This window comes from Equus asinus, chromosome 30, assembly GCF_041296235.1.
Source record: "Equus asinus isolate D_3611 breed Donkey chromosome 30, EquAss-T2T_v2, whole genome shotgun sequence".
Lineage (NCBI taxonomy): Eukaryota > Metazoa > Chordata > Mammalia > Perissodactyla > Equidae > Equus > Equus asinus.
In genome coordinates, this window is record NC_091819.1 from 8663621 (window position 1) to 8807799 (window position 144179).

A 144179-nucleotide genomic window follows, 5' to 3' on the forward strand; every position below is an offset into this window, starting at 1 on the left:
TGGAAGCCAGTCTGTTGACAAAACTGAAGTACGGAGAAGGACTCAGTGAAAAGAAATGCTGAGTAACTGTAGGAGCTTGGGTTGCAATGACTGGTGTCGACCCTATCTTTGAATTTCTGTATTTTGCAAGCCAGCTTGATTGGGGGTTTCTAGTACTTGCAGACAAAATCATCCTAATGATAGATATAAGCAGCGAAAGTATAGAGGGGCAATCCACTGAAACAGAAGGTCCCCTGATGGCAGAGACCACGTGTCTTGTTCACGTCTTAGTTGGGTACCTGGCTGAACATTGTTGAATTCATGAAAGCAATATTCTCATTAATTCTAATTCTAATTCCAATTCCAATGAGCCAAGGAGTCAGTTCCCTTGAGAAATTGGTACTTTCAAGTCAGAATTTTCACATTATCTTAAAGTTAGCGGACTTCAAGTCAACAATATTTATTGATCTCCATCATGTCTAGAAAATTATACAAAGTAATGTCAATAGCTAACTTAAATAAACAATATCACTATTAAACATCATTTGCCAGCACTATCATAAGCACTTTACATGGATCCATCCATTTGTTTAAAAAAAACCAAAAAGAGCAAAAAACCTGTAAGAGGATTTGTTACTGCTTTGTTTTATGGATGAGAAACAGTGAGGTTAGAAGGTTCGTAATATGTCCACGTTTGGTCACACAGCCGGTAAGTGATGGAGGCGGGATTCGAACTCAGGCAATCTAGTGTGACTGTCTTTATACAGCAAATAGAAGACACTTTTCCAATTCAAGGCAACATGGTGGTAAAGAATTTTGAGAACCGCTGGCTATAAAATGTATTTTGGGGATTGGAAAAAAATAAGACAGCAAGTGTACCTTTATTCTACTTTACGGTCCATCAGCTCAGACTCAGCCTTTTCTGCTATGTTTTCCCATTAAATTGTCACTAGCCACATGTGGCCACTGAGCCCTTGAAATGCGGCTAGTGTGGACTTGGATGTGCTGTAAGCATAAAACACACATCAGATTTTGAAAACTTAAAGAAAAGAAAAATATATAAAATATCTCTTTCATAATTTTATTATATGGATTACATGTTGAAATGATAATATTTTCAAAATATACTGGGTTACATAAAATATTTTGTTAAAATTAATTTCACTTTTTTTTACGCATTTTCCTGTGGCTATAAAATTTAAACTTTCATATGTGACATATTATCTTATCTTATATTTTTTTGTTGGACAGCACTAATTTACTGATTTTGTGTTCAGTGCTGTTTCTGGGTTCTTTCTACATTTTCTGTATAAAAAATATCTCAAGGCTCAGAGATACTTCATTAATATTAATTAACATTTTCAATAGTGAAAGGATTATTGACTTTTTTCTAAAAATAAAGGTGTGATGACCAAAATTACTTCTGAAGTTATTGTGTTATTAAGCACTCTTAAAATGTTAATCATCTTACCAGCACTTTTGTAGGATGTTATGGGATTTGTGAAGTTCTGGAATCTGAAACCAGAAGTAGAAGAAATTAGAAAGAGGTAGAACTAAGTTCTGACATTTGGGTTACCGTCCTCAGTGGCCACTTCTGTAAGAAATGGCTCTATATGAGAATGCGTCGGTTTGTGCCAAATGAGGATTTCCTATCATAAACTTCCCTGCCGGCACAGCAAAGGTTTACGAAGTCCCACCTGCTTTTCAAACCAGAGCTTTATGTCTGATTTTTCTCAGACTACGCCACGGCTCACGTAGGCTGCATGTTTTACTTAGTTCATTCGACATTGCAGTTTCAAAATGAACTTCTTGTATATAACCTGTGGTTTCATTCCAAAGCTCAAGACAGAGACGGTAATTCGGGATGGAAGCAGGAATGGGCCTATGAGACTGGAAGTTGCAAACTCATTAAAAAAAAAACAAACAATCAGTTCGCCTTTCACCCTAAAGCAGACAGCAGCAAATAGCTTCGTCTCACTGTCCTTCTTGGCCCATTTCTCTTTTTCCTTATTTTGATGTTGGTGTGACGTCTGTACATGTCTAAGATATACACCAGCTAAACAAACACACAGCCTCACTCCTAAGAGAAGTTTCCATGTAGGTCAGTGCCCTTCTTAAACCCTGTAAATTTCAGATTAACTTGGGATTCAAGAAAACTTAATGTTAGGAGCTTATCCAAGATCCACATAGTTTAGTGTTTTTTTTGATTTGCAAAGCAAAAATGTACAGCCAAAATGAAAAACTATGTAGACTCATGAGAAAATATTACTTTTTTGCAAATGAGTTTAACAAATTTAAATAAAGTAATTTATGTCACTGCATGCATTTTTACATGAGTTTGTGAATCAATCAATAAATGACTGATCAATTAATCAATGACCAATGGTGCCGAGTATCTACCATGTCTGGAACTTTACTAGTTACTCGGAAAACTAAGTAGAATAAGCCAAAATGGTCCAGTTATTGTCCATTTAATTGGGAGATAAGACTGACACATCCTTGGCAATATTTCATAGAAGTAAAACTTGATCTGAGTCTTGAAAAGTGACGACAATTTAAGGGAAGAGAGAGTAGTTCTAAGCAAGGGGAACAATTTGATGTAATAATAGGAGAAAAATAATGTATCTCCAGGACAGTAAGAAAATCCGCATTGAATGTTTCTCATCAGTGGTGGGGTATAAGATTGGACAGGTGGAAAAAAACAGAGAACTGTTAACCTTACGTATAAGGGTTTTCCCTGACTTAGGAGATATCAGAGAGTTCATAGATTTTTCTGGTCGTAAGAGTGATGTGAGAAGTCAGTGTTCACGTAGTGGTCGAGGGAATAAATTAGAAGTAGGACGCAAGACCTGAGAGCTGTGGAGTTCTAGTTGAGAGCGGGGTGACGATGGTAAGCACTTGGATGCAGCAAGAGAAGGGGAAGATGGCTGAAGAAAGATTCAAGAGAGCTTGATGACTAGGCTGGTTGACGATCTTACAGAAATCTGTTTGTAAGAAAAATAAAATGTAGTTTTTGGTTGTGTTTTTGAGCTTCCAGCCTTTCTGGTCTTTTTCGTCTCAAAAGATGACCATTTCTTCATGCGCTCTGCTTTGGCAGCCCGGGGTTCGCAGGTTCGGATCCCCATTGCAGGCCTGGCACAGCTGGTCAAGCCATGCTGTCGTGCATCCTACATAAAATAGAGGAAGATTGGCACAGATGTTAGCTCAAGGCCAATCTTCCTCATGAAAAAAACAAAAAAAAAAAACCCCAAAAACCAACCAAACAAACATGGGCCGGCCGGGTGATGCAGCGGTTAAGTGTGCACGTTCCACTTTGACAGCCAGGGTTCACCGGTTCGAATCCTGGATGTGGACATGGCACCACTTGGCAAACCATGCTGTGGTAGGCATCCCACATGTAAAGTAGAGGAAGATGGGCACAGATGTTAGCTCAGGGCCAGTCTTCCTCAGCAAAAAGAGGAGGATTGGTGGCAGATGTTAGCTCTAGGCTAATCTTCCTCAAAAAAAAAAAAAAAAAAAAGAGATGACCATTTCATCTAATCTTTCACATCCTCCTTGCCCAGAGAAATCCTTCATAAATACTTGCCAAAAAAGTGAATCAATGAAATAGCTTTAGAATATATATCCCCACTAAAAATATTTGCCTACGAAAATATAGCGCAATGTAAGATGTAATCCTGCTTTCCCCTTACCCTGTGTTTAAACTGTTTCTCCACCTTGAATATTCTCCCTTTCATCCATATTACATCTTACCCATTCTTTAAATCTCACAAAAAATGTCTCTTCAAGTGTTTCTTGATTCATTCCAGCTAAAGATATTTGTACTCTTCTTTTGATAATTAATCACCAATCACAGCCCACCTTATGTTTTAATTTCTGTACATTATTTCATCAGATACTTAATTGATGCCTCTCGGAGGACAGGCAATAGGCCTCAGGTGTCTTTATATTTATTCCTTGTAGGTTTAGACCCGTGTTCTGCCTAGAGTAGGGGATGAATAATTTGCTGTTAAGTCACGTTGAATTATTTGGCGACAATATCCAGATTTAGGCACATTTTGGGCTATCGCTGCAGTCTCCTAGCTCAGCTGCCTGCCCCCGCTTCCTCCTTCATATTGCCGCCCAAGTTATTTTTGTGCATTTTAGTTGAGATTGGTATCCGTGGCCCCAGAATAGAATCCCAGCCTTGGGAACTCAAGGCCCTCTATGACCTGGTCCTGGGCTACACTTCTATGCCCATGCTGGGCCTCATCCTCCACCTGTAGCGTGTTCTGGTCATGCTGGATCGCTGGTCCAGAATGGTTCATATCAGGCCTGTGTTTAATGCTATTGCGTTAGGCTGGAACGTACTTTTTACTCCTGCTGGTGATTCTGCTTTTCTTATCCTTCAGGTCGCGGGCAAAACTCTTTTGGGTTGTTATTGTCACCTCAAGGGACTGCAAGCTGCTCCTTAGCTGTGATGCCAAAAATTAGATAAACCTCATCTCCTTGCCATTGACAAAAATGTAGAAAATGGTTTTCTAAAGTTGTCGAAAGGCAGCTAAGCCAGTCCCTGGGAATCTCTGTACATGTCAAATTCACGGTTTAATAGTGGCGATGCCGCCCTATAAAGTCAGACTAACTCCTTCTTTGGCTGTAATTTGGGGCTAACATAGGAAAACAAAGTTAGAACTAGGATATGGCCTGGCACAGGGTAGGCACCTCCTAATCTCTATTCTGTCCAAATGCACAATGCATCCCCATCCGCAACATCTCTCATGACACAGAGAAATGCTCTTTACTCTCCAACCCCACAAGGTAAGAATCACCGTCATAAATGATCAACTACTGTGGTAAAGCCAACCAACCACCAACCAACCAACCAACCAACCAATCAGCCTACCAATCTACCCTCTCCCAAACTTGTTTCCTATGCAATTCTGGGTGATCACTTCAAGCCATCTCATTGTGCTCCCTGTGCTCACAGGACAGCTAATACACATTTCTTTTACCTTTTTCAGAGGGACTGGATGAAATTATCATATTTCAAAATGCTCCTGGGTTTAAAATATAGGAAAAACGAAATATTATCAGAATGAAAGGACTGTGGGTCCTAAATGTATGAACTCTGAGAAACTGGAACATGAAGTGATATTTATTTGTGGAGGTATGTGGTTTCTAATCTTAAATCTATTCCAGTTTGTTCCACACTAGAGAACACTGAGAAATACCACCTGAGTAAAGCCTGTGCTTTTAGCAGCCTCGAAAAAGCCAAAACTCTTATTTTTTGTTACTATAATCTGGCTTCTCCTTCTATTAAAGTTATAAAGAACATGCCTAGTAAGAGACATTTATTTTTTGCCGAGGGAAGAAGCTTTGCAGATATTTTCAGACAGTTGAGCCAGTGGGGCTTTTAAAAACCTTGTCCTTATTTCCTTGTGCATTTGTAGATATTTCTTGTTTTGCCCAAATTTGTTCCTAAGACCTTTTCATAGTTATTGATTCATTCAACAATTATTTATGCAGCTCCCATTGTGTGCCAGGCATGGTGCTAAGTGTGGGGATTCAGCAGTGAGCAGTGAGAGAGGGTCGTCAAATCATGGCATCAACAAACTAGGGAGGGAAGACAGAGAATTATCAAATATTCATACAAATTAGCAAGAACTCCAGTAAGCACTCCAAATGAGAGAACTTGACACTATCAGAGTATCTAAAAAGGGATCTGACCTAGGGTAAGAGGTCAGGGAAGGCTTCCCTGAGGAAGTGACAATTGCACTGATTTATAAATGATGAGTAAGAGCTAAAATTACAGTCCGTGCAGAGGGACCATCACGTGCAAAGGCCCTGTGGGACCAGTGGTATGGAACCTATGAGGGAATGGAAGTAGGCCAGCATGGCTGGTAGAGAGAGCTGGGGGAAACGTGATGGAGACAAGGTTGGAGTGGAGGGAGGGGCCGAGCTGTGCAGGTGTTAGACCATATTAGGCATATTGCCTTTATCCTAATTGTTTGGGGAACTTGTCAAGGGTTTACAGGCAACAGGAGACAAGATTGAGTTTATGTCTTAAAGGACCTCTAGAGTTAAAAAGCAGGGAACATACTGGAGAGGGGAAGAGTGAGTGAGGGTAGAAGTGTTGAGACTTTTGCAGTCATCCAGCCATCAGATGGTGGCGTCTGTGACCAGGGTGGTGAGGGAACGCAGGCTGGAGACTTGAGGCAAAATAAATAGGCCTTGGTGACAAATTAGATATATGGCATGACTCCTGGGTTTCTCTGCTGGCCAAAACCTTTCCAAATTCAGGCCTGTGTAGACCTGACCCAGTTATTCTCCACAGAAACCTCTCTTGCAACGACCTTCAGAATTCATTTATTCAACCACTACTTATGGGGCACCTATTGTGTATTATTCTGGCTGCTGGTGACACCGGAGCTGGTGCCTGTTGGTGCCAGAAAGTCTGGTCAAGGTGAAAGTTAGTACAAGCACAATGAAAAAAGTAATTAAACTATGGGAGGTCAACTTCTCTTTCGGCAAATCAGAACAAACGCTTTTATTTATTTTTTAGTGCTTGACAATTTCTCGAGCCCCTTACTACCTCCCAGGAGCCGGTGGGACAGCAGGAAGGTGTCAATTGAGAAGGCAGGGAAGAAGAGGACTCCCAAGGTCACAAAGCTATGAGAAATCACTACAGGGGCTCAGCTTTTCAAATCCAAGATGAGGGCTCCCCCTTTGTAAAATTAAAACCATAATCAGAGGTCATCAAAAAAGCAAGCTGCTGGCGAAGAGTATTCCTTTTCTAAAAAGCCAGTTTGAAGAGTAATAGATTCAAGGCCTCTCTCCCTCAACTAGGAAAAGAGCACATTTCTAGATTAGGCGTAAAAGACAAAAATGTGCTTCTTGTGCCGTCCTCATTATCTAAAGTCACATCACCAGCTTCTTTCTTGGCCAAATGAAGGCAGGAGATTCAGGAAACCTCTGCTTTTGTATTGATCCATCATGGAAGTGAACAACCTCAGGTATGGATCTTGGAAGCTCCTTCTGGTACTCCGTGGGGCAACTTGGAACCCAGGGGAAAAAATGGTAGGCCTACATTCACTTTATTTGGATTCTTTTTTCATTTTGGGGGCTCTGTCTCCAATACATTATTTTACTTCTCATTATTTAGCTGGTCTTTAACAGATACTTATGAAGGGCTTTAGGCCAATGTTTTGTTTTCATTAATAATAAGCCTGATTTTTACAAAGTTATATTAGAAAACTTGACTTCAAGGTGGTTCTAAGGATGTGATCTGACTTCCTTTGACCTACAAAAGCATTCCAGCGAAAGGAGTATGTCTTCCTTGCAACTCTGATTTCCCAGTTCTGAGGACTGTCAATTCTCACTAAAGAGGCACATGAACTATGATGCCTCTTCCTTACCAGAAAGGAGACGTTTTCCCTTGTGTCTGCCATATTTCCAATCACCAAGAAAAACAAAAAACAAAAAACCCCACCCATATTTGGACCAAATATTCAGTGACATTATTTATCAAAATAAATTTATTAAAAGTATTCAAAGACCACTTCAAAGTATAGCTGCCTTCCGGACAGTTTTTGGCACTCATAACGGACACTGTAGTTTTCTGCATAACAGCACTCATTCTATTACACACACCATTTAACAATTCAAACACAGACCGTTTCAGGTTTAGCGTTACAGGAGACAACGGTACTGACAATCTGGAGTCCAAAGAACTTCAACACCCTTGCACATAGTCAACATTTTAATCTTACTTGGTACTAAACTAAAACTAAAACCACTACGTGGTAACATGGACTGGTTTTGGGAAAGATGTACAGCCAGCTAGGTAAGGCCACATGATCCCAGAGCTATTGATTTTAAATGCTTTTGGACCAACACTATTACATTGCATCTTTTGGTCTCACAGTCCTGCTTTTCCAGTGTGGGACACGCCACATGTAGACCTCTCTCTCCCTGTGCTCTCTACAGACATGGAAGCTGTACCAATACAAGCTTCTTCGAGAAGGCTCCCAGCCTCCTGATTCACTACCCAGCTTTGAATCAATAGTTCTGAGTGATGCTTCCTGAACACCCAGGCTGAATTCAAGGTCAGTTTTTTTGGCAGGTCACAACTTTTCCCCTTAGGAAAAAAATGGAAAAGTCCTCCACTTTCAGGGTCCCGTTTCCATCTCATGTAGCATGGGGCTCTGTGGGGATCTGTGGCTTTTTACACAAGTCCTGGTAGAATTCTGACTCCAAGAAACGAGGATAAGAGTTGTTCTCCATCAAGCTGTATACCCTTTTCTGGGCAGTTGTAAAGCAGCCACTTGTCGCCTCTTGTATATTTTGGGCAATTAGAGTTTTGGTTTGAAAGTCTATGTTTATCTGAAATAAAACAAGAAACCGGTTTATTCCACATTCAGAGTCAGAGACTGAAATTTATTTAGTATTTGAAAACGAAAACCAAAAACTATAATGTGCAGTTAGCTTCCCCAGCCCAAATCATTGAAGAAACCTAACTTAAATGAAAGCTAGGATGAAGGGAAAGTATATTTTTACCTCCACCCCTCCCCTGCTCTTAATGTGCTGTCTCTTCCTTTGTTTCACTTTGGTGCTAAGAACGTTCAAAATATGCTGAAATGAGGAACTTTTTTCTCCTTACCTCTTTTGGAGCTTCTTTTTCTATGAAGTCAGTGTATATTTTCCTTGCTTTTGAGGAGAGCTTTTGGGGTGACTTCGTCTTCTTGAAGTCTTCACAGGCCAGCCAGAATTCAATATTTTCTTCACAGAATTCAGATTTCAAAAAAGCTCTGAAAGCAGCAAGGCCATCTGAAAGGAAGCGGGTGGGGGAGAGAAAGGATGCAGAACATGAAGAACTGAGAGACCAAACCATCCTTTCTCTTTTTTCCTAGAACTCCTCCTCTGCCACACCCGTACTTTATTATTTCTAGATGGTGAGCAATTTTCTAGATTTCCCTCAAACGTGTAATCCTCCGACTTTAGCTCTTACAGACCAAGAGGCCAGTAGGCAAAATACTTAAGTTGGCACACAGCTAGAAAAATATAAATACTTAACTTGGCCGTCAATGCAAATATTTATAGGGGAGTCACAAGTTCTCTGGGAACAAAGCCTCTTGCCAACAGTGTATGCAATGGAAAAGCTGTCCCAATCTTAACAAAGACCGACTGCCAGTGTAATCTTTTTAGGTTAATTTTTCTTCCCACCGGAGTGAAAAAACCACACATTTCCGTGGTTAGACACTGGGAAATAAAAGATGAAACTAGGCCTTATGCTACAGTGATTGTAAATTTGAATTCCCCTTGGGAAAGCCGCTCTTCTGCTGTGTGGACACCACCTTTCCAGACTTGCGATATTCGAAATGGATCCGATTCAAGAGGAGAACTTACATTTACTGGCTAGCAGCTCGTCAAAGGCTTCAGACCACAGCTCTGCTTCTTCGGGGGAAGGCCTGCAAGAGAGGTTCCGCACATTAGCTTATGCACAGCACAGCCCCTCATCTGGGCTCAGCAGGCCAGCTGTTCATCTTTGCAACGACAAGATTTTCGACTTACTTGATGAAGGTCTGCTGTTTGCTTTTCTTGCCAGTTTTGGGCTTCCCAGGAGAGGAGGAATTTTGCAAGAAGTAGCTCAAACGCGTCTTCCAATCTTTTAATCTTAAAAAAAAAAAAAAAGATATTCACTAAGTGGCAGCACTTGACGTCGCCAAGGGAGCTGAAGGCATTTTTACCAAATAAAGTAGCCCTGTAGCTGCAGACAAACCAAATAAGACAAAACAAGAACCCTTCAAGTCAGTCTTATTCATTTAACGTTTCAACCCAGCACGTCTGTCCTGAAAACAGCTTCATCCATTCATCTCAACATAATTACTAGTTTCATAACTAGGGGTAGGAATGCCTCAAATTGTTAGGGTATTTTAATGAATTTAGATTGCATAGTTCCAAAGGCAGATGCTATTTCTGGCTCACAAAGGGCGGCAGTTTTTCTGCAACTTAATTACAGTTCTGAGACATTTCACACTTGATAAAACCGCAGTGGAACTGCCTTGAGCCAGACGATGGTCATTTACCTTCTACCCTTGGAGCAAGAGGCTCTGGACCACGCCAGAAGCTGTGAACAATGCGGCGCGCGTGTGTGTGTCTGCCTCCTCCCACGGCCCAACTACAACACTCATTGTTGTGAACAATGCGGCATCTCTGTGTGTGTGTCTGCCCCATCCCAGGGCCCGACCACAACACTCATTTCAAGCAGATGATGCACAACGATTATTGTTCCACCGTCGCGAGTGGATGAGATCTGCTTTTCAATTAAAAAACAAAACTGGATTTCAAAAGAATATATCCAACACTAGCAAAAACATCTCCATCGCAGCAGCTGTGTAAGCTGATCAGAACTTAGCATGCAACGCACGAATGCAGCGGACGCGCTTCAGCCGCAGGCTTCTCTGATGTCATTTCAATGCAGGGGGACAAAAAGCCAGCCCGCAATTTCTTCGCGCATCTACCACCGCCTCCCTATCAAGAATTTTCTGTAGTTCCTAAACTAGCCCAGAGTCCTTCGCTCACCTAACAAAATAAGGGCACACTACAGTGATTTAACCTTACTTAGCAAATGAACCTTTTCCACTTGTTTTTTCCTGCAGAGGCGCAGACTACAGAGTTCCCAATGGCAAAGCCGAGCGCGAATGCACGGGGTTTGCAGCCCCCCCTGGGGGAGCTGGGTCGGCAGCGGGGCGCGGGAGAGAGACGAAGGCCGTACTCACAAGGTCCGCTTCATTTTCTCCCGCTTCTCCTCGCTCTTGGGGCCACTGCCTGCGCTCTTGTCCATGGGGCCGCAGTCGTGCTGGACAGCCAGGAACATGGCACTTTGCATACTAGGCTCTGCGCTCGCGCCGCTCGGGTCTGCGGTCGGGCGCGCGCCGCCGCCTTTATAAGAGACGGAGGCGCGGGGGCGGGGCCTTACGGCGCCGGTCCCGCCTCCAGAGGGCGCCTATTGGCCGGCTGAACCCCCTCGGGCATAGGGGCGGGGTCAGCGCTGGCCTGCGCAGTCCCGGGTACCGCCGAAGAGTCTCGAAGCGAGGGCGCTGCTGACGTCTGCGGTCCTGGAGTCGTGCGCACTCGGAGCGGACAGAGGTTTCGCTGTGTGTCGCCGCGGGCGACCTCTCCGGGGCGGGGCGGCCCGGCGCTCGGCAGGGAGAGGAGCCGAAGTGGGCGGCTCTCCTCCGCCTCCCCTCCCCTCCCCCACGCGCACGTGCAGCCGACCCCAGACAGTGATGACTCCCCGCGGGGAACGGTGGGTTGCTGCGCGCCCGAGTGCAATCACCTTCCTTTGAATTAAGATTTGCCCCCACGTTTTGGGGGGCGCGCGCCCTCTCCCCACGCCTCAATGCTACGTCTGCAAATTGGGGGACCCTCACCTGTTCCTCTGTGCGACTCCGTTTAATTTGGGGACGGAAACGGTGACCGGGAGGAACAGGGTTGGTGCAGGGGTGAGTGCTGTGACTTACTCTGCAGCTCGCCTGGGCGTCTGGGAACGCTTTTGGTTGATGAACATTAGTCAGGGAAGGACCAGGAGAAAGTGACTTTCTCAGACAACACGGTGTGCATTTTTGATCACCAGTAAGCACGTGGCTGGGTCTGTCCGTGGGGTTGCAGGCTTAGTCCTCAGGAGTCCTTGCCTGCCTCTCCTTGCAGAACAGAAATCACAGTTCTCTTTCTGAGATAGAGGGAAAAAGCGAGACCTCGAAGCTGTACAGCACAGGTTCGAGTGTAAACGTGCAAGGATGTAGGATTTCCTCTGAGTCATTCTTGGTTGGCTTAGAATTTACCAGAACTCTTCACTGGCAAAAGGGGGGAGGTGGGAAGTTAACAATTTGCTTGAGTAAATTTAATTTATTTTTTCAGAAATTTTCTACTGTAGCAGGCTTTAAATGGTCTGATTGGTAAGCACAAATAGATAACCTCAACTACAAAATGGTTTGATTTCAGATAACGTTATTAAAACTGCAGTGCAATATTCAAGTGCTTTCCCCATCAAGCATCTAAGTAGACAATAAGATTAACAGCAAGGTGTTGATCGGGCTGCAGATCTTCTCCTGCTTTGCATTTTAACTGTTAAAAGAAAACTGGAGCTGGTTTAACATTCTTAGGGTGAGCTGCCAGTAGTTGGAGCTCCAGGTTTGACTTGAAGAGTACAATCTGCAGTTATTACTAAAGAGGACAGCCATGTGCTTTATCATGGAAACAGAAAATCACGTTGATTTCAGTAATCATACTTTAAATATGCTTGTGACATGTAAGAATGTCGTTTTTCTCAAGCATATGCTCATGTCTAAAAGAACTTTGCGTATTTCCAGATCTATTTTCACTTTCTGATGATTCCATACTTACTTATTAAATATGTGTAATATGCAGACGCTTGCTTTTTCTTGCCGATGTAAACCTCAATCGTATTTTTCACTTGCAACCTTGGATGGTAAAATTCTCTCATTGTGGAAAGGCCAGGAGTTCTGACAGGCAGCAAGGAGAGAGAGCTGGGCTTGTGTCAGGAGACCTAAATAGAGTCTGAGGTTAACCGGTGATTACTAGGTAAACTGTTGGACCTGCCCGGTCACACCATCTTGAGGCCCAGTTTGTCACCTGTATTAAGAGTAATGTGTTTTTCTTGCCAACCTCGATAGATATTATGTGAATATTCTGTGAAAGGCCTTTATAAATTTGAAAGTACAATACAAAAGTTTATTATTATTAATTTGCATATATGTGAAGAGGAAAATATCTGGAAGCATAGCTGTTACAGATAGGAAAATCATTAAAGTATTAACTCAGAGTTAATTAGGTTATAAATCTGTAAGTACTATTAAAATATCAACATGAGGTCAAGAGGTTTGCAGAATATTAAGCTCATAATAGGAATGGACAGGAAATAAGGATAAGGAAAATAAGCAAACTGTTTGACATTTAAACTTTTCAGAAATTTCCAAGCCAGAAAAATTCAGTCATCTTAATGTATTTGCCAAAGTGGATATATACACATCTATGTAAGCAACTGGTTTACATATAGACTATTCTTGGGGCCAGCCTGGTGGCATAGTGGTTAAGTTCGTGCACTCTCCTTCAGCTGTCCGGGGTTCACAGTTTCAGATCCTAGGCACAGACCTACACAATCCTTATCAAGCCATGCTGTGGCAGGCATCCCACAAATAAAATAGAGGAAGATGGGCACAGGTGTTAGCTCAGGGCCAGTCTTCCTCAGCAGAAAGAGGAGATGTTAGTTTAGGGCTAATCTTCCTTACCAAATATATATATAGAGAGAGAGAGAGAGAGATAGAGAGACTATTCTAGATGTTTTTGTAAGTCTGATTATTTGCTTTTTTCATAAGCCATTTCCAATTAACACCTAAGTGGCAGAAAGTTAATTTTTTCATGAAAATTATGAGGTTGATAAATCTGAATGTAAACTTATCATTTCTGTGTCTGTGGGTAATTTTAAGAGTTAAGGCGATATCTACTATAGACTTGAGAAATCTTTTCATCCAAAAGTTGCCATTTTACTGTCTTTTAGGAAGACAGGGAGACGTAAAAGCCAAGCTACAATGTCTGATGACTTTTCTTTGTTTTTTTTTGTTGCAACTGGCTTTTAGGTAAATGGGATTGCTCAATGTTAAGATGACACATATTTTCCATTCCGTGGTGGAGGAAGAAACAATGCAATGCGTTATAAATACTGCACAGCAAAACCACAGCTGGAGAATGGCTTGCTAAACTAACCATACATTTTCCATGTTGAATCTGCTACGCCCTCTACTGGAGAAGCTCTCTGAATTTAGTGGTGGAGGTTCTTAGCGTGGTTCTTGAGCTTTCTATATTTAAAAGATTTTTAAGTTAACTGAAGAAGGAAAAAAAAATACGAGTTTCTAGCAATATCAAAGGGGGAGTATGAAAAGCGAATGCGTTCCCTGCCGGACTTCTCTCTTCCCCTCCAACTGTGTGCCATTATTAACCAAAAATTATTAATTATTATTAGCTAAAAATATTTATACGTAGTTTTCATCTATACTTTAGAAATTTAGGAAACCAGATACATGCTTTAGAAAACACACAAAAGGATCATTCTGTGTATTACGCCGTGCTTTGCTTTTTTTGGTCAGTAAGAGATCTTACTTCCTAAATTTGTGAAAGCTGTAAACCTGTTGCTTACCTCGTGAAATCTTACATGGGTAGTAAGTTGAAAACAGGGAAAGAAAACTAGGAAATTAAACACCATGTGGCAAAGGATGTGATGAGTAATTGGAAAAAACGAAAACTTCTACTATGGTCAAATTGTTGACCATATTTGAGGAAGTGACACTTGTCTTTTCCTCCTTCCTTCTGGTTTCACCTTTCTTTCTTTCTCTCTCTCTCCCTCCCTCCCTCCTTCCCTTCCTCTCGCTTAACTTTAGTTGGTGAAATACTATTTTAACAGAATGAACATATGACCCCACAAGATTCTGTACTCCACTCTTCACTCCTAATATGACCTGGGATTTAAAAATCGTAATTACTGTGTTCCTTAGAGTGTAATTTGCGTATGCAGAAGCTGATAAAAAAGAAAGTGTTTTTGTCAGGAATGAATCAGAGTTTCAGCCTGATACTTGACTTGTCTTACGGAGGAGTTAGTAATTTTCCCAGTCCTTGTGTTGGTAACTCTGGTTAGATTCTTCCGTGGTTCTGCCTTCAGCTCATCCGTGGTGTGGAGTATGTCGTACTTCAGATGCGGGCAGCGCCTCATAAGTTTAATAACCCCCTTTCCTAAAGGAAAGACAGGGCTTCTGAACCAACAACAGGAGCATCACAAAGATTTTTTTTCCAAATAAAAGCTAACGTATATTTAAATACTTCTAATAGGTTTCTGTAGTTAAAGGACCCATAGCATGAAGTCTAAGCTAGGGGATTGCTGTCTTCTGTGACATTGGGCTATACAAAACCTCAGGGAGAGTAGGCGGTGATAAATACTTTCTTATAACGTAAATTACATAGATGGCATAATGTCTACAAGGTGCAGAGGTAAAGCTAGGAATTTCTTTCCTGGCCCTGGCCTTTCTTCTGCCTATGATTTTAATTTCTGTGCACAGAATTTTGTCAAATCATTAGGGTGGCAAATATCCTATTGCCTACTTTTTTGAAATTTTGGGATATTGAGTTCATACTATACAAGATTTCAAAGGTCTATATATGATGTCAATCACTGAGAGTCTGTCCTTTTTTTCTTTTTCTTTTCTTTTTTCTTTGAGGAAGATTGGCCCTGAGCTAACATCTATGCCCAACTTCTTCTACTGTATATGTGGGATGTCTGCCAGGGCATGGCTTGATAGGTGGTGCATAGGTCCATGCCCAGGATCCAAACCCTAGAACCCCAGGCTGCTGGAGCTCGCAAACTTAACCACTATGCCACTGGGCCAACCCCCTTTTGTTCTTTTTTTGTTTTTTTTTTAAGGAAGATTAACCCTGAGCTAACATCTGCTGCCAATCCTCCTCTTTTTTTTTTTTTTTTTTTTTGCTGAGGAAGACTGGCCCTGAGCTAACATCCATGCCCCATCTTCCTCTACTTTATATGTGGGATGCTCACCACAGCATGGCTTGCCATGCAGTGCCATGTCTGCACCCGGGATCTTAACCAGAGAACCACCGGGCCAGCCCCTCTTTTTTTAAGTGTGGAGAAGGGCTGCCTTTCATTTAGTAAATAAGGAATCTCTTTGCAAAGAGATTTACAAAGGTCTTTGATCCGTGGACTACTTTGTAAGCCTAAGGCCTTGTGGATTTTCTCTCCCAAACACATTTTTTAGACAAAACAATTTCCTAAATCTTAACCAAATTAATTAGAAAAAGAACAGTGCTTTCCAGGAGATGCCAGGAGGCCTTGACCCAATTGTCATGTTCTCAATATTCCAATCTTAAATGCTGAACTAATGGCACTAGACCGCATAACATTTTCAGCTTCAGAAGACAAAATAATTTTGCGTTTCTTTTGGTAAGTCATTCTTAGGAGAGCCAGGTGGCTGGCGGGTTTGTCCATAATTGGGATATTACCGTTAGTTCCCACTTCCTGGCGCTATTATGGCGTCAAATTGCTTAGCCTTCTTGTGCCGAGGCTTCATTTGTTTAGGGTGGAAGTAATTACAGCAGCCTTCGTTTGCAAGGAAGTTAAAAGAAAACATTTCGGGGAACGCCCTGGGTGTCTGGGTTGATGACGGTACGTAATGCACATGGCTGGCCTTCAGCAAAACTTTGTCACAGGGCTAGTTTCTTTGGAGTGACTCTCCCATTTTGTGGCTGCTTTCCTAGCACCCACTCTTTGTTGCTGCTCCGAGGGTGCCATGTCTCCCATTCAGGTGGAAGGGTTGAATCAAACGAAGGCCCTGAGTGTCTACCGGTTCACGGGGCACCAGGACAGGCTCCGTCTTGCTTCTGTGGAGGACGCACCGTGGGAAGGATGGGGCTGGCCTAACGGAGGGCTCTTTTGTCCGTGGTCCTGACCCTGGGAGGAGTCGTCTGGTCTCCACTGGGCACTGGACCCTGGATCCCATGCGATCACTGCCTGATACAACTCCTTTCTTGGGGTCCGTTCATCCGTTGGTTCCCTGGTGGTCCCCTTGGCCTCTTCCAAATGCCCCATTGGGATCATTAAGGATGTCAGGTTACTCTTTGAGATGTTTTAAGTTCTTCCTCAAGAATGTTTTGGAAATGTTCAGCTTCACATGCTCATCTTTTCATCTACTGGAGAAGAATTCTCCACTATCTTTACAAGGTGAATTCTCTCTTTCTTAGACACTGGGTGAAAATTCATTTCTTTTTCTCAGTGCAGCTTGGGAAGGACGTAAAGTTGGCTCTGGGACTTTGCCTGTTGTTTCTAACTGCATCCCCCACTCTTCTGATGGTAGCGAAGCTCTCTCATTTGGAGACTTACGGTCTTTCAGAGCATCCATTATTTTATCTCCTTCGGTTAATTTAGTGTGCATTTGGTTGCAGAGTCTTCAAGAGCTTTTAAATAAGTTTTTAAATAAACCCAGCTGAGGCCAGCGTAGTCACCTGGCCTAGCCTGACCTAGACCAGCGTTTAACTCAGCAACACCAGTTTCTTCAAAAGTCCTTTGGATTCATCTTAGAAGTCTCCATTTTCTATATGTTTATAATATCTGATTTCAAGGTTCACCATCCACGCTGTCTTCATGAACAGCAGGCCGACCTCTCGTCTTTAGCAATGATCTGACTTTCTTAATCATTCAGAACTTATTCCATATGCAGTAGAGTTTTGGGATTTTTTTAAACTTTTTTTTTAATGTGTTTCTTTTTTTTTTTAAAGATTGGCACCTGAGCTAACAACTGTTGCCAATCTTCTGCTTTTTTTTTTTTTATTGTTCTCCCTAAAGTCCCCCAGTACGTAGTTGTCTATTCTAGTTGTGGGTGCCTCTGGTTCTGCTATGTGGGACGCCGCCTCAGCGTGGCCTGATGAGCAGTGCTATGTCCGCGCCCAGGATCCGAACCAGCGAAACCCTGGGCGGCCAAAGCAGAGCACACGAACTTAAGCACTCAGCCATGGGGTTGGCCCCCAAAAACTCTTTTTTTTTTGATTAATAAATTTGCTTGCTCTTTCTATCCATTCTTTAGCTTCTTGTGAAAGCAGTTTGATATACTTCCTGAAAATGAGAATTTCCATCTGAATCATCTTGTTAGTGTTGTCTGAAGTTGTTCTTCACTTTTCTGGTGTACTTTGAAGGCTGTTTTGCTTGTAGGTGCTTGACGTTGGCTGTATTTTGATGCATCTTCTACAGACTGACTGTTTCTTGTCACGTCAGTGTGTTCTAAATGTTTAGGTTTCCCTTTGTTAAGTCCTTTTCTAAAAGTCTGTATTTTAAGCCCAAGCAAAGAGTGGGAGATTTCCAGCTCTCTCTCTCTCTTTTTTTTTTTTTGGTGAGGAAGATTGGCCCTGAACTAACTTCCATGCCAATCTTCCTCTGTTTTGTATGTGGGTTGCTGCTGCAGCATTGCTTGATGAATGGTGTGTATGTCCATGCCTAGGATCTCAACCCACAAACTCTGGGCTGCTGAAGTGGAGCACGCAAAGTTGACTACTACACCACTCACCGGGCCAGCCCCTCCAGCTGTTTATTAATGGGCTCCAGTTTTTCTATTTCTGATAGTTTGTTCTTGAGTCTTACTTTCATTAAAGTTGATTCAGGGCCTTTAAGTTCTTTTTGAATTAGGTTAAACTTGTCAACATTTTGATATCTTTCCTCCAGAAGGGCAGAAACTTCAGTGTCTAGTTCTCTGTTTTTACTTGCGTAATGTGGCCTTTTAGTTATTAAAGAATCTGACTATGACTATAAGTAGGACCAGCTCCCATAGTAATCTCTGGGCATCTGGGTCTGGTTTGATGTTCTCGGGCAGGGCTGCCACTGGCTGGCAGAGTGTCTCCAGAACTGGGGCAACACTGAGCGTCACAGCCGTGAGCAGACCCTCCAAGATCCCCCAGGCTATTTGGAGCCACTTCCGGTTGCCAGGATCCTGACTGTAGAGAACACGAGTGAGCATTCTGCCAGGAGCCAGTCCAGGAGCTGATAACTAGGGCAGACCACCATGGAGGTGCAGGAGGGGTGACAAATACAGTAAATTGTTGGCTACTGTTCCTTCTCTTGACTAAACTTTTTCTTCTGTGGCCCTAGAGACTTATTTGACCCATACAGGCCACAGAAAAAATCCTACTCTTACAGCCCTGCCATGTCTGGCTGGCCTTGAGTGTACGTGGGAAGGGGTGAGGGAGAGATTATGGAGGACCCTATAAAGGTTTCACCTTACTTCACCATTTCCACCTTTAAAAAATAAGGAAGAAAGAAGTGGAATTTTTAAAGGTTTTCCCATCTCAAGAATGTACAGTCCAACTGTGAGAAAGGAAAACAGGATTTTTTCAAATTCTTCTTGCGCGTGGTGAAATGTTTGATGATACAGAAGCTCTTCAGGGTACTTCTGTTCTGAATAATGATCTCTGGAGGTATTAGATGCTGGAGGCAGCCTTCCTCACAGGCTGATTCCTAGGCCCTGGGGGACCCAGAGTTTCTCCAGCTCAATCTTGTTGACAGTGAGTCTGCAGGTCGGCTGGGGGTCCACTGGTTTGGGCTGGGCTGGGCATCTCTACTGAGTTGCCTGGGCTCACTCATGCATCCTGGAGTAGACTTGACATTGGCCAGTCTGGGCTGGGCTAGGCTGGGTGACTCTACAGGTCTTTGCTGGACCCCTTCATGTACCTGAGGTCAGCTGGAGGTCAGCTGATATAGGCTGTTACAGCTTGATGCTTGGCTCTGCCCCTCATCTCTCTCATCCTTGTCTTGTAACCTATGGTAAAGCCTGGTCTTTTCTTTCCATGGTAATGGCAGAACACAAGACAGCCATTGGGGAGCGATTATCCAATTTGCTTTGTAAAATTTACCCTGACTATGAGATGTCAACGTCTCATTTGATGGCCTTTTCTCTTCATGAAGTCATGATCCTGAGGGAGAGTTTAGGTTTTCTGAAAATGGGATATAGAGAGTGGGAGTCAATATAGTCACCCATTTCTCTGTCTTATGGCTTGGTTCACTGGCCTCTGTGAAGTCGGGACATGTGAGTTGACGGAGATGAAATCCTACTGCAGTGAACATTAGCCCAGAGATGGCTAAATTTAGTGTTCCCAAATTACTGCACTGTCCTGACCAGGCGTGAAGAAAGTCTTCACAGCATATCCTGTCCGATGGCGTAACAACAGCCTGGGTGTCCAAGACGCTGATTGAGCGGGACCAAATGCTGAGTAACTGCAAGATTCCAGGGAAGTCTCCCCATACTGACAGCCTCCCTCTCCGAAGAGCAGGAAATATGGGAATAGCACCCAGATCCTGAATCTGGTGGGGCTTAAATGGATGTGAAAACTTCATCTTTGCCAGGACTGAGAGAGGTTTTTTCAGAGAGTGCTATTATTATTATTTTTTCACTTATCGTAGTGTTTTCTTGAAAGAATAAATCAACATCCATGTCAAGGTACGAGGAATGATGCCCTGAGTCATTCCTCCTGTTGTCTTGCCAAAGGGTGCCAAGCCTTTAATTCTTGCCCAGAAATACCCAGCTGAAACAAAGAGCTTCAGAATTTCAGTCAACTTGGCATTTCGTTGTTTATCTTCTCTTTTGCCTCTCCAGGAGACCCTGGCGGTCCTGCCCTTTGGGGCACGCCATGATCTGGTCGGCTGGTGAATGAGGAGCATCTGGGGGAAGTGGTCTCTGCTTTGTGAAGCTGCTCCCGGGGTGGAGCATCTCCCTTTTTTTTACATAATACTTAAGGTTTCTTTTTGCCATATGGTGTGTAAACAGGCTCCCTTAACAGATGGCTTTTTGATTTGAGACAGTAGTGCTTAAGAACTTCACGAAAAGGAGAAGGTGTGTTTGTGAGTGTGTGTGTGTTGGCAGAGGGTAGAGAAGACGGTAGGCGATGATGGCTATGAGAAGTTAGAAAGCCTGGCGAAGATGTGAGCTTAAGGTGGTCAGGAGACCTCTCTCCATATGTTACTGAGCAACGAGCTTGTTCTGCAACACTAGCCAAAATGTAGGAGGCAAGTCAGCGGAATAGGAAGGGTTTATTCGTTTTTGCCAGCAAAGATGGAAGATGGTGAACTAGTGTCCTTCAAGCCCGTCTTCCCAAAACAAAGACTATGGGTCAGTTACACAGGGGCCGGTCTCTTGGTGGGGCAGACATCTGGCCTCCGTTTCTGATGATCTTTTTGTTTTTCCTCCCTTGTGACTGATGCTCCTGTTTTTGAGCAACTGGATATGTGTCAGAGACTGGAGCAGTGCCCTATACCCTGATTTAGTTTAAAGATAATAAGAACAAAAGTTTTAATATATATAGTAAAGACATACGTACGTTTATGTAGGTGGTGCCAACACATAGGTCTCCCAGATCTAAGCGGAGAATCTTTATAGGGATATCAAATTTATTTTCTGTTTGGGGAGAGGTTCTTCTTTCAGCCTCCTTTGCAGCATCTGCTCGTTTGTCCCTTAAATGTTGAAGTTCCTTAGATGTCTTCTCTTTTTGCTCTCCTCATTCACTCTGTGCATCCACCCCCATAGATTCGGTTGTGGTCTGTAAGCTGATGAATCCCAGTGCGGATCTCCTCATCTCAGACCCTTCCAGCTAATTGTCCTTTAGCTTGATTCACAGAGATGACTCATCAGCAGTTCAAATGAGCTTGTTAAAAACAGCATTTCCCATCTTTGCACCTAAGCCTGCTGCTCTGTCTTTGTTCTCTATCTCAGTGAGTGCTTCCATCATCCGTTACCTGAGACAGAAGGAAGTGGAGGGAGAGTGACCCCCTTTGAGTTCCATCCTTGCCCAGTCTCATACTGAATCTGGCCTGCCTCTTCATTTTACTTCTTAAATGTATCTTGAAACTATAAACGTCCTCTCTTCACTCCCATTTCCACCTTCCTAATTCTCTCTCCATCTCTCTATGGATCTAAGCAAGACTTCTTATTGATCTCTCATCTTCTAATCAACCCCCTCTAATGAATTATGCGTTTTTCAGCCAGCATGATTTTACTAAAACACTTATCTGATTTTCATTGCTTTCCTGATTAAAACCACTAATGGCTTTCTATTATCCTTAAGTTAAGTTCCAAATTCACTAAAGTGACCTGTGAGACCCTTTTTGTCTGGCCCGTGAATGCCTTTCCAGCCTTATTGTTGATTACTGCTGCATGGCTCTCTATGCCGCAGTTACCCTACTGAATATTTTTTAGTTCCTTCTACGTGCCATGCTTCCTCTTTCCTCTGGCCCTTTGCACATGCTCTTCCCTCTACTCAGACCTGTTTTCTGTTCTTCCCACCCTTCATCTGACTGTCTTCTATATTATTCATACTTCTTTGGGTATCACTTAAATGAGCTTTCTCTCCTGGACATCACCTGCCCACTTTTCCTCCCTCCACTAACGAATCTGGGTGAGGTGCCCCTCCTACATGCTTTCACAGCACCTATCAAGTTACTTACCGCAGTGGATTGTAATTGCCTGCTTTCTTGTCAGTATCCCCCACTAGACGTATTTCATTTATTTATTTTTATTATTGTATCCTGGAACATAGAGGATACTCAGTCAATATTTTTTGAGGGAGTGGATAGATGGAAGTATGAAGGAAGGAAGGAAGGCAGGAATGATTACTGTTCCAGAGAGTCTGCCATCTTGTCTCAGTGTGACTTGTGTCAGAGGTTCATATGTTCACAGTAGCTATAAATAAATTCTGACTGTAACCTTATAAAGTTTCCATATTAACCTTGAATGTTGCAGTGTTTATAAATTAGATTTTTGGAGGAAGATTAGCCCTGAGCTAACATCTGCTGCCAATCCTCCTCTTTTTGCTGAGGAAGACTGGCCCTGAGCTAACATCCATGCCCATCTTCCTCTACTTTCAATGTGGGATGCGTGCCACAGCATGGCTTGATGAGCAGTGCTAGGTCCATGCCCAGTATCTGAACTGGCGAGCCCTGGGCCGCCAAAGTGGAGTGCACGAACTTAACTGCTGCACTACCAGGCCGGCCCCTATAAATTAGTTTTCTATTCTTTATGTTGGTATTTTTTCTGTTTGCAATTTATGAGATAACCTATTTGTTAGTTTTTTACAAATCTGGCTTTTACCTGTTGTAAATAGAACACTTTATTTATAAAACTACTTCACAGAGATCCAAATTAGGATGAAAATTGACAAGGCAGTGATATATAGGATATTTATTTAAAACATTATGAATATGTGGATAATCTCACATTTTCTTCTAGCAAAATATTTTTTAAAACCCACAGGATTAAAAAGATTACATGGTTTTATCATTTGTTTTCATTTCACTATTGCAATATGTATTTGAATGGAGCCATCTCTGTGTCTCTGTACATCTGTCTTAGACAATTTAATAATAAATCACATCTAATATAAAAGTAGCTTGTTTCTGAGACTTTTTAGGAATTTCCATTTCGAGCCATTATGTAATAGGTTTCCTCTTTTTGTTTCTGTCAGGCACATGGACCTGAGGCCTAACATATCACAGATTTTAGAGGACAGGCCATTGCCTGATGGTTTTAAATCTTTCGGAATGACAGAAAACAATTTCCTTCGTACTTTCACTGCTTTTAAGGTCTGAATTTCTGTTCACATAGAAGCAGTGTTGCATTATTTGGATAATGTCCAAATTTATTATAACATTATAATATATAGTGGATGTCATATACAGTGATCCATTTAGGTAATTTCCTTAGGTTCAAGATGAGGAAAACAAAGAGGAAAGACTTGTTAAGAGTATGGTCAATTGGGGTAGCACTTGAAAGAAAATTAAACATAATTAAAAAAAATTATACATAATCATTTTAAGGTCATGTCTGGGAGCCGTGCACTTTTCTTCCCTGCTTGTCCACAGTACATTGAAAGAAGCAAAAAAGTAAACAAGGAAAACAGGAGAATCTCTGTAGGACCACTGGAAAGGAGGGAAAGGTACCACTGACATGAGTGTGGGACTTTGGGAGTATGTGAAACAGGGGAGACCAAACTGAAGCAAAACCAATCAGGCTTGAAAAGCAGGTAGGTTGGAGCCTCTTGAGAAGTGAGTGGATAACATTTTCAACGTAACCTGAAAAAGTTTCTGGTTTGCAGCAACAGTGGCTTAAACAGGGGCGTGCTGTAGAGGCAGTGGGTGAGGGTTCAATTCCATTCTTTAAGAAGCTATGTCACCCATACTGTGTGACCCACATAGTCAGTGTCCCTAGGTTTTGCTGTATATGGACAGTTCACTAAATGAAGAACTCATAGTTCAGGGAGGAAATAAAAATAAAAGTTCAACGCTATTTAGAAATTATTAAAAATGGGATAATTGTGTATAAAAATCTATGGGATGTGGTCAAAGCCATACATGGAAAATAATTGATCTTAATCTCTTAATGCAGAAGAAAGATTGAAAATAAATTAACCAATCCATGATTGTGACTTACGGTTATGTGGAGTGCTGTGTTAAGAAGGAGTCTGAAGGTGAGTCTGTACTGAGCAGGGAGCACTGATATTATTGAGTAGTGACTTCAGGGTTCAATGGATTTTATAGATAAGCTGAATAAAACTGTTAAGGGTCAGATAATTCCTATATTGCTCCAAAGCACAGAGTGACAGAAAGTTTTTCCCAGTAAATTTTTGAGGCGAGCATAATTCTGATCCCCAAATCTGATGGCGAGAGCTCTCAAAAGAGAAATATCCATTTTAAGATGTAGACATCTTAGGTAAAATATTTCAGATAGGTTCCACTAGTAAACAGTTTAAAGTAAGCAGAAACATTCTGCACAGTGAAATATAGAATTCTTAGCACCTACGAGTGACAAAAGAAGCTCCTTTTAATTTGTGTTAAGCAGAAATTAAAGGACCTGTATTATAACTTATAGATAAGGTCCGCCCAGCTCTGCTACGAGGTGAGATCCACATTTGTGGCAGTGGTGTTGACCTGGTACCACATGGAAAGTGAGGACTCCCCAGCATCCACACTGAAAATCTGAGAACTAGGTGAAAGATGAAGGAGGATATCCAGCACTTGACTTTGAACATTGCCACTTGTGTTTTGACTGGGTTATCTGTTTGTCTTATTTCCCCTTTGCTCTCGTGAGAGAAGAACTATAATTATTCACCTTGGTAGCCACCAGGTACAGACGTTTCCGTAAAGTGAGTGCTAAGAAAATACTTGTTAATTGAGTGTAATCAAAGAAGCTGTCATATGCTGGGATGTTCCCTGGTCTTGGAGATGAGGATTTGGTTTCCTTGAAGGCCAGGCTGTGAATGGTAATCTGCTTTTGTCAGGTTACTTCATGGACTGCTCAGCTTGTGATACTGGACCTCTTCATCTCAAGCTCGTGTGCCAATCACTGAGACATGGAGCTTGGAGATGGAGAAAGGTTTATTCAAATTGGCCAAAACATAGAGAAGGCAGGAGGATAGGATCTCTCAAATCCGCCTTCACAAGAGAAGAAAGCAGGGGGTTTTGTAGAGCTAAGGGTCTTGGCAGGAGGAGTCTCAGAGAAACAAAGGGGTAATCTGTGTATCTTTCACTCCTGGTGAGCCCCTGGGCAATCAGACTTCTGGGCATCCGTGGCAGCTGGGCACTGGTTATCTGGTGATTGTAACTTCCTTGAAGGTATTCTTTTTCTTTTGTAAGACAAGCTCATAAATCCTTGTGACCCCTGAGTCATCCCTCAGGTTAAACAAGAAAACAGCAAATTGAGAAGATTAGCTTCTTCTCATCTATGTCTGTGTTGGGAACAATGTCAAAAGGTAATCACAGGGGCCAGCCTGGTGGTGTAGAAGTTAAGTGAACATGTTCTGATTTGGTGGCCTGGGGTTCGCCGGTTTGGATCCCGGATGTGGACATGGCACCTCTTGGCAAGCCATGCTGTGGTAGGTGTCTCACATATAAGGTAGAAGAAGATGGGCACGGATGTTAGCTCAGGGCCAGTCTTCCTCAGCAAAAAGAGGAGGATTGGCAGCACTTAGCTCAGGGCTAATCTTCCTCAAAAAGAAAATTAAAATAAGGGAGAATATTCTTAAAAAAAAAAAAGGTATTCATTTTCTTATTATTTACAGTAACCCTCAGGTACCTGGCTTCACCAGGACGTTCCCTTTGGGGAGCCTCCTTGGCACCATTCCACCCTGCATTCCAAATGAGCTGGCTCATGTTCTCCCACAACCCTGTGCTTCCCTCTTTCAGGGCATTTAGCATTCTTCTGTTTCCTCTAGGAGACAATGGGGGCTTGAGTTCAGAGACTCTGTCCTCTGCGTCCTTGTACCTGCAGAGACTAGCCCTGGTCTGGCACATAGTAAGTGCTAGACAAGTTTGTTACAGGAATGAATGATCTAACTTCTCTGAGCTTAATTTTTTTCCATTTGAAAAATGAGAATATTAATAATAGATGAAATAGGGGTTTCCAAGAATCTTCCTTAGAAAAAAGGCCCTGCCCCCTTTAATAATAATAGTGATAGATTTTGTTTATTGGGCGTTTATTATATGTGCCAAACACTGACCAGGCACTTCACGTCTTTTCTCGTTGTCTCTTATCCCTCCACCTCTATAAGAGGGGTGCTATTATCGCCATATAAGGGCCTAGAGATGGGAAGAAACTGCCCCAAATCAAAAGCAAACAAGTCTGGCATAGCCAGGGTTTGGATTCCAAGTCTGTAATCTTTCCACTATGGAATTGATGTTTCTATGCGAAGTTCGGTTTGAGTTGTCATCAGCGGGTCTCCTCACGGGTACCCTGACGGTGTAATTATGGCCTGTAAAAGGTTGACCTTGAAAGTTGAGCTAGTGAAATCCAGCCTCTCATACATTGCTTGGCACGTGGTAATTACATGCTCAATATATAATTGTTGAATAAAGTACTGAATTAGCTAATTAATGAAAAGCCCATGGATGGTATCAGTAATTTATCTAAGAGACTATGAGTATGTGATTGAAGAGTTCTTAAAGACCCGCAACTTCACATGACACGCAAATATTCCTAGGAAGGTAAAACTAGAATTTGATTTCATTTAGTCTGTGAAAAATATGAAATAAGGGGATTGGCTAGTCATCCGGAGATCTTATTGAAAATGAAGATTCCTAGATTCCATCCCCAGAGTTTGTTCGTTTTACACTCTCCTTTTGTGAATGTGAAATAAAACACTTTGTAAATGTGGAGTGTTGTACACACTTGGTGTATTACTAAGGAATTGTTGTGTTCACATGAAGGTTGGAGAGAATATCCTTTGGGATCTACTGAAACTCAAGGAAGGGAACGGTTTAGCGACTCAGTTAAATCAGAAAAGAGAAGGGCTCTTTCGTTGGGTGAAAAGGAATGTTTCTTTTGTTAGTATCTCATCAGAGGCAAGTCTGGTTGGCTAAAACTTAACGAATAGGTTTCACTAGTGTGTTTGGGGTTTTCAGGGTTGAGTCCTCCTCAGCTTACCTTGGTGATAGCCGTGCATGGCCCCCGTGTACTCACAGTCTGAAAGGAGAGCCAGGAAGCCCTGAGCCAGGCTGCCATGTCTGGGGTCCGTGAGCCCTGGGGAGCCGGGGGTGCTTCCGCTTGTCGGTCATGCTTGTCACTCAGCCCCTCTTTCTCTTCTTCCTTCTGGAGATTCCTTCCTATTCCATCAGTGGTTCCTTCTTTATCTCTCCTTGTTTCTGCCTAATGGCTTCTGCTCACTGCTTTCTATTTTTAAAAATACAAATAAGGTACATTTATGGAGCTTTACTGTGTGCCAAGTAGAATTTCATTTTTACCCTCACAACAAGCTTTTAAGGTAGGAATAGAGTGTCCTCCTTATCTGATCATTCATTATCCTACTCTGTTGAGGCCTTGGGCGCACAGGGCTGCAAAAGCCATCAAAATCAGAAAATTCCACTAAGGAACTGAAAACCAATACATTTGCCACTCAAAACCCTCTCCCCACTTAATATTAGTCTTGGTAGTTAACAATCAATAACATATGATGCAAACGTAATGCGAAACCTAATAGCGAAACCTGAAAAAGATATAGAGTTTCGTAAGTTGATGTCAATAGGAAAGCCACTGATAAATGAGGGTCTGAGGGTGTGGCCCGTTAACAGTTAGAGAAGAGAAAATCGCCAAGGTCTCTGTCAGTTTTGCTACTTGACAACTGGTTTTGCTGTTCTGCTATTCTGCAATACATTTTGGAAATCTCTGGTATGTGCACAATTATATAGTTGAGTGTAGGCATTAACATAGGCCAGATTTTTATCCTTTTTGGGTCTCCCAGCCTTTCATGGAATAAGAATTAGGCCCCTAGAGGGGCTGGCCCAGTGGCGCAGTGGTTACGTGTGCACGTTCTGCTTCAGTGGCCCTGGGTTTGCCAGTTTGGATCCCGGGTGTGGACGTGGCACTGCTTGGCAAGCCATGCTGTGGTAGGTGTCCCACATATAAAGTAGAGGAAGATGGGCATGGATGTTCGCTCAGGGCCAGTCTTCCTCAGCAAAAAGAGGAGGATTAGGGGCTCCTGATAAGCCCCTAGGCCGTCAGACTTCTGGGGGCAAGGGCAGCTGGGGGCTGGAAGGTATTCTTTTTCCGTCTATAAAACAAGCTCATAAATCCTTGTGGCCCTTGAGACACCCCTCAGGTTAAACATGAAAACAGCGGATTGATAAGATTAGCTTCTTTTCATAACAAAGTCAAAGGTCATCTTACTGAATATTTACAGTAACCCTCAGGTACCTGGCTTCAATACCATGGCTGACTTTAAAACAGAAAAATATCCGTGGCTTTACGAGACCTGATCAACAGGCAGGGAGAGTGGGCCAAACAGCCCCTGGTAGTTTCCTTGAGAGCAACGTTCCTATTTTGTCAAGAAAAACACACGCGTTAAAACATTCCATTTCACCAAATAGGACTAAACGTGGCTCAAGTCTGCTAACCTCTCACACATACTTATTTTGTCAGTGTATTGATTAGGTTTTGGTTATATGTTGATTCATCTAGGTTTGTGTAGCTGAATCACCCTAACATATGAATACATAGAATTTCTGGCTAAGTGTTTAATTTTTTATCACTCTTGCACCTTTGTTGTCTTATATTTTTAAGACCATTAAAATCTTATGCTTAACACAATTTAATTTAACCAACTGAAAAACATCGAGAACGTTTATCTTGAAGGCTTATATGGTATTTTAAAATGGTTTAGGTAAAATGATATTAGTTGTAGCAATAATTTAGGCATAGAAGTTATGGTAGTTATTAAAGTTTTTGTGAAATCATAGAAAATAATGAAACTTGTTCATGTGGAAGGGACTGTGGGGTTGGGGAAAAAACTCAAGGTTTGCATCCTGATTCTATTATTTACTAACTTTGATATCTCAGGTAATAGTTTACTTAGTCTGGGTCCGTGTTCTCTCAACTATAAAATAAGTTTTGCTTTGGATTGTATTTGGCATCTGTTTAATTTCTGCTTTCTTATGTATTTTAATATGTGCTATGTTATATTATACTTGTAAAATATTATATAAAGTAATAGGCTTTTTAAATTGTAAAAAGTCATATGTTGTTTACATAATATTTGTTTCATATATTCGTTTTTGTTACCCAACCAGGTTCATTTTTGCCAATTGCACAGAAAGCCAATCACCAAAACAATGAATTTGTAGCAGAGAAAGAGTTTTAATCACAAGGCAGCCAAGTGAGGAGGCAGGAGAATCAATCTCAGATCCACCTCCCCAAAAATGGGGACTCAAGGGTATTTATGGGGTAGGGGGCAAGGTGGTCTGAAGTATAGAGATAGATGATTAGAGGTGAGGAGAGGTGAGGTAATGAATGATCTGCACGAACAGAGTCCAGCACCATGGCTCTTCATAGGATGCGTGTTCACAAAATGGCAGCCTTCCCGTGGTCTGAGGGTGGAGATTTTAGCTCCCTGACATCAAAGGGTCATTTATTGGTCATCTCTGCAGGCCCAGTTGATGAGTTGGTGGTCTCAACCTGCCTGAACTGGATAAGGAGTGACTCAGTTCCTGAAAAACTTGAGCACCCTGTCCGTTACTCTGGTGACCCAAGTATCAGAGATGTTATCTAGAGGGTGGGTTGCAGTAATGCCTTATCTAACTACTTTTGTAAACAGACAGCTGAGTATAGTGAAAGCAAGTTGGCCCCTGATTTCATTTTGTTGTTAGGGTCAGTGAATCAAGAATCCTGACTTTTCGAAATTCTTTAGTGTTTCTCATTCTTCCCAGTAACTTTGTATTAAGGCAGGTAAGCCAGAAGCGTATAGGTTTTAAAGAAAACCTGATATAACTCGATCAATCTGTGTTAAGAGGAATGGTCATTGTAGTCAAACTTTCTTTTCCTTCTCCCTTGAAGTCACTCCTGGTCATGGTGTACCTGTGTAACAGTCTGTTGGCATTGGCAATATCTGGGGGTCAGGGTGGCATTTCGGGGACAGCAGTGAAGACTCTGAGAACTCTCAGTGACACTGTCTTGTTAAATTCTGAAGCTAGTACTTAGTGGATAAGAGCAGAGATGTCACCTTAAAGAACTCGTGCTCAACTGAGGTTGATTCTGTCCCCAGGGGATAGTTGGCAATGCTGGGGACATTTTTGATTGGCTTAACTGTTCTTAGCTGGTCTTCCCTCCCAAATTCCTCCTCCCACCCCCACCTCAAGCCAGTCCTCTTTTTATTGAGTCCTATGGCAGTGAACTATGTCAAAATCTTGAGATAAAATATCATGCATTGCAAAGGTCGATATTAACAGGAAACATAGGAGGGAGTGTGTGCATGTGCTGCTGGCATTAGTGGGGGGAGGTCAGGGATGGTGCTAGACGTCCTACAGTGCACAGGACACCTCCCAGCACACTGAATTACCTGATTCCCAATGTCACCAGTTCTGAGGTTGAGAAACCCTGCTTTCATAGAACCACTGGCTTTCCTACTAGTGAATCTTGAGTATAGGGACTGAAGGTATTAATATATCATTTAAAAAATATGTGGATTAGAATAATGCAATTTGCAACATTTCAGGAAAAATTGTAGAAAAATAGACAGGGTTTGGCAATAATTATCCAAGCACTGTTCAGAGAAACTTTCATTCATTCATTCAACAAATATTTATTGAAAGCCTACTGTGTGCCAGACCATGTTCTAGGGGAGCAACATGAGTTATGGGGCTATTTGGTGACTCTTTCCTTATTAAAGAGATGGACCCGTAAGACCATTAAATCTGATATCATCAAATATTCAAATCGTAAAATTAACTGCCCTGCCCCCCATTCTGAGCCTGTGCTCACAAAGCTCATCTGAAAATTTGTTTCTGAGAAGCACGTGTCCAAAAGAAAGTGTACTGTGGGCCCTGGATGGGTGGCCGTCGTATTTTTTCTAGGTTCCTACTCTTTCACAGTATGTACTTTAATTGAACTTCTAATAGTAAATGATTTATTTTTAGAGGAAAAGAAAGTAGATTAAAACATTAAACTTGTTCTCAGTGCTTGCAACCTTCTTTTTTGGGATGTTGTTAAGATTATTTTTTGTTAATGGAGATTTGTATAGCCTAGTGCAATCATGAACTCGAGAATTTTTATATAAAAAGATCTTGCCCTTTTCATGGAATACTACTCAACCATAAAAAAAGACAAAATCGTCCCGTTTGTAACAACATGGATGGATCTTGAGGGTATGATGTTAAGCAAAATAAGCCAGACAGAGAAAGAAAAATACTGCATGATTTCACTCATATGTGGAAGATAACAAATAGGTGGATACAGAGAACACATTAGTGGTTACCAGAGGGGAAGGGGGTTGAGGGGTGGGCGAAAGGGGAAAGGGGGCATATATGTATGGTGATGGATAAAAATTAGACTATTGGGGGTGAGCACGATGAAGTGTATTCATAGATTGATAAACAATAATGTACACCTGAAATTACACAATGTTATAGACCCTTATGATCCCAATAAAATTACTTGGGGGAAAAAATAGATCTTGATATTTTCATTGAACTCCTGCAGCATTTATTATTGGAATTCTTTCTTTTGAGCTTATTCTCATTCTCACTTTTGCTGTCATTGAAATCCATATGTTTTCAAGTTACAATCCAAGTAGAAGGTAAACTCTCAGAGTGTGTGGACCAGGGTCTGTAGCTTCTTGTAAACTTCTAGGCACCTCACATCGTCTGGTGCCTCTCAGGTAGTCAGGGAGTTTGGTTACCATTTACCCAGCATGCACATCATGGCATCAAGGGCTTTGTAGGAGCGACCTGGTACGCAGTGAGCATGTTCAGGTTTCTTATGTGTTTTGGAGACCAGAGTAGAGTTTAAAATACGCTCACATGATTGAATGTAAAACGATTGTGATGCTAAATCTCTATGTCACAATCTGTGGCAGCCCAGTTTTTTCTTTCTCGTCTCCAGATAGCCCCATGGATCCCCAGGGTTGCTTGCTCAGTCTAATGAGGTTGTTCCAAGTTTCTGTCTCCAAAAAACTGGGAGAGAATGCTGAATGCATCCTTCCCAGCTGCTACTGCAGATGTTGCTGCTCTGGGCGTCCCTTCGGAAGCCCAGACAGTCTGGGCGCAGCAGAGCAAATGCCCTTTCACTGCAGTTGCTGCTGGTCCTCATAGTGGCTCCTCAGAGGGCTGGATTGGAGCTCTAAGTCATCAGCCATAACCTGTGCTCAGGATCCAGGCTCTCTTACTGGTTTCCCACAGAACGGGAACACAGACTCGCCCAAAAGCATTGCTAAGGGAGACTTCGACACTCAGACAGGGCAGGTCCAGTAGTCCACAGGCTGTTACCTAGGGTCTTGCTCGTACCCAGAAAAGGCCTTTTGAGGGGGGAGATTTGTTCTTCTCTTCCTGGGGCTCGTCCACCACAGGCAGAGACGTTTCCTGCATCTCCCACACCAGCAGAGACCTGGAAGGGTTGACTCTCCCTGGCCTCTTGGTCCCAGTGCACTTTGTTTTAGGAGGAGCTCTGCTTCTGTGTTACTCTTCCTTTTAAAGGGTCTGGAAAAGAGAGGATGCTCACTGTGCGTCACCTTTCAGATTTAACCACTTCGTTAGAGTGAGAGCTCAGTTCACTGCACGTGTTTCTCACACGCAATTCGACAAGACCAGGGCAGTAACTAGAAGTACAAGTGAAGATGTGCCAAACCCATCCTGGCTTATTTTAATGTGATTATTCATAAGTCTTGGTTTTAAAATAAAAGATAGGTCTGGGATAACTACAAAAGTGGATAGGACATCAGGATGACAGACACAAACCTGGACCACCTAGGCAAACTGGCCTGTGAACTCATTCTCAGAAGAGTCTTGACCACGTCCAAGGAAGAAAAGGAAGGTCAATATTGCTGAAATGTATCGAGAAATGGAGATTGCCGCGTAAGATGAGACCACATAGGTAGAGATGAGCCAGACTGTGCAGGGGCTTCGAGGCTGTGGTGAGGGTTTTGGGTTTTATTGTAGGGATAATGGAAAGTCATTGGAGGGTTTTCACCTGGGGAAGAGTATGAGCTTATTTGCATTTTTAAAAGTCCACTCTTGCTTTTGTATGGAATGTAGAATTTTTGGTGCAAAAATGATAGGCGGGAAAGCAGGAGGAGATTTTAGTAGCCCAGGTGAAAGATGACCATGGCTTAGGCTACCATGGTAAAGGATGGAGAGAAATGGTTGGAGTTTGGACATATTTTGCAGCTAAGACTGCTGATGGGTTTAATTTGGGGTATGAGGAACAAAAGAAGAAAAAATAACTATTAGTTTTCTGGCTTGAGCAACTGTGTGGGCTGTGGTGTCGTTTGCTAATGAGGGAACATGGTGAAAGAACACATATGGGGGAAAATGAAGAGTTCGCTTTCGGACATGTTAACACTGAAATAGAGGCCTGTTAGACAGAGTCCGGGGGAGAGGTCAGAGCTGGAAATACAGATTTGTAAGAATAAAGTGTACAGGTGGCATTGAAAGATGTGAATGAGCTGACCAGCTAGTTAGTCTAACCACCAGATGGTTAGTCAGGAAGAACACCAGACAATGTGGTGCCACAAGAGGAGAAACGTTTCAAGGAGAAGAGAGTAGCAAGATAATTGCTGCTGAGAGTTTAAGATGAGGACAGAGAAGTGATGTTGGTTTGGACGTGATGGAGCTTTCTGGTGATCTTGCTTAGGACAGTTTCTGTGGAATTGTGTGCACAAAGTCCAGTTAGATCTGATTGATGAGAAGCTAGGAAGTGAGGAAATGGAGAGAAGACTTTAGACATCAACTTAGAGGAGTATTACTGGGAAAGGAGACAATATAATGGGGTTGTAACTGCAAGGAGGTGTAATCCTGGGAACATAATTCTCTTTCTGTCTCTCTCATCCATCCATCCATCCACCCATCCCCATCCTCACATTGTTTATAATTACCAATTGAGAGAGAAGAGGTTGCTGGATGCCTCAAGTCTTTGAAAATGTGATAGGGGATGCGATCCAAAGCACAGATGGAGAAGCATGTAGGAGCAGGAACACCTCATCTGTTGGAGGAGGAGGCAGAAAGGTAGACTTTACAGGTGGAAATTTGATGGTAGAAGGATGACGGGATTCCCATCTCAGTCCTTCTACTTGCTCAATGAAGTATGAGTCAGGTCATCAGCTGATAATGAGAGGAATGGGCATTGATAATGAGCTGATAATGGGCATTGTGGGGATGGATAATGTGGGGGAGGGGTACTGTGGATTTGAGAAGGAAGAACATGGTGTGAAATAGTAATTTTGGATAGCGGGAAAACAAATATTCCAAGAACGTGTAGTGAAATACCCAGCAGTGTTTTGTGCCCATTGTGCCCATTTGAGATTGGAGGTCCGGAGTGTAAAAGGGATTTGTTGACTTGGTTGTGTGTTTTTCTTCAGCCACATTCAGCTGCATCAGTTAGAGCGAGCAGGCAGACTGCTGTGTTTAAACAAGGTCAGAATTTTGCTGAGTACTGTAGGGGGAGGAGAGTGGAAAAGGGCAGTGGCATACCGAGGGAGTGGCAGTAGAATGGTCTGCCACAGCAGAGGAGGAGCATTTAGTGTTGACATATTTAGAATTGCCAGCACATGGTGACAATAAACAGCAGATGGGCTTCTAGTCGGCTTCATCATTTAAATTCTCTTTAGGCAGTGCAGCCTTCCGTTGCCTGCGCCTGGGAAAGAGGACTCCCACTGCAGAGCTTCCCTGGGCCACTGCAGGGGAGTTAAGGATATTTACAAAGGAAGGAACAGAGTGTTTATTGATTAACCATGGAAATCAAAGAGAAAAGCAAATCTCCCACCCCAAGAGGCCATTTCTGGCTTAAAAAATGTTTGACTCCTCTTTTCACCAGCCATCCCCTCTACTGACAACTCTTTCTACGAAGCATAACTATTCTCGTTTAACAAGTATGGAATGGAGGAAGGAGGTTGGAAGATGTGGAAATTGCCCAGGGCCAGTCAGTGAGTAATAGTGTTACTGAAACCAAAGAGGGTTCCCTCCTGGCAAGTTAAATCAGACTCTCCACCAGAAGTAGTTGTCTCACAACGTAAGGTATATCTGCAGCAAATAGGAGACTGTGCGTCCTGGCGTCCCCTGAACAAAGGGAAGCAGGGACATTTATTTGGGATGGGGATGAATATTCAAAAGCGGGAGGTGGGTATTCGCTTGCGCAGGCTCTGTTGGAAAGCATGCTTCCACGTACACTGCAGGTTATGGTAATAAGGCCTAAGCTCCTCCTGGAGAGATCTTAGCGTTAAAAATAAGGCAAAGGTCACAGGCGTAGCTCTGGTGGGGAGGCTTGGTCTGGTTCCGGGTGCTTGGTGACTGCATCTCCTGAACATAACAAAAGGAAGAAAATGATTTGGAAAAACAGTTAAAATATCCAAACTCACCTTGAGTTCCTCGGGGCAATTAGTCAGTGACAATAAGCATGGCTGAAGGCCAAATCTAGGCCCTTCTCAGCCAAGGCTTTTGCACTTTTTCCTCTGCTGTGCTACTTAACTATCTTTAGTCTTTTCACTTTTCTGACCCAAAAGAGCTCTAGGTAATCACAGAAGAATTTATGGTTACTGTAAGGATTATTGTTTACATGTCACAATGTGAGACTGGCGAGTATAGTTTGTTTAGGTAAATACAGAATAGGAGACTTTAACTCTTTAATATGCAGTCTGGGAAAGAGAATTGTGAAAAGCTAGTGATGAGCATTTTACATCTACTCAAGGTTACGGGGAGGATAACGAGTCAGTCCTATGTGGTCCTTTTATTTTTCCCGATGATGCTTGATATGTTCGTTATTCTTAACTCTGTTGGATTTTTTATTTCTTATGGAATAATTCAGGTATAGAAACATGTATCAAGAACAATATGAACACCCATGTAACTAGAAATAAAAAGGTCAAGAGAGAAAATGGTGCACACATGATTGACGCCCTGTGAGTCCCTCTCTGATTCCGTTCTAACTCCTCCCCCAGGAGGCACTCCTCCCCCAGGAGGCCGCCAGTCTCCAGGAGGAGCTTAGGTCTTATTACCATAACCTGCAGTATACACATCCTGCAGCATCTGCAAAACTCTCCTGTGAAAGAATGAAGGTGGAAAAGCAAATTGTATGTTAGTAGTGTTCTGAAAATAGCTTTGATCTTGCAGATTCCCTGAAAGAAGGGTGTAAGGGAGCCTGGAGGGTTCCCCAGGGCACACACACCCCCTAGGACCACTGCTCTAAGATATATACTTGTTACCACCCAAGGGAGGGTTGTCTGCTTGCTGCAAGACATGCCAAAAGTCAGGAGGCAACGTGGTAGGAGAGAAAGGGTTTATTACAGCTTGCTCGCGAGAGGGAAGATGGCTGACTAATATCCAAAAGAAGCATCTTACAGAACAAAGACTACAGGCCAGTTATACAGGGGCTGGTCTCTGGGCGGGGGAGGTGGCTGGGCTCTGGGTGGGGCCTCCATCTCTCTCCAGGTGGGCACAGACCTCTGGTCCCAGTTCCTGATAGTCCTTTGTTTTACTGGATATACAGCAGAGAATGGAGCAACTCTCTATACCCTGATCTTTCGGTTGTCATTGATGATGGCTATCAGCATAGGCTCTCTGCCCCGGGGGTCATCACATTCCTGGAGAACTCAAAAGAGCAAAGTTATCATCTTAAAGCAGCTGGGAGGGGCCACAAAGTCTACATAGCATGTCTGGGCTAGTTAATCAGAGGTCATTCAGAGTTACAATGTGGTTTCTTTTCTACAATGTGGCTTCCCTTATGTCAACCTTATGTTGAGCTGGTATCATTCTTAGAAGTGGAATGTTGTGGTTTTATGGTAAACATGTCTTTTGCACACTTCCAAACTGTTTTCCAAAGTGCTTGTATCAACCTGTGCTCCCATCACTTGTTCATCAGAGTTCTCATTCCTCTGCATTTTCACAAACACTTGTTATTATCAGTCTTTTAAATTTTTTTCCCCAAACCTTATGCATTTAAAATATCTCATTGTAGTTTTAATTTTCATTTCTATGATTACCAGCAAGGTTGAACATCTTTTCCTACATGTATTAGCAATTTTGGTTTTTGTTTCTATAAATGATCTGGTCCTTTTCTCATTTTTCCATTTAGTTGGTTGTCTTTTCTTATTGGTTTTGTAGGTGTTCTTTACATATTCTGGATGCTCAGTCTTTGTCAGTTATACGGATTCCAAATTAATTCTCATTTGAGCCTTTTCATTTCACTATTTTAATATTGTCTTTAAATATTTGGAGTAGTTGAATTTACAAAGTGTTTTTCTTTACAGTTCTGGATTTTGGGGTCTTATTTAGGAAAATCTTTTCAACTCTGAGGTTATAAAGATATTTTTAAATATTTTCTTTTAAAATTTATAAAGTTTGATTTTTTATATTTAGTTTTTTAATCTACTTGCAATTTACTTGTATATATGTTATAAGGTAGGGATCTATTTGCGTGTGAGTATGTGCCTGCACTGTTTATTAATAAATTTTCTGTGTTCTTCTGATCTGAAATGCCAGCTTTCTTTACTTTGCAAATGTGTGTATATATATATATATATATATATATATATAATATATTTGTTTACTTTTCTCTCTCTATATATAAATGTAGGTCTATTTCTAGGCTTTGAAATTAAGTTCTATTGATTTATTTCTCTATCCTTACAGCAATATCATATTCTCTTAATTACCACAACTTTATAATAAGACAATACATACAAATTAAGCAAATATTAGACCTTGTTGTTTTTTTTTTTTTTTTTGAGGAAGATTAGCCCTGCGCTAACTACTGCCAATCCTCCTCTTTTTGCTGAGGAAGACTGGCCCTGAGCTAACATCCGTGCCCATCTTCCTCTACTTTATATGTGGGATGCCTACCACAGCCTGGCTTTTGCCAAGCAGTGCCATGTCTGCACCCGGGATCTGAACTGGTGGACCCCGGACCGCTGAAGTGGAACCTGCACACTTAACTGCTGTGCCACAGGGCCTGCCCTGACCTTGTTGTTCTTTCATTTTTCAGAATTGTCTTGGCTATGATCTTCCATATCAATTTTAAAATCAATCTATAAAGTTCCATGAGAAATCTTTGGGCTGCTGATTGGAATAGTGTTGGATTTATAGACTACTTTGGAGAAAAATGGCATCTTTATGAACATGATATATTCACCCCAAATCTTCTTTCATATCCTTTTGATAAGTGGTATATTCTCTATAGGTGATCTTGGAAATTTTCGCTTCCTGTCCCTTTGGATTAGAATGTGGGTTTTTGCATACTTGCCTTCTGTATTCGTTTCCTAGGGTTTCTGTAACGAACTACTAGGAACTGTGTGACTGAAAACAACAGAAGGTGGTCATCTGCAATCCGAGAAGAGAGCCCTCCTGGGGAACTGAATTGGCCAGCTGCTTGATCTGGGATTTCCCAGCCTCCAGAACTCTGAGAACTAAATGTGAGTTGTTTAAACCACCCAGTTGTGGCAGCCTGAGCTGACCAGAACAGTGGGAATCCATTCTTTGTGTCTTCCAACTTCTGATGGCTCTCAGCATCCCTTGACTTGTGGCCGTGTCACTCCCATCTCTGCCTCTGTCTTTAGGTTACCGCCTCCTCTGTGTATCTGTATCTTCTCCTTTCCATCTCAAATCTCCATCTGCCTTTCTCTTACGAGGACAAGTATCATTGGATTTAGGGCCCACTTGGATAGTTCAGAATGACCTCCTTATCTCAAGATCCTAACTTAATCACATCTATAAAGACCCTTTTTCCAAAGATGGTCAACATTCACAGGTCCTGGGAGTTAGGACATGGACATATCGTCTTTTGGGGGGCATTCTTCAACTTCTTACATCTTATTTATTCAGATCTCAACTCAAACGTCACCTCCTCACATGACATTTCCTCTATTTTATCTTCCTCATACCCTTGTACTTGAAATTTTCTTAATAATTTGTAATGTTTTATTGATTGTTTCCCTTCCCATTAGGACAAATGTAAACTCTTTGCAGGTGGGGGCTCCAATGTAATTATTGCTGTATTCAGGCCGATATCCTGATAATACACACTGGTGAAGCTTTATCAGTTGTTTATAGCTGGTGTCTGCTGGTTGAGTATCCATTCTAATTGGTCTATGTAACGTTATACTAGTTACTAGATATTTTAAATATCATCCCTGACTGTATTCCTAGCTTCTTGAACAGTGGCTGGCATACTGTCGGCTCTAAACAAGTAGTTGTGTTGATTAAGAGGTGGTGCAGATGAACACAGACGAGGATGGTGATCAATGCAGAGGCCAGGATGTAGACATTTCTGTGTCTTGATAAGGAATTTGGACTTTGTCCTGAAAAATGATAGAGATTCATGCTGGGTTTTAAGTAGGGAAATAGTATAATTAGATCGACATTTAAAACATGAAATTCAAAATGAATTATCCTTAGATATTTTAAAGCCTCTGTTGAACCCTTGAAGAGATGTTCAGAGGGTGGAATGAGATGGAGAGAAATCCACCTTTTTCTGTTTAGGTAGATGAATTCTAATAAACTACCCCACCAAATCTGTCTTGATTTCTCTTTTTTTTTTTTTGAGGAAGATCAGCCCTGAGCTAACATCTGCCAATCCTCTTTTCACTGAGGAAGACTGGCCCTGAGCTAATATCCGTGCCCAACCTCCTCTACTTTATATGTGGGACGCCTACCACAGCATGGCTTGATGAGCAGTGCCATGTCCTCACCCAGGATCTGAACCGGAGGACCCCAGGCTGCCAAAGCGGAACATGCGCACTTAACCACTGTGCCACTGGGCCAACCTCCTGATTTCTCAAAAAACACTCTCATCGTTCTCTCTTTCTCTCTGTGTGTGTGTGTGTGTGTGTGTATGTATGTGTAAGCACATGCATTTAATTATGTGAAGATTTTGGAATAAATATCTTGAGATATATTGGTTGAGATTATTTTTGTTGTAAACAGCAGAAACTGGCTAATTTAAGGAAGAGAAAATTGTCATCATCCATTGGTTTGATATTGGAGTACATCTTACAACCTAAAGAGTAAGTGGTCAACTAAATTATGGAAAGGTAAAGAACCGGGTCAGCTCCAAGGCTTAGTAACTAGAGCTAATGGACATTTTCCATAGAATATGGCCATTATTGTGAGTTGGTACCAATGATCTCAGTCTGTGTGTGTTTCCATTCTAAATTTCAGTAATGTTTTAGGCTAAGGCTTCTCTTCAATCTGTTTCTATCTTATCTTTGACTTTTAGTGAATATAGAGGCTGCTGATATTTCCAAATATATATTCTTCCTCTTCTCTCGTGGTAATAGAGTCCCTGAGTTTTTAGCTGGGTATCTGGATGTACAAAGTGAAGACTGTATTCCCAAAGCTCTTTTGCCCAGATATGGCCTTCTGACTAAGCCCTGGTCACTGAGATGTAAGCAGAAGTGCATGTGTTGTTTTTAGGAACTTTCTTCAATCAATGGTTGCTTTTTGGACACTTCCGGCTTAGGAGATGTGAAGGCTGGAGACCTGGCTCACATCTTGGACCATGAGGATGACAGCCACACACTGGGGATGGCAGAGCGGTGAGCTGAAGGGAACTTGGTATATTGAAGACATTAGTAGAGCTGCCATACCATCCCTGGACTCTACCTGTGGGCTTTTTATGTGAGAGAGAAATATATATATATAATTTCATTTATGCTACTGTTACTTTGGATCTCTGACACTTGTAAATAAATCTAATCCTAGCTCATGTATAGGGGTTTATCAGTTTGCAGTACACTGAGAGTTTCCTTTGTGTTTTCAAGGGCAAGCTAAGAATTTAAACATTATTTCATAATATTTTGGGATTTGTTACAGTATGTTGAGTTTGGAGCATGTGCTCTGCCTTATTCAAATGGGAGTCTCTTTGCTTACCTGTACATTTTTTTCTTATTAATTGTAAGAACTCTTTATTAAAAAAATTAGGGGCCGGCCTGGTGGTGTAGTGGTTAAGTTCGTGTGCTCCACTTCAGTGGGGTTAGCGGGTTTGCATGCTGGGCATGGACCTACACACCACTCATCAAGCCATGCTGCAGTGGCACATCCAAAATAGAGGAAGCCTGGCACAGATGTTAGCTCAGGGACAATCTTACTTGCCAAAATAAATAAATAAATAAATAAATAAATAAATAAATAAGTTTTTGTTTATCATATGTTACTAATACTTCCCTATGTTTATCTTTTGCTTGTTTTCTTTTTGTTTAAATCTCTTTTTCTTCTATCCAGATGTTTTGCTATTTAAGTAGTCATATTTATCAGTTTCTTCCTCCTTATGACTTTGGGGTTTTATGTCATTCTCAGAAAGGCCTCTTCCACTTGAAGATAATAAAAATGTTTGCTCATATTTTTCTCTGGTAAATTATCCCTCTATCATTGATTGAGTAATCCAATTTTAGGGGTCTCTGGGTTTAGACATATGGCATCCACTGGGGGTCTTGGAACGTATCCCCTGCAGATAATGGGGGGACTACTGTACTGTAAGATTTATTGCTCTTCAATCCAAATCTCATGATGTTATACTCGATTAAAATCTATCGTTGTTCCTGCATGACCATAAAGACAAAGTCTAAACTTCCTAGTTTTGCAAAAGACCTTTCACAAGCTTTAGTCTCAATTCACGCAACTCCCCACGGTGTGTAGTATTAGTATTCTCTGGCCTCAGTGAACTCATTAGACTTTTGAAAACTATTCCTGAACACATCAGGCCTTTCTGTGACTTCACATATGCCACCTATTATGCTTAGAATGCCTTCCCCGACTCCTTTACTAAAAGAATAAAAATAAGTGTTCCTATTGGTCCTTCAAGAACCAGCTCAAATTATGCTTTCTCCTCAAGGTGTTTTGGCTATCTGTTGCTGTGGAATAAATTACTTTACAACATCACCACTTTTAAAACAACAAACATTTATTATCTCGCAGTTTCTATGGCCAAGAATTTGGGTGGAGCTTAACCCGTGGTTCCAACAGAGGGAATCTCATGCAGCCAAGATGTTGGCTGGGTCTGCAGGGGTCTGAAGCCTTAACAGGGCTGGAGAATCTCCTTCCTAGATGGCTCCCTCTCATGGCTGTTGGCAAAAGCTCCTTGTTGGCTGTTGGCAGGATGCCTCAGTTCCTCGCAACGTGGACCTCCCTACAGGGCTGCCTAAGTGTTCTAATGCTGTGACAACAGGCCTAGAGCGAGACCCTGAGAGAGAGAGAGCAAGGAGGAAATGGCTTTTCAGAGAAACGCTATCTCCTCTGCCACATTCTATTGACTGGAAGCCAATCACTAAATCTGGATAACACTCAAGGAGATCCTCCAACGTTTGAGGGGAGGATTGTCAAAGAATTTAAAGACATCTTACGGCACAGTAGTCCCCCCGTTGTCTGTAGGGGATACATTCCAGGACGCCCAGTGGATGCCTGACACCACAGATACTACCAAACCCTATATATACGATGTGTTTTCCTATATGTTCATGCCTATGATAAAGTTTAATTTCTAAATTAGGTACACTAAGGATTAACAACAATAGCTAATAATCAGATAGAAGAATTATAACGTATCCTGGTTTTGTGAATGTGGTCTCTCTCTCTCTCTCTCTCTCTCAAAATATCTTATTGGACTCTTCTTGCCCTTCTTCTTGCTATGATATGAGATGATACAATGCTCCTGTGATGAGATGAAGTGAGGGGAATGATGTAGGCATTGTGAGGTAGCTTTAGGCTACTGCTGACCTGGGGATGCATCAGAAGGAGGAGCATCTACTTCTGGACTACGCTTGACTATGGGTAATTAAAACTGTGGAAAGCAAAACCATGGATAAGGGGGGACTACTGTATAGCCTGCTGGGTGGGTGGTCTGAAAATGATGCTCTCATGAACGGTGATGAGTTGGATCTGCCGCTCCAGTAGTAGAGATAGAGGAGAAGTAGAATGTAAGATTTTTTTTTTGAGGAAGATTAGCCCTGAGCTAACATCTGTGCCCATCTTCCTCTATTTTATGTGGGATGCCTTTCACAGTATGGAGTGACAAGTGGTGCATAGGTCCACACCCAGGATCCGAACTGGCAAATCCTGGGCCACTGAAGTGGAATGTGTGAACTTAACCACTGTGCCACTGAGCCAGCCCTACTGTAAGGTACTTTTGAAGTTGAATCAATAGGATTTGAAGCCTGAGAGTCAAATTACACAACTGAATGGAATAAAATTGGTTAAACGTTTCTGACAAATGTTGATATCATACAGCATACCATAGGCATGTATTAATTTATTTCAATGAAAGAGCAAAATTATGTGAAGAAAAGAAAATTTTGGGGGGATACATAGCATTGTGTTTAGACAATAATATTAAATTCTGCATTTTCATTAATACTCCATGAAGCCATCTGCCAGAAATTTCCAGCATCATCCCTCTAGTACGATTCAGTATTGTAAGACGTGCTCTTGCCTAGAAGGTGAGAGTCAAGTGAGAAAGTCGGAAGAAGTACTTCTGCTCTGAGATAACAGAGGCGTGAAGGAGAATGCTCAGGAAACACGGTTTAGTCTTCCACAGGAACATTGCAACTATTCTGCTGAGTATTTTGTATTTGTTCTCTCAGGAGTCCACCTTTGAAAAATCTGACAGAGAGGCCAGCCCAGTGGCATAGTGATTAAGTTCGTGTGCTCTCCTTCTCCAGTTCAGATCCTGGGCGTGGACCTACATGCCATTCATCAGCCATGCTGAGGCAGCGCCCCACGTACAAAATAGAGGGAGATTGGCACAGATGTTAGCTCAGGGCCAATCTTCCTCGAGCAAAAAAGAAAAAAAAAACTGATGGAAAAGAAACATGTTTTTCTTCATTCCAGGAGTTCCAAATTGGGGAAGATGTCTATGGAGCAGGATCACTGAGTCCCTACAACCTGCACCTCCTCCCGCCCCAACTGGGTCCTAAGACTCAGTGCATCAGAGTCGGAGGTGAGTGGGGTGGGGCTGTGAGCTGGTTCGAAGGTTCTCCTTGGCAGTGTTAATATGCCTGCTCTCACGTTCTGCTCTCACGCTCCCTACTCCATCCTGAAAGTCAGTGTTCTAATTCAGGTAGTTAAGCACCACTCCTCTGAGCTGCAAAAGGTATGCAGTGAAAATCGGGAGGAATTTATGTTGTGAAAGGGTGCTGAACTGGAAAATGTCATCTTAACGTCCGTCTGAATATATGTGTCACTATTTGCTGGGCCTTCGTGCTGTTTTAAATAGAGTTTGCATTTCTTTATGAAGACCTTGAGACAACGGGCAAGCACATGTGTTTTTGGTTGTCCCGGGAGACCGACGTGAGCTTCCACTACACGATGCTCAGCTGCACTGAGACAGTACAGAGCCGAATGACTCGGATTCCGAACATGCTATCTCGTTCAGCGAAGTGAGACGTATTAGTAATTAACGTAGGCGTTTGCGTTTACTGGATTTATGCTAACATTTTTCCTTGTTCTGTTGACTGTGGTTGATAAGGGTCTGCCTTTTCCACAGTCTTTCTTGGTGCTGAATGCTATTACTTAGATAAATCTATCTTATCATGTGTTTTTTTTTTTTTGAGGAGGATTAGTCCTGAGCTAACTACTGCCAATCCTCCTCTTTTTGCTGAGGAAGACTTGCCCTGAGCTAATGTCCATGCCCATCTTCCTCTACTTTATATGTGGGACGCCTACCACAGCATGGTGTGCCAAGTGGTGCCACGTTCACACCCAGGACCCGAACCGGTGAACTCCAGGCCTCCAAAGCGGCATGTGCACTTAACTGGTGTGCCACTGGGCCGGCCCCCAGCAATATTATTCAATTACCTCCAGCTGCCTATAAGGAAGGAGAGAAGAATCTTAGGTCTTAGGTACCAAATTTGCAACATCTTCCACGAATCTCAGGAGATGAACATACCTCCTTTTTCTTGGTCTCTTGCCTTGGTAACATTTAACAATACTTTAACAGTATTTTTAAGTAAGTTTTTATTTTGGAATAATTTTAGATTTATGGAAAGGTTGCAAAGATAGAACAGAGAGTTCCTATAACTCCTCATCCAGTATCATCTAATGTTAACATCTTACATAATCACAATGTATTTGTCAAAACTAAGAAATAATTAACATTGGTACAGTGCTATTAACTAAACTACAGACTTTACTTGGGTTTTACGAGTTTCTCCCACTAATGTCTGTTTTTCCTGTCAGTGTCCAGCCTAGCCTACCGTACTGCATCTAATCTTCATCTCCCTCGTCTCCTCGTCTGTGACTATTGCTTAGTCTTCCCTTGCCATTCATGACCTTGAGACCTTTAAAGAGTTCTGGTTTGGCGTTGTGTAAAATGTTCCTCATTTTGGGTTTGTCTGATATTTTCTTATGACTACCCTGGAACATTAGATTTTTGCAAAGAACACCACAAAGTGAGGTGTTCTTCTCATTGCATTACGTCAAGGGGTACATGATATAATGTGGCTTATCTCTGGTGCTTTTAACCTTGATCACTTGGTTACGATTGTGTCTGTTTGACTTCATGGGTATGTTTTTTCCATATTCAATGATAATCGTTAAGCGTGTCTATGCCGGGCTGGGGCCTCCTCAGAATGTTCCGTTATGATTTACAGTCAGCGCTTGTGGACACCTGCGACCAGAATTCCTTTCCATGAGCTTGAGCATGCACCTGCCTCCTCCTCAAAGCTATAAATGTGTTATGTCAACATTCCTTAAAGGGGAAATAAAAGGTGATCCTTTGTGCACAGTTTGTGTGAATTGGTGTCAATATTAGGGACCTCAAGCTAGAGCGTGGGTATAGAGGACGGAGCATGTGACACAGCTGGAAGTACTTTGTCTGGCAAGATACTCTGATGCTGTTGAATCTAAACATTGAGACCTCGGCCAACAGACCCAGTACTGTCCTGTGGAACTCCCACTGCAAATAGCTGGTGCATGTTATTAATTGGGCATTTAGATCATCCCAAAGTAGAAAACTTGATGACATCTCCTAGAACTAGTTCTTGGGCTGGTAGTGATGCGTGGTGTAATAAGGGCTCTTGTAACCAAAGTGAAAAGTAGCAAGTGCTCCTGGCTCAAAGTAAGAGAAGGCCTTCTAGTTGGGGGGAGCCTTCTAAGAAACTAAAGCGTAAGATGCAAAAGTTAATAAATTTCATGCCTAATGTATAGATTTTTAAGTTAGCAATACCTTAGACTCTAGCCTATCTATCCTTCCAAACTGTGGGAAGATCCAGGAGAAATGACTACTCTTTTCTCTTGGTATTTTTTTCCCACATAAGAAAGTTGATTTATGATTTGATGCTTATACATTATCTACAAATTAACGTATGATCATGATAACAGGTACAAAAAATATTATTTGTAGATAAGACGACAATTATCCTTCCATTTGACTTTTAATTTAGGAAATTTTATGCTTTTGCTATGAATATAAATTGTAGTTCATTCTATAAAATTAAATAATTTTAAACAGTAGCTATTATCTTTTTTTTGGAGATTTTTAAAATGCTTATAAGGGAAATTATTAGCTTTTCTTTCTGGAATTGAAGTTTAAACTGCTGTTATGAAAGCATGTTTTGACTGAATTTTCAACAACTTATGATTTAGTACAGAAATGATATTCTTGCTGCAACCACTTCAGTTTCTCTTCTTGGAGAATGTGTGGTCACTGCCATTCGGTGTTGCTGTGAAAAAAGAGATTAGATGCTGTCCTTCTTGACTGCAGCCGTGATGTCTCTTCTGATCAGACGGTAGCTTCTCAGAGTGTAGGAAGAAGCAAAGTCCCTTTGCCCAGGGTTAGTCTCAGCTATTTTTGCCCCACGACCCCGTAGCTCTGACCTCCCTTACAGCGTTTGGTTTATCATTACAGTCTCAGTCATTAATCCCGAGGCACATAGTAGCTGAGTCAGAATCGTACAGTGTCTACAGCCAGCCCACCCCCATGAGAGTCCAGGCCCTTCCATTGAGCCCGAGTCACCAGTTCAAACAGCTGAATTCTTCCTCAAGAGTACTTCAGTGATGAGAGATGTTCTCATAATGTTGTACATCACACACAAAAAAGCAGTTGGAGTCTTAAGCTCTGTGCGTATTTGAACTGACATTTCTCCAGCGGACTTTGAGTCCCACATCTTAAGGGATGTGGTGTTGGGTTGACTTGCATCAAGTTCTAAATTTTATTTATTACCCCATGATGTGAATTTAGACTCTCTATTCTATTCATTCTATTTTCTAAGTTAGTTTTCTTTAAGAGTTCTCTTTATTTTGCTATATTTTATAAAAATGGGATCTTCATGGTCATTAGACTATAGATCAAACAAAAGTTTCTTCCATTTTTGTCATTACCCATAGACATTATACTTACCATGTCCAGTTTAAAACACAATGAGCAAAAATATCTTAGTACTGTATATAATGGACTGAAGTACAAATGTGTACTAAAGAGAGCCATCCCTGATGGCCTAGTGCTTAAAGTTTGGTGCGCTCTGCTTCAGCAGCCTGGGTTTGGTTCCCAGGTGCAGAACTACACCACCCATCTGTCAGTAGCCATGCTGTGGTGGCAGCTCACGTAGAACAACTAGAAGGACTTACAACTAGAATATACAACTAGGTACTGGGGCTTTGGGGAGGGGAAAAAGAGACGGGGGGGAAGATTGGCAACAGATATTCGTTCAGGGTGAATCTTTCTCAGAAAAAAAAGAAATACTAATGAGGAGTTCTCAAGGGCCGTCTCAGAAATGTGATGTTTGGAAAAATAGAAAAGGAGATTGTGGGGAGGGAGGGTGCTTCCTCTTTAATAAAATTGTCAAGTGTTTAAAGACACAGAACAAGGAAGATAAGAGGCAGCACATGATTCTCTATGGCCTATAGCTTCTAACAGGGTCCCACAATGATGGCAGTTATGTTGAATGGTTCCAAGGAAGTTCTCTGCTCGCTCCAAGCTTCCTTGTGAGCAGCATGTGAAAGCAAGCCTAGGGAGAGGAATGAATGACAGAGGTGCTTCCCATGAGGACCTTGCTGAGGATGGAAATGAGGACAATGGGGAAGCTATGACATTTGAAGCAACACAGCATGGTTTTGAATGTGGTCCTGTGGAGGGATCAGGACAGCTATGTGGGTGCATTGGTTGGACAATCCCTAGTTCTCATTGCCTGCATACTTAATGTTTGGTCAATGTACCCTGAAATATTTGGGCCAGTTCACCTTTTTAATCCACACTTTTGGGAAGAGTCCATCCTGTATTTTAGATATCATCAATATATGAGAACGAGTGACCATGACAAGTAGTGTTCAGTGCAGCTAATGATGGGAGAATTAGGAAGAGTGTGTGCAGATAGAGGTTCTTCCAGTTGATTTTCTTTTAGCAGGAGCTTTCAGGAATTGTTGGTTTTGAGTCCTTCCCCAGACTGGAAAGTAAGGAATAGCAGCCAGCCCACTGTGGCTTTAACAGAGAAGTGTTGTTCTCGGGGTGAATGAGCAAATTCAAAACACGGTAAGGAAGGAGGAGAGACGACAGTTTCTTTTAGTGTAGGAATGGAGAAATTATTAGATTATTTAAAAATCGTAAAAAATTGCTGTTCTTTGCAATATATCATAGAAGGAGAACTTTGAGTCATGAAAATGACTGTTCTTTAAACTTATTCTCCAATATCCCACTGCCGTTCCTAAAAGCATAAAGGATCGTGAAGCTAAATATTGGGATTTAAAGCCAAAATGCTGCCAGAACTTTCGAGAGGCCACTAGTACTCTGGAAGTCGTCTCCATGAGAGGAACTGACCCATTAGAACACTTGTAAACAATGTTTCTGCACCGTGAACTGAGTGGCTTCTCCAAGCCCTTTTCTGCAAATGATAGTTCCTGACATCGTGTGGAGTATGTGTAACAAAAACATTGGGGTCAAAGAATCAAAACAATTTACACAGATAACATCTTTGAGACAATCTGATAATGCTGTGTTCAGGAATTACCGAGGGGAGGAAAAATGGAATGGGGTCATCAGCGTCTTTCCACAGCTTCATAAATCTGTCAACAATTGCCAAACTCGGAAAGCCACATGAAAAGACATGGGGTCAGAGAAAGAGAGATGGGAGGATATGTTTGACTGTCATTTCTGGTAAGAGCTTTGGAAAATCTGCTCGTCTGAATTCTAGACAACGTAGTTAGGAAGGTTTTGTGCCTGGTGATTTTTATCTAAAGTCAGAGAGGAAAAGATGCCCCTACTCAGTGTTTGATAAACTATTCTTAGGTTGGTGCGCTCACAAAACTGCTGAACAGATTTCTTTCACCAACTGTGAAAGTGCAATGTATCAGAGACAATATATTAGTTTAGAGTTACAACTCAGTCACCTCAGAGAACCTGTGGAATATTTGCATAAACCATATATATTCCTTTCCTGTGCTAGTGATTGGCTGGAGGACTCATTTTCAGGCTAATATTCAAGCTAGACTGAAGGTGAGTTGTCCACTCTTTGGCCCAGACTTTAGTGCTCGAGAGAAGTGGATTTGAATCTCAGCAATCACTTGCTAGTTGAGGAATCAACTAAGTGGCTTGCAACTCACTTAGCTTCTCCAGGCCTCAGGTCTTCAGCTGTCAGATGAAGATAACAATGGGTTGGGGGTGGAGTATAAGAGGAAAACAGACATCAAGAATGATGCCAGCTTTTGGCTTGAGCAATTGGCAGGATGGAGCTGCCATCCATAGAACGGTTTTCGGGGGAGTGGATAAGAGTTTGGAGGTGGTGCTCAGTGTTGGGCATGTTAGATATAAGATGCCTTTTAGACATCGAAGTGAAGATGTTAAGCATGACATTGGATATAAAAGTCCGGAAAGAGATTTGGGAGGGAGATAAATATTTGGGAGTTGACATCCTGTGGATAGTACTCAAAGCCATCACTAAGGGAATGAGTGTAGATAAAGAGGCATTCTGAGGCCAAGAGGTTGGAGAGAAGAGGAATCTAAAAAGAAACCTGAGAAAGGGTGGCCATGAGCTAGGAAGAAATCAAGAGAGTTGGTGTCCTGGAAGCCAAGAGAAAGAAAATATTTCAAGGAAGAGAGAGTAATCATTTGCATTATATATACTGCTGTTAAGCAACGTGAGGACTGAGAAATGACACGTGAATTCAACTGCTGGATTATTGGCAATCTTGAGTAGAGCAGTCTTTGGAGGAGTGGTGGGGATAAAATTTGTAGTGAATTTAAGGCAGGATAAGAGGTGAAAGGAGAGAAATTGGAGATGGTGAATACAGACTACATTTTTAGGAGTTTGTTACAGAGGATAGGAAAGACACAGGACTGTAGCTGGCAGAAAAAGTGTGGATCCAAATACTTTTTTCTTTTAGGCAGTGAAAAATAAATGTCGGTGTGCAGATGTGAAAGATCCAGAGGTCCAGTATGAAAGGAAGGATTGGTTAATAAGGGGGAGAGAGTGGAGAAATGCTGGGCAAAGTCCTTGGCCAGCCACAAGGCGGGGGATCTAGTTTACCTCCGCTGGGAGTACAGACATTTCTAGATGGTAACTGGAGAGCAGGTAGGATATGTGGATACAGACACGGGTTGTTCTGAAGCGAGAAGCAAGGTCCTCAGCTGAGCGAGTCTGGGAAGGAGCTGTTCGAAGTTTGGGGAATGAGGAGCAGTTATGAAATAGTCATCTGGGAGAGTAGGAGTGTGAACAACTAAGGAAATAGAGCATCCTGGTGTCCACACAAATAACCCATAACCAATCTATAAACGAACATTGGGGTGAGCTTATTCTGAGCCAAAATGTGAGGACCATATAGCCTGGGCCTTCCTTCCCCAAGGAAGGCAGGGCACCAAAGAAGTGGGGTGCACAGAGTGGTCATATACCCTCAAAGAGCATGTTTCACCTATGATTGAAATGTCCCATTTACAATAGTCACGAGACTGCTCTGTCGGCACAGCGATTGATGGACACAGCAGGTAGTAGGTCTGCTGTCTTGGTAGACACAGCAGGGTGGCAGGTCTGTTGTCTCCAGCTGGGTGGTCACAGGTGTCGAGGAAAATAATCCGTAACCAATCTATTAATGAAAATTTGGGTGAGTTTATTCTGAGCTGAAATCTGAGGACCATGGCCCGGGGCCTTTCTTCCCAAAGGAAGAAAGGGCACCAAAGAAGTCGGGTGCACAGAGTGGTTATATACCCCCCGAGAGGATGTTTCATGTAGGATTGAAATGTCCCTTTTACAATAGTCATGAGACTGCTCTGTCGGCACAGCGATTGATGGAAATAGCAGGTAGGTCTGCTGTCTCAGTGAACACAGCAGGGTGCCCAGTCTGTTGTCTCCAGCTGAGTGGTCACAGGTGAGCTGGGTGGTCAAAAGTGAGTGCAGCAATCAGTTCCTAGCCTAAGGAAAGATGCTTATCCCTAAGGAAATGCCAATGTCGGGGGAAGTTGCACCTTTATCTCAAGGGCCTTTGTTCTTGCCATAGGAAATGTATATACAATGCATGCTCAATGGCCACAGTCAGGACCTTTTGAAAAAAACCAAAGTCAGGCCGAATTAGGTTTATACCAAATGGCTTCCTCATATACTCCAATATATCCTATTGCTTGCCATTTTTATTTGTCACAGGTGAGCGCAGCAATCTGTTCCTAGCACAGGGAGAGATGCTTATCCTTAAGGAAATGCCATTGTGGGGGAAGTTGCACCTTTATCTTAAGGCCATTTGTTCTTGTGTTTGGGACATAGGAAATGCTTAAAGCAGATACACATTGCATGCTCAATGGCCACGTCAGACCCTTTTGGAAAAACAAAGTCAAGCCCAATTAGGTTTCACCAAATGGCTTCCTCATCTACTCCAATGTATCCTATTGCTTGCCATTTCTATTTGTCCCTTTAGCAGCTCTAAAGGCCCGCTCCAGGTGGTGATCAGAGCATACAGGAGGTGGGTTCTTCTGTGTTATGTAAACATTTCAGCCTTCCAGGTCATCTAACGGCTTTCAGATAGTGAAGACGTTAAGTCTTGAAGCAGTTACATTCTACTGAGACTAAACTTCTGTCCACCTTAACTATCCCCCTTGGGTTACAGCACAGATTTCATTTGTGCTATAACTGGCTATGTATGTTGAGCTCATGCATTACAGCCAGCCTGCCCTGTCCTGTCGTCAGAATCAGAGGCTGAGGGAAGACTCAAAAATTGCTGTGAACAATCTCTATTCGGATACGAATGAAACAATACAGACTAACCACGTGGAAAAAGAACTCCTGAATCTGTTCTCCCCTCCTCCCTGCCTCTGGACCACCTCTCCCATCCTGTTCCCTTCCAGACCTCCTCCGTCTCAGGAAGTGTCACCACCATGCGCTTGCTCTTAGCCAAAAGACCTGTCAATACACGTCCAAAATGCTTCTCAGAAACCATTTATTCCTCTTCTTCTCTATGTTTATTACCGTAACCCGAGCCCCTCTCCCTTCTCACTGAGATGGTTGACCTGCTCACTGGTCTCCCCGCTCTGCTTGTGTCTCTGCTACAATCCACGAGGAAGCCAGAGTGGTCTGTGTCGCCCTGCTCGAAACCCTCCAGCGGTTCCCCGTTGTGCTCAGAAGAAAATCTGTCCGTTGCCTGGATGGCTGTTTCTGAGCTTGCTTTTCCGCTTGTCTGACTGCAGCACACTCCACGGGTGCACTGCTCACTAGATTCCAGCCAGAGGGCTCCCCTTTTCTTCCCTTTCAGCTGTGCACAAGGGAAGTGCTCTCTGGTCTCCGGCCTCTGTAATTTGTTATTTTTCTTTTCAGCTCAGATACTGTGTCCTCAGAGAGCGCTTTCCAGACCTCTCTATTTAAGTACCCTCATCTTGTCTCAAAGGCACCTTCTATCATGTTATTCAATTTTCCTTCACAGCGCGTAGCAGATTCTGAGTTTCTCTTGTTTATAGTTTTATTCTCTGTCGCTTCCTGCTCCTACGAGAAACAAGCCCCTTGAGGACAGGGACCTTGTCTGTCTTATTCTCTGTTTAGGTAGCAGCTGAAACAGTGCCAGGCACGTAGGGGTCACCCAGAAAGTGATAGGACATGCTGGTAAAGAAATGAAAGCCAAAACATGGATATTTTTGTGCCTTTTAAATTTGATATTTGATTTTCCTGTCAGGAAACTCTCTTGCTGGGTTGTGTATAAGTGGTAGACGATTTACAGTACAGTTGTACCGTATATCATGGAGTTAAAAGCATGTGCTCTGGAGCCTTACTGCCTGAATGAAAATAACTGCTGTGTGACTTTGGACAAGTTTCTTACCCTCTCTGAGTCTTAATTTCCTTATCTGAAGAACAGAGCTAATAATAATTATATATATCTAAAACAGCACTTTTATGAGGATTAAACGTGTTAATTTAGCATAGTGTCTGGTATGGTAAGGCCTCAATAAATACTACCTAGTATTAATTTCTAATTCATGCATAACTCATACCATTTCCTAGCCAAAGAAGCAGTAGCTGAGGAAAGATAAAAATGATTTAAATAGCTTTTAAACATATTTTGCATGTGCCATATGTTAGGAAATAAGCTGATTTAAATGATCTTAAAATTAGTGTTTTTGCTGAGACTAATATAGTTAGGCAAAAAGATTCTTGGCTCTCTGGCTTCAGCTTAAGAGTAGTTCAGTGTAACTGGCTGAACACTGTAATGGTGTCTGGCAGTGTGCCATAAATGGCCAGTTCATACAGTTGAACTGATGGTTGGGAAAACTGTTTTGAAAATATTGTTAAAGCATTCAGTGTGGAAGATGCTCTGTGAAGACTCCTGAGGTGTGAAGACACAGTTATCTTGCTCAAAGGAAAGTGCTTAAGAATCGCTTGTCTTACAAACTGCCTGATTCTCCCTAAGACTTGTTCTGTTACACGTGAATTTCTGCTTAACGTTGCCGAGGGGAATAGGACTGTTTCCTTAAGAAAAACAGTCATGAACATTAGTCATCAGAATGTGACTGCAAATCTCTCTTTAAAGCGTATAACAGAATCTCTAGCATTCAGCCCCAAATTGCTTTCACAATTGTTCCCAATTTCGGAATAAAGGGGAGAAGCTTTGTCACCAGGGTAGCTTTCCAGCTTAGGTTTCCTTCTCTTTCTCTTTTGGACAAAGGAATGAGAATACAAGAAAAAAGACCCAGCGAACCATTTAGGACACCAGCCCTGGGGTCAAAGGGGTTTCTATGCCAGGTCCATATTACAACTAAAAGTAGGCTCGGGAAGTCAATGCTGGCTCTCTGAAAAGGGACACAGAAAGGTTCCTGGTGCCCTGCCCAGTGTTCAGAGTGTGACATCAGCACTGCAGCCTCAAATTGCAAGGGTATGACCAGTGCCAGGCCAACCTTTTCTTGCTGAATAGCAACTGGGGTGGGTTTGGAGCAGGAGAAAGGAGGCAGGGAGCAAATGATAACTATGCAGATTTCCAAGCAATTGAAAATAATCAAAATGCTCTTAAGCTTTGTGTCTTAAGTTCAGTGGCACCTGGCGTTAGCTAATTTTTATTGTATGAAAAATAGCTCTTCCCCTGGCTACATAAATTATATAACCATGAGGGGAAGGAGGCATAATTATTACTATTTTATATATGTGAAAACTGAGACCCAGGTTAATTCTGCAAAGATCTGCTTGCTCTAGGATTTGAACGCATTCTTCCTGAATAGAGTATAGTATAATTACTGTAGTATAATTACTGTATGGTAAAAAATTCAAATCTTGAGTATAGCCTTGTAACTTTTTATAAATGTGACTTTTAAACATTGTAACTACCACCAAGATCAAGAGATAGAAAATTTCCATCACCTTCAGAGCAGTAAAAACGGAGTTCATTTGCCACAGATGGGGCATCTGATGAAAAGAAGAAAATATTTTAGTCATTTAAGTTTAAAGACAACTATTTTTGTGCACAGCTCCCATTGTACTATAAATTATCAGAGTTTGTGCAATAAACTTTGCAAGCCAAGTTAATAGCACAGATGGAGAAATCGACCACATTTGAAACTCTCTTTTGTTCTCATCCCCTTAGCCCTTAAATAGTTTATGACGTGTTTGGAAGATGTTGAAATAGAATGTGGCGATAGATGGCTGGGGCATGGAAAGTTATTGAAGATATTCATTGGGCTGCTTTTTTCAGACTAAGTATTTTTTTTTCAGTCAGAGGATTTTGAGAGCGCCAATTTGAGCGATATGAGTGGTTCTTAAATTGTATCTTTCTATGATATGATGAGAAATCTGAGCATATTGAAATTTAAACAATAAAGAAAAATGAATAGTACTGATTTGTTCAAGGAAATGCAGGTATTCAGGCTAAAACTGAGTGTGCGGATAGACCAAATGCTAATAGAAAGCTGAATTTTCTTCCATGGCTTGAATGTTCTGACTCCAATGGAACAGTAGATTTTGGAGAATTTCAGAGCTTTGCAGTGGGGACAAAGCCAGAGTTTTAGAGATGAGTCTGAGGGTTTGACTATGAATTATCTTCAAGTTTTTGCAGATATATTTCTTGAACTAACTTTACAAGTTGTCTGAATTACTAAGCACCCATCCTTCAAGAGAGGAAGGAAAGTGAATCTTTGAATTCCTAGAATTTTTAATTTTTGAAATGGGCGTATCAATCTTAGAATATCCTTACTCTTTTGGAGCCTATGACCAAACTGCAGACATAGATCCACATGGCTGACATATACTCTTTTAAGGAATTTCTCAAATCAGAGTGAAAGCTGATGTGACTGATATAATCCTTGAGTCATAAGTGAGATCTTCTCTAACAGAACTCACATTTTTCTCTCTCCCCAATCTGTCTCCACGTCTCAAAAATATTTTAGTCTTTTAATATTTTTATTAGAATTGATCAATATAAACTATGAACAGTATGGGTCTTATAACTGTACACTCTTGTATGTATAAATTTAAATTTTTGGAACCACTTCGCCATTATTTCTAATAAATGAAAATATCCCAAAGGTTCTCCTGTCAGATGATTTTTGATTGCCTCTTTGATGATTTTGATTGCTGACTCGCGCTGTAGAAGACATTTGTTTGTCTCAGTGAAGAAGGCAGTTTCCCTTGATAACTTCACTTTATGAATTCAATATAATTTGTCAGCAAACATTGTACAGTTCCTTGTCTTCAGCGACCAGCGTGTGCTGTTCTAATTAAGAAATGCCACGGAAGAGCTTCTGGGCGGGCTCTGCCTTTGGGCAACCTTAAAGTGTACCCACCTTTGTCAGTGAAACATGAGTCTTTAACGATCTGGGTTGGGGAAAGCTTCCTGTAACTTGGAACTGGAGCATTAATTTGAGTAGGTCAAGGGCACTCTGAAGTTGGAACAAAGCTAGATCGGGAACCCAAGGAAAGAGTCACTCCCTTCAGCAGCCATAGCCAGTGACCGGAGAAAGAATTCTCCAAAAGGATAATAAATGATGCGTGGCTCAAACTCAAGCCAATGAGGAGCATGAGTGAATTTGGAGATGAATCCCAATTTTCATTCTACTCAAGCACAATGGAATAGCTGCTCCTGAAATGGAGTTTGTTTGTTTGTTTGTTTGTTTAGTTTCTGTTCTTGAAGACCTGCAGCCCAATGAATTGTTACATTTACTACAGTAACATAAAATTTCTCCACATGCATTTTGAGGATTTTTTGTTTAGGCTTTTTTAGTTTTTAAAGGCAATTTTATAGGAATCCTACGATGAATAAGATGATTACTATAGAGTCTTTTAAAAATTTACCCCATTTCCTTGTGTGGTTTATTGAAATGTGATGGTCCTGCATTCATTCCTTCTATCAGTGTTTACTGAGCATGTCCTATGAGCCACAACCTGTCACAGACTCGTTGCCCCAAGAAACTCAAGGGCGGGTTTGGATATTTTAACTGTTTTTCCAAATTGTTCTTTTTCCCTTTTGCTATCTTAAGGAGATGAAGTCACCAACCACCCTGGACAGACCAAGCATCACCATGAGAGCTACACCTATGACCTTTGCCTTATTTTTAATGCTAAGATCTCTCCAGGAGGAGCTTAGGCCTTATCGCTGTAACCTGTGGTGTATGTGGAAGCATGTTTTCCAACTGAGCCTGTGCAAGCGAATACCCACCTCTCCTTGTTGAATATTCATCCACATCCGAAATAAAAGGCCCCTGCTTCTCTTTGTTTGGAGCACACCATGACTCTGGAAATGATTCCACATGGTCTCCTGTTTGCCGCAAATACACTTTACTTTGTGAGACAACTACTTCTGGTGGAGAGTCTGATTTAACTTATCCGGAGGGAACCCACTTTGGTTTCATAACAAACCTATGGCATGCACTAGGATGGCAGTGATAAACCAGGTGAACTTTATCCTTGCAGTTATAGAATTTAAAGCTTGGTGTGATGCCTTTAACCTGTGCTCTGAGGAACCTTGAAGGTTTCAGGGATGCCTCAGGGCAACCAGCGAGGTGAGTGGGGTAGGAGGAGAGGGGCCTGAAGTTCCCAGCTTATTGTTTCCCCAGACTCAATGTGTTGTCCTTTTTCTGTTTCACCCATTGAGCAACCTTTGAAGATGCTGAATGTTACTATTGACAAATAAATGAAAAGCAGTAGGATATATTGGAGTACATGAGGAAGCCATTTGGGTTAAAACTAATTCAGCCTGACCTTGTTTTTTCAAAAGGGTCTGATGTGGCCTGTTGAGCATGCATCGTACATCTGCTTTAACTACTTACTATGTCTCAAAGATAAGAATGATGCCCTTAAAGATAGGGATGTAACTTCCCTCCATATTCGGTTGCTTTAAGGATAAGCATCTCTTCTTGGGAGCTAAGGATTACTGACCTGCTGTGCTCACCTTGTCACCACTGACCTGCTGAGCCAGCTAAGCATCCCCTGACAGTAGTACAAGGGACATTCCTATCATATGTAATGTATGCTCTTTGTTTCAAGATGGTTTATAACCAATCTGTACACCCCACTTCTTTGCTGCCCTTCCTTCCTTGGGGAAGGGAGGCCCCGGGTTATAGTCCTCAGACCTGGCTCATGATAAACTCACCCCCATTTTGATTTATAGATTGATTATGGATTGTTTGCATCGACACAGTGGATTATAAAACATAGTCACTGCACTCAAGAAGATTTTAATCTAGTAATATTTTATACTAGTTTCAACTATTTTAAGCTTAAGGCTATTGGGATGACCTCTGCCAGGTTACAACTAAGCTGTGAAGCCTCTTGCAAAATTTCTTGCTGCCGAAGTTCAAGAGCACACTCTTAGGCTGGTGGAGAGACATTTGGGAGCAGTAGTTGCTGAGCACTCAGGAGAGTGTGGGCTCCTTACTTTGCCAATCAGTGTGCTTAAGCTTTGCTGCACAGCACCACGTACTCACACTCAAGACATGCTAGGGATTGACTGAGATTTTGGCCATCAAGATGAAGAAGAACTAAAATAAGTCTTAGGGATGAGCAGTGACTGCTTTCCCACGATTGATTGCAGCAGGTCATGTGTCACTAGGCCAAGCTGAGCACTGCTGCCCCACATTAGCCCACGTGGTAGTTTATTTACTGCTCGTGGCTGCTGAGTAAATGGTTGTGGAGCTGAACTGAATAGGAGCAGAGGTCTTTCCTTTAGAGATGACTCAGCTGTGTAGAGACGTGCCTGGAGTCAGGAATTGGCGACTGTTGACCCTTCACATGGTGCTTAAAGGATAAGCACCTTTAAGGATAGGTGATAAAGGACAGGGTTCCTTTATCCTCAGGCGAGGCTGCCCTTATTGGTAGAATGACTGCGTCCTCAGAGTGATTTGGTTTGAGGGAACTCTGCTAGAAAGCGTCTCTTCCCAGGTACCCCTCTGGGTTTTAGAGTCAGCAATTAAATTCTTTTTCTAATGGTTAAAGCAGTTTGTCTGAAAACACCCCTATTAAGATATGGATCCCTCACTCCCCATGCTCTCCCAAGGTGCGGCCTAAGTTATTGTCATACATTTGAATCTTATGAGTATTAGTTAATTCATCAGATTGACTTCAGTTAATTTGCAGTGACTTGAGTAACAAGGGCTCATTGAAAGAAAGGCAGAAATGTGTGTTCAGAGCACAAAGCTGCCTGCATTAAGGATGTAGGATACTGTAAGGGCACAAAACCCGAAACTATTTCCTCCACAGTTTTGTCTCTGGCCCGTTCTAACTTTTAGTGTTATAATTCCCAGCTGCAAGAGACGGGGCGCCGAAGCTGAAAGCTGTTTTCATGGGGAAAAGGCGATAAATCCTTTCGTATGTCCATTTTTAGGTATGGTCCTGAACCATATCTGTACCAAAGGAAAAGAAAATAATGAATGCAAGACAGAGAGGATCCATGAGAGTTCTCCATATTTGCTACTAGACTTTTATTCTAGGATAATAGAGGAATTTCTACCAAGACCAAAAATTGCTCTTTTATTTAAGTATGATGTCTGTAGAATAGAAATATTCCATGCTTTAATATTTTTTAGGTAATCACAGACAAAAAGAATGTATTTTTAAATCTGAAATGAAACACATGGAAGCCTGTGTTAGGTTTTGGATTTGAAATTTTTCAGAGTTCTGGAATTTTAAAACTAAAAGGTTCTATTAATTTTTTTTAATTTTTAACATTTCAGAAGACATAAAATATATAGGAATCTTTGGTCTGGCCTAAAATCACGTTGAGTATTATGAAGATTAATTTTGCATGCTTATCTGCTTAATGAGATCTGATGAATAGCTGGCTTGTAATTAGAATGAGGTAATACGAAGACAGCTTTTTCAAGACTAGACACACAGTTGACTCATTAGGTAATTTCTGTTTACCATTGCTTTATCCTCCTCTACTCGGAGACCTCAGTAGACCAAACATGTTTAGTATCTTAGGTAAAAATAGATTAACTATTACCTTTTGCTTGGAAATTCAAAGACCCCTGGACATCTGTCCGAAAATGGAATGTGATAGGGCAAAGACATTAAACTATGACACATGGGTTAGAAAAATCTAAACATACTTCTAAACGGGTCACTTTCTCTAATTACCATCTTGAGTTTTATTCTGGAACGTTTGTTGTCAAAAGCTAAATTCCATAAGTTTGTGTGAATATTTTTGATCAATATGCAAAGTCACCAATCTCCAATGACTCCCCGTTACCAATAAAGTGCAGATTATTTTGCCTTTTATTCAAAGTCCCTCATCATTTGGCCTCTACTTTCTTTTTCAATACTACTTCCTAGTAAATTTCAACCCACACCTTCTACTCTAGTTAGACTGGCCCAGTAAATGTGACATGTCTATCCTTCCACTGTTACTCATTTCCACAGACTGTAGTTCTCACTCAGTCATCTCTGCCCATTCATGTCCTAACCATCTTTCAAGTTCATGGGGAAGTCCTCCCTCAGGCTTGAAGCCCCCTTTGACGGCCTTGTTCTGTAGTACTTCAATTCCGTTTCCAGGTTCTTATGATCTTGTCTGTATTGCTCATTTGACACCTAATAACTTAGACGGCATTTCCTGAGTGCTTCCTGAGTGCCAAGCATTGTACTAAGAGCATCTTCTTCTTTAATCCTCAGACCTCATGGGAAAGGTGCTATTTTTATTCTCATTTCAGATAAGGAGATATTTTGGAGAACTGAATAAAGGCCACCAGCTAAAATTGGTGAAACCTGGATTCAAAAGTATATTCTTATCTGCTGAATAAAATTACTTTATATTAATAATTAACCTTTCCTCCATTTCAGTCCCCTCTCCCCCAAGGTTGTAAATTGTTTCGGAATTTTGGAGTGTTGCAATATTTATTTTCAACCTTCCTGACACAGCCCCTCTCCTGCACCAGATTACTAGCATAATGCTCTGCATTTGGTTGACTCTCAATAAATATTTGTTCATTGAAGAAACAAAAACATGTATCAATGTCCTTTTATCGTGGATTTATAGCTTGTGTCCTTACCTTTTTTTGAAACATAGTTTTCTCTGTAATAAGCAACGACTTATTGAGATACTTCAGTGATAGGAGATAGTGGGTCTAGGAATGCCTTAGAAATGTTACTGAGTTTTTTAGCCCAGAAACATTGAGATATTCTCAACTCTGGGGCATTTTATTGATATAGTCGTATGATTGACTTTGAATGTGTGCAGTAAACTTTAGGCAAAATTTATTCAGTGCAAAGTATGTTTATGTTATCATAGGCCAGCGAGTGTTTGTTGAAAAAAAAGAAACTGTTTCCATGGAGAAGGAGTAGGAATCAGCACAAAGGGAAGAAATGGAGTCTCCAGTACCTCAAATATTTTTCTCAGTCTCTATTGTCGCGATTTGATCACTTTATTCTGGGGACAGGAGAAGGGGTCTGCGTTGGTGGAACTGAAGGTGATGAGGAAGAAGACGTAAGCATTGAAGATGTCTACGTGCTGTAAGTTTGCTGTAGTTTTTCATAAAAAGAAGATAAAGTCTTAGTTTTTCTCTAGTAGAAAAAAGAGAGGAAAAAAAAAAAATAAGGCCTAAAACCCTAGCAGTGCATCTCTGCTAAAGATATTGAAAATGGGGATAATGTCTGTGTATATAACTACTTTTATTTTAATTAATTAATTAATTAATTAATTACTTTTTTTGGGAGAAAGATTAGCCCTGAGCTAATATCTGCCACCAATCCTCCTCTTTTTGCTGAGGAAGATTGGTCCTGAGCTAACATCCGTGCCCATGTTCCTTTACTTTTTATATGTGGGTTGCCGCCACAGCATGGCTTGATAAGCAGTGTGTAGGTCCACACCCAGGATGTGAACAGGCGAACCCCGGGCCACCGAAGTGGAGTGTGTGAATATAACCTCTGCGCCACAAGGCCCGCCCCTGTAAGTACTTTTATTGTCTGTTGTCCAAATAAAATTTTGATACCATGCTTACATCATCCCCTTAAAACATCTTACTATTCCTCATTACTGTAGGAGCAAATTGTTGTATTCATCTGAAAGATGGATGTATCTATGGTATCACTGAAATATTCTCTAATACCGAATCAGCATTTCATCACATCTGATTAATCTCATTTCCCCAGAGCCCAGTGTGGCTTCTTGAGTTCCAGGGTAGCTATCAACAGAAAGGTGTAAACTGGAGCACGTAGCATTGCCTTGGCGGATAACATAATCCTTCCTCGCGGGTCTGATTTCTAGACTGATTCGCCCTGGGGCTCGGTTATAAATCGGGTGGGTGGAGAGAACTTTTTGCCAAAATACCTGTGCTAATTGAATGAATGTATTAGGCTATTTAGGAGGGCCAGGGAGGTGGGGGTTGGGAGGAGAATTAGTTTCTAAAAGCTACCATGGCAAGATTATTCATGCAAACACAAACATTCTTAACTTCTTAATTTCTCCTCCAAGGTTAAAACATTAAAGACTCTCATATAACAATTTGTGTTGAAAATGCTTTCTGGGTAGTAATAACATTGTTTGTGGATGCACCATGAATTCACACGTGGACTACTAACTCCTCAAGGGCCAGAGATTCTTATTGGATTACTTTTAGGTCATATGCATCATTGTCAGTAATTTTAGAAATAAAAACCAGCCTATCATCTGGCTGGATGTGAGTTAAATTGATAAACCCACGGTAGTGAAGGAAATCACATGCTGTAAGAACCCAGATGGAGGCCTCCTTTCTGTTCACTGGGAGTGGTTCAGCTCAGAACTTCGTCTCTGGCTCCTTATCCTTAACCTCTCCATCGTCACCACCAGATGGGAAATCTTGGTTGTTAATCCTCCTTCTGGGATGACTAGAAACTTCCTCATTGAGGACACTAGAGGAAATCCCTACTTGATTATGAGAACACCACCTGACTTTCCTGGCAAAGGCATTACGATAGAGCCAAAATTCAGAATTCATAAATAAAAGGAAATCTGATATATGTTCTTGTTCAAATGCTCTCCTTTTTTAAATGATAATTTTAAAACCATATTTCCTTTGATATCTATTCAAAGAGGTTTTTAAGAAGGAGGATCCACAGATAGTCAGTGAATTCTATTTTTATTTTCACTGAACATGCCCACTGGAAATAGAAATCGTGTGCTCTTGTGATTAGCTGTTTCTTAGGTAGAAGAAAAACTTCTCAGATTATCAGTGCGTTTTTGATTCTTTGAACTCAAGTGACATACATGAGAATTAAACATAATTTTCTGTAGTTCCTCTTGTTTTAGACAACTATTCCAGCTGTTTTTGCTAAATATATTGACCACAGTTGAAATTCGCATGCGCCTTGTCTTTGAAATTCCATCCCAGCATAAGTCAACAAAAGTGTGTAGCTCTTAAAGGATGTGAGGGATAGGCAAGTCTTTATGTTTTAGCTTTGGTGTGAGTGACTTTGTCATATTTGATAAGAAAGAAGTAAAGAGAACCTTGAGTTTACCCCTCATTTGGTACAGAAAGCCAATGAAAAGCTTTAAATAAAACTCCATCCAAACTGCCTTTTGTGAGTAAAAGGCTATCTTTCAGGACTTCAAAGCGGTGCAAGTGGTCATTTGTCCTCAGATGTCCTGTGTGTAAGGTTAGGTGGGACTCTCCTCACTTAAATGCTGATGAAAGGCACGTGACGCGGTAAGTAAGCTGGTGGGAAAGACTTGCTTTTAGACCATCTGGGACTTTCATATGCTTCATTCTCGACTCGGCTCTTATTTCTTTACCTGTGAGTTATATAAACGAATCTTGGATCAATGTCAAAGATTCTGATTTTCCACATTCCTTTCAGTTGACATATTCCTTGAGAAAAATGTTAAAGTGAGAGAGAGTTTGTGAAAGAGTGGTAATGAAAGCGTATATGGTATAGGGTAGAAAGACATTGATTATTTTATAGAATACATTTATTACAGCAGAGGTGTCTATAAAATATATTTCTATGAAGCAGACCAGTAGGATTTCCCTACCGACTTCTATTTTTGAGTCAGTGAAATGGTTTCACTTATAAATGATTTATGATGAGATAAAGCTTATGATGAGATAAAAATTGAGCATCTGGTAGCATGCTGGTGACACAGTGGCTAACATGACTTTTGTTGACTAGAGTACCAGTGGGAGTTTTGTCTGTGGCACATTGTAATTCCGATTGAGCAGTTCACTGTGCTTTTGGAGTATGTTCCAGTATCTCATTTCCACCATCACCGGCTTCTCTGTTCCTTCTTTCTCTCTCCTTTTGTTTATATTATGTCTCAGAAATAGTCAAAGCTTTCAAGCTTTTTTCTGTGAATAAGAGTCAAGTAAGAGACAAGTAAGTTCTAAGCAAAATCAGACTCCAGTGGGGCCTGTGTCGGCTGGTTAATGAGCTGATAAAACTTACCCAAATTTAATGAAAAACGTTAAATTGCAATTGAAGAAACTCAACAAACCCAAAACAAGATAAACATAGAGAATGTGACTCCTGAACACATCATAGTCATGTAATGTAGGGGACGACAGCAGTATTAACAATGGAGGGGACGTGGAAAAAAATGGAAAGATGAGTACAGATATCTATTCTCCTGGATGCCCTCCCCTAGTTTCCTTGGTGTGCAAGCTGACTGACATTTGTGAACTATCTGATAGCATTTAGGGTGTGGAATACCAGGAGACTAATTACTTTGGACTCCTTGCCTCATTTACACCATATTTTAATTAGCTAAAGTTGACTCCTCTCTCTCTATACACATACATATATGTGTGTGTATATATGTGTCTATGTATGTGTGTGTTTGTGTATTATTGTAGACTTTAGGAATTGTGATGATTTCTTATGTTGTGAAGGAAATTTATATATATTTAATATATAAATATACGTATATAATATATATTTATGTACATTTCCTCCATAACTTAAGAAATCACCATGATTTCTTGTTTATAAAAAGTATAACTCTTTTAAAGGAAACTTGATTTCCTTTAAGGAAGCTGTTAGTAACAACTAAAATCTGTGAAAGGCTGATTAGCCATTATTTAAATTGTAACTATATGACTTTGTATTTAAAAAAAGCCACATAAGTACAAATCCTGACGATAATATAATAGTCTGAGTGTATATATAACCAAAGTTATGTTATAAATGTTCTGTGTTGTTTTTTTTTAATCAAGGGGACCACTAAAACAAATGTAAATATTTTTAAAAAATCAACTGGGACAATTTTTAAAGAGATATAAATATTTAGGAACAATTAGAATTTCTTACTAACTCTAAATCCTTTTTCTAACAAATATTTAATTTTCTTTATATGTAGAGGATACTGTGCCAGACTCTTGGGGGGTATGGAAACTGTAAATCGTGATTTTTGTTTGTAAGCTTATTAAATCTATGGTGGGGAGAACATGTATTCAAAACAATTAGGAAGGCTCAGAAGCACGTCTGGACAAGCATTTGTTTCAACATAAGGTTCTTAGAGCACCTGCATCCAAATACCTGGTCACTCATGGAAAAATACGGATTTCTTGACTCCAATCTCAACCCATTGAATCCCAGTCTCCTGAGGTGTGGTTTGGGCTTGTGCAGGTTTAAAAACACCCTATATGATTCCCGTGCTCGCCAAAGTGTTGACACCATGATTCTAGAATGGTAAAGCAGTGGGACGTTCCTTCGAGCTGCGACTGTTTAATACTCAAGACAGTATTTCATCTGGACCTTAAGTGGAAGGTTGGATTTTAAGAGGTTGAGATGAGAGCGGAGGATATTCCAAGAGGATAAAAGGAAATGACCAGCCTGAAATTTTATCTTTTTGTGGAAGAGTGAGTTTTCCGATTTGTCTCAGGTATGGTGCATTAGAAGGATAAAAATTTTAAAAACACGGGAAAATTAGTCTGGTGGCATTTCAAAAGGGCCCTTTGTTTCTTTCCATAGCTAAAAAAAGAAGAGCATATTTTATCCCTGCAAACAATAAATCTCCAAAATCATAGTTTTAGAACTACTTAATCACCTTTGTAGTCAGTAGCTTTTGCCCCATATATACATAAACCATAATCTTTTGCTATCTTTGCTTCCATTTTTTTGTTAAGATATTTTAAAATAAATACTAAACCTCCTATTTATTCCCAATAATACACTGTACATATCAAAGAAGAAAGGAGTTTTTTATATAACGATAGTACTATCACACTCAAGAGTAATATAACTGTCTCCTATTATTGAATACCCAGCCCATATTCAAATTTCCCCAGTTATATCATGTTCTTTTATACAGCTGCTTTTTTCCCTTCCCCAAAACAACATCCAATAAGCACCTCTTATTGCTTTTGGTTCTGAAGTTACTTTTAATCTAGAACACTATTCTCCCCACGCCGCTGCCCTCCTTTTTTCTCTTATTCCCTGCATGGTAACATTTGAATTGTAATAAACAGGCTTGGAGAGACGACCGCTTCTTCCATTCGTCCATTCATTTATTCATTCACTCATTAATTTTCTAAAGCATTATTTGGCGAGCCACTTCTGTGTGCTTAGCACTATGCTTAAAGCTGGACATACATGAGGCTAAGAGTGTCTTCCCTGCGGTATGTCAGGAATTATTTTGAAGGAAACATATTGTTATTCTAATGGAAATAAAAGTACTGAGAATGTCATAAAAAATACACACACACACATGCACACCCATACCCACGTGCTAAACAGATTGCAACACTTTCAAACAGAATATAAATTTGTTTTTGTTTATTAAAACTCTGGTTCAGAGTTTATGATACATGGCCGCAACTTTTTGACGACAAGAATCAAATGGCATCATTTTCTAAGTTGCAACTTAAAAACAAAAACCTGTGGTTAGGAACCAGAATGAGAGTCCTCTAACCAACTTAGGCATCTAGACGTGGAATCTAGACCAAACAAATAATATACAACAAGCAAGACCCATTCAGAAATGAACATCATACAAACAGTTCTGTCTCCAGTGTGGGAAAGTATCAGCACGTTGGGAGATTTACTTTGGCTCCTGGAGTCTTCCTGAGCTTGAGAAGAAAAGCCAGCTGAGAAAACCTGGCAGAGAAGATGGCACTGATTCAGAGGAAGAACTTGATTTTTGCTCTTATATATCTCGTTTCATGTAAAAACATTTCTAAAGATGTTAAAGTGTGCTTAGCAATGCCCTGCAGCCTCATTGTGTTGGGTGTTGTTTCACCCCTTATCCATCTGGACCTTTCTGGAGCTGCCTCAGGAAAGGGCAATAGGAGGCCTTCCCTGGGAAGGTTTTTATTTATTTATTTAATTAATTTAAATTTTTTTGAGGAAGATTAGCCCTGAGCTAACATCCACTGCCAACCCTCCTCTTTTTGCTGAGGAAAATTGGCGCTGAGCTAACATCCGCACCCATCTTCTACTTTATATGTGGGATGCCTGCCACAGCATGGCTTGACAAGTGGTGCGTAGGTCCGTGCCCAGATCCGAACTGGCAAACCCCGGACCGCCGAAGCAGAGTGCGTGAACTTAACCGCTGCGTCACTGGGCTGGCCCCAGGTTTTTAAAACTGGACCTGAGAAAAGGAAACCGGTCTCTGAATTTATGATGGGAAGCCCCATGTCTCCTGGTGGGGTTTTAGAGATGGGAAAGCCACTTTGCAAAGAGAGGGAAGAGGGAAGCTGTCATGGAGACGAGCGATGGAGAGAGTCTGGCGGTATCTGAGTTGTCCGTGGTTCCACTCTTTCCTGAGGCTCACCCAAGCACCTGCCCGTGCTGCTGCTCCACCAGACACACACCTTCCCCAAGCTCTCTTAGCATAATTCCCATTAAAAAAAAATTCCGACCTTGGTTGGGTTTCAGTACCCTACAACCTAGGATACAAATTATTATATTTTCACCTATTTCTCTCCAATTATTTGGATGTTCAATACAAATTAGTATAAAAGAAATATTGAAACAGTAATAGCAGTGTCTTATATAATGCTTAAAATATGCTAGGCACTGTTCTTTAATATTCTTTGCACTTTACTTATATTAATTTATTCTGAAAATGATCCTGTGAAGTAGGTGTTGATATTATTCCATTTTACACATGAAGCACAGTGAGATTAATTTGTCCAAGTTTATATGTACATATTGGCACCAGCATTCAAACCCAAATGGTCTGGCCCTGCCATGCTGTAACCACTCTGCTTCTCTGCCTCTGATTGGAATGCCTCCCTCCTTCCCCACCATCCTTCTGTCCCACTGTGACTGCAGTGCCATCTCCCAATTATTAAAAGAGCAAATGAAACAAAAGCGCCTGATGCGAAAGCAACAGCCCCCTCTCATAAATGTATGTGTCGCAATCACCATTGGGCTTATTTATTCTCCTCTGCATTTATTAACTCTGTCACTCCTCACCCAACGAAGTTTCGATACAGACTGTTCAGCCTGGGAGATGCAAAGATAAATTAGGCGCAAGAACTCACTCTGAAAGCAGCGCCAAGTAGCTGTGTGAGTATCCTCAGATTTTAAGCTAAGCTCATCATCTAGGAATTAAACTTCAGTAGAAGGTAATGTTCTCAGAATGTCTGGCCCTGGTCTGTTCCAGATTAGTAAACGTCCTGAATTGTTTAGAGATATTTTAGCCTCTCGAAAAGCTAATTGATCTCACACACACACACACACACACACACACACACACACACACGGTTATCCTTCCCCCGCCCCACACAATTGACAACTGGCAATTGTCACAATTCATGCGTCACCAGAGATTTGCTGTGATGTCACTGCCCTCTTCCAGTAAAATCTGCATGATCTCATCTGCATCTTGTGGCCTGGCTTTTTGTTGCCTGATGAATTACATCCTATCATGTGATGCTCCCTGTGCAAACCATTCTTCAATTTTTGTAAGGTCATTATTTTAAAAATATATCATCATAAAAGCTGTGTTTTGAATGATTCTGTTCCTTGAATATTAAAGTGTTTAGTCTCCAAGTAGATATTCTGATATTCATAATGGAAGATATAATGGCTGAGTTTTCATCGGAAGTAACCTTCCAGAAGGTGTGTGCGTGTGAGGTAATGATGCTGATGGGGATTAATCTTTGTCGAGTGAATTATGAACTGTTGCGTAGTTTATAAGGGGCCTGATTTTCCTAGGAACTTCTGTTTCTTTAAATATTTGTTAAGTAGTAGTACCTTCTTGTTCTAAAATGTCGTGGTCATAGAATGCTTATGCATGGATATTTTATAAAGAGTTGCTTTTTATTTTTGAAGACTCTGGGAAAGTCTGTTGAGATCCTTCTCTCAGTTAAGCCATATAAAGACTAAGGATTTTTACCAAAGGGCTGTTTTAGAGTCCCTCCCTATTATGAGAACAGTCACTGATAGGATTGGGTTGTGTAAAAAAAAAGGTTGCAAAATAGTAACTTAGGAAATAAGATGATTCCTAGCCAACGCTGGAAGATAAGGGCCCTGCTGAAATTTAATTATGCAACCAAGGTAAACCATCATTTATATACAGAAGAATCTGTAATTATATGGCAACCTAGTGGAAGAAGGACTTTTTCAATAGAAGGATTGCGAAGGGGACAAGGAAGCTTTTGAGGGTGGTGGATGTATATGTTTATTATCTTGAATGGGCCAGTGGTTTCTTGGTTGCGTAAATGAGTCAGAACACAGTTGTAAACATACTTAAGAGTAAATTTTACACTTTAAATGCATGCACATTATTGTATGTCAATTATACCTCAACCAAGCTGTTCAAAAGGAAAACTAGTAAGGACCTGAGTCACGGCGAGGCTTTCCAGCAAGTGCTCACCTGTGAGTCCTGACCGAGCAGCCAGAGGGTGCTCCCTCCGCCATCCAGCCTAGGAAAGCAGCCACGCTTTCCATCATACAAGCGAGACTTTGCTGAGTTCCACAAAGAGGAACATGCGAAAAGCAACTGGGAGTTCACCAAGAGGGAGGTGTTTTAGAAGCACTGTACATGAGGACTGGAAGGAAGATGAGACATTCTCTAATTCTCTGGGCAAATAGATTTAAGGGTTTAGTGACTTTCCCAAGAGAACACAGCTATTGACTGGAAAAACAAAGAAAGCAGTGATTTAGGAGAAGGAGTCAGTGAGCTACTCTTCTTCTTCTTTTTTTTTTTTTTTTGATGAGGAAGATTGGCCCTGAGCTAACGTCTGTGCCAATCTTCCTCTATTTTGTATGTGGGCTGCCGCCACAGCGTGGCTTGATGAGCAGTGTGTAGGTCTGCACTGGGGATCTGAACCCACAAACCCCAAGCCACTGAAGCAGAGTGCGCAAACTTAACCGCTACACCACCAGGCTGGCCCCAGTGAGCTACTCTTGAAGGCTAAGTGGGCTTGAACATGTGTCACTGCGGGGGAGTTGCAGACAGAAGAGGCAGGTGACCAGGCATAGAAGCAAAACGAACAAGAAGTGTATGGACAATGAGACATATAGTGAAAATACAGAACAGCAGTGAGGAATACAGTTGGAGACGTTTTTTTGAAATGAAAGAATAATGAACTGAATGAACTTCTTTCTACGACCAGGATTTTACGTGATGGATAATTGTTTTGACACAGATCACTTTCTACCCAAGAGTTCTTGTTAGTAAATGACACATGTACAGGTGTGTCTGTACATCTGAGGATTTTGCTTTTTTACCTGAATAAACCAAGTTGCAATACATTATGTAATACTAACATAAATATTTCATATAAAAAACTTAAATATATCTCCATGTGCATTATATGACTATCAATGTATTTTAAAAAGACCTGGAAGTATGCACGTTGAAGTGGTTACTTCTGAGGAAGGCAGTGGGGTTGGGTGGGGCCACAGATCTGTATTCAAAAACATTTCTTTGTGTATTAACTATGTATTTAAAAATAACTTTCAAAAAGATGCAAAAAAAAAAAAGGATACAATGAGAAGCAGACTAAATATTTTAGTGCCTTGAAGCCTAGAATCGGAGAGTCAGCAGTGACTATATTAAAAATCTATTATGGGGGCCAGCCCAGTGGCATGGTGGTTAAGTTTGTGTGCTCCACTTTGGTGGCCCTGGGGTTCATGGATTAGGATCCCGGGTGTGGACCTACACAGTGCTCAACAAGCCATGCTGTGGCTGCATCTCACATACAAAATAGAGGAAGACTGGCACAGATGTTAGCTCAGTGACAATCTTCCTCAAGCAAAAAGAGGAAGACTCGCAATAGATGTTAGCTCAGGGCCAGTCTTTCTCACCAAAAACCCCCCACAAAACATATTATAAATGAAATTAGTAATAAATTATAAAATAAATATAATTTTTTTTGTTGACCGAATCATAAGAAAATGCAAGAAATGTGAGAGAAGTCTAGAGTGGAGAGTAAGCTTACAGGACTCATTTTTCACAGTAATAGCACAGGTTAAAAATGCAAATGAGTTAACAAAGAATTTAGATAAACCCAGACATGAAAGACCCATACTGGTTTATAAAGGACAATTATGACATTTGAGTTGAATTCCTACATTGGGGGGTTTTATCAAAGAAGGTAATATTTTCAAACATGTGTGGTTGATGGTGTGTTTCTTCTAGGGCTGAGTCCGTACTGTCCGCAGGGCCTGACTTCTCTCTGCCTGGCACAGCCCCGCCGCACGCCTGTTGTATTATACTTGCCTGAATGCAGAGCCTCTGTATACCGCCTGGTTCTGCAGTCATCTGAGCTTGCCATCTCTGTCTCCTCTCTAGCCCTGAGAAGACAGTACCCATTCTGTCTTTGTTTCAGCATCTTTATGTAGGTGATCCTGTCATCTTGGAGCTCCTGGAATGTTGAAGTGGTCTTCATGGTCCATCTCCATAGAGACTTTCTGGTTTATGTTTTGAAGATGATTCAAAGGAATTCTAAGAATGTGTTTCCTTTTTTCACCAATTCTCTTCCCTTAACCTATAAACTCTTGGTTTGAATTTAGCGCCAGGAAAAAGTCTTCTTTACAGAGCTGCCATGTTTCTTCCTTTGCAGTAATGGTACAATGGCAGCCACTCAATTTACTATTCTATCATCTATCTATCTGTGTATCTATCGGTGTATCTATTTATGTATATCTATTTATGTATCTGTGTATCTATTTATGTATCTATTTATGGCCACCACACAATTTACTATTCTATCATCTATCTGTGTATCTATCTGTGTATCTATTTATGTATGTATCTATCTATATATCTATGTATTTATATGTATCTATGTAGCTGTGTATCTATCTATCATCAATCATGTATTGGACCTTATTATGAGGGTATGCAGAACCAAATTTGAATTTCAGTGGCAACAATGAAGTTATCTTCTAGTCAAAATGTTTACATCTTCTTTTTGGTCCTCTGCCTGGAAATTTTCTGCTTTTCTTAGTTATAGCTTTTGTTGTAATCTGCTTTAAGTTCTTTTGGAAAGAGGAGGCATATAAGTCATTTGACACATAAAAAGTAATTTGTGTATTACATTTTATGTTAATTGTAAATTAAATATTACACTTAGTAATATAAACTTTAGTTTGCTTAATTAGCATGCAGAGCAACAACAGTCATGCATATCTTTAAATGCTAATAGGCTGAACATTTTCTTAAGGCATATTGATTATAGTATCGAATTCTGCTCATATGTATGAGTAATTTATAATTCCTGGTAAACTTTATTCTCATAACAAAACAGGTAGAGCCAACATTTATTATCTATTCATCTCTGAATGTATCATTTCCCTTATTCTTTAGAATAATCTTGGGAAATAGAAAATATCTGTAAGAAAATTGAATAGTGTGTCTCAGAGTTCAAAGCACCACATTTTGTTGCATTACACTTTAAATGGAGCCAAGATTTTTCACTGTTTATACCTTTGCAGATGGAAAGAAATTGCTTCTGTTCAGAAACAGAAGACATCTGGTAGTAGATTATGTTGAATTCATTTGGCTGGGAAAAGAAGGAGAAAATCATCCATTTAACAGCCTGCCAGATGGTTGACAAAGAATGCCTTTACTGATTTGTGGGACAATTTTTCTTAAATACTGGGCTGTTCCTGAGAACAAAATGCTCAAATGAGCAGAGAGCTTCAGACAAAAAAATATAGCCAGCCTGCACTCAGTTGGCATTGCTGAATTTTTTAGTCCTCAACTAATTTACTTTAGAGCAGAGGTTTTTGAGTGCTGGGAGAATATAGCACTTTGGGTCTCAAATCCAAAATCTTGAAATAATATGTTATTACTAAATTTAAAGCATCAAGTCATTCCCAGTTTTCACACTTACCTGAAAGGATATGGGACCTAAGATTGAATAACACAAGCACATCGTTATCCTCTATCAAAATCCCTTTCAGGGGGCCAGCCTGGTGGTGTAGCTATTAGGTTCACATGCTCTGCTTTGGCAGCCCAGGGTTCATGGGTTCAGATCCTGGGCACGGACCTACACACTGCGCATCCAGCCATGCTGTGGCAGTGTCCCACATACAAAACAAAGGAAGATGGGCACAGATGTTAGCTCAGCAACAAAATATTCCTCAAGCAATAAGAGCAAGATTGGCAATAGATGTTAGCTCAGAGCCAATCTTCCTCACCAAAAAAAAAAAAAAAAAAAAAAGCCCTTTCGGGATCTTTTGAGATAGCAGTCTCCATGGACAACATTGACTGGTGCCATCTTTTTATTCACCCTGGATTAATTTAAAAGGGAGACTCATTTTACAAATAAGAAGCTGCTATTTTCCTTTGTTTTGCCAGGAACTAAATAGAAGTACCTTCTTGTTCTTTTTGAAAGCCTTGGCTAGACATTGTTTTTTGGCTTTCTACCCACCTAGATTTCAGCTACTCTGGAAGTTTTGCCAGAGAAATCCAGACCTGTCCTGCCACCTTTGGCGTGATGCAAAGCAGAGTGAAGTGGCTTTGGGGTCAGAGCCGGGGCCCAGTCTTTGTCCCGCCAGTCACTGCTGTGTGTGCTGGGGAAATTCCCTAGTCTCTCTAAACTTCAGTTCCACAGAGGGTTGTTTTGAAGATTAAATGAGAACGTGATCTGTTAAATATTCAGTAAATGGTAGCAATAGTAATAAATAATAATTATCTGCCTCAATGACAAATACCTTTTCTCCCCTCTTTACCTTCTCTATTAAAATGCATAAATATTTCCACGAGTGAACCTCTAGTATGGTTTCTTGCTCTGGTCTGAATCTCTTCCCTGGACATAGATTTAAGTGTCTGTCCTGTCTTTGTCATTAAACCCTATCTGTGTCTGTCTGAGTCAGCGTAGGCTGCCATCACAAGATCCCATGGACTGGTGACTTAAAAAACACAAATTTATTTTCTCATAGTTTTAGAGTCTTGAAGTCCAAGATCAAGGTGGCAGTGTGGTTGGTTTCTGGTGAGGGCTCTCTCCTTGGGTTGGCAGACAGCTGCCTTCTTGCTATGTCCTCATATGGTGGAGAGAGAGGACAGCCAGCTCTCTGGTACGTCTTCTTATAAGGGCACTAATCCCATCGTGGGGGCTCCAGCCTTGTGATCTCATCTAACTCTAATTGCCTCCCAGAGGCCCCAGCTCCTAATACCATCACATTAGGGGTTAGGCTTCAACATATGAACTCAGGGGACACCGTTCATCCACAGCAGTGTCTGAGCACAAGAGCCATTCTCACATTACGTCTGTAAATGGTCAGTGCTCAGGCAGTGCTTCCCAGGAGAGAGGAAGTCAGACTGTACTGTGGCGTAATTAAGTGACCAGTTCTATCTTTAACTTCTCAAAGGGGCCCAGGAGCTCTGCCAGCTGAGCTGCAGACACTACAAGTCTGAAAAATCCTAAGGCCACAGGATCACCTAAAGAAATAGGAGACAACACTTCCTCTGGTGGCACTTTGGGGGCAATGCTTGGAGGTGTGTCCTCCAGCTGGCATCCTTCTTGGGTAAATGTCCGCTCCCGCCAGTAGGGTGAGGGGTTAAAGCGCAGATTCCAGAGGTCAGGTGGCCTGAGTTTAAATGCCAGCTCTGCCACTTTTGAGCTGTGTGACCGTGGGCCTCAGTTTCCCCATCTGTAAAGTAAGGATAATAATAGTAGCTTCCTCATAGGGTTGTTGTGAAGATTACATGATACACTCGTTCACACACACACAGTCTTTCTCCCACACAGTCCGTGCTTAGAGCTGTCTCTGGCACATGGTAAGCGCTGTATGAATGTAAGCTGTTGTTATTAGTAGTACACATTTGGGGAGACAGGACTGTGAATGTATGTCCTTGTCATCTGCGGTCCTAGACATCCATGGGGTGGAGCAGAGCCTGGAATGCCGATGCCAGGCTGACTCCAGCGGATTAAGCCCGTTCCATTCGTGAATACCTCCCATCTTCCAGTCTCTTTGGACAAATGGAAAGGAGACGGGATTCAGCTCTGGCCTCTAGGATTAAAAGGAGTGTCTGGTTTCCTGTTTTCCTTGTCTGTGAGCTGGTGAGGGTATAGACGCAGTTGAGGAATTTATCCAGGGGTCAGCTTTTGATTTCGGCTTATTCTACTTTTGTGAGCTTTGCCTTTTTTTTTTCCTTTTTCCTTTTCCAAGAATCTATCCAGGCAGGCCAGTTCTAGTTATTGATGAAAATACACACTCTTATCATTTTATATTGTTAGTCAACTCATGACAGTCGTTTACTTGCAAATGGAAAATTTAGAAATGGGGAAAAATAGAATGAGTTTGATCTGGACTCTTCCAAAGGTCTGTGCTGTCCTGACCTAACTCTGAGTTTTCAAGGAATACGTAGATGCCTATGGAATTGGAAAGAAATGCTGGTTGCCATTCCATGTGGTTATTTCTGTGCCTAGTTAAGAAGTGGCCCAGCAGAATCTGTATACTGTGTGATTATGTTTCTAATAACAATAGCTGCCTTTCATTGATAAATTGTTGTCATGTGCACAGCATTTTATATACATTGTCTTTGAGAAAGACACTTCATCTGTGCCGGGAAATCTGCTCAGGTTATAGGGGGTAGATTTTACTCCACTTCTCTGATATCTGTTGGACTATAGAGCTTAGTTGCTACTGAGGGGCACTGGGAGAAACCCTCCATTATGAATCTATCTGTAACCATGCGCTTACAGGAGTTTCCTCTGAGGAACGGGGCCCACACTGATGCCTTCCTTTTGAAATTCAAAGTTAGTTGTTAGACTTATTAAATTAACATGTGTGAACTTCATTATAGCTTGTTTGTCGGAAGGAGCCTTGAGGCACTTGAGTGTGAATTCATCCCCAACAGAGTAGATGTGACCAGTGGGTGAGGTTCTTTCTCAGGGTCTGGAGATTGAGGAGAGCGCTGGCTGTGAGATTGTGAAGGAGCTGACACTGGAAGCCCATTGAAGGTGCATGCATCAAAACTTAAGGAATCCCAACAGCCTAAGGAAGTTGTAGGAGGTGTACCCCAGCTGTGGTGGAGGCCATCAGGACCCAGATTCAGTGACTGTGGCACCAAAGACAACAGGAGCTATTGGTCTGATTGAGCCCATGCCTCTGAGTCTGGTCCAATTATAGCAAGTAGTGACACCCAGCTTCCGCTTTAGGGACAGTGAAGAGTGAGGCACCAAGAGAAGACCTCTGCCTAGCATCATCATGGCAGATGGCCACTGCAGCAAGAGCTATGTTTTTTGCATAATCTGGAATTTGTGACATTGCTTTTTTTTAAAATGAAAAATATGAAGGAGGCTCCATGAATTTCACTTTCTTAGAGTTTTGTAAAAGCATTTCAGCAGGCTATTAATTTAGAAAAGCTTCATAGTAATCTTTAAGAAGCAGGGTTCTGTGATTCTGAATTGAGTTAGCGTTTTGTGCATGGTGAAGTTTTGGGAGAGTGTTGGGCACATGACTGTGCAGTCTCTTTGGGGAGTTTGGCCTGTCCTCAATTCTCAGTCATGAAGCTACAGTGACTCAGGGATCTGCTGGAGCAATGGCATGGAATTTACTGATCAATGGGCCATTAAAAATGGGACAAGTTACTGATACTTTAGCATATTAATTTAGGTTGCCAGTATATAATATTTTTCTTAATTTTATGATTGTTTCAATTCAGTAGCATTTAAGTACCTTAACTCATGTAAAGGAGAAAGAGCTTTTATTGAATTAGTGCTGGGATAATTATGATGTTGAAATTAATCTAATGTTCCCTAAGAGAATGATTGTCTTGGTAAGCATGCCTCTCATGTTATCTATTTATGAAGACACAGAGTGCTTTTCAAAACTGGTTTATTAAAAATGCATTGCACCCAACAAATGGAAGTCCAGGAACAGATGGCTTCACTCATGAATTTTACCGAATATTTAATACCAATCTTTCTCAAACTCTTCCAAAAAATAGAAGGAATACTTTCAAAATCATTTTACAAGGCCAGCATTACCCTGATACCAAAACAGATGAGGACACTATGAAAAAAGAACATTATAGGCCAATATCCCTAATGAACATAGATGCAAAAATCCTCAACAAAATAATCAGCAAACTGAAGTCAGCAATACATTAAGAGGATCATACACTATGATCAAGTGGGATTTATTCCAGGGATGCAAGAATGGTTCAGCATCCACAAGTCAATCAAGGTGATATGCCACATTAACAAAACGAAGGGTAAAAATCATATAATCATCTCAATAGATGCAGAAAAAGCAGTTGGAAAAATTCAACATCCATTCATAAAAACTCTCAACAAAGTGGATATAGAGGGAAGGTACCTCAACATAATAAAGGCCGTGTATGACAGGCCCACAATTAACATCATACTCAATGGTAAAAAGCTGGAAACTTTTCTCTAAGATCAGGAACAAGACAAGGATGGCCACTCATGCCACTTTTATTCAGCATGGTACTGGAAGTCCTAGCCAGAGCAATTAGGCAAGAAAAAGAAATAAAAGTCATCCAAATCTGAAAAAAGAAGTAAAACTATCTTTGCAGATGATATGATATTGGATATAGAAAGCCCTAAAGACTCCACCAAAAAAACAGAACTGATAAACAAATTCAGTAAAGCAGGATACAAAAATTAGTAGTGTTTCTATCCACTAATAACAAACTATCAGAAAGAGAGATGAAGAAAACAATCTTATTTACAATTGCTTCAAAAGAATAAAATCCCTAGGAATAAACTTAACCAAGGAGGTGAGAGACCTGTACACTGAAAACTGTAAGATAATGATGAAAGAAATTGAAGATGACAATGGAAAGATATTCCATGCTCATAGATTGGAAGAATTAATATTGTTAAAATGTCCATACTACCCAAAGCAATCTACAGATTCAGTGTAATTCTTATCAAAATTCCTGTGGCATTCTTCATAGAAATAGAATGAACAACCCTAAAATTTGTATGGAACCACAAAAGACCCTGAAAAGCCAAAGCAATCTCAGAAAGAATAATAAAGCTGGAGGCATCATGTTCCCTGATTTCAAACCACAGTACAAAGCTATAGTAATCAAAGCAGTATGGTACTGGCATAAAAACAGACACATAGATCAATGGAACAGAATTGAGATCCCAAAAATAAACCCATGCATATATGGTCAGTTAATTTTCAACAAAGGAGAGAAGTATATACAAAGGGGAAAGGACAGTCTTTGAATAAATGGTGTTGAGAAAACTGGACAGCCATATGCAAAAGGATGAAACTGGACCAGTATCATACACTATACACAAGAATGAACTCAAAATGGATTAAAGACTTGAAGGTAAGACATGAAACCATAAAACTCCTAGAAGAAAACATAGAGGATAAGCTCCTTGACATTGGCCTTGGCAATGACATTTTGGATTTGACACTAAAAGCAAAGGCAACAAAAAGCAAAAATAAACAAGTGGGACTGCATCACAAAAAAAACCTTCTGCACAGCAAAGGAAACCGTCAACGCAGTGAAAAGGCAACCTATGGAATAACAGGAGAAGATATTTGCAAATCATATATCTGATAAGGGGTTAATACCCAAAATATATAAAGAACTCCTATAACTCAATAGCAAAGAAACCCAAACAATTTAAAAAGTGGGGAGCAGATCTGTATAGAAATTTTTTCAAAGAAGACATACAGATTGCCAATAGCTATACATGAAAAGATGCTCCACATCACTAATCATCAGAGAAATGCAAATCAAAACCACAATATGTCACCTTATACGTGTCAGAATGGCTAATATCAAAAATATAAGAGATAACAAATGTTACCAAGGATGTGGAAAAAGGGAATCCTCCTGCCCTCTTGGTGGGAATGCACATTGGTGCAGCCACTATGGAAAACAGCATTGAGGTTCCTCAGAAAATTAAAAATAGAACTACCAGGAGCTTGCCCCATTGCATAGTGGTTAAGTTCACAGGTTCAGATCCTGGGTGCGGACCTATACCATTCATCAACCATGCTGTGGTGGCGACCCACGTATAAAGTAGAGGAAGATTGGCACAGATGTTAGCTCAGGGCTGATCTTCTCCAGCAAAAAAATAAAAAAAGTAGAACTACAAGATGATCCAGCAATTCCATTTCTACTCAGTATTCATCCAAAAGAAATGAAAACAGTAACTCAAAATCATGTATGCACCTCCATGTTCATTGCAGTATTATTTACAATAGACAGGACATGGAAACAACCTAATGTCCATTGACAGATGAATGAATAAGGAAAATGTGGTATATATACAGTCACATGTCATTTAATGACGGGGATACATTCTGAGAAGTGTGTCGTTAGGTGATGTCATCATTGTGGGAACACCACAGAGTGAAGTGCACAAACCTAGATGGCATAGCCTCCTACACACCTAGGCTCTATGTATGGTACTAATCTTATGGGACTGCTGTCGTGTGTGTGGTCCATTGTTGACTGAAACATCATTATGTGACACATGGGTGTATACAATGGAAAATTATTTAGCCATAAAGAAGAAAATCCTGTCATTTGCAACAATCTGAATGAGCCTTGAGGACGTTATGCTAAGTGAAATAAGCCAGACAGAGAAAGACAAACACCATATGATCTCATTTATATGTGGAATCTAAAAACAAAAAACAAAACTGAACTCATAGATACAGAGAACAGATTGGTGGTTGCCAGGGGCAGGGGCTGGAGGGTGGGTGAAATGGGTGAAGGTGGTCAAAAGGTAGAAACCGCCAGTTATTAGATAAATAAATCCTGAGGATGTAATGAACAGCATGGTGATTATAATTAATAATACTGTATTTTATATTTGAAAATTGCTATGTGTGGTGATGGATGTTAACTAAACTTATTTAGGTAATCATTTTGCAATATATACACACATCAAATCTGTACACCTAAACTGTTACAATGTTATATTTCAGTTATATCTGAATTTAAAAAAAAAATCCACATGCTGCCTCCCCAACCTTTTGATCCCTTTCCAAGGCTGGTGACAAATCGCAATTGCTGCTGGCACAAAGCTAAAGGGAAATTGTAAAAATTATTCCATGACCTTGAGATCAATCAATAATTTGAAAGACATGCTGGAAAAGAAATCATTACCTTTTTAGACATTTAACAAAAGGCTCTGCCTCAGACTCTTCTGGCCTTGCTTTCCAAGTAGAGCCTGAGTCTAGGGTAAGGAACCACCATGTCCTTATTTGTAAAATGTTTTCTTGGTACCCCCTTTTTCTTCCCTTATAGGCCTTTCCTAAGGAGTCACTAGGCTGCTATTAAAAATAAAGTTGGAAAAGCTTCAGGAGAGGAGTTCCATGTAATTACGACGAACATCATTCTGAAGCATATTGTGTGCATTGCATGAAAAAAAATACATTGCAAGCATTGATTTTGGATGCCACTTATAATACAATTATTTTCTCTAATCTTTGAGAAAAGCATTCTTGTGTCCACTGACTCTACCAATATGACTGAGCATCTCAGAGCGTCCTGTTAGCTCCAGGGCACAATGACCCTGTTGCATTTTCCTCTTAGAGTCCCCCACGGACAGTACACTTAAGTGTTTGTTGAAACAGGACCATCTCAATCAGTTGGAGTCGTGCAGAATTGAACTCCGCCAGTTTGCAAACTTAACCACACACAGCATAACCTGAGCTGGATCCTAGACTCCATGGTTTTTATGGCAACACTGGTAGAACAGAAATGAAAAAGATGCACACTCCTAACTGAGTGAAGCAGACAACCTCATTGTCAGCCACAGCAACCGGGTTTCAAACCTTGTGTTTTTTATATCTACTGAGCTGGTGGTACTTTAACCCATGATTGTTATAGAATATATTTTAATTTCGGTCACTTTTTATGACCCCAGGTATTGAAACAATTAAAAATCTTGAAACAAACATTTGTCTTTTTGCAGACAGATCAGAACTCCCTAATGTCAAGTAGTGGTGAGAAACATCCATTTTACTTGTAGGCATCTTAGCATGGATGGAACTGAGAGGACCCTTCCATGGAGACTGTGAGTCCATGAAGAGAGGAGCTGGGTCCATCTTGCTCAGGGCAGCACGCTGTCTGACACACAGGAAGCACCCTTACTGCTCTGTATAACCTGACTGATTATGAACCATTCAACAGCAACCTTCATTTACTTAACACCTCCTTTAGCGTCCCTCCAACATGCCTGTCACTGTTACAGGTGTCAGAGAACAGCGTGAACAGAAGTCTGCCTCCCTCTGTGGTGAGACAGACACCAAGGAAATAGATACATCATGACATATCTGTGGCCCTAATTGCTATGAAGGAAAGTAAAGTTGCTTAAAATGATCGAGAACAATACAAGGTGCCATTTTGGCTACAGTGATCAGGAATGTTCTGTTTGCGATGATCACATTTAATCAGAATGCTGAAGGAAGTGAAGGCGCACCTCGGCCATCTGGGGACACAGCATTCCAGGGAAAAGGAACAGGAAGGGCAAAGGAATGTGCTTGATGAGTTCAAAGAAATGCAAGGAGGTATGTGTGGTGGAGGCAGAATGATGCTGGTTTTAATCATTGCTATTTAAGTAACTATGAAAAGGAACCATATTCATTCTCTCAAACCTGAATTACATCTACAGTTCTGTTTCATTTTTATTGAAGTTGTGAGTAGACAGTCAAGTCTCATGAGGGATAAACATTACACTGTTTCATTTTACCGGTAACTTCATGTGGGTCACCCCATTGTTATCCTCATTTATCCATAACGTCAGAAGAACCGAGGTATGGAGACTGTAAATAACTTCCCCATGGTCCCAGGGCTGGTAATTGTCTGAGCCAGGATTTACCTGGGCAGCCTGACTCCTGAGGTGCTGCCTTCAACCACTCAGAGCTGGCTTCACACCCAGGCCTGTGGGAGCCTGAGACCTTCAACTCTACACCACCTAGATTCTTTTGTGGAGTACGCAAAGAAGGGATACTTAGAAAATGGATTCTGGGACAGTACATTTGGTACTTGGTAATTTTTCTGCAGGCTTATTCTATATATCTTTTTCTGTGGGGAATTAAATAATCTTAGGAAAAAAAATTCTGACTTGTTTGAGCAAGAACTTAGGCCACAACTGTGTGCCCTGTTTTTGAGAAAGGGCCATGATGTAAGTGAATACCAGGCTGAACACACTTTGGACTGTTTCTTGTCAGAGTCAGAGGAATAAACTTAAATTGTCAGCGTGTGCCCCAAGGTGTGGGCGTGACAGATTAGTGTCCACGAGGCGTCTGTTTACAGGGAGGATAAAAAAGCAGTATTGGCAAAACTCAAAGACGGTCATGAATAGATTCTTGAATCTCAGAGCAGAAGTGAAGCTCAAAGAAGACTTTGGCTCCCCTAATGTCAGGTCAAGGCTGATTCCGAAAAGTTAGCTGGCAGGAATTAAATCCATAGAATATTTACAATAAAATGCATGTTGTTGAAAGCTGACCTTTTGGTTAACTGTTGATGAGATCCAAATTTCTCCGTGTCTGTCAGCCATATAGAGACAATGACAGGAGCAGATATGAGATCTAGATATCCTATTCTGACAAGTTCTCTCTGTTTCCGGTCCTTACAAAGTCTGAGGCAAAGACCGATTTTGAATGTTTATAATGCTGTCTGGTTGGACACTGGGAAGTATTTTCAGAGAGTGCTCTGTTTCTTATTTCTTGGAGAAAGATTCCTTATTTGAGACATCTTTTTAAGCATCATTGTTATTTTATTTTCTTTCCAAGAAATAATTAAAATTCAGTCTATTTTTGAATCTAGAATGCCACTGTAATTTACATTCACTGGTTTTGGCAAGTTTTCTCCTACTGTTATGGTTTTCCATTTACTTGGTACGTTCTGACATGAGAAACAGGAAAAGATTTGATATTAAGTAAATGTGTTCTTGAGTCACGTGCACAGCAGCAAAATATCAACGGAACGTTGAGATAAGTGAAGACTTTGTAATTGGGCTTGACCTACTTATAATACATCAATAATGAAAGGGACAATTTAAGGGCAGACAAATACTAAAGACTTAGCAGATTACTTTTAGCCCATAACAAAGAGCTTTCTTCGTGTTGATGATTTCAGAAAGGCTGTGTCTGGCTTCTTGCCTGTTACCCTATAGGCATAATAAAAACTGAGAAGATATACTACATACTAATTACAAGGAACCCTTTCAGATATTAATCACAAGTAACTCTATTTGTAGATCATTTGGAATTATTTTCCCATTATTGATTTGGAATTTGTGATGATATTTAGTTCAACATTTTTATTGCTGTGACCTGCCTATTACATGCCTGTAACATTTTGGCTTAATGTATTCAAAGATTAATTATAATAAATTCCAGGAAGCTGAAATGATGTCTAGTTTCCATCTTGATTGTGGGCTCTAGTTTTGAATAATAGAAACTTGAGAAGTTAGTTTTAAAAAAGAGAATAAATAAAAATATTAGTCATCTTCTAAATATTTGATTGGAAATCTTAACAAATATTAATGAGACCCGTTAATTAATTAAAACATTCTTGTTATTTTTGAATTATCAGATTGCATGTGAGATTCATAAAAAGTATAGGGAAATTCATCTGTGATGTAGTTTCATGATATGATATACTCTAGGTCAAAATGTTCCTTTAAATTCTTAAAACAGCATAAATCTGACTCATCAAAATATCGTATGCACTTTTCTGAAAAGGGCACTGTTATTAGACTTGAAAAAGATAGTAAACTATTTAATTTCTCTCTTCTGGCTATTGTAATAGATTAAAATGAATTTAACTTCTTGATAGATTTTTTTTTTCCTTTTTTAAAGATTTGTACCTGCACTAACATCTGTTGCCAATCATTTTTTGTGTGTGTGTATTGTAGTTGCGAGTGCCTCTGGTTGTGCTATATGGGACACCGCCTCCACTGGATCTGGCGAGTGGTGCTACGGCCGCGCCTGGGATCCGAACTGGCGAAACCCTGGGCCCCCGAAGTGGAGCGCGTGAACTTAACCACTGGGTCACAGGGCCGGCCCCTAATTTCTTGATAATTGATTTGCTCTATTTATCTTAGAGTCCCTTGATTATTAAGTGAAGCAGGTAAAAAACAAATCATGTTCTGCGAAGAATAGAAGGTAATCTAGAATATCCATGAATGAAAATTTGTGAAGTATCAGCTTTATTTTTTGTGAAGACAAACAGGTTGACAGTTGTATTCATAGGTCAGATCATTACGGTAAGTTTTCTACACATTTCCTATGCTAAAAACGGGTAAACAAGAACTTCTTATAAAAGTCTCATTGGTGTTGTTACCTCTCACTTATCTTGCAAAGTCCATACACCATTATAAACGGATGTGTAAAAATACATAAGAAAGACGTTTGGGTAGCCAAATACACTAACACAAAATCCACATGCCCAACTTAGTGTGTTTTTACTCCTAGGTGAGCACTCTGGCTGTCAGTTCCAGTCATTTTTCTTCCATTTTACACTCAGAACGATGCTTCCCTTTTTTATCCATCCCTCAGAAGATTAGCAGTGGGAAATCAAAGCAGAGGGAAAGAGAGATGACAGAAGCAGGTCAATGCCTTCAGCCGAAAACAGTATCTCAGAACTAAGCAGGAGGGAAAAGGCAAAATGATAATAATGATGATAATAAACATTTCTTTCTATCTATTACGATTACCTATGTATGTATGTATGTATGTATGTATGTGTCTATCTATAGATCTGTGATAATTTTAGGTGTCAACTTGGCTGGGCCAAAGTACCCAGATATGTGGTCAAGCGCTAGTCTAGATGTTTCTGTGAAGGTATTATTCAGGTGACATTAACATTGAAGTCAGTAGGTTTTGAGTAAAGCAGATTACCCTCCCTAATGTGGGTGGGCCTCATCCAGTCAACTGAAGACCTTCAAGAGAAAACAGACTGACATCCATTGAGATTGCCAGCAGACTGCCTTTGGATTTGAGCTGCAATATCAGCTCTTCCCTGCATCTCCAGCCTGCTGGCCTGCCCTTCAGGTTTTGGACTTGCCATCCTCCACAATCATGAGAGCCAATTTCTTAAAATAAATCTCAGCATCTCTCTTCCTTATATATACATTATATTGGTTCTGTTTCTCTGGAGAACTCTCACAAATCTCTCTCTCTCTCTCTCAATCATATATCTACCTATCATCCATCTATAGCAGCCATAAAAACCTAAAAAGAGTTTGAAGAAGCTGTCATTTAACATCGGGTTTAAAAAATGGGGAGACATCTATAACTAGAAAGCATCATCCCAGTAATTAGCAAATAGTTTTTACCTATCTTAGAAGGCCCCGAAATTATCAGTGAATTAAAAGCACAGTGTACTAGGCTAATTGTTGTAATAAACTTTCCAAAATTTCAAAGCCTTAATATCATAAGAATTTATTTCTATTCCTTTCCCAGTACAATACACATCAGGGCAAGGGGAGACTGTGTTTCGCTCCATGTGTTCTTTCTGGGACCCGAGTGTCTTTTGTTACATGGTGCTACCAGATCTTAGGACCTTGGAGTCCTCCTCTGGGTCCTCTATATTCAGGTGAGTAGCAAAGGAAGGGAGAGCATGGATGATCATCTATGAATTTTTAGGGGTCCAGGCCTAGAAGTGGTTTACATGCTTCACACTTATATCCCATTGACTAGAAGTTAGTCATGTGGTCAAAAGAAATTGAAAGGAAATACGGGAAAATGTAATCTTTGCATTTGTCCAGGAAGAAAACGAAATGTGGTTTGGTGGACACATAGCATTGTTTCTGCTACAGACAGTAAAATAGTTATTGTGCATAATAATGGCTCAAGTCACCAAGAAAAGTCAAGTGATCTTTAGAAGACTTGAAAAGTCTTCTAAAAAGGGCTATCCTCTTAGAAAGACCTATTCTTAAAATTATTAATGAAATTTTAAAATTAAATATGTTACTTGAAAATTCTTTTATGTGGAAAATTCACTTATTATTGTCTCTTGAAAATTTCTGAAAAATAAGATATATAATTTTATTGGAATCTGATATTATCAAATGAAAGTTACAATATTTTTAATTTTTAAGACATTGAATAAAATTCTATTTAGAGGTGATGAGTAAAGGAATTTTTAACCTTGCTTCTCTCTCTCAAAATAAGCAAAGTCAATAAAAAGAATTAAAATTAGAGAAAAATGAACTAAAAAAATGGCCGCGATGCCAAATCAGAAACAGTGAGCTATACTTATCTGTCATATATTGTGGAATTAGGACTATGATGTTGTCCTGTTTCTTTTTCACTCACAGCCCCTCATGGTTTAGAGCAAGTAGCTGACCCCATTAAAAAAATAAGTAACAATCAGAAAGCGCTGGCCCAGTGTCTATGCATAAAACCTGCAAAAGAAGAAATAAGAGATGATCAAAACTAGATGAAGAATGCACATTACAAAGGGAATTACCCAAAGAAATAGAACAAGTAATTTTCAAATAACGTTTAGATAAATAATTTTGCAGTGTTAAAAAAATAGCAGAGAACATATATCTCCAAAATCAGAGCATAAAGAAAAGAGAAATGAGAGGAAAGTCAGCTGGAAGAACTCATAGACAAAATGGAAGGAAAATGAAACATTATAGATATGGAAACTGTATTCAAAGACATAAAAAGGGCATAAACACAAATGAAAACAGAATCAGGGGATGGTGAATAGATCTGACAAAATGATCCAAAAGGAAATGGGAAGAATGAGGATATAAACGTGATTGTAGGGAATCCAACTGATTCATGAATTTCTACGAGAGGTAGAATTTTAGTTCAATGTTAGAGTCTGTAATTCAAATTTCTAATTTTAGGGATGATGCATCAAGTGATGGATTAGTTATCTGTTGCTGTGTAACAAATTTCCCCAGAGTTTAGTGGCTTAAAACGACATTTATGATCTCCCAGTGTCTGTGGATTAGGAATCCAGCTGTGGTGGTATTGGCTCCTCTGGCTCCGAGTCTTTCAGAAAACCACAGTCAAGGTGTCAGCTGGGGCTGCAGTGACCTCAGGGCTCAGCTGGGGAAGGAACTGCTTCCAAGCTCACTCAAATGGTTGTTAGTAGGATTCAGTTCCTCAGAGGCTATTGGACTGAAGATCTCAATTTTTAGCTGGCTATTGGCTGGAGCTACCCTCAGTTCCTTGCCATGTTATCTCTCGACAGTTGTAGTTCATAACATGGCAACATGCTTCATCAGTGAGGAAGAGCAGAGAAAGAGACATGCTCCAAAGCATATAGCAAATGCTCAAAAATTACATGCCCCTTGGATAAATGGAAGGCAGCAATTCAGATATCCCTTTTTTCCTCCACCTCACAGATATCTTTACTATCCAAGAAGTGGGTGCAAAGTTTTTAAAGTCATTAACCTGGTTGAAATTTAAAAAAATAATTTTGAAATAAGGAATGAGTATAAAAGAAATATCTCTATTTGCTTCTTTCATGAGGTCTCACTTCCAAATTGTCTCAATATTCAGTTGGCACATGGTTTAGTCTTGTGATCCTAATTTTTTTGCTTATGATTTGCTTCTTCTCATAGAGGACATAGATAGAAAGAAGGTAGGATTTCAGGATACTCCATTGCTTTCCTTGCCTCCAGTGTTGAGAAGATTAGTATGTTGCAAAATGTTAGAAAATGTAGGGCAGAGGTTACTTCTTAGAATGTAATATTTATCTTTCATAAAAGGATAGTTATTCAAAAATTTAAAACTATTTACAATTGTTTATGTTCAAATCATGTTTAAGAGAGTTCTATGGTTTAATTGGTTCATGAGTCACGTTCTCTTTAGGCATTTGTTAGGATGGATTCTAAGAATATGTGGACTTTTTAGCATCATTTGGTTGAAGAAAGTGACAGCCTCAGGGCTGCTAGGGCACAAAGGGCCCCTTTGTGTAGTTAGTCAAAGGCACCTCCTCTGGGCTCCTGAGGGCCTTTAGATACATGGCCTGGGGATTCAGCGCAGGCTGCCTTTCAGCCCCCTCTTACCCCCTTGGCTTTGTGCCTTTGTACAGAGAATGTGTAGAAGGCTTAGAGGGGCTCTAACAGGTTCATTTAGAGATGGAGAAATTTGGTCCCCTACAGGTTCTCGCTATTACTTGACTGCTTAACCAGGAGGAGCATCATCCTTTGAATAAACTGCTTTAACCATTAACGTGATTTTCTTTGCAACTTTAATGTCTAAGATAGATTCATGATGTGACAATGAAATCAGTTGCTTTATATCCAAGTATTATCATTAAGAAAGTGAATGAACAAAAAATGTCAAGTTTAGCGGTCTAGGTTTTGTTTTGTTTTTCCTTTAAAAATTTATTCCATCAACTAATGAATTACACAGAGTCAATTAAGAATTTTGACCATGGTTGAGCTGTTACTCGTAAACACCCATCCTGTGTGACTAGAACGTGGCGCTAATGAAGTTTCAGCTTCCGATTTGAACTTCTTATGAGTGGGTGTGCTTAATTGTTTTCCACAATCATAGACTATAAGTGCTTAAGCCTAGATAGTTTGTCAGATAAATCCTACATAGTAATTTGATACCACTAATTTGGTCAGTTATGTTTAGTTTTATTTACAACTGATTTGTTGCACAAGACTGTATTTTGTTGACTGCAGATAAATAAAATTTGCTCAACATTCTTCCTATGGCATATACTAGAACATAGGTTGTTCCATGAAGCAATGGATTTGTATTTATTTACTCACTTTTGGTAAGAAACCAGAAAGTCATGTATATGTTTTAAAAGGTCATGGCAGCAAAAATTTTAAAATTACCACGTTATCATAAAGCCGCTTAAGAGGTTTCTTCAGAATGTGCTCTCAAAGAAAGTTCAAGTTCAGATCTATATTAGTAAAAAACTATGCCAAACACTGAAGAGTATGGATTTTTGTGATCTGATTAAATCAAATTTGATGTAGAGATCCAAACTATTAATCACTCAAGAAAGTTGATGTTATTCAAGCTGCTTCCAGTGTTTTAAAAAATCTACTGGAATCATGTGCTTACCTGCAGCGTCACTGCATAGATTAGTTGAAATGTCAAGCTAATTTCACTTTGATGAAAAATACACTCAGGTAGGCACACACACACATTTTCTTTAATGTATAGGAAAATAATATATGTTTTGTTTGACTGATCAAGCAAAGAAGCAAACCCAAATAGCAACAAATACTTGGGCCCCAAGGTAGGGCATACAGAATAAGGGAGTACATTGTAGCAAAAAGACTGGAAATCCCTAATCAAATGCATGTTTCAACACACATGGTATCATAACTCTGCTCTTTGGTTATGTAAACTTCACCCAATCAGATGATTATTTTTGTTTTTACGATGTGTAGACCTATACCAATTATGTAGTTCATTTTTCACTTTTGTGCTTATTTTCTTATTAGTTTTCTGTATGTCAACTTCCCCTTTCTCTCTGCTGTTTTCTGGATATGCAGTGTATTAATTTGTTAGGGCTTCCATAAGGAAGTACGACAGACTGGGTGGCTCACCCAACAGAAATTTAATTCTCACAGTTCTGGAGGTTGGAAGTCCAAGATTAAGGTGTCAGTGGCTTTGGTTTCTTTTGAGGCCTCTCTCCTTGGCTTGCAGACGGCCACCATGTCCTTACATGGTCTGTCCTCTGTGAGCACACATCGCTGGTATCTCTGTGTATCCAAATTTCCTATTCTTATAGGGACACCAGTTAGATTGGGTTGGGGTCTACCCTAACAGTTTTCTAATTTAGTCATCTCTTTAAAGGCCCTATTTCCAAATATGGTCACATTCTGAGGTTCTGGGGGTTAGGATTTCAACATATGAATTTTTGAGGAGACACATTCAGTCCATAACATGGAGTGAATCTATTTTGATTAATTTACTGAGTTACTTAAAAGAATCCCACTCAATAAATATTTACTATGTGACACACACAATGGTATGTGTGTATGTTGTGTGTTGTTATGGGTGTGTGTTACTGTGTATGTGCGTGCGTGTGAGAGAGAACGATGGTTCCTGGTCTTTTCTGAGAAAGGAGGACATAGAAAGATTTACTTCATTCAGGCCTTCACAGCATCATGTTTGTATCTTTTTTGTGATAAAGAATCTGACTGCTATAGTTTCTGGTTTAGATTGTAAATTTTTGAGGAGAGATGCTGTCTGACTCATATTGTTTTTCTTAGTACTGGCCTGGTACAGAGGAGACCCTCAATAAATGTTTGTTGGATTGCATGAAACCTAATGTAATTTAAAGTGCTATTGAATAGGTACCATGGTGGAGATGCAAAGTGTAATGAAGGCAACAGGAGGAAGACAATCATTCTGACTGGAGGAATTGGGAAGAGTTTAGAGTTAGAGGACATTACAGTACTAGGATTTCCAGATGTAAGTAAGGACAGGAGTGAATGAAGCTGATACCTTGAAAGATAATGGAAATAGTAGGTAATAGAAAGTGTGTGATTGGAATAATGAGTAGTTCACAGTAGAGGCCAAGGGAAAAGCAGTAGACTGGGAGGGACAACTAAAAAGTTGTGTTGGGTCCACATAGAGAAAGCTCTTGAATACCAACACCAGATATTTGGATCTTATTCTTTGGATGTTGGGAAGCATTGCAAATTTTTGGAAGAATGTAATGGCCAGATCTTAATTTTTGGGAGGGACCTGTAACTTCGTGAAGCAGACAGGGATGAGGAAGAGGCCTAAGCTCCTGGCAGGAGGACTAGTAGGAAACTTGACATGGTGAGGGCTAACCTAAGGAATTGACGGTGGAAATGATGAGAAAAGGAATTCAAGGGACACGGTGGAATTGGAAGCAATGATTACATGACACTAATTAGATGAGGAGAGTGAAAGAGGATGGGGGTAGGTAGATGATTTGAAATTCAGAGACTTCAGATGTGGCCAACTAGGAGTATGATGAGGCCATAATATGAAAAGTGGAATACAGGAGGAAGACTGCATTTGAGTAGAAGATGAGGAGTTGGAAGATATGAGGCATTTGATGTGCTTCTGGGAACATTCATAGGATAGCGGTCCAGCTGAAAACGAGACGTGCATCTGGAGTGAAGGAGAGAGGTTGATTTGGAAGTTGACTGTGAAGATGGATAAATGGATAATTGGAGGTGAAATTGTTCAGCAGGTTAAAGAGAAAACCACTGACTTTTAAAAATATTTAAAATAGTTGTTAGGCAATTAAACTGTGTGTGTGTGTGTGTGTGCACGCATATAAGACTGTATGAATATACATGAGGTAATTAATGTAGAAAAGGTTAAAAAGGAGCAAAAATGTACAATTTCAAAGTACTAATTTGTGGTTTAGTCAAACCCATAGTTTAAGTTGCAAAAGACAGTAGATCCAGGAGATCCATTTGCAGAATACATCATGCTGAGTAGCGTCATGCTGCATTCTTCTGCAACTGTAGCCACTTAGTACTAATTAATAATTTTTTAGGTGCAAGGGGCTCCAGAAATCTCTGTATAAGGCTTGAATTCCATTTCATCAGATTTGTAAAATAAAAATGTACTTTTATTTTTAATTTTATTTTTGGGTTTTATTTCTATTGATGGATTTAGAGTTACTAGTATTGCTAAAACATACTTGGAGATGGGAGAATTAGAATATATGAAAAAACCTTGTGTGTATAACGTTTTTGCTAAGAAGCTGAAGTCATAGCATATCCTTTTACTTCTTCCGTGGGCAATGACTATTACTTTGCAACTAGAAACCTCTCAATGTGAGAGTAACATCTTTACTATTGAGAGAGGTATCTATGAGGGATGCGTATGTTACTTAATAGAGTTCCGTGTAATCAGACAAGCTAAGCTCTTTGTTACTATTATACTGGCATCTGAAGGATTGTGGAAATGGTCTTGTTTTGTGAAACCACAGAATAGTCACTACATACAGTATAGCAGCTGGGTTTCCTAAAGTGCTATTTGACCTGTATCCTCACTGATTATCGTCATTCTTGGGTAATGACGCAAGCTCATTATTTATTTATTTATTTATTTTGGTAAGGAACATTCACTCTGAGCTAACATCTGTTGCCAATCCTCCTCTTTTTCTTTTGCTTGAGGAAGATTAGCCCTGAGCTAACATCTGTGCCCGTCTTCCTCTATTTTGTATGTAGGTCGCTGCCACAGCATGGCTTGATGAGTGGTGTAGGTCCATGCCTGGGATCCGAACCTGTGAACCCAGGCTGCTGAAGTGGAGTACGCTGGACTTAACCACTGTGCCACGGGGCCAGCCCCCAATTCACCCTCATTTTTGATGGGGCTTGCTTGCCTTAGAAAATCCAAAGGATCTAGTCTGAAAGGTGAGTTTGATTCCTAGGAGACACTCCAACTTTCTGAGTTATTGTTTACTCATTTATAAAATGGAGATTATAATAATAATGGTTTCCCCAAGGAATGGCTGTAAAGGTCCAATACGTTTGTGTGGGAGAAAGATGCTGTAATGTCATAGGGCAACAGTGAGTGGTAGAATTTGTCCTAGATGATACTTGAGTTTAGTTAACATTAGAAACTTTGAGAATACCTACTTTCTTTTTCCTTAGACTACTTGGACTTTCTGTATTTTATCCTGGTTTGTATGTTACTCTATAAATTACCCCTTTTAGCTAGTGAATCAATTTTTCTATCAATTTATGTGAAGAGTAGTATTTGAGGGGTTTGAGGAGTGGTTGGAAAAGGATGCAGTGATTACAGAAGTGCCTTCTAAAATGATACACTGGAGTGCAGAATTTTGAAAATGTAAGAGTTGACTGGTTTGCGGTGGAAATTTCTATGACTTCAGGTGTTTACCCAGGTGTGATTTAATCTCCCCAATAAGATAGAGTTTCTCAGTCTATATTTAGCATCTCTCTTCCTCCTGGCAAGAATTTTAGAAAATTGTCATTCATGCACCCTATTCTTAAAATCAGATCTTTGTACTTCCTGTTCTAAAATGCCTTCCAGGGCAGGGATCTCTCCACATAGAGGAAGTATTTAACTGCAAATAGTAGATGTATTCATCCCCAGCCAAGGATGTGGATTTTAGCTAAAACGCGCCCACTTGTCTATTGTATTATGGTAGATTTCCTCCTCCTCTTTCTTGGGAAACTCAATGTAGCATATTGCAAAAAGTTCAGATTTCATCTTGGTACATGACAGGGTATTTTTCAATATGTGAATTACAACATTTCCTGTTAGAAGTTCAAATTCCTGCTTAAAGCATTTTTAAGGCTCTCATATCCTCAAATCTGGGAAAAGTTGGACTTAAGGTGAAACGAAGTTCTATGTAATTTAGTTAACGTATTTTATATAGCTAAAATTATCTTACATTATTCATTTAAAGTGATCCTTACTTAAGTCGTATAACTTAATTAAATAGGTAAATTGTATAAAATGGATAAAATTGATTAACATGTAACCTCCAGTTAGGTAGAATTAACTCAGAACATCCCCTGCGCACTGTCACTGGAGAACATTTAATGCCGCACTATAAGAAATGTTTGCCCGATGGATGATTATTTTCAAGTTGATCATAAATCCGGAAGGTGTACTTCTCTCCATAAAATACATGAGCCCTCTTTGCTTCATAGGGAACCGAATGAAGTGTTCTTTCCTTTGGCACAGGGAGTAGTTGCCTCACCCGGAGCTTGAATGCCACATAAACAGAGGGAGAGGATGTCTTTCTTAGCCTGTGAAGCATGCAGCTGCCATTTGGCAAAGCCAGTTATTACAGAAACGTTCCCTCCTCAGCTGTACCGCAGGTGGTTGAGGATACAGCTTGGAATTAGTTCTGCGTCTGAATTCCAGGTCACCATTTCCCAACTGTGTGACGTTAGAATTCACACAATGCCCGTAAACCTCAGTTTCTTCAACTAAAAAGTGGAAGTAAAAATATTTATCTCGCAAAGTTCTATAAACGTGCTATGAGATAATAAATGTAATATATTGAACATAGTGATCGGCAAACATTGAGTAGTCATGAGTCAGTGTTATTAGAATGTGATGAGTAGATCTCATAATTGAACTTTCAGCATGTGAAAAACTAGAGTCTGAAAAGAAAGATCCTTATGCTCAATAAAGCAACCTTCCATAATAGACTAGGCTGGCGCATACATAGTGAGGTATTCATTAAAGAAAAAGAAGATGCTACAAAAAGAGAAATCCAGACCAGAATGGAGACTTCTCTCTTAGCCATACTGGTTAAAGGGTTTCACCAGTTATGCTGTAAGAAGGGCAAGGAAGTTTATTCAGATCCTCATTTTTATCCACTGAGTACTTGTCGTAAATGTTATGCATATGATGGATGCTATTCATTTGTTTAATGTGTTCTAAAATACAGTAATATCTCCATACGTATCCATATATACCTTATACTAGGGGTTATTCATTCTTTACATTCTCAATTAAAGTTTTGGTTATCTCATAAAGTGCCAAAAATATTTTTTAAAAGAGAACCTTTTAGGATATATAGCTAACTGAATTATCTATAATAATAGTATAATAATTATCTGTAATAACTGAACTGTGATGGACACTACTGACCGCCACAGTCAGGATGCTGCTAAGGGTGAGAAAACTGATGAGCTGTGTGAGTAGCTGGAGGACCACAGACTCAGAGTCAGATATGCCCGAATTTGGATTCTGAATTTTCCACTTAAGAAGTTAGACGATATTCTTAAATTCTCTGAGATTTCCTTTTCCAATCTATCAGCTGAATATAACTACCTCTCATGGTGGTTGTAAGGATTAACAAATGCTATATTATCTAAAAAAAGGTTTTCTTGCGGTAGGGGTATCTGGCTGTGTTGTAACCTTGTAACATGTTTGATATAAGAATAGAAAAAAGGAGATGCGGAATTATTTCAGTTGGAAAAGGAAAAGAGGAAGATGATAAACACATGTAATTTATGTTTACAAAAGCTGGATTGTTCACAAACATCTTAACATGTATACATGTTTTCCTAATATATTTATTTCAGTCTGGGAAATACTTCTTGCACTGTTCAAGACTTTTGAGATAAAACAAATACGAAGATACAAAGGTATTTTACTAAAATGTCACCAAATGTTTATCTCATTTGTATTTTAGGGAAAACTTAAAACCTTCCTTACATATTCAAACTGGTTTCAGGTGGAACTACTTTTAAATGATTTAACTGACGTTTGTAATATGCGCACAGATACATTACTGCATTTTCACGGTGATTGTATTAATCATTAATTCGTTATAACTGTTGCTAAGTTTATTAAGCCTTGCTGGAAACAGCCACGATTCGCTTAACTTTGTATTTTGCCAACATCTGCTTTTATGATGTTCTTGATGTAATATGGGGTTTATTATTAAAACTTAAGAGAGCTACAAAACTTTTTTTAGCTACAAAAATTATTACCTGTACCCTTTGCCTAATCCAAACAGCTTTATAGATTGCTATGTAAATGGATACTCCCACATGAGTTTTTATTAAGAACACTGTCTTCTGTGGGCCTTGGTCCTTTAAGCAGTGCAAGACAGCCCATATTCTGTATTAACCCAGATGAATAATTTTTTAGCCAGCCTAACAATTTGAGGTTTCTGCAACTATTTTAATGAATAGATGACTTTTGTGTATCATGGTTTACTAGTTTACTTCGACCACCAGGAGCCAATTAAGTTGCATAAAATTTTGGTACCAGAAGTGTGTTGAATTCTTTTCTTTTTTCTTTTGGTTCGGAGTGTATAACTTCTTTAGAGGAGGAGGAGTGAGTATGGACATACTGAGTGGAAAATTTTGTGGAAGGATGATTTATGCTTAATATTAAGGTATAGGTTTCAAAGTAAATGCTTCCAGAGCCAGGCAGGTAACATAAATGAGATAAGAAGGCAGAGTGGGAAACTTTTTCTTTTTGTATTTTTTTAAATGAATTTTTGGTGAGGAAGATTGGCCCTGAGCTCATATCTGTTGCCAATTTTTTTTTTCTCTCTCCCCAAGGCTCCAGTGCATAGTATATCCTGGTTGTAAGTCACTCTAGCTCTTCCACGTGGGATGCTGCCACAGCATGGCTTGATGAGCGGTGCATAGGTCCGAGCCCAGGATCCGAACCTGTGAACCCCGGGCCGCCAAAGTGAAGCACGTGAACTTAACCACTCGGCCGTAGGGCCTGCCCCCAGAGTGGGAAACTTTAAGATAACCAGAGCTGTGGGGACCACAGTGATCCGGAAACTGCCTTTATGTGGACCAAATGAATCTCTTCCGAGAGCTTCTTGTGGGTTTTTAGGTGCTTGTAGCTACCTTGTCTTAAAGGCTGGGTCACCTTTGAGTAGCAGAGTGGAGAAGGTAACTTCTCAGACTGGGGACCACTATAAGCAAAAGTAAAGAATGAAAAATAGCCTGGGGGGTGGCAATGGCCTCAAGGAGGAAGCCTGGCTCAGAGCAGTAGTGCTCAGTGAGGGTGATTTTCTCTCCCTGGGACATTTGGCAATGTCTGTAGACATTGCTTATCATACCTGGAGGAGGGTGCTCCTGGCATCACATGGGTAGACCTCAAGTGGTGTGCTAAACATCCTATCATCCTCACGTCGTCCTCCCAACAGAGAATTATCTAGTCCAAAATGTCAGTAGTGCCAAGGTTGAGAAATCCTGCTCTAGGTGAGTGCGTGTGTTGGGGAAGAGAGGAAGGTAAATTAGATGTTTATTAGTAAATTCTCCAATTTACTGTAAAATAGTTCAGCATAGAAAGAGTTAGTTAATTTAACCTACACTCTAAGGTCAATTAGTTAACATTTTAGGTAACTTAATCAGGAATGTGCATGCCAGGGGTGGTTAGTTAGTGTAGGAAAGATTCTGAGCAGAGGCCCCAAGTCCACAGACCCAGGCAGGCAGAGAACTTCACTATCTTTATTTCAATTAATACTCGTTACCTAATTCATTAATACAATAGATATTAGATATTATTTTTCAATCCATGAAATGAGGGCATGGCAGCTGGGCATAAACAAGGCACAGAGATCCCACAGACCACGTGCCTTGGCAAGGCACTCTTGGTGTAGGCTTCTGGACCTGTCTTGTGTTCAGTTCTTCAACAGAGGATATTGTTGCCTAGCTCTGACCAGAAGGGTAATTTAATCCTGCCATTAGCATAGCGTCGAGGATGGGGAACATGGGGAGATGGTGCTCAAAGGGTACAGACTTCCAGTTATAGGATGGATAAGTTCTGAGGATCCAATCTACAGCATGGCGCCTACAGTTAACAATACTGTCTTATGTACTTGCGAGTTGCTGAGAGAGTAGATGGTAAATGTTCCCAACACGAAAAAGAGATAATTATGCGACGAGATGGAGGTGGTAGCTGAGGCTATGGTGGTAATTATTTTGCAGTATGGAAGTGTACCAAATCAACGTGTTGTACACCTTAAACTTACGCAATGTTGTGTGTCAATTATATCTCAATAAAGCTGGGAAGAAAAAGAATAGTGTAGACTCTGCTTCAGATGAATTTCTCATGCAGAGCACAGTTGGAACATGGAAAAGAATAGGGAGACGGGCCCTCATCGAACTTACGGAAGAGGTGATATGGCTATTTCCAGGTCAGATGACTATTTACAGATCAGTGGTCAACTCTAAGTGTTGCTTTCATTCTGGTGTACTCCGAGTGACAAGGCTGTGGGAGGGGAGCCCTACAGACTTCATCTTCCTCTAACCATTGGTTGCTCTTGAAAACTACCAAAAGGAACCCACTAATTGTGACTTAACAAAGGGTTTAGGTTGGTTTGATGGAGTCAGGTTACAGAAAATCTGAAGAGTGAGGCACAGGAATGTGTCCAAGCCAGGAACTTGATGTGATGGGAAGTTGAGGCAAGATAATTAATTACTAATGCCAAAGATGAAGAAGAGGGAAAAATTGGTGCTAAGAAAACCACTGAGAAAGCCGTCTAAACAATAAGGTGTCAAGTGAGGCAACGCAAGTCAAGATTCTGTTGGATTCACCAGCAATCGAGGACAGACAAAATCAGAGAGACGAGTTGAAGGAATGAATGATAACAATAGCCAAGATGTATAGTTCTCTGTTTTTAGATACTGTGCTAACCTCTGTTTGTACATTGTCTCGTTTAAACCTCAGAGCAACTGTACAAGCTGTGTACTGTTATTACTCCTATTTTATAGGTGAGAAAAGTTAACCATCTGGAAATTTCCATGACTTACTTAGGGGTAAAATATTAGCAAGCAATGGGCCAGAGTATTAGCTCAGGTTTGCCTGGTGAGCCTGGTGTGATGGCAGTTTCCAAGATGGGTATGATGGAGATGGAGAAAGTCTTAGTAGGGAAGGGAGAAGGGCACATGTGCCCTGCCAGATTTGAGAGGGAAGAACGTAGTAGGAGGTGTTTGTTGGCTCGTGGCGGATCTGTTCAGAGAATCTGTTAAAACTGAGCCAAAATACACAGAGCCAAAGCAATAATTCCACGAAGTTAAATTGTCCTATTTTCTTGGATCTGTTTGGGTTTCTTGAGTAGATTTATTTACCTTTTAGTGCTTCAGTAATTCTAGATTGCAACTCCTGTTGAGTTTTGCTTTTCTGTATGGACAGTATAGGAGGTCGACCCTCTGGACTTCAAAGACTTGTGTCAAGAAATCATTTAGTCATGATTCGTAAATATACACATCTGATATTCATACCTACTAAGATGCAACCTTTACTAAAACCAGGGTGTGGATTTCTGCTGATTGTAATCCCTGACAATTTGGGTTAACTGGAACTAATAGTTTTTAGAATATAGTCTTGTAGCTTCTTTTCCTTGATTTTATGCTTGTCCTCACAAACTCAGAGAGTTGGGCAGGGCCTTCCTTAGAATTGTGTGAAAGATTGCTATAGTTCCTAGCTGGAGCTTAGAGCATCAGAGACACAAATAGATTATATATTTTTATATATTATATATATATTTTATATATAACTATAGATTAAATCATTTAATATATAGATCCCTCCAAATCACAATGGAAAAATATGGTAAACTGTGCCATCCTGTCATTCACCCTCAAGCCCAGACACTGCGAAGCTAGTGGATATCCTCAGGGGTCCTTCCTGTTGTGTTGCAGAGACTCTGCTAGACATTTTACAAAAAGACATTTTCTTACATTGTCCTCATTAACGACCCACCTCTGCTTATTCATTTCCCTAGCAACCTACACTTCTTGAAAAGATTTGATCCACGTGATATCTTATTCAAAGTTTATTTTTCATACTGGAGTAGAAGCTTCCTGAAGGCCGGGAACCTATTTACAGCTATATCTTTCATGCCTAAATAAATGTCTGACATATTGTAGGAACTGAGAACTCTAACAAACTCCAGTTCCCGTGTTAAATGATACTGGGAGCACACAAAAGTGATTTCTTCTTTGTTCCAGGAAGCTAAAACCGTGAACCAACTAAAACAGCTTGCTTCTCAGGCTGCTTTGAAAAACAGCTTACATATCGCACTCATTTCAAGACCTCACTTGACTGTGACCACCAACCCAAAGCTATTATGTCATTAATTTTGCCCAATCCCAACTGGTCCTCTGCTTTTCAAGAACTACGTTAAGGGCATTCAGCATGGGTCCCATAACCCTATAGATACCCTTCCTTAATTGTCTCCCTTTGGGGACTCTAACACTTTGTAAAGGTGGTGTTCTTCCTTGCTGCAGTAAGTTTAGGAAGCTCATCTTTTTTTGATCAATAGTGTTTTTGGTTGTCTTCACAGGGACTTTCAACCAAGCTAACAAATATTTGTTAAATGAATGAATGGTTAAGAGATAGCTATTGATATTTCCATTTAATAGACGTGGACACTAAAGGTCAGAAAAATCAAGTACTTCACTAAAGTAGACTGTGGGCTCAAACTCAGTCAGTCTTTCTGCAAAGCACAATTTGCACATGGCTTTTTTGAGATTTCTTTCTCCCTTCAAGATTGCCTTGAGGTTGTTTGAGCCTGATTCAGCCCGTGTTATTTGGGAGTGGATAAAGGGAATAAAGTGTGTTTGTACCATGTGTCTTGTCTTGACTACCTCCTTGAGGGGGAGAACTTAGACTTGGGGCTGTGTGCCTGTTTACCAATTTGTATGGGATATGAGATAAGAGGAGGTCATGTGTCCAAATGAGACTATGTAATCTCGGGAATGATGAAGAGAAAGTAGAATGGAGACTCTAGTGAAGGCATTCTCAACAGGTGTGATGTTGCCTCAAGGGGTGAAGATTGGTTCTTGGAGGATCAAAAAAAACCTCTCAGATATTACAATGGTTTGTGGCCCTATATAGGGCCATAGCACATAATCAGAATACAGTGTATCTGTATTAAAATTTCATGGGAGGGCGTGTTAGGAAAAAAATGTCTAAAAAGGCTCCTTAAGGGGGATGATACTGATGAAAAGGTTGAGAAATGTTGCTCTAGTGACGATTTCTTCCTGACGGCCATGATTCACAGCTCTTCGCATTCAGTTCAAAGATTTCAAGTCTAATACTGGATCTGGGACAACCACTCATGGACTCACAAAAGGTGTCTGGTTGTTTAAAAAAGGCAAACGTTTTTAAAAAGTATTCTTAAGTAGAAAGAAAGCAATGTACATATGGTAGCTGGGATTTCTTAGTACCCCCACAAGTTTGGTTCTATACGTTGTTAAGTCAGAAACTGAAGTGTGTGTGTGTGTGTGTGTGTGTGTGTGTGTGAGAGAGAGAGAGAGATGTCAACTTTTCCATGACAGAGGGCTCTGAAAACTTGGCCGCCTCACTAGTCTTGATGATGGGTCTTCTACCATGAAATTCACATGGAAATTCACTTGGTAAAGAGATTAACCTGGGTCTAGCATCACCCTGGCAGGTTGTAGAGAAAGCTACAAATGAAGCAGGTCATTAGAGATCATTGTTTCTTTGCCCTGGAAAAAATAACAATCCCCAATATTTGCTGTACTCTATCATATTAGCAAAATGTACCAGTCATAACTAATCAATCACAGCTGCTGGAGAGCAAATAATTAACACTTCTCATTATATTATTCATCCTCTCGGCTGGCAGAAAAGACTTGATAATGGGGTCTCTGTGTGCTCCTTGACTGTTTGCATTTAATTTGGTTTGTAATCAAAAAAATGCTCAAAGATTCTTAAAACGTTAGATGGCAAAAGATGCTAGCCTGAGCTTATTGACACAGGATCTACTCATTTTTTTTCCAAATAATCAGTTTTCAGGAAATATTAGATACTAAGATAGATAGTATCTACATAAACATATTTGCTGAAATAAAAGTATCCTGAAAGTGGGTCCTTCAAACACCTTGACATTTTGTAGATGTTTTTTGGGAGTGAAAACTTAGCCTGTCATCTATTGAAGACCATAATAATCTGACTTTTGACAAGGTTATTTTGATTTTCCACACCAGCCCAGATGTAGATTATTTTTTTAAACAATGCAAACCAACAGGCCCACGCTTGTCTCTCTTTCAGTTTGTAGACTAACAATGACTGTGCTCCATACCTCTCAGGTTACAGTGTTGAATGATCTTACTTTCTAGGCAGCTATATATTCCCATTTACAGACAGTCAAATGGGAGCAATAGGAAAAAAACGCGTGTTGGTGAACATTTATGGAAGGCTTGGAATAGGCTGGTCAGTTTATTAGATACTTTACAGGTGTTATTGAGAGTAATGTAATTGTCACAGCAACTCGGTGAAGTAACTTTTAGCCACTAATAATGCTTTTGTTTTTAAAGACTTTATTTTTTTAGGGCAGTATAGGGTTCACAGCAAAAGTGAGAGGAAGGTACAGAGATTTCCCATCTACCCCTGTCCCCACACATGCATAGCTTCCCCACTGTCAACGTCCCCCACCAGAGTGATATATCGTTACAGTTGATGAACCTACATTGACACATCATAATCACCCAAAGGCCATGGTATATAATATGGTTCCCTCTTGGTGTTGTACATTCTAGTTGTTTGTACAAATGTATAATGACATGGATCCATCATTACAGTATCATACAGAATATTTTCACTATCCTACCATTTCTCTATACGTCACCTATTCATCTGTCTTTCCCCGCCAACCCCTAGTAACCACCAATCTTTTTACTGTCTCCATAGTTTTGCCTTTTCCAGAATGTCCTAGAGTTGGAATCATCCAGAATGTAGCCTTTTCAAATTGGCTTCTTTCACTTAGTAATATGCTTTGAAGGTTCCTCCATGTCTTTTCATGGCTTGATAGCTCATTTCTTTTTAGCACTGAATAATGGCTCATTCTCTGGATGTGCCACAGTTTATTTGTCCATTCTTCTGCTGAAGGATGTCTTGTTTTCTTCCAAGTTTTGGCAATTATGAATAAGGCTGCCACCGACATTAGTGTTCAGGTTTTTGTGTGGATATGTTTTCACCAATACTGCTTTTAATCTCTAGCCTTTCTCCTCATCAGTCCTACTTCATTGCACCCTTCATACTCCCTTTCTTTTCTAATGATAAGAAAACAGAGACTCACAGACATTAATTTCCCTAAATTCAGTACAGTTAAAAAAGTGCAAAGACATAGACAAAAATGCAAACCCGCCAAACCAAAATCTACGTTCTTTTCACAGGCTTGTTTTGGAACTTTGAGAACTAAGAATGTTTTTTGATATATACGTAGTTGTTCATCTTGTGGACTTCTCAACAAAATCCTTGCTCTTGGGGAGCTTGTATCTAATAGGGGTTTACGGAAATTAAACAAATAAAAATAATACGTGAGGGATTGACAAGTGTTATGAAAAATAATAAGGTCAGGGGACTAGAAAGAGTGGGGATGATAATGTTACTTTATACAGGGTGATCAGGGAGTATCTCCCTAAGGCATTCAAATGGAGAACTGAACTGAGAGCATTCCATGCACAGGGATTAGCAAGTGCAAACGCCTTGGAGTAGAGAGAGGAGGGAGTAATAAGTCCACAGAAGAGCACGGAGGCCCCAGTGTCTGGAGTAGAGGGAAGGGTGATGGTTTTCTGTTGGTGGTGTTGGAGCAGTAGAGAGTGGTAAGAGGAAGATTAGCTAGGTGTGGTGGGGGGTACTGGTGGGCCTAGTAGTCCATAGCAAGGATTTTGGCTTTTTACCTTGAGTGCAATTGAAATCACTGGAGAATTTTGAAGAGTGATACAATCTGACATATTTTCAGATGGATACTCTGGCTCATGTGTGTGCGTGCGTGTGTGTGTTTTGGGGAAAACGGTGGGAGTGGGGAGGTGGAAGCTGGAATGCCAGTTAGGAGCCTACTGCAATAGTCCAGGCACAATATGACAGTGCTTGGTCAAAGTAGTGAAGATGATGAGTAGTGATAGGATTCAGGATATGTTTCTAAGGAAGAGATGACCAGATGGACTGATGCATTGCATGTGGGATGTGACAGAAAGAGCAGAGTTCAGGAAGATTCCAAGGGTCAGGGCCTAAATTTTTATGGCTCATGAATTGCATTGAGTATGGTTGCTGTGGGCATTCAGAAGTGCGAGAGAGATGGTGTTCTCAGCTGGGCTGATCACGGAGGACTTTGGGAAAACATGGTGGGAATTGAACTGGATATTGAGGGAGGAACAGGATTTGTTTAAAGCCAAAAGGGGAGGGGGCAGATATTTTAGGCAGGTGACCTCTATCAAGGAAAAAGGCAGAACTGGGAAGAGGCAGTGGTATTTCCTGAGATGAGGAAAATTGAAGAAGAATAGGTTTTGGAGGGAGATCAAGCATTTTTGGACATCATAGCTTTGAAATGTCTTATTAGACACCCTATTTATTTCTTTAAACATTTCGTACTCCCCTCATTTGTAAGAGTTCTTTGTCTGTCAGAAGTACTAAACCAGGAACAGATGCTACTGCACTCAAAGTACTTTCTCATCTCTTGGTCCTCACTTTCTTTAGTTATGATTCAATTGTAGATGATTTCACCAATTCCAGATCCTATTAGGAGGTTTTTTTAAAAAACATTTTTCTCTTTCACCGTGTCTTAGTTGACAATAATTCTTTCATTCTGTCTTGTGCTTTTTAACTGCCTATTTGTTTTTCAGGGTTATCATTAATTCTGATATTTAGAAATCCTTGTCTAATATTTATGAAATATTTAGAAGTCCTTGTCTTTATTATTATTTATTGTGGAGTTCTGGTTCATTACATTTTCTATTTTTGTGATTCAGTTTTCCCCTGAAAATTTGTGTTACTTCATTAAAACCATGAAGCAACTTTAACACCATCCACTTCTTACTTATGGACCCATTTCCGGGTGCTTTCTCCTTGCTCTCAGGGGATATACATCTTTGAATGGAGATTTGTTATTGGTAAAGAATCCTTTTCCTAAAACAAAGACATCAGGAAACAGATAATGAAATTTTGTCTACCTGGGACTAAATGTGGATTCCTACAAGTAGAAATTTACCATAGAGGATAAAACAAAGTTGTGGCTTTACCACTTCCAGCTGTGTGGCCTAGAATAAATTTCTTAACACCTCTAAGGTCTCAGTTTTATCCCCTGTACAATAAAGGTAATAATGGAACCCAATTCCTAAGTGTGTTGTGAGAGTTAAAGGAGATAATCGACGTGAAGTGATTGGCACAGCACCTGGCACACAGTAAATGCTTAATAAATTATATTATTATTATTATTATCATCATCACCAAAGGATAAAATTCCATATCAAGTGTGTTTTTAGCATTTATTCCTTCCAGACCATTGATGTGGTCTCTGGTGGATATAAAGATGGAAAACATACTCAATTTCCTCCAAAAATTTTTAATCTATTTGCAGAAGAGTACTGTTCTTGGAAAGAATATAATAAAAATATTAAGAAGTGGTTCAAGTAGTTGAAGGAGGAGAACAATTATGACAAAATAGCATGGAATTTGTGGTCCATGAACTGCATTGAGAATGGTTGCTATGGGCATTCAGAGGTGAGAGTGAGGTGGTGTTCTAGACTCAGGTGATCCCGGAGGACTTTGGGAAAACATGATGGGATTTGAACTGAATATTGAGAGACAAACAAGATTTGTTTAAACCCAAGAGGAAGAGGGCAGAAATTTCAGGCAGGTGAAATTTAACAGGGTAAAGGGCAGAACTGGGAAGGGGCAAGTGTGTTTATAGAAACAGAGTTTATAAGAGTGCTAGGATTTCTATCAAAGTAGAGCAGATTTTTCTCATGAGTTGTTTTCTAAAGTTCTATTGGCAAAATAAAGTATAAAAACTAGAAAGATAAATAAATGCATATAATTTATAAGAAATAGCTTGAATTAAAATTTTCCTTGCCAAATATAAAAAGTTTAGTAAAAATTTCAGTAAAGAGTGATTCTAATTAGTCGTTATCAGAGATCTTTTTATATATTTCTCTAATGGCATAAACATTATGGCTGGGTTTTCGAGCAACCACTTGAAAGTAGAGAAAACTCTGTGCTTGCACATAAAAACCTTTTAGATCTTTGTCATTCCTGCAAGTTTCAGGTCTTTATTTTGAAACTCAACAGCCAAGACTTTGACCATTGGCTTTCTATGCTCTTTCTAAGTGTTCTCTTGAGCTACCATTTGCTGCTGACAAGATGGGGGACGGCCAAAGAAATGCAAGTGAAAAATCCTTTTTTTTTACCAATTGCAGTATAATTGGCATATAACATTATATTAGTTTCAAGTGTACAACAGAGTGATTCAATATTTGTTTATATTATTTTGCAAATGATCACCGCTATAAGTCTTGTTAACATCCATCACCACACATAGTTACAAATTTTTTTTCTTGTGATGAGAACTTTTAAGATTTAGTCTTAGAAACTTTCAAATATGCAATACAGTGCTGTTAACTATAGTCATTAGCTGTACATTATATCCCCATGACTTATTTATTTTATAATTGGAAGTTTGTACCTTTCAACTTTCTTCACCCATTTTGTCCATCCCCCCACCCCCCAAATTCTTGGTTTATATCTCATATATATATATATTTTTTTTGCTATAAATGCTACCTAGTACTGAGGGTCAGATCAACTGAAATATAAAAATAATAACAGATAAGATAAAATACTTGGTGATATTTAATGCAGGCAGTAGATTTCCATAGTTTGAACATATAAAGTTAGATATACATATTTTAATGCTTAGAAATTCTGTGTGAGAGAACACATGTTTGAAGACTATCACTTTAAAGGGATGACAAATTATTAACCTTTGACTGGCCTTGTAATTAGGAATTTATGAGGTAAATAAATGGGGAAAGGGCATTTCGTGTTCAGGAAACCACACAGTGGAGAGAAAGCACATGGGTTTAAGGGGCTTGTAAGCAGTTTCGGATAGCTACAGGATGCTGTGTGTGTGTGTGTGTGTGTGTGTGTGTGTGTTAGAGAGAGAGAGAGTGAGAGAGAGGGGGAGAGAGAAAACAAGGAAGCACGAGAGCCAGCCAATGATGAGATTAGTGTGGTAAGTAAGAGTAAGAGCTTTGAAGAGACATGTCTCATGGTAGAGGCAATGCAGAGTTACTGAAGAGCAGGACCACATTTGGTAGGCAATGTTATAGATGGGAGCCACCTTAGAGAGAAGAGTGTTTCCATCTTTCAGAAGAAAACTGTAATAATCCAAGGAAGAATGGTGGGAACAAGAACTAAACCAGGAGCCACTAAGATGGAAATATGAAGACAGCTTCATGAGACATTTAAAATAGAATGAACAAGACTTGATTAGCAACTGGTCTTGGGGGCCAGGAGAGGAAGGAGTCTCGGATGACTCCCGGGGTTCTAGCTAATGTGACCGGGTAGCATCATTTATTTCACAAATATTTATATATTTATTGTGTTTTAAAGTATTTGTCAGGCTCTCTGACTGGTTCTGGACAAACGAAAGTAACTGAGAGTTTAATGGAAGAGAGAGACAAGTGAACATACAAATATATTACAGTCGATAAGTGATGCCCTTCATTCTGATAAGAAGATAGGAGGGAAAGAAAGCAGAGGTGAATTTGAAGGAGAAATGATGCATTTAGTCCTAGACACAAAAAATTAACAGAGCTCTGGAACAACGGGTGGGCCTTGAGAGGCAGGGAGGCAGGAAGAACAAGAATCAACCTCGGAATCAGAAAGCCCTGGACCTGACTTGCTGCCTGGTTCCATCAATTGTTAGGTTTGTGACTTCAGGTAGCTAAGTTTCTTCATCTGAAAAATGGGATTCAGATCATCCATTTTTCAGAGTGATTGAGCATGAGTGATGATGCTGTGTTACGTACTTTAGCACAATCACCGGCAAAAAAAGGTGCACCTTAAGTGGTGGTTCTGAAATGTGGTGGCATTGGCACAGTTCAGGTCCAGATTCAGGTAAGAGATGTTGGCTGGGCGGACAAAGAGGACTGATGATGCTGCAGTGGGTGAAGAGTACTCCAGACGAGTCTAGCGAGCGAGAGGAACCTTGACAGTTTCTGAACGTCTTCCTGTTATCTGAATGGTTATTCCATTCTGAATATTCAGATTACTCAGTGAGGTTTATCTGAACCATTTCCATCCCTTTGGGAAGACAGGGAATTACTGAAGACAGTAATCTCTTTTAAAATGAGGTCTTTATGATATTTTCTTCTTAACGTGCGCATTGGAATGCCCATATCAGTAACTGTTGCATATTGCGTAGGAAGAATTTTCTAGCATGTGTATCTTTAGGATGATGACTGCTACATCTTTATGGTGTCATTCAAGTGATGACAGTAGCTTTTTTGAGATCTATCAAGAAAATCTGTCATTGCTCAGTCACACAAGAGTGTGCTCAATGTTAGGATGATTTGCAAGCAGGTAACTGAAAAAACTTCCAATTTTGGACTTTTATAAGCAAAATTTCATTTTGATTTATGAAAAGAGCATGCGTTTCAGAGTTAGAAAGTTCTTAGTTTTAGTCCTGGCTTGGTTTCTGGGTTCCTTGAGTGAGCTTGGACAAGGTTTTCATCTCTCTGAACCTTGGTTTTCTCCAGGTTAAAATGTAGTTAATAATAACTTCTTTGCACATTTATTGTGAGACTTTGGTAAGATAAGAAATGACCATCAGAGTCCCTGGCACCTAGTAACTGCCAAGTTTTTTTCCTGAAAACAAAATCTCAAAATTTTTTTCTTCTCTTCTCAAAGAGTAAGCGATGATGACACCTTTCACCAAAGCTTTAAGCTAATAATAACATTCATTTGTGGCAATGCTATAGAAACACACTGCCAAACTGGGACATAAGAACCGAGCCAGCGCATAGAGTCCAATTTTAGATCTAGCTGCTTGGGATGTAACTTGCGTATGAATCATCAAGGGCCGGGGTGCTACCAGACAGCATTATAGTGTAAGAACAGACTATATTTACCTTACCTGTCTTTTTTCATTCTTCTCACCAGCAAAGGCCTGTGAGAAAGAACACAGTTACAAGTGTGGCCAGAGAAACACATCTAAGTGTCTAATAATATAGCAAATGCATTGTTAATTCGAAGCAGAAGATGAGCTGTAATCCCGTCAAGAAGTCAAATTATCCGGGAGATTTTCCCACCTCTCTCTGTCCACCATTCCTTTTAAAGTATAAGTTTCAAACTAAGTATGTTTATAGATCTGGCATGTTCCTTGCTTGTATTGAAAAGTTTCCTCTCCTTATTAAGAATGGTAGCTCTCTAATAAAGGGGGTCTATCACGACAAGTGCTGCTTATTTACTGTCATTGCACTCTCTGCATGGTGGTTATATCTTCATTTCTCTTTCCTCCCTTCTAGCTTGTGACATCTGTGCCCACTGACCCCCTACAGGTTACGCCGCTACTGCTTCTGTTTCCCCTCGCTCATTTACTACTGCTTTCATCCGTTTTGATTCTCACAAACCATTACTTTCTAAAATCATACACTCTGAGTGTCTTAATATCTTCAATTTTAGGTTTACAATGATCTGCCAGGTACTGTGGTCTGGACATCTGTATCCATCAACTCGCTAATTCATGCAACATGCCTGCAGGGCAGTTTCTATCATTGGATTTTTATGTGCATGCTTGAATCTCAACCACTGGCCCACTTAGCGTCAAACTCCCAGCTCTTTGGGTCTCATCACGCTCCTCTTCTATACATCAGGGATAAAAAGGCATCTTGGTAAGATTGTTTGGAGGCTCAGGTAAAATAATGTATGTCAATATTCTTCGTGAACTCTGAAGACTTTATTGATTTTTGAAAATGAATTATTTCTTTTGAAGGCATTCTGCCCATAAGCTGTTATAATTTGAAAATGCCACTGGTCAAATCCTGTTATAATTTGAAAATGCCACTGGTCAAATCCTTTTTATAAACATTCTTGTTTATATTTAGGTAAATGACCTAAGCCCTCAGTGACTGGTTCTTCATTTTAAGCAATATTGTAGGGCCAGGTGACAGCGGTAGGTGCCAGATGCCGGGTGGTGTCTTCAGAAAGTGGCAAATGCTGCTGCATGGATGACTGGCAGAAAAAAAACACCTCAGATGAGAAAGAGGCTGCTTGTTAAAATTCAATGAAATGTTCTTCTGATTTCCTACTGTATTTTCTCTGAATTATTTGGCCGTACATTCTAGATTCTTTCAGTACTTTCTTTCTTTGGCTTTTGCTTCTTCTAACGACATTTCTTCCTATTTGCCCACACCTGTTGCACTAGGATCTCAAACTGAAGATGCAGCCAGTTGGTACTGACTGACCATGGCCATGGCCCTGAGCGTGGATCTCCTCTGCTCCTTTTTCATCCAGGACAATGGTGACAGCCCTGGGATGCTGCTTGGTGAGGACCCTGACCTCCAACCTCTGGACAGGCTGGGAGCTTGGCTCTCCTTCCCTCGCCTCTTCTCACATCCGTAAGTATATACTGAGTACCCAGTATGTGTGCTGAAATTCCTGGCATAAGCAACATATTTGCCTAGTAAAAAGAAGGTGTTTCATCTTATTACTGGATCTTGGGCATCATTACATCAGTTGCTTGGTAATTCTTCCTTCTAGCAGAGACCTAAGCATCAATGATGTTTTAAACCAATTTGGATGAGTTTATTAGCAGTAGTAACTAGAGCTAGTTATAATAGTGAACTTCTGTATTAAAATGGTCTGTATAGGTGATGGCATTTTAAATTTAAATACATATTTTTATATAGTAGATCTTTGTACATTTACTTCCATTTATTGTGTTTGTGGGAGGCTGTACTTAGGATGGTTAAGATATCAGAGTTAGGCCGGCCCCATGACTGAGTGGTTAAGTTCGCGTGCTCCACTTTGGCGGCCTGGAGTTCCCCGGTTCGGATCCTGGGTGCGGACATATGCACTGTTCATCAAGCCATGTGGTGGCAGCATCCCCCATAGAAGAACCAGAATGACCTAAACTAGGATATATAGCTATGTACTGGGGCTTTGGGGAGAAAAAAAAGAGGAAGATTGGCAACAGATCTTAGCTCAGGGCCCATCTTCCTCAAAACAAAATAAAACAACAAAAAACTAATGGCTGGCTTTTAAAAAAAGATATCAGAGTAAAGAAGAGTCCTGGTTCTAGCCAAGAGGCACTGAAGAATTGTTTTAACTTCTCAAAGCCTAGATTCCTTCTTGATTATGTGTGTCAGGAGGGAGGAGCGTATGAGCTGTGTAGAGAGAATCCCCTGACATCTTTCTCCATTGCATCCCCACTCCACCCATTCCGTCTTCTATCATATGATGTTTTGCTTTCTTTATCGCGCTCATCACCATCTGATGTGATTTCTTTATTCGATTCCTATTTTATCATAAATGCACATAAGCTCCGTGATGGCAGACACGTTTTCTGCTCGGTTTGTTGGTGAATGCCCATCTCTGATAACTGTGTTGTCATACAGTAGGTGCTCAATAATTGTTGAATGAATGAATCCTGTATCCAAACACTTAGCACACTATCAACGACATAGTAAAACTCAATAAATGATCGTTATCATTGCTATAAATATTGGGATGAGATTCCAATGAGAATTTGAGTTGTTAATATGTTATTTTGTTCCCTCTTTTTTTTAGAGGAAGATAGCCCTGAGCTAACATCTGTGCCAATCTTCCTCTATTTTATGTGGGGTGCCCCCACAGTGTGGCTTGATGAGTGGGGCTAGGTCCGTGCACAGGATCTGAACCTGTGAACCCCAGGCTGCCAAATTGGAGGGCACAAACTTAACCACTATGCCACTGAGCCGGCCCCGTTCCCTAAGTTTTGTTTGGGTCCTTTGGGTTTCTACTCTCTGTTCTGCACAGTTGCCCTATAAGATCTCCTCTGGTCAGTGACTCAGCCATGCTAACAGTTTCCAGATCTGCATTTCCGCTCTTTACCTCTCTCTAGGGTCCCACTTATGCTGTGTAGACACCTCACACTCAATGTGTCTCTCAATGCTGCTCATCCTCCTGAGCTGCTTTTCTCAGTTGATGGCATCTCTACTTACCCTGATGCTCAGATTAGAAACTTGGGGGTCAGCCTCGATCCCTCCCTCATTTCCTATATCTGATCAGTTCACCATTTCTCCCTCGGAAATGTCTCTTGTCTTCATTTGCCTAGCTCAGGCTATCCTTATCTTTCATTTGGACTTTTTATGGTAACTAATAATATGGTTAAATCTTACTGAACGTGGCATCAGGACTTTATATTCACTTAAATATATGAAAGCCTATGAGGTAGATGTTATTAGTGTTGTTGTTATCATTGTACAGATGATGAAAACGATGTTTCAGAGAGATTAAGCAGTTTCTCAATTGTCACAGCTGCTAAGGATTGAAGCCAAAGCATCTACCATTTTTCAAATTCTTCTTATTTGTCACAAGATTTCCCTTCTTCAGATCTTGTTTCAACCCACAGCGCCTTCCCCTCTCCTCTCAGTGATCTCTTCATCATTCTTCAAGATTCATTTTAGACATAACCTCTTCTACCCTTTCCAGATTTCTCTGAGTAGAGGTAGATGCTTCTGCAGGGATTCCACAGCCCTCTCTACACATGTGACCATTATTATTTTGTATTTTAATTATCAGCTCACACATCCCCGAGAGTAGAAACCTCACCTAATTCATCTTTGTCTGTACAGAATCTGTACTCAGTAGGAGCTGGGTAGATTTTTATTAAAGAATGCCTCTATAAGTACTGTTTGTTGAGGGATTTAGTACTTGTTCTTTTATTTTTATAAGAATGCTACATTTATTTTTTTCTACTAAAATGTTTAATTAGTGATGTAGAATACCCACTTTTTCTTTTTTTTTTTTTTGCAGAAACGTTGGTTTATAACATTACATAAATTTCAGGTGTGTATCATTATATTTCGATTCCTGTGTGGATGACATCGTGTTCACCACCCAGAGACTAAGTACACTCCATCACCACACACATGCGCCTAATCACCCCTTGGCACTCCTCCCTCCCCGATTCCCCTCTGGTAACCACCAATCCAATCTCTGTCTCTATGTGTTTATTTGTCGTTGTTTTCATCTTCTACTTATGACTGAGATCATACAGTATTTGACTTTCTCCCTCTGATTTATTTCACTCAGCATAATACCCTCAAGGTCTATCCATGTTGTCACCAATGGCTAGATTTCCTCATTTCTTATGGCAGAGTAGTACTCCATTGTGTATATATACCACATCTTCTTTATCCGTTTGTCCCTTCTTGGGCACCTAGGTTGCTTCCAAGTCTTGGCTATTGTGAATGATGCTGCTATGAACATAGGGGTGCATGTATCTTTATGCATAGAATACTTGCTTTTCGAACTAAGCCCCCCCTTTGGTTTTCTGAAACAACATAGGGAGATTTTAGTAACAAATCCCTTTTCATTTGTTCCCCGGGTTCCCACATCCTATTTGATATCTGGTGACCTCTAGATCCCCTAATATCTTTGTTCTCCCAGCCCATTTTCCTGTATCACTCCACATGCCTGCATTCTATCTTCCCATGTTTTGCTTTCTGCTAGGCAACAGGTAAAGTGTTTTACTCCTCACTTAAAACTTGAATTTCACTGCCATTTTTCATCTTCTGTGACCAGTGATGGGAATTTCAGGTCCTCAGGATGAGGAAGATATTTTTGGGCAATGGGAATCTTAAGAATTTTCTTCAAATCACACCATATTATGTCTTTGAAGAAAGCTTCATGTATGTCTTTTTTGTAATCATTCTTCCAAAATTGGTAAAAAGCCCTTTGCAGTTGACGAAACTATGGTGTGACTGATGAATTATAAATAGCAAAGTTTTCATCTCTGCCAAGATGCTTGAATCTGATTTGTACAAATCTCTGTCACTGTCTTCTTTTGGAGAAGATAAGATTTTATTTTTATGCAGAGACAATGAAGGCTTATCTTATACATCTCTGGAGTTTGAAAATGTATAGCTCAAAATAGAAAAAAATCCATAAATATATCCATTTTCTAATATCAGAAATCTAACAATATGTTTTTAACTTGTTAATCTCAAGTTTCTAAGGATAAAACAGAAATCATGTAAAAAAATGTATTAATATTGACATATCCTTGATTTGATAAGCATGATCAATTTTTGGATTGTTTTAATGAAATAAAATATTTATAAATTTTAAAAAGTCCCAAGAAAAATGAACAAGATTTAGAATATTATTAACTTTAAATGATCTGAAAAGTATTTTAACTGTCAGTTACATGAAACATATACTTCCATGTAGAATTCTTGAACAGATAGCACTTTAAGTTTAAATTCTCTGTTCCTAAGTAAAAAATTTCAGAACTCCCTTAACCAACATCAAACACAAAATAGATATATAGGTAGCTCATTAGCCAGTTCCTCATGAAAAAAATCAATTTTTGGAGGAATAACTCTTCAAAATGAGACCAAGCTTGAAGAAAATGATGAATCCATTAGTAATGGGATGTAACAAAACACACTGCATGTGGCTCATTCAATCAGCTGGTCCCACCTCTTTATTTATTTATTTGTTTATTTTTTGCTGAGGAAGGTTGGCCCCGAGCTAACATCTGTGCCAGTCTTCCTCTATTTTGTATGTGGGTTGCTGCCACAGCATGGCTGATGAGTGGTGTAGGTCCACACCTGGGATCCAAACCCACGAACCCAAGCCACTGAAGGGGAGCTTGCGAGCTTAACTACCATGCCCCCAGGCCGGCCCCCACCTCTTTGTTTTATAGATGAGGAAACTGGTACCCAAGGTGAAACCACACCAAGTGAGTGAACAGGCACGACTCCAATGGCTTTGTACCTCCGCTCAAAGCTTTTTGTTTCATGTTACTGTGTGGCCCCTTGTTGACCCAATGTGACAGTCAAAGTGCTCTGAGAGCTGAGCAGAGGGACTGAATTTGGGAGGTAAAATCAATAGATAAGCAAAACTGAAAACTTTAGACTTATCCTGCGTTGGAATACAGAGAGAAATAAATAATGAAGAATGCGGCTTCTTCTGCTTCCACTGGTGAGTTCTCTCAGTGTTTGGCTGATTTAGTACAATTTAAATGAGAAGGGCCCCAGGTTTCCTGAGACAGCTTGAACTCCCCATGACTTTTTCTGTTCGCCCATAAATATACTCATTTGCTGCTGAAGTAAGATGAGATAACTATTTGAAACATATGGGGCAACAATTTTTTTCTGGCTTATTGTCGCTGAGGACCATCATCAAGTTCAGATTTCTAAGAGTTCAACCTGTATTCTTCTATTGGTATTTTTAAGAGAAAATAAGTAAAATTTGGTGAATTACATGAAATTGGACTACTGTAGTAACACTTTGTGCGACTAACTGGACTCCACATTAATCTACGAGATACTTTTCAATAAAAATATTCTCTTGTGCAGCCAATTCTCTTTCTCAGAAATGAACCCCCAAATATTTATTCTGTTATAATAATCCTTTGCTGAATGAAAACAATTCCAGTCAATATTCATTTTCATGTGATACAATATAGGCATTTTAAAATAATAATGTGATTTCAGTCAAATTTGAGACCTGAGACACACTTCTTATAGTAAAACTAAAAATCTTGAACAAAATTTTCCTACAGTTAATTCTTTGGAAAAAATGATATTAAGTATTTTAGGTAATTTATTTTTCATCGAAAGTATAGAATATTTACCCATTTGTATGGAACACTTATCCTATACTATGTGCTGACCACAGCAAGTGAAACAGATATGAGTTCTTTCCTCTGGAATTTTTTGACAAATTCTAAGAAGCTGCTATGACAGGACAGATAAAAAACAGTCCTTTACTGTGTCGTTGAAAAAAACTATACATTTGCAAGTTTTTAGCTTATATTTGGATTTACTGGTTATCAGGACCACGATGAATTCACATTGTGAGGAAAAAAAACCCTCAGAATATAGGAACCAAATTTTCCACCCTTATAGCAATGTAAGTATAGAAATAAATGAAGAAATTCATACATTTTTAATAGCTTAGAATCACCAGGAATTTTTCACATGTAGGTGATATATGCGATCTAGAAGTTCAGTTATGAACATAATAGTAGGAGAATTTTACAGATCAAATCTCAAGAACACATCTTTTTGGTACTGCTCATGTTATAATACAATTGATTGTACCGTGGGTACCAACTTCACTAATTAACGATATCAAGAGCACTTCATCTATCTATGGAAAATATTCATGCTAGATAGACAACTCACACAGCTACAAGTTTTAAAGACCCAATCTGTGCATTAGGACAGAAAAATTTCATTAATAGGAAAACATCCATTAGTTGACTACTACAGTAAAAACTTCATCATATTGGTGTCATGAGAAATATCTTCCTTTTCCTTATATATTAACTGAGCTGCCTAGGTATGCCAGAAATTGTGTTATTTATGGTATAAGAATTTTAGAGTCCATCCCTTTTGGGATCTCTTTGGGAACTAGAAGTCAATTTGTAGTTTGATTTCTTCTACTTCATTTCTACTCTATTTCCGATATTGTGTTTTTTTAAATTAACAGAACAAAGCCAGTACTTTCACTGCCATGTCGAATTGAAACTTTCGAGGGATATTCAGGAATTGTTCTTGGACTGAATAGTCTTCAAAAGTTTCTGGTACATTTCTGACTTCAGAAACCTGGGATAGGAATCTCTTTCCATGTGCATGTACACTATTCTTTGAGCCTCTTCAAAACATGTTCGAGTGGGTTCTTGAATATTCTTGATGATAGCTTCTCTTGTCAGACTGTCAATGTTAATCTGAAAAGTGAAATTACATTAAGAGCATAAGTAGGCATAATTGAAGATGAGAATACAATGGAAAAGTTTAATTTATTCCCCCCTCTCCTTTTCAGTGGAATAGGGTAATTTCTTTTGCCGTTTCATAGGTGTCTAAAAAAGGACATAAAAGATAAACTCTTTGCTTTTTTAAAAGTCAACATCAACTTCCGCATCTCGGATTGAAACAAGCATGAGGCCCGAGACCAGGGGAATCTCCGAAACCACTGATTACTTAGGAGGATGCAAGTGGTTTGTTAGCAAAGTGCACAGACAAGGAAGTTTATCAGGTGGGGGTCTCTTTTAGGGAAAAGGGAAGTTGGTGCTATTTTTAAGTTTATCTTCCTTAATAGTTGTGAATGTTGATTTCACTGAATATGCCCTGAAATGGGAAGAAAGTGAAGAGAAGTGGAGAAATACAGGAGAGAAGTGGTTATTTCAATAAACCAAGTATTTTCCAAAAAGGAGTTTTGAGGAACAAGTCAGGAATGGAGGACTATCATGAGGGATAGGAACCTCACCTACCATCCTCTACCCTTATCCTCTGGACGAGATTTTCCCTCCTCATTCTCTTTCCACCAGGAGGAGTCTCAGTGTGTCTGTTTCATTCTTGACTCTTTATTTTCTTAAGACAGTTGCAAATGACGGGCAGTGAGTGACACCAATGTGACTGTTGGCCGAATTGGCTGGTTTTGAACTAAGCTGAGCGTGAACCCTAGTGTGGTGATACAGATTTTGCCCAACACCACTCGGGGTGTCAAAATGCCTCTTTGTGATGTCTGTAGTTCCTTCTAGCAAAGCCAATTCTTTTTACAAGGACTTCTTTTTCTTTTAAACTTTCCTGGGAATTAAAATAATTTAATAAGGACAGGCTTTGTGGTTGGATAGGCCTAACTTTGAATCCTAATTTTCCCACTTAACTGCTGTGTGACAAAACAAGTGAGTTAACTTCCCAGATTCTCAGGTTTCTTCTCTGTAAAATAAGGTTCACAGTCCTGACTTTATAGATTACAGGAGATACTGGATGTAAAGAGCTTGACACACATGTGTGCATGGCAGATATCAGCGCCCTCCCAGGGATGTCGTGATCTCCATTTGCTGTCATTGTCACATAGTTACCTCTCTAGGGGACTCTGGCTGAATGTAAATCTTATACAGCTTCCTTGCTCTAGAAATTCTGCTCCACCGTGAGGCGATTTTCTTATAGGTTTCACATTCCATCCAGAATTTAATATTCTCATCACTGTGCTCCATTTTTAAGTATGCTGCATAGATGACTGGGCCATCTAAAAGTCATGGACAAAGAAATTTATTTGCATGCATCAAAATCTGAACAATATTTAGTGCTGTTAAACCTAAAAATCTGAATCAAAGCTCCCAAATTAGTGAACAAGTGAATATTTTATAATCACACACACACACACACGCACGCACCGCATCACACTGAGATCTATACCTCTGAAGCATATTTTGACAATGCTGGCCAATGGTGTAGTCACCCATTTATTCCTTTATTCTGAGTCACTCAGAGCAAAATGCCCGCTAGTGTGACTGGATCTGGGATGGAAGAGATCACCAGGACCCAGAAATAGGACTTAAGCCGGATCTCTGGACAGTGCCCTGATCCGGAAACTGACACGAAAAATCTAAGGCCTCCAGCCAAACTAGAGGATTAGAACAAGGTTTAGAAGCTAAACAAGCAGGTCAAGTTTGAGAGGAAAATATCCAAGCCAGGTAGAAGTTATAAATTGATCAAGTTGTACAGCCTGGGATATTTCTCAAGGTCCAATCAGAGCAGGAGACTGTAGATTGATCAAAACTCAACTTCATATTTATGATTTATGGTTCCAACTAGAAATGAAGGGCCAGGCAAAGAATGTAATTCGGATGGGTTTTGGGAAACGGTCTCAAAATCCAGAACAGGACAGTGGAGATGTGCAGTACAGTCGCCAAATGACACGACGTCAGAGATGGTTATCTTCAGCTCTGGTCTTGAACTGCCTTTGTGGAGTGAGTCAATAAGGCCAAACATGTGGGAGGAGCTTTTCCCATTGAGGCACTATTGTCTAGGTACTAGTGTTTGGAGAAGAGAGTTAGGCCAGCTCTCACAAATCTAGTAGAGTAAGAATCTTTGGGAGGACCAAGTATTCTCGAGATTCAAGATGAAACCTCTGAGATGAATATTAAACTTCTTCAGTGACTAGGAAGTCTCTTGGCATCTCTGAGAAACTGCATTGGTAAATGATGCCACAATAATGTAACTTGCGATTGATAGTAATAGAAATGGCTGTGTAGGCACATTGAATCTGTGACCTCGCGTAGAATTTTGATTAACAATATCTTTGTCAGTATCATTAACGGCTACAAGAAATAATGATAATCAGATGAAAGGGCAATGGCAAGTAAAATCACATTTTCCTAGATCTTCACATGAGAGTTTAGATCGAGTTTCCCAGCACTATAAAGCTGAGTTCCTTGACTCCTTGCCTTCTACTGGCTCTGTCAGCATTGACATAAAAATAAAAATAACAATTAAGGTATTTTGTGTTCAAGAGGCAATCTCAAATAGAGGCAGATCCTTTCAAAGGAGGTATCAGGGTTGGGGAAAGCTGGCAATCTACAAGAAATGTGCCATCGTTGAAATACACAAAATTAGAGCTTGGCTTATTATTATCAAGTGAGCAAGAGTGGCCTTCACAACATTGAGTGGGAGATGATTCAAAAGGAACATCACTTGAGTTGAGAGGACAGACGAGATGTGGGTAGAGCATGTATAAAAATATAACATAGGAAATGATGTGAATTAGATATTCCTTTCCAATGGGGGAATACATTTTAACTTAGATTTCAAATGAGAAGTTTATTTTCACACCAAGGTAACTTTGAGATGTGCCTCACCTCATCACAGGCACAGAAGGCTGGAGTCAGAGAATACAGGGGTAAACTTTGGGGCTCCTATTGGAGAAATAGCTGAATGGATGGGCAAACCAAAAACCAAAACAAATCAGAACAAAAGGCCATTTCTGGCTTACCAAGGAAAGCTGAAACCCAATAATTTGCAGTGTGTATTGAAAGAAATAGGGTTCTGTTTAAGAAAATACAATGCAATTTGACATACTTTGTACTTAGAGGGATTTTGACTGAGTGCTTCATTAGGAACAGAAAATAAGGACCCTAAAATAAAGAAAGGAGCTATGGAACAGGAGAAAAATGAGATAGCAGATAAAATCTACAGATCTTGGCATGAGAGTTAACCACTAGTCTACTAGGATGCGTTGAGTGGATGCAGGTGGGGGTAAGGAGATGCTCTGGAAACCAATACTGAGTCCATGTTACAGTATTCTGAATGTCTGTTCAGCCTAATTGTGTAGTAAAATGTTTAGAGACTCTCATTCAAGAACCTGCTTGCTTCTGTATCTGCCTTCTCTAACTTTCCTCCTGACTGAGTGGAGGAAGGATCTTTTTGGGCTGGCTTGACAATTCTGAACATATCAAGTCTTTTGCTAATGAAGCCATCCATGCATTGTGATATATATTTTATATAGATACTTGATGTGGTAGATTGTAGTGTTGTTCTCAATTATTCCCTGGTCTTGTAGAAGGATTACACTCATGTCTCATTTATATCAGCTTTGCCCATGAGACTTGTATTAGCCAATGAAATACATGCAAAGTACCAGGTGCAGGGGCAAGCAGAAGGAGCATCAGGTGGTTCTGCCAATGCTCTTCCCCCAGCCATGAGAAGGACACATTCTGGAAAATAGCTGTTCCTTTAGCCTGAAGGCCAGAATGAAGACAGAACAGGCCTGGAGGTGACCCCAGTCCTGGTGTAACATGAACAGGAAATGAACCTTTCTTGTTGTGAATTCGTGGGATTTTAATGTTGTGTGTTACCGTATCACAACCTAGTGGAAGCTGACCTGGGCCACTTGAACCTATGTGATATTTCAGAGACGATTCTGGCGTGTAGAGCAAGCAGACTCACATGATCGGTATGTTTTACAGAGTTTTGTCTTCATCGGGCCGATTTTTACAAGTTAGCCATGTGAGCAGCTGAGAATGCCTTTGTAAAAAGTTTGTATAAAAGTGTTGTATAAAAGGAATCTGAGCACTTAATCATTCAGTTTAGAATTTCGATTGACTCATACAACAAGTGAATTACAAGATGGAAAAACCTTTTCCAAATCAGGCAATGTAGCCCATTCTACAGTTTTAAATGGTACTCCTTCCTGCATGCTACACTCGACAGACTGATTCTGCTTGAGCAGAGTGAACAGGGATAAACAACAGAATTGCTCATTAAGTGAGAAGATGGAAAAAATAGGTTTGTGTCATATGTAGTGTGCGCCTTTTCCTCGAAGAATGAGAGTGGTGCTTTGGGACTCTCTAGCGTTTAGTTCTTTTAAAACTAGTCACTGAAATTAGTATTTCTATGACACACAGGGTGACATGTATCAGTGTCTTAATGCAGAAGGAAAACGTGACATTCCTCCTGGCTGAATCAGAAGAGTGGCCCATCTGTTTCAGGATTGTTTTCTGCGAGGCAGCAAGGCTCACCCCGTGCATTAAATCCTGAAGGGGAGCTGTGTGCCAGTCTGCCATCAGCAATGGGCCTGAAACAATTTTACATCCATTTTACTTTCAATCCATACCACTGGGGATGATGAATTCCACATTCCTACCAGCCTCTGTGTGAAGTTTTAAAGTAAATATTCTGTTTTATTGAAATTCTCTGGTTTGGCTTCTGTGATATTAATCATTTCTGGGTTTTCTCCTAACTTCTCTTTGCTGTATTCTTATAAAAGTAGCTTAAAGTACTATGAGTTGTTTTTAAATACAGAAAACTTCTCATAAAGATAATAACCATTGTTAGCAATTTGATACATTTCCTTTTATTCCTTCCGTCTTTTGTTTATGTTGAACTTTCTCTCACCTGCACAAACACAGACACACACACAAATGATCTTATTGGCATTATACCGTGACAGCAATTTTGTATCACTCATTCATACTATGTAGCAAATGCTTTCTCCTTTTTACTTTTAAGGATCATGTAACAGTCCGTTGTAGGACTATGCTATATTATATTTAGCCTCTCTGCTATTTTGAATAGTTAGATTGTTTCCCCTTTTTATATTATAAATTATTCTACATTGAACATTTTGGTTTATAAATCTTTGAATTTATAGTTATTTTCTTAGAATTAATTTAAAGGAGTGGAAGTCCTAGATTGATGATGTAATATTTTCGGTGACTCTTGATACCTGTTGTATAATTGCTTTCAGAAAGATTTGTTTTTTCATCACCAACGGCAGTGTCAAATGGCCTACTCAGGCCATACTTCCCAGTCTGATGGGGTAAACCCAGTGACTTGTAATTTTTAAAATTTTTATTTTAAAAATATTAATGCTTAAACATTTTTCTTTCTTACTGACCATTTCTTTTCTTCCTGTGAATTTTAAATCTTTTCTCCATTTTTCTTTCGCATTGTTAGAGTTTTCTTGAATTTTCGGATCCCTTTATATATAAAAGACACTCTGTTATATTTATTGCATTAACATCTCTCCTCTTTTTGTATTATTTTTGTTTATTATTTTTGTGTGTGTGAGGAAGATTGGTCTTGAGCTAACATCTGTGCCAATCTTTCTCTATTTTATGTGGGATGCCACCACAACGTGGCTTGATGAGCAGTGCCATGTCCGTGCCCAGGATCCGAGCCAGCGAACCCTGGGCCACCTAAGCGGAGCGTGTGAATATAACCACTACGCCACTGGGCCAGCCCCTTGTTTATGATTTTTGAGGAGTATTTGTAAACCGTCTAATCTGAAAAAGCCTCAGTTTATCTATCTGACTCAGCTTTCAATCTTTTCTGCACTTTTATTAGAGAAAAATCTCTAAAACAAAAGTCTGGCCACAATCCTTTGTTTATAACTTTCAACTTTTTCCCATTGCCCTAATGGTAAAAGCCAGACCTCTTGGCAGTGGCTGCAGGGCCCATTAGAACACAGCACTTTCTACTTCGGCAGCCTGTTCCCTTATCACTGATGGGCACAGTCTTTGCTCGAGCCTGCTCCTTGTTAAGCAGTGTGTCACCTCCACACTGTGGCATATGCAGTTCCTTCTGTGTGGTGGCCTTTCTGCCCTGATAAGACTCAGCTTAGGTATCTCAGTTTCTGAAAAAAATTGCTCTGAACCGCTCCCCCTCACGCCAGGTTAGATAAATGTTTCCTGGCAGTTGACAAAGAGTGCCTAGTGCCCACTTATTTTAATTATAGTTCTATCTCCCTCCATGTCACAGTCTATTATATTTATTGATTTACTTCTATTCCTTTCCAACTCACCTGCAAACCTTTGAGAATTAGGACTGCAGTGCACTCATCTCGATGTGCCCAGTGCCTACACACCCCCTGATGTGTAGCCGAGACTGAATAAACAAGTGTTGGTTCATCCAGCCTTTTGGATCCCTCATCTTCTCCATTTAAAAGCGACTCTCCCTAGGCTTTGAAAAGTGCGGAAGCAGGCCCTAATTACTGAGCACCCGAGAAGCACCAAAGACCCGAGGATTATATCTGGCGTGTTGTTACTTTTTGGTTTTTTTGAGAGAGAGAGACAAAAATGTACTAACTGAACAGTGATGTCTATAAAAGGCCAGGTTTTGTTGTTTGTTTTTTCCCTGCAAGGTGAAATGCATGAGCTGTTAAAGAAGACAAAATGGGCTACTTGGGAAGGGCTGAGGCATGACAGCACAGGTAATAAGAGGGTTGGCAACAAGAGTTAGCGGAGGTTAGAATAAATGACAGTGTAGGAAGCTGCCAATCCACAGTGAGCAGCACAGAAGTTCTCGCAGATGCAGAGAGCTGAGAGAATGCCTCTGCCTCTGGGATCAGGATGCCCATGTGGAAACAGCAATATCCATCAGTAGCTCCTAACGCCCGCTTTGTGCCGTGAAGATGCAAATGAAGATGCACTGGCCAGCATAGGTGGTTGATCAGTGTGGAGCTGCCTTCACTGCCTTCAGCAGAGTGGTCCCACACTATTCAGCCTGGCATATCCAAGGTGATTGTGATCATTGAGGAAGGGAGGAAAGCATACAGTACATTCGAGGATGATTTTGACCAAAATTATAATTGATGCAAACCCTGAGATTCAGCACACTTGCCTATCCGGAATGGCTTAACTGGATGTCTGCTCTGTGTCTGTGCTGTTGCAGACTGAACAGGCCATAGAAAAAATCCATAACTGTGCTTTCTCGCTTGAAATCATCACCGCTCATTTTAAATGGGCACTCAGCATTACCCACTTTCCTTCCTTAATATCATGGTTCTCCAAATCTCCAGAAATGATTTCACATCTCCTCCCTTTTTAAAATGCCGACACATCCTTTCGCCAGCTCTCTGCTGATGCCCTTGCCTCCCACTTCCCTGAGAACAGAGATTTAATCAGGTGGAGATTCCCTCATCTTCCCTCCACCAAATCCACAAACTGCCCGCCACTGGTACCTGCTCTTTCTAGCTTTCCTCCTGAGAGGAAAGGATCCCTGTTCCTTTTTGGGCTGGCCAAACAGTTCTTCTTTGGCTCCCACCTAATTTTGCTTTCCCTGTTGCTTTGCATTTCTCTGTTGCTGTTAAAAATGTCCCCACTCTCTTCTGTGTCATCAGTTTCTTCCTCTCTCATGGTTGCCATCATTTACAAATGCGCTGCTGTATTTTCTAAATAAAACCAATAATAACTATTGACTCTATACTCCCGATACTGACCTCATGCCTCCTTCCTGTTTCTACTCTTTACTCTGGTGACCTTCCCAGCAAAATTTATGTAATTCTCTATATTATCTGCCTTGCTTCCTCCTGTCCTAACCATCTCCACCACACCCCTCAAACTGCTCTTGTCAAGGCACCATTGACTTCTGTATTGCCATATCCAATGGTCCCTGTTCTTTCCTCATCTTAGCTGGCTTCTCAGCAGCCTTTGACACAGTTCACAGCTCCCTTCCTGAACTGCTCTCTTCTTTGCCTTCCATGCAGATACACTGTTTTGCTCATCCTTAACTTACCTGATGCTCCATTTCCATCTCCTGCGCTGACTACTCCTCTTCTCACGATTTTGAAATATTAGTGTCCACCGCCATCTCTGGATCGCTGATCTCCTCTCTCTGAACTCTCCCTATAAGTGATCTCATAGCCACATGGCTTTGATTAGCATCTATCTGCTAATTACTGCTAGATCTGACTTCCCCACTGAGTTCTAGTTTTACCTGGGTTACGGCAACAGGCTTCTCACGGTCTCTCTCTGCTTCTATCCTTCAGAAGGGAACCAGCCTTTGTTACTTTTATAACCACGTGGACTCTTGTTACTCTGCAGTCTATGGCCATCCACGTGGCCTATAAGGCCCTACACTCTCATCATGTTGAACTTCTTTCAGTTATTGGAAGCCGCTAACCTTGCCCATATCTCAGGGCCTGTCGAACGTGGTTTTCCTCTGCTGGAGCCGCTCTGCTCCCAGACCCCAGAATGGCTGGCTGCTCCTCATCATTCAGCTTTTAGCTCATATTGTACCCCATCTCACAGTTCTTCTCCAGTCATCCAATTGAACTGCCCTCTTGCACTGCCTTTCTTGGTCATATTGCCTGGTTTTATTTTCTTCAAAGCACTTACCACTTTCTGAAATTAATTTATTAATTAATATCTTTGCTTGTCTATCTCCTCCCTCTAGATGGAGCCCATGAGCCGAGCACAATGACCTTGGCCTCTTTTGCCCCACAGTCCTGGCACCTGGAAGGTCACCAGACACTCGGGGGACCGAGTGAATCATCTAAGGGGGCATTAGTTGCAATTTTACCAAACCTCTTTTTATTTATATTAAACATACTTATTAAATATCAGCAGGCATCCTCTACCCTCATCTTTTGAGATTTGGCCAACAAATATATGTATGAGCCTTCTGCATTTTTTCTGGCACTATTTTCTGACATTTTAATCAAAATCAAAAATAAAACTTGGATTAGTCAAAATTTTGATTTTGATCATTTTTTTTTGTCTTGGCCTTTCCAGTATGAAGAACCCTTGGGTTTTAGGCAATTGTCAGTTCCCTTGTCGTTTGAAATGCACACTTCTGTATCTTTTCTAGTTCTACTAGATATAGCCATGAGAAATATGGATTTTTACTAGGTTTATCCATCAGAAATACCATAGAATTTTCTTTCCATTTTTCAACTTGGTGATGCCTGTCATTTTGACCATATTTTGAGGCACAGTGTCATATTTTGGGTCAACATCATTCAAGGAAAAATCTTTAGTAATTCTCAGGTATTTTTATGGGGAGATGACTAACAGCTCAGACAAATGTTTCCTGATCCATTAAAAAACTTATTACTGCTTTTATATGCATTTGAAAGTAATTTAATTCTTTCGTCAAAACTTGGACATTTGGAAGCTTGGAGGACCTTCTGTCATCTGTAGATGTGGAAATTTTGGAGTCCTTTCTGCTTAACTCATTGTGGAGATTTTTTAATGAGACCAATTTTCACACCAAATCCTGAGGAATCCCACACACTACATTTCTTCAATGAGAGAAGCACTCATTTATCCTTACTGAGCTTACTTCTTCTAAAGTTCCCTATTTTTAAACTACTGTCAGTCAGACCACCTTGTCATTTTACGTCAATCTGCATCATTTCAGTCCCAGCTCTAAATTCACTTCTTGTGAGAATCTTTCCCCGGGAGACCTGGCCATGCCCCCCCATCTATCTTCACCCCCCAGCGTGTGCATCAAGGTCTGTGCTGAGTGCCTTCTCTTTCCAGTCTCCCTTCTTCTTGTTCTCAAGCTGCTTATGGTCCACGTATATTTTATCTCTCCTTAGTGAGGAATGCCTTCAGGAAAGCACTGGTAGCATCTTTTGGACACACTCCCTCCCACTCCCCCATAAGATCAATTTCCCTACATCGTATACAGTAAGAACTCAATGAATGCTTCACTGTTGAGAGATCATGCTTCAAAATGTATCAGCTAAAACTCAAAATGCTTTTTTGTTCTTAGCCATTCTTTGGGCAACCTAGACACCCCTCTGATTCTCAGCCTTTACGTCTGGCAGTCCATAAACACATCTTGCTGCTGTCACAATACAACCCACGCTTGGGGGATATATTCTAATGCTGATCTTCTATAAGGCCACCCTAACAGGACCTCGCAAGTAATTTTATGTCAAAGAAATGTGTACATGTGTTTTTCTTTCTATGTCTAGAGCTTCCTTCTGCTTGTCCAATGTAGCACCAGACTTTTCCTGGGAAAAATGTAGCTTCATAAAACCATCTTTACGCTGGAAGCAAAAAAAAAAAAAAAAAAAAAAAAATACTGCCAGTCAGCTCTGTATGCAGCCTTGGGTGAAAATGTTTGTCAAGGCTATTGTTTTTATTTTTTACTTTTTTAAACATTATTATTTTTTTGCTGGGAAGGATTCATTCCAAGTTAACATCTGCTGCCAGTCTTCCTCTCTTGTTTTCCCTCTGCAAAGCCGCAGTGCATAGTTGTGTATTCTAGTCGTCAGTCCTTCATTTCTTCTATGTGAGACGCCACTACAGCATGGCTGCTGACAGACAGTGGTGTGGTTCCGTGCCCAGGAACTGAACCTGGGCCAATGAAGCGGAGCATACCGAACTTTAACCACTATGCCTTCAAGGCTGGCTCAAAGCTATTGGTTTTTTTGTTGTTGTTGTTAAAGATTGGCACCTGAGCTAACAACTGTTGCTAATCTTTTCTTTTTCCTTCTGCTTTTTCTCCCCAAATCCCTGTGGTACCTAGTTGTATATTTTAGTTGTGGGTCCTTCTAGTTGTGGCATGTGGGATGACACCTCGGCATGGCCTGATGAGTGGTACCGTGTCCACATCCAGGATCCGAACCGGTGAAACCCTGGGCTGCCGAAATGGAGCCCGTGAACTTAACCATCCGGCCATGGGGCGGGCCCCCTCAAGGCTATTGCTTTAAAAAAGTCTGTGTCTGCCTTGCCTTTGGAATCCCCTTCAGGATATTTCTAGAAGTTGCTTTGATCACCATTTTTTACTTCACCTCAATGGGCCATAAATGGTAGGCTCCCCTGTTATCTTCCAGGGATTTTCAGTTTTTGAAAAATCTCCTTGTTTTCCTGTGTTATGGTATGTGCTGCATGGGCACATGGGGCTTTTTTTTTTTAAGCACATTACCTGGTACCCAAGAAGTACTAGATATTTATCAAATATACATTGAACAAAGGCACACACTGTTTTTAAAAAATTAACTTTTTTGTCAATAATATATTATTAAGTAGCATCTAGAATGCATCAAGGTTCCTAGCATTCTCAATTCCTAACGTCTTAATTTTGCCACGGTTCTGTTCTTAAATTGATGATTTTCTTGGATCCCCTTTGGCTGCGAGGAAGTTGGATTGAACTGTATCGGGATGCCTCTTACTTAATGGCTCCTCAGCAAACATCTCCTAAATCAATTCCTGTTCATCCATTGAAACCAAGCCTTATACAGCTCCTTGCCCTGTGGGTTTCTGAACTGCCTGTTCTTGGAAATAGTCTTTTAATCTGTGTGGAAAGACGCGTCCACCTATCTTAGCTAGAGGATGCATTTTGCTAGTGTTCTTGGTTGATGTAAACACACTTTATTCTCTGGTACACTTAATGTTTGTTTCTTAGTTTTATCCTTCTGATTGGATAGAGTCCATAAAATGATTTGTTTTATCTCCTTTTTATTATGTGATTGTTGAATCTTTACCTGAATTTGCCAGTAATTCAATTTCTGGTAAGACTCTGACTCTGTTTTTGCTGGTTTTAATAAAGAGCAGTACGCTGCCTTCCTGTCTTCGTCTTTTCTGTGGACTTTGCTTATTCTCATGATGCTAGATCTCTAAATTGCTAATTCTAGCTGGCTCCCACTTGAGATCATTACGAAGGAATTAACTTTATCCACTTTGTTTATGAGGCCTCAAGGCCTGGCACAGAAACTCTTACATAATATGGCTTGGTGTTTTGATCTTTTCTTACTAATATTTGTCTTGTATTTATCCATTGAACATTTATTGCATGCCCATTAGGTAAAAAGCACATTTTCAGTCTCTGGGAGAGGGGAATGAAAGGTGAACGAGAGGTGATCTGTGCTCCTAGGGAATTTACAAGCTAGTGAGAAAGTGGCTGTGGAAAAAACCCAATACACAAAAGAGCTGTAATTAGAACCAGAATAAACACTGATACTAACAAAATAGAAGAGAGAGGAAAAATACTTCCAAAAGGTTTCATGGAAAAGGTGGAAGTTGAATTTTGCTTTCAAGCATGGGCAGAGTGGACAGAGGAGACAAAGAGAACTTTGTGCAAAAGCCTGGAGAGGAAAGCCATAGATGTAGAAAATGGAGCAGTGGTCACATTGGTGGAAGGGCATGGGATGTGAAGGGACAGGGCTGGAGATGAATTTTGGAAAGTGTATTGGGTTAGGGTATACAGTCCTGAATATGAAGAGATTTTGGACTTTGTGGTAGGCGGCAGAGAAAAAGGAATGATATCCAGAGACATGAACTTTATTGCTAACAAAAATAAATACCAGGGCCAGCCTGATGGTGTAGTGGTTAGGTTTGTGTGCTCTGCTTCCGCAGCCTGGGGTTCGCCAGTTGAGGTCCCAGGTGTAGATCTATGCACCACTCATCAAGCCATGCTATGGCAGGCATACCACATATAAAATAGGGGCAGATGGACACAGATGTTAGCTCAGAGCCAATCTTCCTCAGCAAAAAGAGGAGGATTGGCAATGGATGTTAGCTCAGGGCTAATCTTCTTCACCAAAAAAACAAAACAAAACAAAACAAAACAAAAAACTACCAGTTATTGTGTGCCTAATCTGTATCAGGCACTGAGCTAGGTGTTTTATATCTAATCTGCACAATAATGTTGAAAAGAGAGGTGATATTATTCCCATTTTACAGACAAACAGTGTGAAACTCCAGGAGAGAGACTAAGCTGGCAATGCTGCAAAACATGGATTACAGGAGGTTGGGGCTGAAATCCAAATTATTAGCAGAGGCTCCATCCATATAGCTGATGGAACATATACTTTTGTCTCTTCCTCCCATTCCAATGTCCTAAAATTGACCAAGACATATATTTTTAAAAATTCAAAACCACACTGGCAAACTGGATCACAAACCGTAAGGAATACTGAAAAAGTGAAGGGCCATGGCAATTGTGTCAAAGAAAGAAACTGCGGCCTCAGATGTTCTTTGGCAACCCCCAAGATGAACGGGATAACCACCTGCACACCCCACTAATTAAAACATCAGATAGCACTGCTAACTCTCCACTCCTCAGTGAACAGGTCTAAACAGATGAAACATTCACAGCAAGGCTCATAGCGAATGGAACAAAAAGAGATCTATAGAAAAAAAATTATCGAACATTCGAGAGGAGGAAACACCACAAAAAAAAGTACCCAATTCAGGAAACAGGAGAATTTTCTTTGAGTACCCGCTGTATTTTTTTCTGTACCTGTCTTCTAGTGTTTATCATTTTCTATAACCTCCTAATTTCCTACCCCAAACACAATTGACTGCTCACTTGAACGCACGTAGTCCTTTATATCTCTTGCGTGGAGCCTATGACTCAATCTCCCTCATACGCATTGCTACTTTCATTTGTACCATCCGACTGTTGATACGTATTTACAAGTCTGTGCAGACTTACATAAAGTTCCACTTCACTCAGACACAGACAAAGTTAGAAACAAACTTTGAGGAGATTTAGAACGTCAAGACTCAAATTTATTCTTATTTTTGAAGGCCCTAAGAACAGCATCTTGTTAACTTTTTGCAAATTCTAACTTTAGAAGGCTATGGTAAGGCAGTATATTTTGGTACGCGTTACTATGTAAGCGTATTTGCCAAGGGATCTACACATATACTTATGAAGAATAAATATGCACCGTGACTAATCCTGTTTTAATTAACACCAGCGAAAACAATAGTGGCTGACACGACAAACTATTTTCTGGTTTTCTTTTTTTAACTGTGGCAGTTGCCATTTAAAAGGCCATGAGAAGAGGGGCACACATTCATCCTCCAGAGGCCCCCTTTCCCCTAAGCATGAAACTGACTAGTTACTCAAAGATGACATAGACATGATACTCACATTTTGTAGTCATCAACTTTTCAAAAGACTGGGCCCACTGCAACACTTCCTCCAAAGTGAGGCTTTGAAAAGAAACACAAGGTGTTCATCATACCAAAACGTTCTCAAGGTTTTGCTGAATTCCCTAGAAATATCATCTATCTTCACAATAACACCAAAGTATAGTTATTCTCTATTTGTGTGTGGTTTTAGATGGAAGTTTATCTTCCTGTGATCTCTTACATTTTATTTTTATTTTCTAAATTGTTAAAATTTAAAAAATGATAGAGTATAAACTTGAAAATATGACAAAATAAATTTTAGAAAGACAAAATTCCACAGTCCTATAATCTCCTTATTCCCAAATCACCATTATTAATATTTTGACTTATTTCTTTTTAGTGTTTTTGTCATGTGAATGTGTGTGTTTTTAGCCAAGAAGTAGTCATACTCCACGTGTGTCATTGTGCGTGTGTGTACTTTATGTGTGACATATATATGTGTATATATGTAAATACACTTTTAACAAGCTTTTTACATGTCGTCACAATTGTCTTAGTAAGCATTTATAGTGTTATAATTTATAATTATACATTTATAATCATTTATAGTCATTGTGGCATATTCTACAAGGGAGCATTCCATAGTTTATGTAATTATTCTCAATGAGCATTTTGATTATTTCTCAGTTTTTAGCATAAAAGCTTGTTGTGATTAAGGCTTGCCATGATCGTGCAGGACAATTCTTTAGGAGATCAGCTGATGTAGAATCAAAGTGGGTCAAAAGACACACACTTTCGGGGCTGGCCTGGTGGTGCAGCGGTTAAGTGCGCAAGTTCTGCTTTGGCGGCCCGGGGTCCGCCAGTTTGGATCCCGAGTGCAGACATGGCACCACATGGCAAGCCATGCTGTGGTAGGCATCCCACATATGAAGCAGAGGAAGATGGGCATGGATGTTAGCTCACGGTTAATCTTCCTCAAAAAGAAAAAAAAAAAGCACATTTTTAAGATTCTTGGTACAAATTGTCAAATTGCTTTTTAAAGGGTTATGTGTTGTGTGCTGCTGCCACCAGCAATGTGTTTGCCCATTTATCTATTAGAATCTTAGAGTCTGTCCACAAAGCCCACTTACATGCATTCATATAATAAAGTTAGTAACCCTCTATCTATTATGTATAGATATTTTCTCAGCCTATTATTTGCTATAATTTTTTTTCATGTTGAGGGTTTTAATTATTACTGTGAATAATATGTCATTACATTTGACCTAAATAGTCTTTAAAAAAAGCCATTTACCATTTCAAAAATATCTGTGAAAGAGACTGGCTTCGAGGCTTCATTTCTGTTTATTTTGTGAGCCATTTGGATGATGAAGGGAATTGGCAAGTGACTATGTATTCTTACATATAAATCGTTTTACTTTCCCTCCTTTAAAATACTTAATGTGTTCATTGCCGTTCCGTTTATGATGTAGGCTTAATTTTCCTGCTTTCGATAATTGCATGTAATCAAAGACAGCTCTAGATGTAAGCAAGCTCTGTCCGCTGGCTGCGCCTGGTGTAGTTGGATTAATAATTGGTGTTGAAGGAACAGCCATCAGTATTAGCAGGTACTTATCACAATGAAGGAAGGTTAGTTAAAGAGGTTAAAAAATAACCTAGAACATGGAAAATTATTGGGAGTCCTGAAAAGGTCAAGCAACTTTTGTTTTCTACAAATTCAGCTGGCTCTTGCCAGTTTTAGATAGACTGTTATTAGTACTGAGTCTTAACAGTTTATCGCTATTAAGATTGCGTTCAAAAAAACATTTCCATGAAATCTTGTCTGACTCATTGTTCTTTTCTCTTATTAGAGCTTTAAAAACAGGAACCCAAAATAGCCTTTTCTATCCAAGGAAATGGAAAGTGTTAGGCAAGTTACATTGTATGCCTATCTGTTCCACCCATTCCCATTATATAGGAGAGAATAAAATCTGCAACATGAGTGAAGATGCCATCATTGGCTAGGGTTAGCTTGAAATAAGGTGTTAGTACCTGAGAATTCCTTTGCCTCTGTGATTCATGAGATTTACGGAGATCGATCATGACTGGAGTAATTACGCACAGGGGTAAAGTTGTGAAATGAATTTTTTTTTGGTTTAACCCCATTTTTGCTTGTAGTTTTTTCTTAGTATATCACAAGTTTCACGCTGTCCCATGGCTATCCAGGTGCCCTTATCAGAATTATTCTAAACTCCTTTGTCCCCTCACCCACCCAGATTTCCTAATAAAAATTCTCCACTTGTGTGCCCTCCTTTCTTTTAGGTAGGCAATGGATCCCAAACAGATACAGGAGCATTCTGAGATATCATGATGCTCAGAAAGAGGAACGAAGAGTCTGACTGTCCTGGGTTCTAATGCCAGTGCTGTACTTCATAGCTTTTAGTCTTGCTTAAAATCTCCAAGCCTCAGTTTTACTGTCTATAAAATGGGGATAATAATATCTCTCTCACAAAGTTATCATGCAAATGAAATTAGGTGGTAAACGGAAAGCATATATCAAATGACTGTTCTCCAGCAGCTTGCCATGAATGTGAAATCTCTTTCCTTGGCCTTCCCTTTCATTGATGGTGGGTCTACAAGCAGGTAGAAAGAAATGCGAGCCCTGCTGGTGATGCTCGATGGGAGTCATCAGCCCAGGAGAGGGAAGCTGTCCCCAGATTAGCCTGTTTCATCTTCCTTCTTCCCCGCACCTGTGCAGTGCACAGCCTCAGCCGGTCCTTTAAAATGCTTGAGGTCTCAGCATCTCCTCCACACACCACCGCAGCCTCCTCCTCCCACACACCATAGCTGGTAAGCGTGTTTGGACATTTCGGGTCTTTGGGCAGGCGCATGTGTGTCGGGAGCGCCGATGGTAGTAGGGAGATGTGGCCAGAACTGAGGTCTCCACGTGGACCAGCTTAAGCGCTCTTGTTAACCTCACGGGCATCTTCGACTTGGGAATTCTTTCACGTGAGCGAGTCTAATCAAGTGCTTTGTTACCCTTCTCTGACATGCTGCTTTGCATTTGAATGCAGTCACTGTTTCCATCCAAATGGCTACGTTTTTAGTTATTGCAAAGTGGAGAAGAAACTTGGGAACTGGGTAAGGGTTTGGTTACCCCTCCAGTCCCACCTCTTCCCACTAGGTTTGAGGGTTTCTGGCACTTTGTTGATGCACCATGAACATATTTTAGATCAAAGAATCTCACTTATACTAAACAATGTAAAACTTTGAAAAGAAAATCTAAGACTATTCCTAAGAGACTCTAAAAACATTCAGCTTGCTGAATTCTCAAATATAAGCCATGAATAATGAAAACGGAACCTTAGTGTAACACATGGCTGCTCTTCTGCTGGAATTACTCATGTGTAAATGCAAATTTTACCTTCTGAGCAAAATATATTAAGGTAGCAGTTGAATACATATGCACCTATTTATCGTGTGATAAATATGCATTATAATGGCCATAGAATTTAAATGCTACTTACTTTGAAGGGGGCCTCTTAGATTCAGCTCTGCATATCTTACAAATCCAACAATTCCTCCTGCTCATTTTTCTAAAGAAATACAGCATATACTTAGTGTAATTTAGCCCTTTAAGATAATTATATGGTTAGAGTCAATTTCTAAAGAACACACAAAGTTATAAATCACGAAAAAATAAGGATGAGTTCTTGAAATTAATGGAATACAATCGCCGGTGGAGGTGGGGAGGAGAGAGGAGAGTAAAATGAATCATCTCATAAATATTTTATAGGAATATAGCTGCTTAGAGTCGGCTTTAGAACCCACCGGGCCCACCTACTCATCAAATAGCGGTGTTTTAAAAAGGTACGGCTCTCTGAAAAAGATCTTTCCATTTAGGGCCCATTCACGATGAATTTGTCAACTCCCCAATCTTCCCTGTTTGGATAATTCTTATTTTTAGAAAGATCTCTCAATGTTTTAAACAAGAATTTGCCTCTTTGTAATTAGCCAGATTTGTTGGTGGTGGTGCTGTCCAGTCGATCTGACTCCTAGCAACCCCGTGTATAGCGAAGGAACCCTGCCTGGTCTTTCTGCACCATCCTCTCGCCTTCTGGTGCTGCGTCAGACAATGCTCTGCTGCTATTCGTAGGGTTTCATGGCCAATTTTTTCAGAAGTGGGTGGCCAGTTCCTTCGTCCTACTCTGTCTAGGCTGGAAGCTCTGCTGAAACCTGTCCACCATGGGCGACCCTGCTGGTACTTGAAATCCCAGTGACATAGCTTTCAGCATCACAGCCACACCCAGCCGCCATAGTATGACAACGAACAGATGGACAGACAGACAGGAGGATGTGGTTCCCTGACCAGGACACGGCGGTGAGAATGCCAGATCTTAACAACTAGACCACTAGGGCTGGCAATTAGCCAAATAAAGTAGTTCAAATAGCCAGATGAAAAATAAGCCTCTTTGAGGGTAAATTCTGAAAGGGGTGTTGTTTACCTGGTTTTCCCCATTCTGGGCAGTGTAACTTTGATTTTAAAATTTAGGTAGTTTTCTCAGCCCAGGCTTTATGTCACAATGTATGTCCTACAGGGTTTTTAACTCAGGACTTTGAGAAAACAACTGAAAAATTTGTTAAGGATAGTTAAATCCACACTTTATAGTGAGAACTGGAAATATTTTGCTAAACATATATACACACTTATATACAATGAATTATTAAGGATAAACAGTAAGGGGGCTGGCCCCGTGGCCGAGTGGTTAAGTTCGCGCGCTCCGCTGCAGGCGGCCCAGTGTTTCGTTGGTTCGAATCCTGGGCGCGGACATGGCACTGCTCGTCAGACCACGCTGAGGCAGCGTCCCACATGCCACAACTAGAAGAACCCACAACGAAGAATACACAACTATGTACCGGGGGGCTTTGGGGAGAAAAAGGAAAAAAATAAAATCTTTAAAAAAAAAAAAAAAAAAGGATAAACAGTAAGTTTTTGTATCAGTCTTTATTGATTCATTTGAAACATCTGTTGAACCCTAACATGGGCTAAGTTCTGGCTGCTGGTGATCGACATACACCCGGTCTTTCCTCTTCCCATCCTCACTAGCAAGCCTTTAAAATTCCAGTGACGGGGACTTTGATACAGGAAGTGCAGGGGCGTGTGCGTACACGCAGGAAGAGAACCTAACCAGACTCTAACCGGGGGTGGTTGGAGAAGTCATTCCAGTAAAGTCATAGCTGAGCTGGAACCTACAGGATGTGCTGGAATGTGCTGAGTGAAGAGAAGGAGGCAGCTTGGGCAAAGGTCCGAATGGAAGGGGTCACGTCCTGGTTAAGGAAATAAAGAACGCAGTCACCCCATGAATCTAGAGTTTGGCAGGAAGAAAGCTCAGAGAAAAGGGTAGAGGGTTAAGATTGGACCAATAATCATGTTCAAAAATGTCTGTTGCAACCTTAAAATGGTAAGAGCTGATGTTGTAAGGATAGGCAGAAGTCAAGCACGTGAGGCCTTACACACCATCAGTTTCATAGTAAGGAGCTGGAAAAATCATTTAATGGTTTAAAATATGGAATAGACATGTTGACAGTTGAAACTAGTTTCGTGAGTAGAATGGGTTGTAGTGTGGCAAGGGTGGAATTAGGGAGACTAGTTAGGAGCAACTGCAGGAGTCTAGGCAAGGGAGGAATTAAGAAGACTAGTTAGGAGCAACTGCAGGAGTCTAGGCAAGGGATGTGACAGGCTTAGAGCAAGAAGGGAGTAGTAGAAATGGAGGGAAGAGATAGACTAGGTATTCTGGAGGAGGAACTATCAGAACATGTTGCTTTATTGGATATGGAAGGTGGAAGAAGAAAAGGAAGAAAGTTCAGGTGAGAGATTACCCTCAAGATAAAGGTGGGCAGTTTTCATAAACCATGTAAGAGAAGCCAAAAAAAAAGATGAGATGGCCTCGGAAAAGTATGAACTGAGAAAAGCAGATGGCCCAAGACAGCTGACTGAAGAACACAAACATTTAAGAGAGAGACTGAGAAAGGGGAGCCTGCAGGAAGAGAATCAGAACAATATGGTCTCAGAGAAACCAAGCAATAAGTTATCAAAAAGGAAAGAGTGGGCAACCGAGTATTAAGAACTAGGAAGAGATTAAGAGAGCAAGGAATTGAAAGATATCAGTCAGATTTGTTAACAAGGTCATCAGTAACCTTGGTAAGAGTGGTTTTGGTGGATCAAGGAGGGCAGAAATAAGAGGGAAGAAAACAAGAGGAAATGGAGACGTGGGCAAATGTAGGTCGACTTGTGTTTTCTCAGTTGTTTCCCTTCCTTCCTCCCTTCCTTCCTTCCCTCTCTCCTTCCTTCCTTCCTTCCTTCCTTCCCTCCTTCCTTCCTTCCCTCTCTCCTTCCTTCCTTCCTTCCCTTCAATGATTAAAGCTGTGGACAGATTGATATAATAGAGATGGAGAGGCAGGACTATGCTGTTTGACGGTTCTGGTCTGCACTGTTGTTCAGATGTTGCTCATAAAGTGATACGCCCTGGGGTTGGCAAATGGTGGCCATGGACAGAGGTTGAAGACGTAGGAGAAAGAGGGAAGATCAATAGAATTTTGGGTTCCTGAGAAATAAGGAGGCGTTGGAATTCAGAAGGTGGGGGCTAGGACGTTGGGGAGGTGGAAGTACAGGAAGAAGGTACCCTTTCCTTGTGACTGGAAGAGTGCGGAAGGATGGGGGCAGGTCTAAGTATATTTGCAGGTTTGGGGATAAGAACTTCTGGATGCTGTGGTCTGATGGACTTTATTGTCTGTATGGGTCTCTACTGTGAGGAGGACCACGGACACAGTAGTTAAACATATCTACAGGAAGGAACACAATTTGGACTCTTTAATTACAATTATAGATGGAAATTAGTTTAAGTAAGAGGGAAAATTTGTTGTAAGGATATGTTCGTGCGTCCAGTTAGATTCTGGATGACCTTAAATGTTAGGCTCTATTCTTTCGGTAGTAGTAATTCATTGAGGTCTTTAAATAGCAGTGTGATGAAAATAAGTCTTTTTCTAGAAAGATAAATCTGACTGATGATTAATACTGAAATAATTCAGGTTAAGAAAATTGTCACATTATATACTGATCTCGTATGTAATTGGACCAGAACTATAGTAATGGAGCTCCAATTTCAAGCATCCTCATTTCTGTCATCACCTCTAAGATGCAGATTACCCAACGGCTCTCTGCTTATCTTGTAAGTAGAAGAGGGTAAGGGACTTCCTTCCTTCTTGTGTCTTCTCTCTCAGTATAACTCATCATCTCTGTCTTCTACTGGGCCTTGACTTCTCCCCTACCTCTACTTTCCACAATAGTCTTTCCAGCTCATTGTCTCCTCTCTTGATCTACTGGAGCCATGGACATACATTGGCGATTTTTATAATTAAAATTCATGTCTATTTACAAGTTATTTTATTTGTGTTTATAACTGTAATGGAATTGTTTGGCAAAGGCAGATCAGTATTAGTGTGCAACACCCACGGAGGTCAGAAGCACAGCAAAGGTAAAGTAATTTCCAGATGCACCAAAGTTTAGGGGGTTCCCACAGCTCCTGAGAGGTAACAGAGTACATTAAAATCATTCTGGGCTCTGAAGCCAGACAGACATGTGCTTGAGTTCAGGCTCTTATTAGCTGTGTGACCTTAGGCATATTGATTAAACTCTGAGATTCTCAATTTCCTCTTCTCTAAAATGAAACTGTAAATATTAGAAAAATACACCCATGCAAAAACTTTCTGTTCCAGTTAATCTGTCTTCCTTCAGCTTCCTGCGCTTGTCACTCGGAAAGTATTTCCTAAGCTCTTTTGTATGGACAGGAAACACACATTCTGTCAGAGTACATTCCTTCCTCTTTTTCAATTTCAACTCAGATCTCTTAAGTTTTCCCAATTAATTTTATTCATTCTTCAACCTGTCGGCATACTTCTTGCAAATCCTCCTTCTCTTCATTTTTGTTTGTTCTGGTATTCCTATATTTCTATTGTTCACACCTTATATTCGTAGCTAGGGTTCCAGCTTTGGAATTAGCTGGGTCTAATATAAATAACAGCAGACACGTTTGGGCATGTGTGTCATTTGATGGAATGGGGCCACCAGGGATGACTTATTTGGCCAGAAGAGCTCAGGCATATGTGTATATATATATATATTATATATATAATATATATATATAATATACAAAAAATATAATATATGAAAATAATGTTTAGATTTCTGACTTATCTACTCCTACTAGTCTGTAAATTCTCTGAAGTGTTATGTTCAAATGCTATTTGAGAATCACAGATAAGAGGTCGTTTATATGTTGTTTAGTATTCAAAGTCAAACATGCACAGACTTATTAAATGATGGAATACTGATGGAAGATAATGCCATAAAAGCGTCAACAATTAAAGAAAGCATTTAGTGACAGAATGATGTACAAGATATGTTATGCCTAAAGAGATCAGGAAACAGTCTTGTTCTATGAAGTTCTCTGGTTTTCTAGTCATTAAGAAATGGAACTTGTTGGGAGCTGTCCCTGTAGTGGATCCCTGCTGTCCATCTTTGGAGATTTCTGTCACTGAATGCCCCCTCACTTGCCTGCACTGCCCTCTTTTGATTACTACTGGATTCAGTGTCATGCACCCCTACTTTGCTGGAATATCACAGCACACTCCCCGCGTCGTCATCATGCCTTTCACGTAGAGAGAGAAATTCACACATATTTAACCCAGCTTCTGGTAACAGAAAATTGACCTTCTGAGTTTATGACCTCTTCCAAAAAAACACTGCTAAAATTATAGTAAAAGAATATATAGGGCTTAAACGTGAAGGGAAAAGGAGATTAAATGAGGAGACACAAAACAACAAAATATTTCAAACTACTTTTGAAGACGGAAAGCAGGAGAAGGAATAGAAATTAAAATTCTCATACCTCTAAATTGAGAAGAGAAAAGGCGGCCTTTGGAATTTCATCTGACTAAATGAAGAAAATAGAATCCACAATCTGAGGACAAAGAATTTCCAAAATAACTAGTGGTTTGAAAAGTAATATCTGCCATCCTGCATTCAACAATGTTTATCAGTGAGTAATACATTTGCATCTACCGTTTAATACTACCAAAACATAGAGTGGCAGAGTGAAACTTTCACATTTACAACTGAGAACTTTTAAGAAATATTTTTGATAATTCCAAAAGGAGTAAATTCTAATTTTTTTTCAAGTATAGTTCTTCAGGATTAGAATTTGTTTAAAATATCCTATTGATAATCTCAAATTTATTTTGTTTATAGTTAAATCCAATTAAGAGTGTCTTCATTTAAATTGTACCCTTATAATTAGAGCACATGTGGTCATTTACTGGTAAAAATAAAAATGAGCCTCAAATATTCTGTAGCACTACAATTCAGTTTTGTCAAAAAGAGAGTTCCCTGTGAAAGAATGGGCTAAACTGATATGATGTGGAATTCATTTAAATTGGAGAAACTCACCAAAATTCAAATCAACAATAATTATTTTTTTCTCTTGCTGGTCGTATGAGATGTGGAAAAATTCCATTGACCTAAAAATAAAATAATAACAAAAACAGAAAGGTTATTGTGTGCTTCCTGGAGAATGCGTATTTGGCAAGGATTTCTATAAATACCCTCTCCTACATTTTAAGGAAATAATTTCTCCACTTTGTAAGCTCTGGATTATGGTTATTCTTATTTTTGATTTATTAACTGCTTATCTAGAATTTTATTAATTTCATGAGTTGATATTATAAAAAATTCCTGTGCTCTTAATTTGTATTTTCCACTGCTTTTCTTTAAATATTTTATGTTTTTCTTACACGAACATTACGCGTTAATTTGCCTATGTTTTTACTGTTTCAATATCCTCTTAAAACGGGTGTACACTTTTACAGTCTAAGTATAGAGGATTTAGAAGAAGTTTAGGTCTCTGGAATGATTTTGCCTCCAATATTTTTCCGGATTATTTTAAAAAGCATGCATTTCATCTGCAGAATCTATTTCTTAGAGGAGTTATAAACGCATTGGTAATGAATTGAGTTGGATGTGTATTATGTCAGAAATAGATAGAAGTTTCCTCTAGCATTTAAATGAAATCTTTCTCAAAGCCATGTGAAAATAAATCAAATTTCTTAAATTAAGCCTTTTCACATATTTAAGTGTTTTTATCATCCTGATAGGCAATTGATAAATTCTTTCTGTTCATATTTAATATCTGCATTTAAATGTTTCTTTATTTCATGATGTAGCATGTCACATAAAATTGAGAAAAACCGAGAGCAATTTACATTGAGTAAGGTTTTGTTTGCCATAGCACGTAAAATTCTTGCCTTTTGAAAAGGCAGTAATTTGTGTGTAGCAGGTTTAGGCATAACTCTCAGGGACGAAGAAGTTCTGCAAAATCAAGATTAGGTGTTTCATATAAACCTTACAACAATCCACACCTGCAATCAGTACAGCTAATTAAATGATGGAACTAATCATTTGGCAATGCACGATTTTTGAAACAATTCTGAAATATCTGATTTTATAATATATCTTTATCTAAACACATACACACATGTACACACAAAAACCCAAGAAATTAAAAAATCGTGCTGTACTCTAAAACTGTAATATTTCCTTTACGGCCCAATTTAGAAGTTTCATTTATACATGCGTGACTGCAAGTTTTTTTTAAAGTATAGAAAGCCTAGGCCAGGCAAATATATGTGTTTACCAGTTTGTTTTCTTTAGAAGAAACTTGCTAACACTTCTAGCATCCTGCTGTTGAAGTAAATATCTACCAGTCCTTTATACCCAGCCAACCTGATTGTAATTCAGCAACGATTTTATAGAATTTCATACTTACAAATATATCCTGTAGAGCGGTCCACCATACTAAATTTTATTTCCTCTTCATATGATCCTTTTGAAATCAGGTTCTGAAATTCTGTGAGACACCCAGCATTTTATTTTTCCTGGCATAAAAGACTTTACTGTCTCTCTAGTTACCTTCGATGGCACTCTGGCCTCTGGACGAATGTTCTGTTTTTACACACGTATCTATGCAAAGAAAGATTTTTGTTGAATATGGAAAGTAGCTCTGTGGGACTCCAGTGCATTGTTGATAAAGAGGTTTTATCTAACATTATCAGCCCATCTGAAGTGATCATTTGATTGGAAGCGGTAGCTCCATGAAATATTCAATGTAATATTCAAAGCTTTTTTCCCCCCAAATAATTCATTTTCCTAGTTTCAGAAAATGTATAATTTAATGTAAAACCCCCCTTTTTAACAAAACAGAGAAGTGAATACCAATAAGAAGGCTACTCCTGCAAACACTTGCTATCAAATTATTGAGAATTATTAAAATCAATCTGTTTGGAATAGTCAAATTACTAAGGACTTGTAACAATTGAAGGATCTGAAGAGACCTCTTTTCTAGTTAAACCTTTCTAGTTCCTTCAACTGGTCCTTATAGGGCAGCTTCTAGACTTGCCGTCATTCTCCAGCTTGTCAAAATACCTGTTAAAATCTGAACTAAACACAGTGCTCCTGGTGAGGACTAATGAATGCAGAATATGGTGAGATTGTTAATGCCCTTGTCCTATGTCTAATATAATTGTGTGTGCGTGTGTTTGTATGTGCGTGTGTTTGTATGTGTGTGTGTGTGAAACAGAGTGGTGGGAGTTGAGGAATGCTAGAATAAAACAGCAGGAAAGAAGATCAGACTATGGTTGATGGAGTGTTTCTTAAAGTATTTGGGAGCTCAATGAGGTAGAAGATTATCTTTATTTGTAATTCATGATTTTGAGGTTCAAACCCAGAGAAATTGTATCTCTCAAGCCTAAGGGATAAGTTTGGGACTAGAAAAGGCAGAGAAACTTCAGAAAGTCAGAGGCTGCGTAGATGCAGTGATGATGCAGGAAGTCAAGGGCGAGGTTTGGATTAGCTGGGAAGGACCCAGGTGTTTGCTGAATGCATTCATTTTCAGTGGTCTCTAGTTGTTCAATTCCTTCCCTACCTCAGGACATCTGGGAGTCTCTCCAGGCATCATACCTGGGATTCAGGAATGATTCCTCTTTCTCATAGTTTGGGTGCAAGGAGCAGGCAGGAAGATTCTGAAAGTAATACCATGTAGGAGTGCCAATTTCAAAGACTGCTTAATAGAATAAAACGTGAGCATCTTCCTGTGGAGTGAAAACTGGGTGTCAACAGAGCTTGAGAAACAAAAAAAGCCACGGCATTTAGAGTAACAGAATGGGTAGATAAAAGGCGGTCCTGGAAGAATCCAGAATAAGGTCGTGGGGGACTGGCACTGGCCACCCCAAGATATGTCTCTTTGGCATGGATTATTTGTGCCTGGTTACTTTTAATAAACTGCAGACAGGAAAGGAACTCTGAGAAGCAGAGTTTACTTACCCTTTGTTAAGAGACATTTACATTGTAAGGGAAATCTCCTTCTGTAAAGGTGTCTCCCTCTCTGTACCAGGAAGAAGGGGGGATGAACTTATCTCTAGAAACTCTTAATCAATGCCAAAGGCAAGGACTTAAATCTGCGTTTCTTTACTGTACTTGTGTGGTAATCTCCCATGATCGACTCCCCCTCCACCCCCAACATCCTCCTTTGTCGTTAGCTCAAGATGATGTTTAAGGTGGGGGCTTCAGCCATTTTGGTGAGTTGCTCAGCTTGCCTGAGCCTCTGCCATGTATACATGTTATAAAGCTTTGTTTAATTTTCTTCTGCTATTCTGTCTCATGTGAATTTAATTCATTCTCCGGCCAGAAGAACCCACAGCGGGTAGAGGAAATGTCTTCCTCCCCTACAAGGTGTAGATGCTTATGGCAGCTATCTAAGCATTTTTTATTTCCCTAGAAAAGGATAGGCCAAGAACAATGAATCCCTGGTCATTGCAATGTAATCCTTGGGACATAGGTGGATCCTACTCATTCAGAGAAGCCAGGCGAGGGCAGGTAACATCATCGTTGCTCTTTCTGTTGGTGTATCTTGGGAATGTCCTTTTCTTTGAAAGACTGTGTCTTTGATTAACTGTGGTCTGCTTACTCTTGAGCATTTTCACTCTATTTCTGCTTCAACCAAAGTCCAAAGTAACGCAAGTTCAAATGTGCACAATTAATGAATATTTAATATCTTTGTATGTTTAAAACCCAAAATGAACTTCTTCACTCAAACAGAAAAATGAAATATTAGAAATTGATTATTGTTAGTGGTGGTGGTTTAAGAAATAAGCCTACTATTTACAGTGAATCCTATTTATAGTATATAGCTATTGGCATTTTTTCCTAGGGTAACAATTTTTAATATATTCAAGAAGAAAAATAAATCACTGGTGAATTCACTCGTAGGCACTGGAAAGTTCTTCAGAGAAATGGAGGCAGATTTTGTGCCAGTGATTTCATTCCCGTAGAGAAGAGAGTCTCTGAGATGTTCACAAGTATGTTAACCCACTTTATGACCCTGTGGAATGGTTACTACGTGTACTATGATGGAGAGTTTTCTTTTTTTTTGAGGAAGATTAGCCCTGAGCTAACATCTGCTGCCAGTCCTCCTCTTTTTGCTGAGGAAGACTGGCCCTGAGCTAACATCTGTGCCCATCTTCCTCTACTTTATGTGTGGGATGCCTGCCACAGCATGGCTTGATGAGCAGTGCCATGTCCACACCCAGGATCCGAACCAGTGAACCCCAGGCCACTGAAGCGGGA

The 144179-nt window shown here is 40.2% G+C and overlaps 2 protein-coding genes and 1 long non-coding RNA gene across 4 annotated transcripts; 1 reads left to right on the forward strand and 2 right to left on the reverse strand.

Moving 5' to 3' along the window:
- Positions 1 to 7475: 7475 nt before the first annotated feature.
- On the reverse strand, positions 7476 to 11502 carry RGS2 (regulator of G protein signaling 2). The gene is made up of 5 exons (XM_014849893.3): positions 10737 to 11502; positions 9529 to 9630; positions 9364 to 9425; positions 8618 to 8784; positions 7476 to 8340 (listed from the first exon to the last, which is right to left on the reverse strand). The coding sequence occupies exons 1-5, from the start codon at positions 10844 to 10846 to the stop codon at positions 8146 to 8148; spliced, it is 636 nt and encodes a 211-aa protein (XP_014705379.2). The 5' UTR covers positions 10847 to 11502; the 3' UTR covers positions 7476 to 8145.
- LOC106836727 (uncharacterized) lies at positions 11046 to 109988 on the forward strand. 2 transcript variants are annotated; one of them, XR_011499476.1, is made up of 5 exons: positions 11046 to 11266; positions 43853 to 43961; positions 92331 to 92516; positions 109054 to 109262; positions 109796 to 109988. It is a non-coding gene; the product is annotated as an uncharacterized lncRNA (long non-coding RNA). The 2 variants fall into 2 exon arrangements; XR_011499477.1 differs by lacking the exons at positions 11046 to 11266; positions 92331 to 92516; positions 109054 to 109262; positions 109796 to 109988 and adding exons at positions 38297 to 38445; positions 56883 to 57019.
- A 4965-nt stretch (positions 109989 to 114953) lies between these two features.
- On the reverse strand, positions 114954 to 141567 carry RGS13 (regulator of G protein signaling 13). The gene is made up of 7 exons (XM_014849907.3): positions 141325 to 141567; positions 139950 to 140020; positions 139393 to 139464; positions 133972 to 134040; positions 130485 to 130546; positions 117452 to 117618; positions 114954 to 116314 (listed from the first exon to the last, which is right to left on the reverse strand). Exons 4-7 carry the CDS (start codon positions 134034 to 134036, stop codon positions 116129 to 116131), a joined length of 480 nt encoding a protein of 159 aa, XP_014705393.1. The 5' UTR covers positions 134037 to 134040; positions 139393 to 139464; positions 139950 to 140020; positions 141325 to 141567; the 3' UTR covers positions 114954 to 116128.
- Between the last annotated feature and the right edge of the window lie 2612 nt (positions 141568 to 144179).

What these genes read in the sequence shown, in the direction of transcription:
- RGS2 (XM_014849893.3), bottom strand. Translation starts at nt 10,846, where the DNA reads ATGCAAAGTGCCATGTTCCTGGCTGTCCAGCACGACTGCGGCCCCATG. An exon ending in GAGAAAATGAAGCGGACCTT is followed by an intron (nt 9,631 to 10,736) that starts GTGAGTACGGCC and finishes TTTTTTTTTAAG; the next exon opens with ATTAAAAGATTGGAAGACGC. An exon ending in AAACAGCAGACCTTCATCAA is followed by an intron (nt 9,426 to 9,528) that starts GTAAGTCGAAAA and finishes CCTCTCTTGCAG; the next exon opens with GCCTTCCCCCGAAGAAGCAG.
- RGS13 (XM_014849907.3), bottom strand. Translation starts at nt 134,036, where the DNA reads ATGAGCAGGAGGAATTGTTGGATTTGTAAGATATGCAGAGCTGAATCT. An exon ending in TCTAAGAGGCCCCCTTCAAA is followed by an intron (nt 130,547 to 133,971) that starts GTAAGTAGCATT and finishes TTCTTTTCAAAG; the next exon opens with CCTCACTTTGGAGGAAGTGT. An exon ending in AAAGTTGATGACTACAAAAT is followed by an intron (nt 117,619 to 130,484) that starts GTGAGTATCATG and finishes CATGACTTTTAG; the next exon opens with ATGGCCCAGTCATCTATGCA.